Here is a 130,929-nt window from a genome sequence, read left to right on the forward strand (position 1 = left end):
GAGTGATGTATTGTGGGAGACTGGGAAGACAGTCAAACATGAATATGCCCAACAACTCCAACTGAAAGACTCTAGAGTGAAACTGGGCAAAACGAACCGCCTGGAATGTCAAGACCCATCTTGCCCAGGACCTTTAAGCAAGAAAGAACTAATTATTTTCCTTCTCAAGAGTTTTCACCAGATTCTAAAAGGGACAAAATCTTGTTCTCTGGGAGAAGTCTTGTGTTGAAAACCACACTCAGAAAAAGCCTCTTCTGAGAAGAGACCACATTGGAATTAGCATAATTTAGAATTCAACCCTGAGACTTCAAAACATTCAGTCTGTCTCAAGTGAATCAAGAGAATCTCTGGAGAACCTGCTTTTATCAACAGGTCATCTAAATAAGGGATGACTGTAACCCCTTTGGACCTGAGAATATTAGCCATCACTACTATTGCTTTTGTAAAAACCCTTGGGACAGTGTCATAGGAACAGTCCTGAATTGGAAATATTTTGACTACAGCAAACCTGAGTAGGGACTTGTCACCCAAATGGGAATATGCAGGTGTGCATCTTTAATATCTAGAGACACTAAATAAAACTCCTCCTGCTCCATACTAAACTACAGTCCTCAGTGACTCAATTTTGAACTTGTCCACCCAAAGGTGAAGATTCAAAAATCCTTAAGGGACCATCTGACTTTTGAACTAATAGTTGGAGCAAAAGTCTATCCCAATTTAGTCCACAGGCACTGGAAAAAAAAAAAAAATCAAAAAGTCACACCTGCTGATAGAAACTTTGAATTGAAACATACAGAGCCAGATATTTTCTTGGGTCCACCAGCAGACCCATGGAAAAAATTTGTTTTGGGGGGAAGGACAAGTCTATAATTTAACCTCCTGTCACTAATCACCTTACCCAAGTGTCTGAGGTGTATTACACATTTCCTGGAACAGCAACAGAGTACACCTCCTGCCCATCATGGTTGATGCTTGTCTGTATACCTAGAGCCTTTCCACAACCACCCAAGTTGCCAGGACAAGACCCAGTGAGCCAAAATATCCCTTGGACCTTCCCTGGAAACAAATGGAATAAGCAGGAAGAAAAACCAGCCCTTAGACTTGGGACGCAAAGATAGAAAAAGGAACTATTCCCACCAATGGATACAGATTATTTTTATCTACCAAACAGCACTTCCCCCGAAAAAAGAAGTACTTCCAGGGAGTCAATATCACTGCCAAGATCTGAGTCCAAGTGCCCTACATGCTTGCTGCAGCTAATACGTAAGTATCCAACTAGGACTCCTTGTTCAGGTAATCAGCAAGTCAAAGACTTTTGCCATGTAGAACTGGCTAGGGAAAATAATCATTATCTACCAATTTGGAGAATATGGAGACCATCTAATCCTGTATTTTGGGGGGGGGGGGGGGGGCGATTTGGTATGTTGTCTAAACAGAGCAGCAAACAAACAAAAAAAAAAACCTGAGTTATTGTATAACATGCCACAGATAACTTTTTCTTGAGGTCCATAGGTTCCACATAATCTACCTTGGGGGTGTGTAGTTAGAGAAATCCATTGCACCAAACAGCTACAGCTTTTAAGCTCCAGCATGCACTGTCCCTCCTCCCTATATACCCCACCTCCAGCCGCAGGCATTTAATTTGTAAACAAGCCTAAACTACAAGAGACGGAAAGTAAAGAAGTACACTGTACCCAAGATACACTTTCAAAATACAGAGAGGGAATCAGTGATACAAAAAAAAAAAAGCAAAGAACAGATACCAACTGAGGCCAGGTGTGTCAGGGAGGGTGCTCGGTGGATACTATGGACCTCGAAGAAAGTTATTTAAGTTATGTTACACCATAAGTCTGACTTTCTTCTTCAGGGTCCACAGAATCTATCTTGGGTACAGCTGTTCAGCCAAGGAGCCATATCTAACTGCCCACGATGGTCCGACAGACCGAGTAGTATGTGCTGTCACCTTGTAAGGAACAGGGAGATCAGCCTGTATATAGACTTGAGCAATAGTCATTTGCAGCCTGTTAGCTGACCAACCTCGTTTGTGAAACCCATATAACACAGAGCGAATCTGACTTCTTAATGGAGCTGGTACAGTCCACGTAGATACGAAGGGCTCGAACCACATCCAAGGAAGCTTCACCTGTAGACAGATTTGAAGACTGAAAAGCCGGGACTACAATAACCTCATTTATATGGAAACGGGATACTACCTTCGGAAGGTAACCCACCTTAGTACGAAGGACAGCTCTATTTTGATGAAATATCAAATATAGAGAGAGGCACGACAGTGCCGCCAAGTCAAACTCTATGAGCTAAGGAGATAGCGAGGAGAAAAAGTGTGTTTGCTGTCAACCATCTTAAGTCCGCTTCGCCCTGAGAATCAACGATAAATCCCATGGTGCCATCGGAGGGATAAACTGAGGTTGTAGTCGCAGGACCCACTGCAAAAAATGTTCTTACATCTGCCAGGGGCACAATTCTGCGCTGGAACAAAACTGACAAAGCAGAAACTTTAACCTTCAAGGGAGCCAGGCGCAGACCTAGGTCTAACCCAGCCTGCAGAAAAGCAAGTACTCTTGAAACCTTGAAAACCTTAGGGTAATATTGTTTGGGAACACCAACGAAAATATGAATGCCAAATCCTGTGATAGATGCAGGCTGAAGCAGGTTTCCTTGCCCTCATCGTCTGGATCACAGAAGCAGAGGGAGGGATATCGGAGGAAACCGGTATGCCAAGCTGAAGTTCCACCTCCCCACCAGAGCAACCACGGCAGCTGAGGGGTCCCTCGTTCTGGAGCCATACCTAGGGACCTTGTGGTTGTGGCGTGACACCATGAGGTCTACATCTGGTAGTCCCCACCTGTCCACTAGGAGTTGAAAGTCGTCCGAATGAAGAGCCTATTCTCCGGGGTGTATGTCCTGATGACTTAGGAAGTCTGCTTCCCAGTTGAGGACTCCTGGGATGAATATTGCAGAGATTGCTGGAAGATGGCCTTCTGCTCACAGCAGAATGTTCACCACTTTCCTCATGGCTGCCGGACTTCGTGTGCCTCCCTGATGGTTGATGTAGGCCACTGTGGTCACGTTGTCGGACTGAATCTGGACAGGCCTGCCGTGAAGAAGGTCCAGCGCCAGACCGAGCGCTCTGTGCACTGCACGAAGCTCCAAGGTATTTATCAGTAGGTGACACTCTTGTGTTGTCGTCCCACCTTCCCTGAAAAGGCGTGACACCCTGTCACCGCTCCCCATCCTCGCAGACATCCATGGTGGGGAGTACCCATAACAGACAACCCTTGTCTAATTTAGTTGTCTCCAGCCACCGAGGGAGAGCCGAACCTCTGGCGAGGTGTGGATCATCTGAGACTTTATCCAATGATACTGACCATCCCAATGAGAGAATCCATTGCTGCAGAGACCTGGAGTGGAACTGGGCATACGCCTACATATCGAATGTGGATACCATGAATCCCAGCTCCTGCATTGCCAGGTGAACTGACACTTTGTTTGCAGAGTAGACTGCGCACATGAGACTGTAGTGCCACCATCTTGTCCTCTGGTAGGAGAATCCTCTGGCCCAGAGAGTGCAGTAGCACCCCCAGGTGCCCTATCCGCTGAGTTGGAGAAAGAGAGGACTTTTTCCAATTACCCAGCCGTGCTCCTGTAAGCAGACAATGGTCATCTGCAGATGACATTGTAAAAACTCTTGTGATTTTGCCAATATCCTCGTTGTCTGAGATGAGCAGTCTTCACTGCCATTATTTTGGTAAATAGCCGAGGGGCTGTGGCCAGCCCGAAGGGTAGCACCTGAAATTGGTAATGTTGCTGATCTACCACCAACCTTATAAAACTTTGGTGGGATCATGCAATCGGAACATGCAGATATGCATCCTGTATGTCCAGGGAGACCATGAAATCACCAGGCTCCATTGCCAGCATAATTGACAGTAGGGTTTCCATACGGAATTTGGGCACATGGATGAATCTGTTGAGACTCCAGATACAGGATAAGGCGACGTGACCCATTTGGTTTCTGAACCAAAAACAAATTTGAATAACCCCTTCCCTGTTGCATCACAGGAACGGGGATTATGACTGCCGACCTCAGGAGGGCCCCAATAGACTCCCGGAAGGCCGAAGACCTGACCGGGTCAAAAGGTAGAGTTGTACCTACAAACCTTTTAGGGGGATGCCTCAAGAATGTGATGAGACCACCTCTCAAACCCAGGCATCTGTCGTGGTCTGATGCCAGGCCTGAGAAAACTGTAGGAGTCGGCCTCCAACCCCAAGACACCCCAGGGGGCAGCCCACCCCATCAGGCAGTGGTCTTACCGTGCGGCACGGAAGTAGGATGCTTGGCTGACCAGGACTTCTTGGTCTGCCGTCTCCTGTGGGAATTATCCTGTCTAGAGGAAGACTGTCCCTTTGCCCTACCCTGTGGGTGAAAGGACCGATCTGACGACTGCCTATACTTAGGGGTAGTCGTAGATGGCAACCCCGCAGATTTAGATGTCACCAAAGACACTTATCCAGCTCTGGTCCGAACAAAAGGCAAGGATTCCAGGGCTTTCTTGGAACCCGTATCCGCCGAGCTGCAACTGAAGCTGTCGATACCCTAGAACAGTGATTCCCAACCTCAGTCCTCAAGGCACACTAACGGTCCTGGTTTTAGTGCCATCCTTGTTTGTGCACAGTAGATTACATCAAAATAACTGAGGCTTTAATTAAGTCACTTGTGCTGAGGTGTGGCTATCCCTAAAACCTGGACTGTTAGTGTGCCTTGAGGACCGTGGTTTGGAACCGCTAACATAGAAGCCTAGGTACCTGCGTCAATGACAGCTTCCCACCCACATACAGTACATAGCTGCTTCTCGCATCTGACAGAGGGAAGACAGCCGTTTCAGGCATGTTATCCTCCAGAGACTTCATCCATTCTTCCATAGCCTTTGCTACCCAGGCTACAGCCATAGCTGGCCTGGTAATAGCTCCAGATAATGAAAACACTGATTTTAAATAAAGTTTTCTATCTATCTGTAGCCTCCTTCAAAGAGGGTGCCACAGGAATTTATAACGTAGAGCTTGTGATCAATCTAGTCACATGATCATCTACTGCTGGGGGAACTTCCCCTTTTGTCAGTTGCTCAGATTGAGGAAAATAATCTCTAGCGACCTTTTGACGCCTAAAGACCAGAGTCTTATGGTGCGTACACACGGTAGGACTTTTATGAGCGATTTGAACAATATTCATATCGTTATCGTTCATATGGTTCACTTTTTTTGCAGTCACCAACAATGCGCGTTCCCGCATAAACGATAATGATATCTATGGTCTTTCATGCATGCAGGCCAACTTGGACAATTTTGTAAAGATTTCACCGTAAAAAATATGAGATATGGTAAGAACTTACCCTTGTTATCTCTATTTCTACGAAGTCCATAGGGTTCCATAGGATACCTTGGGGTATAGGTGATGACGTCAGGCATCAGGCACCATAGAGTTAAATTTTCAGCTTCCCAGGATGCACTAGGGTCCCCCTCCTATACCCCGCCCCCGAGCCAAGGCATCTCAGTTTTGTACCAAGCCATAGGCCGGAGGAGGAGAAGGAAGAGAGAGAAAAAAATAATCTGGACACACCCAAGAATCACATTCTCACCAGAGGGAGACGGAAAAACCGGTGACCAGAGCAAAGCCCATCTGCAGCACAGGTGCGACAGGACGGGAGTCTTGTGGAACCCTATGGACTTCGTAGAAATAGAGATAACAAGGGTAAGTTCTTACCATATCTCATTTTCTACTTCAGGGTCCATAGGGTATCCACAGGATACCTTTGGGATGTCCCAAAGCAGTATCCTTTAAGGGTGGGGACGCTCCTGTGCTGAAAGGAGAATCCACCGCCCGAAGGAAGCATCCTGAGAGGCAAAGGTGTCAAACGCGTAATACCTCACAAAGGTATGGACAGAGGAACACGTAGCAGCCTTGCAGATGTGGACTGCAGAGGCACCGCTGCCCACGAAGGACCCACAGACCTAGTGGAATGAGCCTTCACAGAAGGAGGAACCGGCAGGCCTTCATGAAGATAAGCTTCTGAAATCGCCATATGGATCCAGGCTGCCAAAGTCTTCTTTGAAGCAGGCCAACCCTTTTTACGGAAGCCATAGAGGACGAACAAGGCGTCCTACTTCCTAAACGAAGAAGTGCGGTCAACATAAGTCCGTAAGGCCCGCACAACATCCAAAGTGGCCTCACCCACTGAAAGTCCTGGCGAGTTAAAAGCCGGTACAACTATTTCCTCGTTAACATGAAACTGGGAAACAACTTTGGGAAGAATTTCAGGACGAGTGCGCAGCACTGCCCTGTTCCCATGAAAAATCAAGAAAGGGGGTCTACAAGAGAGCCCCTAAATCAGAAGCACGTGTGGCTGAAGCTATGGCCAGAAGGAAAACAGTCTTAGCTGTTAGCCATTTAAGATCCACTGAGCCCAGTGGTTCAAACGGCGGTCCCTGGAGAGCCCTCAGGACCACAGCCAAGTCCCAAGGTGCCAAAGGTGGAACAAAAGGCGGCTGAATTCGCAGAACACCTTGCATAAAGGTGCGCACATCAGGGATTGTAGCAACCCTACGATTAAACCAGACCGACAGGGCAGAAACCTGCACCTTCAAATAAGAAAGGCGAAGCCCATGGTCTAGTCCCGCTTGTAGGAAGGCTAGCACTCTAGACAGACGAAACTCCTGCGGTGCATAACCTCTCGGTCGACACCACTGGAAGAACGAATGCCACACGCGATGGTATATTCTCGCGGAAGACGGCTTCCGAGCTCTTAGCATGGTTCGCACTAAGGAGCTGGAAAACCCCCTGGACCTCAACATGGCCGTCTCAACAGCCACGCCGTCAAACACAGCCGAGTCAGGTCCGGGTGAAGACAAGGACCCTGTGACAGAAGGTCCGATCGTAGCGGTAACCGCAGAGGACTGTCCACGGACAGACCCTGCAGGTCTGAGAACCAGTGCCGTCTGGGCCAGGCGGGAGCTATCAATAGGAGCGTCCCTCCTTCCCGTTTGAATTTCCGGATCACTCGCGGAAGGGAAACCGGAGGAAACATATAAGCGAACCGGAACGTCCACCGGACGGACAGAGCATCCACCAGAGATGCCTTTTTGTCTCTTGTGCGAGACCCGTACACCGGCAACTTGTTGTTGTGCCGTGACGCCATGAGGTCGATCTCTGGAAGACCCCACCTGTCCACCAGCAGTTGAAACACGTCCGGGTGCAGAGACCATTCCCCTGGATGAACGTCCTGGCGACTGAGAAAGTCCGCCTCCCAGTTTAGCACTCCCGGGATGAAGACCGCTGATATGGCCGGAAGTTTGCGCTCCGCCCATACCAGGATTCGGGACACCTCTACGAGAGCCGCCCGACTTCAGGTTCCTCCTTGCCGATTTATGTAGGCCACGGTGGTAGCGTTGTCCGACTGGACCTGCACTGGGTGACCTTGGAGAACCCGTTGCGCCTGCTGGAGAGCATTGAAAACCGCTCGGAGATCCAAGATGTTTATTGGAAGCTCTGTTTCTGCCGGAGTCCACCTGCCCTGGAACAAGTGTGGACCCGAGACTGCTCCCCAGCCCCGAAGACTGGCGTCTGTTGTTATCAGGACCCAATTCGCCACCCAGAACGGACAAGCCTTGTTGAGATGGGTCGTCTGCAACCACCAGGCAAGAGACAGGCGAACCTCCGGATTGAGCACCATCATCTGGGACTTTAGACTCTGAGGCAGTCCATTCCATTTGGACAGGATCAGGTGCTGCAGAGGTCTGGAGTGAAACTGGGCATATTCCACCATGTCGAAAACCGACACCATGGAACCCAGTAACCTCATCGCCGAGTGTAGAGACACCCGGCGGCTCTGCAGACAACTGCGCACCCACAACTGCAAGGCAGAGATCTTCTCCCCCGTCACAAAGATCCTTTGTTGTCCGGAGTCCAATAAGGCTCCGAGGTGCAGAATTAGCTGAGACGGGATCAGGGTGGACTTCTGCCAGTTTATTAACCAGCCGTGCCATTGCAGTACCGCAATGGTCAGGTCCAAGTGGCGTAGAAGGAGCTCCGGAGATCCTGCCACGAAGAGGTCGCCCAAGTACGGCAACATGCGGACTCCCTGCAGCCGCAGGGAAGCCGCCATCACCTTGGTGAAAACACGTGGTGCTGTCGCCAGGCCAAAAGGTAACGCCCGGAACTGAAAGTGGTCGCCGCGGATTGCAAACCTGAGGAACTGCTGATGGCGCGAAAGAATAGGGACATGCAGGTAAGCGTCCTGTATGTCCAATGACACCACGTAGTCCCCAGGTTCCAGCGCCAGAATGATGGACCGTAGGGTCTCCATCCGAAACTTCGGCACCCACAAAGACTTGAGAGCTTTGAGGTTGAGTATCGGACGATACGACCCATTGGGTTTCTGCACCAAAAAGAGATTGGAATAGAAACCCTGGCCCCTCTGGGAAAATGGAACAGGCACTATAACTCCAGCCTGGAGCATAGTGTGCAAGACCTTCTGCAGCTCCGCGGCTTTGTTCCGGTCTGATGGCAGACCCATGGTGAAGAATCGAGACGGGTGTCTGTGCCGGAAGGAGAGGGCATACCGTGTGAGACCACCTCGAGAACCCAAGTGTCCGCCGTGGTGACGACCAACACCGGGCCAACTACAGCAGGCGGCCTCCCACCTTGGGATCCCCCAAAGGGAGGCTCGGACCATCAGGCCGCAGGCTTGTCATCTGGCTTAGGGGCCGGACGTCTGGTACTCCAGGGCTGCTTCCGGGGCTTGGCCGATTTTTTGGGGTCAGCCTGTCGGGGAAAGGACTGTGCTTTAGGCCTACCCTGGGCCCTATAAGGCCGAAAGGACGACGTACCTGAACCGGAAGGAACTGCAGCAGACGGGAGACATGCAGATTTGGCTGCCGCCAGCGTGGCTACAATTTTGTCCAGGTCCGGACCAAAGAGAACTTCTCCGTTAAAAGGCAACGCTTCCAAACCCTTTTTGGAATCAGCGTCCGCCTTCCAGGATCGCAACCACAATGTGTGACGAGCAGCTACAGCTGCCGAAGAAATTCGAGACGCCAGGGTACTAATATCAGAGGCCGCTTCGTTGATATAAGTGGCCGAATCCTGGAGATTGCTGATCAACTCCGTCTCTTCAGCCGAACAGTCGGAGTCAAAGGACGCCTCCAACGTATCCACCCAACGCTCCATAGCTCTGGCAACCCAGCAAATGGCCATAGCTGGCCCCGCTGCCCCCCCCCCGCAAAGGAATAAACGGACTTTAGGCAGATCTCCACCTTGCGGTCCGTAGCACCCTTAAGGGAGGACATGGATGGCATGGGTAAAGTGGCACTCCGGACGAGGCGTGTCACATGAGAATCCACCTGTGGAGGGGATTCCCACTTAGAAAAATAATTATCCGCGAACGGATAAGCCACCGCCAAACGCCTCTGCGGCTGGTATCGTTTGCCAAGCTGTTTCCACACCTCCTCTAAGTGGTCCACCAACTGACCCCGAAAGAGGAAAGACTGTGGCGTCACCCTTAACATCCTTAAAAAAAGGCATATTTGGATTTAGACGCCGGAGGAACTTCGTCCTCAATTACCAAAGCGGTGCGGACTGCCCGAATAAGTCCAGGAATATATACCTTGGACCTAGCGTCCACCTCCTTAGTACGGAGAGAGTCCTGGTTGGAAAGATCCGGAATCTCCCCATCATTGGACGTCACTTCGTCATCCTCATAAGGAGCAGACAGACGCCACCGGCCTCTTATGTGGCCGCAACACAGACTCCCCTTGTAACACATCCAACAAGTGCTGTACAGAACTAGTCAGGGAATTAACCCACGCCGGCTCCTGAGAGAGCGGGAGAGGGGAAATAGGGAGATTGCGGGGTACCATCAATTGCCTCGGGAAACCCTGCACGGGTGACGACACCACTGATTGCTGGGACAATCCCATCTGTGAGAACGCGGGCTGCGGAGCTAACTGGCCCACCAAGGTTGTAAGCGCCTGAGCGAAACAAGCCCAGGGCGGCTCCTGTACCGGTGCTGGGACCGTAATTGGCTGCGCCAATAAAAAACACTGCCGGCATAAACCCTCCGCGCTACCCTCCCCCTCCGCTATAGGTACTTTACACGTAGTACACTGAAGCCGGAGAGGAAAGTCACTTTCAGACATGATGGTGGAAAGTATGTGACCCCTCTTCACCAATACTTTTTTGTATAGTGAGAGACCACCCTGCAGCACCGCACGGGCTTTAGCAGAAAGAGCAGGGACAGTAATAAGGCTGACAGTTAGAAAGTAAAAAGTACAGGCAGCAGCGCTAGCACAGTCACATACAATGCAAAGAAAATCAATTCCTGCACCAACAGCGCTGATAAATCAACTACACAGACACCGAGTCTGGTAGGACACAACGCTGCACACACAGACCTGACCACAGCGGAGGAGAGGTATGCGGGGGGGACCAAGACCACGATGCCTCCGTCCAGACTTCCAGGAGCGTTCACCATGCGTTCTAGAAGATGGCCACCGAGGAGCATAGAGGAGGCTGGCCTGAGGGAGGAGCGCTGCCACAGGGCCAGTCGGCGTGTGCAGAGAGGGCTGTGTGCAGCGGGGGAGGCGCCGGCTGTGAGACAGGGAAGGCGCGCTCCCCTGGCATGCATTTAACCCCATGGATGCCGCAGCGCTACCGCTCTGCCGCGGTCCTGCTGTCCCAGAGAGGTAGTGGAAGCGCAGGTTAGTACCTGGCTCCACGCTGCAGCCAGTCCCCAGGGAGCCCCCTGCCTGGGGACTCTAGACCATGTATCAGCGGGGACCCACAGCGGGACCCCGCTGCTTACCTGCTGTCCCCCTTAAATCCGGCCATGGTCCTAAACATCTGGGGTCACCGCTAGCTGTGACCCCAGATGCCTACCAGCATCCCCAGATCGGTACCGGCGGGGGTGTAGGGAAGACAGCATGGACGTCAGGACTGACTGTCCATGCTGTACTTCCAGATGTGCAGCCACAGCTGCATTGTTGAAAAACTTCATGGCCCCCCTCTAACAGGTGCATCGGACTCCGGCCGGGCACCAAACTAAACTGAGATGCCTTGGCTCGGGGGCGGGGTATAGGAGGGGGACCCTAGTGCATCCTGGGAGGCTGAAAACTTAACTCTATGGTGCCCGATGCCTGACGTCATCACCTATACCCCAAGGTATCCTGTGGATACCCTATGGACCCTGAAGTAGAAAGCTAGATATCATGATAAATATTTCAGTGAAGCTTTCAGTGTGTACAACCAAAATCATTTGACCTGCACTACAGAAAGTTGGAGGGAAATCTATCAACGATATCTATGGTTGTTCAAGTTGTTCCGTGTGTATGCAGCATTAGCTTTTGGCGGCACCTCCTCTTCCTCTATACTGAGGACAGATCTAATCGCTCTCACCAGAGGGGGGACATCCACAGAGGATTGATGGTCTTCTTCCACTAAGACCCAGAACTCTGGAGTATCAGAGTTTGATGAGGAGGGAGAGTCAGAATCTGTCTGAAGAGAACCTCTCTTATGCCCCTGCCTCTTTACTGCCACTAGTTTATCCGCCTGTACCACCTGCTGCAGGGCCATAGACGGCAGCATATTCTGTCTAGAATGAGCAGAAGAATCAAACCAACAGGGATTCATAGGGGACATGTACATAGATGGATGCAATTGCTGTGGGCATCCCACAGTAGGAGGCAATATTGTGGTAGGAGCACGAGACGCTGCCACCTTATCCACCATATGCAACAAAACCTGCGACCAAGACGCCACCAAAGATGGCTCTTGTGTAGAGGTGCAGGTGTACCAGATAGGAAAGGTGGCTGTTTACAACAGGCACTATACATTTCATCTTGCACAAAATCCTGTTCAGAGAGGCCTGCCAAACAGGATTTACATGACTTGAGCACCGGAGTCTTACCATTCTCGCCTTTACCCTCAGACATGCCAATGTGTGATCGGTATAAGGTGTACAATATAAATGCCACGTGACCCACTTCACATAAAAACTCCACACACCTTTTCAGAGGGATAAGGAGAAACAGTGATAGATATAACTGACAGTTTTGAAAACAAAAAAAAAAGACAGTATATATACACAGCAGCTAGCATGAAAGTCACATACAATGCATAAATACAAACATTGCTATTGCAAATTGTCTCTGAATTAACTGACCAGCCCCATCAGGGTATTGGCAGGACATAGAGCGCTATATACCAGACCCAGAGGAGAGGTATACAGGGAGACAGACCAGACCTCAAACAACCAGCCTGCAGCAGTACACACAACTGTGAACTGCGAGCAGCTCACACACGAGGTAGTCAGAAGTAGCAACCCAGACGCGGGAATCTGTAACCGGAAGTTGCGTATAGGTCGTATAGGGAGCACCTATCTCCCCTAAGCTGCGATTTTGATGGCATGAGTACGCTGGCCTCACAGTAGTTGACGCTAACTAGTGCGCTCTAGTGAGTCTACGCCCCATCGCAGGCGACAGACGATATGGCCCCGGCCGCCTTAGTGAGTACACGTTATACAAGGCCTTCACCCGCGGCCGCCTCTGGTGCGTCTCCTACGCCGGAGACCTGGACTGCGTCGTGCACAATTCCCCTCACAAGGAATCTCTTACCTGCCATCTCCGTAAATTCGATTGCAGTCCGGACCCCGGCGACGCTGGCGCTGCTAGCTAAGCCTCACCGAAATCTCCAGGGCATATAGCAGTACTGGTGTTTCGGCATCAGCGGAGGTTGATGGAGTCGCAGCACCTGCGTCCTATTCAGCGCTTAGTACTGCTAGACTCAGAAGTGCAAAAAACTAAGGTAAATTATAAAAAAAAAGAGCCTGGGATTGCCTATGCAGTCCCACTGTTAAACAGGTGCGTCTGGATACTCGCCACGCACCAAACAAAAAACTGAATGCCTGTGGCTGGAGGCGGGGTATATAGGGTGGAGGACTCTCAGGGTAACACTCAAGCAGGAGTAGTCAACATGCAGGCCTCCAGCTGCTGTGGAACTACACATTCCAGCATGCCCTAATAGCAAAACTGGCAGGACATGCTGGGATGTTTAGTTCCACAGCAGCTGGAGGGCTGAACGTTTAATACCCCTGCACTAAAGGAAATGCCCTTAAACCTCTTTTCCACTTCATGGTGTCCAAGAGAAAGGGGAATCATCTGATGTGCATTGTACAAATCACATATTGTGCAAAAAGGTACCACTTATAAACATCACCTCAATATGATGCAATCCAGCTATCTGTCCCACACCTGAATCCTGACTTATTCATTCACAGTTCTGGGGAAGAGGCTGAATGGTTGTGCACAGCATTATTGTTGAATGCAACATATTGGTCAGTGGGGAAAGCCGAAACTTCGCAATTCAGTATATAAGATATGAGGTCATCAGGGTTTCATCCAGCAGGAAAACATGTTATGTAACAAAGGCACACTTCATCCACTGGTTCCATGAACATGACCGTTCAGAGTACGCCAATGGCCTGCACTCTCACCAGATATATACATACACACTCATGCAAAGTACTCTGCACATGTGGCTGGACCACCACTATCCATACACTAATTATTCTCAGTGCACACTTGCACCAGTCATACTACAGTAGGTGTGAAAGTGCCATCAGAAAACAGGCTTATTAATGCTTCCACACAAATCTGCTTAGCTCAATTCTGTTCACATCTCTTTAGTGAACATGGTCTACATGAGAATGGCCCATTAATGCTCTGTATGCCTCTTCAGTTGCAAGTGTAGATGCAAATGAAATGTGTATGACTGCATCAGACTGGTACTAGCATCAGAACACTACACCATGAGGGAGATGTATTACCTGGTGTTATGGGGTTTAGTGGTATCAGTGCACAATATTTGCGCCAATAGTTTCTCCCCCATGTTCTAATGTGTGTCTCTTTGAGATGACGTGAGCGCTATGCACCCCAGTCATCATCAGCACGGCTATCTACTACATAGCACACCGATGTGCTAGGCAATGTATGAACAGCCAGAGGCACTGTCCATTTTGACAGTTGCCGTTGCCACAACACCACTGTCCCTGGCTGCGGCAGCTGCTGGGCTGCATGCGAGGTCTTACGCATGCCCAGTGGAGCCTGCAGGGAGGCGAGACAGTGCATCAGCACTAGGCTGATGTGCTGTGGCCTCTGGAAGGGATCGCTGGAGGGGAGTTTGCACTCCCCCCACTCCGGCAGACTAGATGTTTATATATCTAGTCACTACGGCTTCCCGCTTCACCTCGGTAAAGAGGTGAACCAGGAAGAGTCCTAGGCGTTCGATTCGTTCCGGTATAATACATACCCCCCGTTCCAAGAAACTGAGGCCACGGTGGGTAGAGCAACAACAAAATCAGATCACTAAAGATTGGAAAACATTTTTCCTGATCCGATTAAGCTCCAATTTTGCAAGCAAATGGTAGTCAGAACTGTTCAGGTGCAACACAATTGTAGGGAATGTTTTCTTGGCACATTTAGGTCCTTTAATACCAAGTGTGCATCATTGTCACAGCATACCTAATGTAGCATCCTTTTATGATCATAGTCTACCCCTCTTCTAATGGTTACTTCTGGCAGGACAATGTGCAGTGTGTAAAAAACACACATCTACAGCTGGTTCCATAACATGACATTGAGTTCAGTGTACTCCAATGGCCTCGTGTCCAATCTCAATGCAGTAGAGCACCCTTGGAATGTGGTCGAACAAACGTATCGCAGTATGAATTTGCAACTATTGTGCCATTATGTTACATGAGCCAGAATAATCAAGAAAAGTTTCCAGCACCTAATTGAATCCATGTCACAAATAATTCAGGCTGTTCTGGGGGCAGGGGTCCTAGCCAGTACTAGAATAGTGTACCTAAAAGTGGTCATCGAGTGCAGTATTATCTGTATATTAAAACTCAATAGCATAAGTCCTTTGTGACTTGTTATGCACACATATAATGCTTAAACATTAATAGTTACACTTAGCCATGATGGTTCTCAGGTTTTGAAAGGGTACTTACAATTGCTATGGAATCTTCTGTGGGTGATGGGAGTTTAGAACCAAATAGTTGTAATTTGGCATAAAATGTAATGGGACAGATTCACAGTCAATTTGTTCCCAATATAATTGGTGGCGATTTGGGGAATGAATTTTGGGAAAAACAATAACTTTGGGAGAATTGGATGCTTCATAATAGGTCTTAAATAACATGTTCAATAATGTATTGAGCTCTATACTATAGTATAACTATACTATAGTTTTTAATTGGAAGAGAGTCTAATGTAGTATATATTTTGATGTCATTCAGAAGCGCATTAGCCTTTAGCAAAACAGTTGGGAGCACTTTAAAATACAACTCTTCTCCCTTTATTTGCACATCGAAACACAATTGATGTGTCTTAGTGGAGTTGACTGAAAGCCATTTATTTGGGTCTAGTGAGATTCTGATAAAAATTATATATTACTTTGTCTAGACAACATTTTATTACCTCCCCCTCCCTGTTTTGTCCTGTACTCAAGTATCCTAAGAATCAGAATTTAATTAAAAACAAAAAAAAAAAAAACAGAGGGAAGGAAAACAAATGCAGGTATTCAAATATTTAAACAGACAGACGGCAAATTAGACATTTTTTTTTTACAATTTATTATGAAATCTGACGAGAAGACATAAAAACACAAATTGACAATTTTGCTGAAAGTTATTAAAAGGGAAGGACACAAATAAAAAGGGACACACGAAATAACGTTTGATCACCAGTCGGGACTTGAAAAACATGTTTAAGCAATTGTTTGTAGCATCATCGTAATCTTTCTAAACAAAACAAAAAATGTAAGATAGAAAACCAATGTTGCTTTTGGCCTGTTTCACATTGTGGAAAACAGAATATATAGAAACCCTCCAAAAGTGGCTCTCCTTTTGCGGTTTCTATTTGAAAGAACAGCATGTATATATACACGCACACACATTCTCATGTTAATTGGTACCACCCATAGAACGTCCTATGGTATATGGAGACAAAAGGCTGCATTTTATAGTACTATTCAAAAACAAAATGTATATAGGCAAGGGTCACGATTCTATTAAATGCGAAGTGAATAGCGCCAGGAATCAGCTCCCGGAGCTATTCAATTAATTTGCGCTGCTAAGTCCAACTAAGGATTTCTACTCGCATCCCTCCGGGGATGCGAGCAGAAATCAGACAAAAGTCTAGGCGCGATGCTGTTTTCTGCTCTTCGCGCCGGGAAAACAGCATCGCGCTGGGAAGTTGGAGAATTCTCGTTCTCGGGCCTAAACACCCTGTTAAAGGCGAGAGGACGAGCCTTCCCCGACCTAACTTCTCGCAGAATTGAATAGCTCTGGGAGCTCATTCCCGGCGCAATTCACTTTGCGTTTAATTGAATCGTGCCCAAAGAATATTAATGACTTGTGACAACCCTAACATGTTCTGTGGGGCCAAGCAGAACATGGCAGTCACTTTCAAATGAGCCAGTTTTGTCATATCAAACGTTAGTGAAAAAAACTTCTGTAATAGGTTGATAAAACTGTATAGCAGGCATAGACAACCTGTGGGTATCGGGCAGTGTCCCAACATACCCAACCACAGCATGCTGGGGCTTGTAGCTTCATACCACCTGGGATAGATGATTGTTGCAGAGGATATGGTGTATAGACCACAGTTAGAGGTCAGTTGTTGTACATAGACCTTTCTCGCTATTAAAAGAAAGGTGTACTGGATGTGTACATGTAAATATTTACAAATGAATATATGTGCATCTTTAAATAAGCAGAGCAATCCAAAAATGACAACATCATATTTCAAGAAAATTCAATGTCCTCCAGATGCTGAAAATAACTAGGAATATACACGTTAAGAGCCAAACTAACCCATTAATGAGCACAATACCACCTGACTGCGTATATACATGTAGTACAATCACTTGTCAGTTTAGATCTCAAACTCTTATCTACAGCCAACAAATGCTTCATTGTATCTGGCAAGAGATTTTCTACTAAGTGAATTGCGCTGTGATTTACTGTTCTTGAAAATGGGCGAACTTAAAAATTCATTATCTGTAAATGGATCACCTCTGCGGAGCTTCCTGTAAAGAAAAAAATATATACATAATTTTGAAGATCTCTGCTGTATAGATTGGAGAAACCTTTTAAATTTTGCCTCATTTATATAAACCTATGAATCTTGAGAAATTTGTGCCGGCCTCGCTGTCCCTATCCAAGCTGAACAATCCGGAATACATAACTGGCCATCACAAATCTGTATATTGTACTTCATGATTGAGCCATTATTAAATTAAAGGTTTTAACAGGTCACTTCCAGATCTCTCGATCCATACTTTTGTTTTTAAAAGAAATATCCATTAAGGACTCTGTCCTCTCAGTGCATATGCTGATCATTACTTCTGGTTTGCAGAGATTAGAGTGAATGAAGTTAGAGTTACGCTCTGGTATACATTTTAAGCCTCTGAAGTCATGACTGGAGTTTCACAATGTGAGAGACAGCGATGAATACTAACATACCCCCATAGCATGTTATGAAGCTGTGCATGGGAGTTCTAAATACCGGGAACCAGTTCTAATGGTATAATACACCATTAACTTGGGCAATTACAAGGAATTCAGTCATTTTATGCATGACTATACTGCTATAATTTGGTCACTGCTTGCAAATTGGTTGCTTTACAAACCAAAAATTACAATTTGACTTTAATTGATGCTGCCAATGATAAATAATTGGAAACCTTTACATAGTAGTTCAGTTCCAAATTATTGTGCTAAGTAAAACTTGAACATAGGATGACCACCATTACAAGAAACAGCAGATGACAGAGCCTCACTTTACCAAATCTTAAAACCGTATATTAACAAAGAGCATTAATATGAACTGGTCACCCAATGTAGGAGAAGCATCCATGCTGTGGGTGGAGACTATACACAACCAATCTGCCAGTAACATTACCTATGAGCTGGACACCAGCTGTATTATTGAAACCTCACATCCAAAAGTGCAGAGGCTAGTCATACACCAATCTTACTGACAGACATTTATGAGTATTAAGCCACAAACTTCAAATACGTATACTCACTTGCTGAGCTTTGGCTCTGCATAATTGACTATTCCTGTACATCGCCTCTTCCTCATGCAACTTCCAGACATTTTCCTTTCATCATCGATGGGACAAGGTAGAGAACGTTTCTTTGCTTCTGTACTCCCTGAGATTGCAGAAAAATTCGTAACATCAGATAGGCTGATCCGTTGAGTTCGGGGAGCGCCTTTAGGAACATCTGAAATATGTTAAATAAATAATATACACCAGTCCAGAGTGGCAGACCAAAAAGTTGTTTATAAGTCTAAGAGCTGAGACGCAAGTAAGCCAAGACCTTGTTTCGATATGTATACAGATGTACGCTGTGAGTAAATTCTACCAAGACCAAGTGACTGTGCTAAATACAGTGCATCCTGGAAAATCTTAAAAAAAAAAAAGTTAGGACACAATTAGCCCAGCGGGTGTTATCGAGACCATATGCCGCATTTACGGTAGCTCTCGATTACTGTTCGCTGCCCCATAGAGCGAGTCCAGGGTGAGAAAGGAGCAAGATAGGGATATAGTCAGCAACGGAAAAAAAAAAAAAAAAAGATTAAAATAAAATCCAAAACACAAGACAAAAAGGTGGGTTACACAACTCTTAGCTCAGGAGTTCTGTGCAGAGAGTTTAAAACCAAGTGAGGTTTGCCTATACAGATCATACACTATTGCTCAAGTCAACTCCCAGGCAATACTGCTGCACAGAGTGTCTCTCTTTCAAAAAGTGCATCTTGTTCACACAAATAAAACAATTGGTGGCAACAACTCTACATTGCTAGCTTGCATTGATCAATTTGATGTACGACATTTGTACATCTGTGTGCTAGGAGTCCGAATCTGTATACAAAGTGCTACGATGCAGAAGCCACGGCTTTGTCTCGCACCAAGTTCTGTTGTGCTTCATCTGCAACTTTGTACATGTTTAAAACAAATTCAGTGTTTTTTTGTTTCATCTACGATGCGAATAAGACACAATCCCCATGAACCCGGCTGCCTCACACTGTATGGTGTATAGATGCTAGGGTGTATATTTAGTAAATTGAGTTTTTAGAAGTGGAGATGTTGCCCATAGCAACCAATCAAATTCTACTTAACATTTAAATAGCACCTTGATGGTAGCTAAAATCTGATTGGTTGCTATGGGCAACCTCTCCACTTCTAAAAACTCTCACTTTAGTAAATATACCCCTATGTGTATGAGTACACATCTATATATTGCTCACCCCACATTTGAAATGGAATGTAAGGAAAATAAATTTATGCAGAAAACTAGCTTTTTTTTGTAAATAAGTAACCATTCTGAAATATATGGTGATTTAAATATATCAAAATGTTCTAAAATAATGCATTGCCCTCAAACATGAGTCTGCCTCCACAGTAGAATATTAAGGCTTAAGGTGCATACACACACACAACAATTTTTTGAACGATTATCGATATCGTTTATCGTTCAAGCGCGTTCAGTCAGACTGACCAACTCAACAATTTTCAGTAAGGGAATATGCAAAAATAGTTTGTAGTTCAAAAAAAATCATTCATTACATTTACTATATGAACGATTTTCGTTCATTTTTCCCTTGAAAAAAATTAACGAGAATAGTTTACTAAAATCGTTCATTTACTAAATCATGTGTGTATGCAGCTATAGTAATAAGTAATAGTTAGAAATCTGTAGTGTGAAGTCTCTGAAACAGAAGGTTTTTTAGGGGAGGTTACAGGATTTACACGGAATAAGATATGCGCTGCCATTCCAAAGGGCTCTTACACTGCGGCAGTGTACAAAGTAACATGTAGCCCACACTGCGTGTCCAACATATACCAAAAAAACTGATATCCATTTTAATATAATTTCACAATAAATTTGCTTAAAACTAATATTCTGAAAGACAGATTTCTGTATGAAGAGGGCATGTGTTTTTATTTTTATAATTATCAATATCCAAATCTGGGTGTCCTCTCCAGGTTGGTTAAGTGTATAGCATTAAGGTATCGCACACAGTTTGGATACAGGATGTCACAGGGTCTCCTAACTTTATTAGCAGTCCAACAATAGTAATATTGGGATTAAAAACCAACAGCCCTCTCCAGACCTTACCTTCTGTACATTACTCTATCTAGCCTGAATTGGACTTTAAAACCAAATTGAACTAATTCAGTTGCAAGTCTTCAATACATTAGGGAGCATTCCAGTAAAGTACTCTACACTATACATGGGCTATATGTTGGATTCGCAGATTGGCCAAATCACTAATAATCTATTGGTTTATGTTCTGTATACAGGTTAAACGCAAGTCTGTCACTGAATAGCGCCAGGCACTTTACATTGGGGAACAGATTGCGCAAGTCAACCCATGGCTAATGGACCTGTCCTAGAGTAGGAAACCTTAAAGAGAATTATTATAAGCAGACAAAATGCAAACGGATAAAGGAGGAAGGGTAATAAAGCAGACATACCTAGATTCCTGTCTGAGGCATGGATTAAGGTATCTTGGAGAGCCAGGACATCTGTATTTTCCTTGTGTACTTCTGCTGTATGCAGATGTTTTTTTCCAAACATGGTTCCAGCTTCATTTTCCACTTGAACTTTTAAGATGTTTCTTGTACTATTCTTTTCTCTAGCAATATCTAAAGAAATAATGTTAAAAAAAGCCTAACTTATGAAAAAAAAAAGTTTAAATTGAGTGTGAGGACACATGAGCATTATAAATTTATTTATAGAGATAGGTATAAAAATACTTCTGTGCAGCCTGTTTTTTTCTTTTTAGATTATTCTAGAATTGGTCATTATTTTTGAAAGCTGCATTAATTGGTTATTACAGATATAACTCAGCTGCTGGTTGGCCTGTGGTTACAGCTATTTAATTTAACTGGTTTAAAATCCTATTCGAACAGAATACAAAAAGGAATGAATGACTTAATTGATATAATTTTACCCCAAGTTAGCTAGACAGTCCTCAAACAGTAGCCATCATATAGGTTTACAAATAATAAAAAAAACACACACAAAACTTGTTTAAAATCACCCAAACAGTACCATACAAATCAAAATTAACTGCTGATTTTTAAATCAGACAGACAATCACTAAACTAGTTGAGAAAGTTAACTATTCAGTAATCAATAAAAAAAAAACAAAAAAAAAAAACACATACCTTGTTTAGTTTGCTCGCCGCCTTTATTTTCAGTTTTCTCAGCTAGCTGTGGCTGAGCAGCTTTGCCTCTTTTGGATCGCGGTCTTAAAGGAAGCGACACAACGTTTTGTTCAACATTTCGATTTTTTGCCTTGACCTTAGATGGCATGTACAAGCTGCCATTTAACTCTTCTTCACTGCTGCTGATGTTTTGATCAGAGTGGTCTTCCACTGGGTCTGGGTCATCTTTAGGAAGCTCCTCTTCTGGATCATTTCCTGGCTTATTTGGCTGGAATGGCATGACATGTATGCTCTCCTCCAAGACAAAGTCGTAAGCATCACCTGAATTTATAGAAATGTTAGTTTTCTCCTTGGAAACTACTGGCTTGCTTGGTCCCCTTTCTCTGCTCTTTGATCTAGTCCTTGGTTTTGACTTTTCCCAAGGCTTTTTCAGCTGGACAGTATCTGCTCTGCTTTTTCTGACCTCCTTCCTACCTGTGCGAGATTTTTTTATGTTTTTATTAAGTGCTGGCTTTGATTTAGGTTCAGGTGTCGAACTTGACAATTCAGGCATTTTTATAAAAGTGAGAAGTTCATCTTTTGCTGGACTTGGATCAGGATATATGTCCATTATTTCATCATTATTACTTTCTTTTTCCACAGGGACAATGTTTTCTGGTTCAGGAAGATGGCTCGCCAAATTTAAGTGCTGACTTTGCTCCAGTGGCTCAAATTTAGAAGTTTCCTCTATGCAAACATTTAAGCTAGAAGGGCGGCGTCTGACAGACACATTTTTAAAAAAATTCTTCTCATGTTTAACCTTCAATTCAGACTTTTCATCCTCGAATCTTAACGGACTTGAGCTGGATTTCCCTCCTGGTATAAAACAGAACAAAAACACAGATGTAGTGAAAACTAACTGGAAATCATTATATAAATGAAGATTGTATGGTGAAGACAACATTTTAAAAAGCACAGGTTGTTGTACCAAGCAGTGAAAAGAGTAGAGAAGTGGCCATTGGAGAAGTTAGCAACCAACGTTGAGGTAGCTTTTATTAGGAACATTCTATAAAATGAGAGATCAAAGCTGATTGGTTGATATGGGCAACTTTTCCACAGCTTGAAACATTAATCCCTAAAGCAGTGTTCCCCAAACTCTGTCCTCAATACATACTAACAGTCAAGGTTTTAAGGATACCCGTGCTTGGGCACAGATGGTTAAATCAAAATAACTGAGGTACTAATTAAGACACCTGTGCTCAAGTATGGCTATCCTTTAGGTCAGAGGTTGGGAAACCCTGCTCTAAAGTCTTAGCGTACTTTAAGATTTAAGTATCCCATATAGATGTAGCAGAAAAAGCAGATTTTGGCATCCGCATGGGCAGAACTGCGCAGGCTATGTTAAGGGTATAAACATATAAATTGCCTTTTTTTTTTACTTTAAAGGTTGTAATGATATTCGTGAGTGAAGAGTGACAAGCCTTTCAAGATGAACAAGCAAAGGTTTAGCCAAAGGTTATAGGAAATTCTGCTTCCCTCCTAGCTATAATTGTGTCAACTTGTATATCCCACAGGAGAAAGATGTCCAGGGCAATTACCTGACAGCTGGCCAGATCCTTGCTAACACCAGTCATAAAAAGCCCTGTGTCCTGTTTAGGGACAGAGATCAAATAATTATTTATACCAACAGATAGTCAGGCTACAGAGGTGTATGTTTAACCATTTAATCCGTGTGCACGTTTATTGACCTAAGCCACTTCTCAAACTTCAGAAAGGACTGAAAAGTAATTAAGAACCTCTGCCCAAATGACAGAGATCCTGGAGCCCAGCTATAGTGACAATACCCACTGAGCTGACAAGGGTTAAAATCACCCAGGGAGGAATGCTGGAGAGCAGGATAAAACTGATACACTTGTAGTGCAGTGTTAATTTCCGAGAGGCTATCGAGGGTTACAAATTGATCCGGAGTTCTCCATTGGGACTGCTTCGTCCAGTACCACCCAAGTCAAACTGTGTGGTTTGTTTCCTCCCTTTTCTTTTATTCCTTGGAATTGTGAGTAGTTTGTGTGAACCTTTTTATTATTATAATCTTGTAACGATTTGTAACTAAGCTTTGAAGATATTCTTTAATTAAAACATTAATTCTAGTTCTGGAACTGTGTTTTTATGACCCAAGGCCTCATTTGGCCCATGTTACCTATTTTTACGATGATGCGATTAATCGTATAGCAGGTAAGAGCAAAGGCTTACCCTGTATTTAATACTAAAGCTCCATTTTGCTGGTGGGAGTTCGGTTTATTTAACCACGTGTGCTCAAGTAACCGGTATAAGTCACGGGCGACGATTCTCAGATTGGCATATCTGGAGAGATCGGCTGTTGGTCTGTGACACATGTATATTTTTGATAAGTCAATTGAGTAGTTTTTAAACCAAACTGGATTCAAATCCATGTCTGGGCCATAGTATTAACAAAGATCACCCAAAAATCTTTCAGTATTCATGATTACTGGACATTGGAACAGAGCACCACAAAGCTAACCAGGTGCCCTGATCCATTAACCTTCTAGCTAGAGGGTTCCCTCACCCCTGTGCCGAGGCAATTTTCAGACATTAGTGCACGTGACATTCCATCAATATCACCGATTTTTTCTTTAATGCGGTTTAAGCCGGTTTCTGGTGGACAAACCAGATGGGTCATTCCAACCCACTCTCAATCTGAAATGGCTGAATCCTTATCTCCATTTGAAGAAATTCAAGATGGAGTCAGTAAGGACAGTACTTGGTTCTATGGAAAAGGTCCAATTATTGGCATCAGTAGACCTAAAAGATGCCTACCTTCATATTCCCATATGGAGGGGTCAACAATGTCTTCTAAGGTTTGCGGTAGGTGATAGTAATTTTCAGTTTCAGGCTCTGCCTTTCTACCACTCCCAGAGTTTTCACAAGGTCATGGCACACATGAACCTTCTGTAAAGAACAGGGAGTGAATGTGTTAGCATACCTAGAGGGAGTAAGGGAGTCTACGGTGGCCCATTTGCAGTTCACTACAGAACTGTTGCAAACTTTTGGTTGGGTTATAAATTTGCCAAAATCAAATTTGATTCCATCTCAAAAGACAATATTTTGGGGCTCATCTTCAACACACTGGGTCAAAGGGTGTTTCTTGCTCAGGCGAAGGTTCAGGAGCTCTAGTCCAATACAAAGGCGATCCTCGGACTGCCAAGGATTTCAATCCTCAGGTCCATGCAATTACTGCGAAGAATGGTGGCTTCGTTCGAAGCCATACCTTTCACCAGATTTCATACTTGTCCTTTGCAAAACCAATTACAATATCACAGGGTAAAGTCAGACCCTCATCTGAAAAGACAGATGTTTAGATTATCTCTCCAAGTACGGCAGGTCCCTTCGTTGGTGGCTGGAGGAGAGAAATCTGAACAAGGTTTGCATTTTGGTGTTAATGGACTGGATTGTGGTTACCACAGATGTCAGCCTAACAGGCTGGGGTGCTGTGGTACTGGGGAGACACTTTCAAGGTCTCTGGTCCAGCCAGGAATTCTCGCTTCCTATCAATATCTTGGAGCCAAGAGCAGTCCGAAACACACGGATACTGATACAGGCCCAGTCTCTGTGAAAAGGAAAGTCTGTGCGCATACAAAATCGGGCATTGTCACAACAGTTGCTTATATAAAAAAGCAGGGGGGCATTCGCAGCTGGAGCACAATGAAGGAAGTCTCATTCTTCATTGGGCAGAGAAATGGATTTCCGAGATCTCAACAGTTTTCATTCCAGGGGTGGACAACTGGGAGGCAGACTATTTGAGTCGCCATACAGTACACCCAGGCGAATGGGAACTATACCAGGAAATTTTCAGGGAGATCGTTCCATGTGGGGACAGTCAGACAGATCTTATGGCCTCCCATATCAATAAAAAACTACCAAGATACGAAGCTCGCTCCCGGGCCCCCTCAGGCATGTGGATGCCATGATAGCACCTTGATCGTTCCAGTTTGAGTACATATTTCCTCCTCTGGTGATGATCCCAAGGGTATTACGGAGGATTCAATCAGTGGCTCGGCCGGTCATTCTGGTAGCACTGGATTGGCCACGCCGATACTGGTATGTAACCCTACAGAGCATGGTGGCAGACCCCTGCGACCAGATCTATTGATTCAGGGTCCCTGCCGACATCCAGATTTGCCTCAATTGGCTTTGCCAGCATGGTTCTTAAAATCAAGATCTAAAGGTTTTCCCAAATCTGTGGCAAATACCATGATCCAGGCTCGTAAGCCAGTCACGTCAAAAATATATCATCGCATCTGGAAGAGGTATATTTATTGGTGAGAACAGAACAAGTTTAAGCTCGAGATTTTTTGTTTATCCCGGCCTTTGTCTTTATTACAGGATGGAGTAGCAAGGGGACTTGGGTTATCCTTGCTCAAAGGACAGGTATCAGTCCTATCTATCCTGTTTCAAAGGAAATTGGCTGTTATTCCTGATGTACAAAGTAACCTTCAGGGGGTAACTCGCATACAACCTCCATATGTTCCACCAATTCCACCGTGGAATCTGAACTTGGTGTTAGAGGCGCTTCAGAAAGCACCCTTTGAAGTCTGTGGAATTGCGATGCCTTACCTTGGAAGTGGTTTATCTGCTGGCCATTGCTTCAGCAAGAAGAGTTTCGGAGTTAGCAGCCTTTTCCTGCGAGTCTCCGCTCCTCTTTTTTCTTGAGGATAGGGTTGTTACACGCACTAAACAAAAATTTCTTCCAAAGGTAGTTTCAGCATTTCACATTAAGCAGGACATAGTCCTTCCAGCTTTTCGGCAGGCTGCAGCCAATAAAGCCTCGCCGTTAAGTTTATTGGACATGCCTTACGCATTTACATGGAACGTACTGTGTCTTTCCGACATATAGATTCCCTGGCCAGACTCTAATGGATCCATTGCAAGATGGGTTACGGCTGTCATTAGGCAGGCTTGTGTGTCCTCCAATGTGTTGGTTTACGGCCTCAATTTGGGCCCATTCAACTCGTGCGGTCGGAGCTTCCTGGGCAGTACAACATGGAGCCTCGGTAGAACAGTTGTGTAGAGCAGCCACCTGGTCATCCGTACATACATTTACAAAGTGTTACCGTTTCCATACATTCGGCACTAGTAAGGCCAGTATAGGACGGAAAATTATGAATTATAACTTACCAATAATTCAGTTTCTTCGAAAGCTCCATGGCAGCCATAACACTGCGTTAGTCCTCCATTTCCCCAACAACAGAGAGGAAGTTTTTTCTACAGGGACCTCCCACTGGGCGTATATGTTACCTCCTCCCCTTCGTTAGTGTCTTTTGAGTGTCTCTTCATCACCTTCTCTGTAGAAAAAACAATTCTGGGAGGGTAATCTAAAGGCTGCCATGGAGCTTTCGAAGAAACTGAATTATAGGTAAGTTATAATTCGTAAAATTTCTTCTTCAGTCTCCATGGCAGCCATAAACACTGGGATTTACCCAAGCTTTACATATACATACACACACACACACACACACACACACACACACACACACACTTATTTGGCGCACCCTATATAAAGAAAAAAATACATTCAAGACTTAGTCTGATGGAAATCTATTTAATTAAGGCCCCTTGAAGAACCTGACTTCCAAAGTGGGGGCCGCAATATGCAAAGCATAATGTTTTGAGAATGTATGTATAGAAGACCATGTAGCTGCTTTGCAGATGTCCACTGTTGGCGCCTGAGCCTTTCCTGCCCATGAAGCGGACATTGCCCTGGTAGAGTGTGCCTTTAAGATTTCTGGAATCCTTCGTCCTTCCTTTTTATATATGAAGACGATCACTTCTCTAATCCATCTAGCTATGGTTTGTTTGGTTGGTACACAACCCTTCCTAACTCCCGCAGGAATCACCAGAAGAGGTTTTGTTCTTCAAATCTCCTTCACTCTTTGGATTTAGTAAGAGTTCTTACTGTATATTTACAGTTTATGAAGATTCTTTTCTTCTTCACTTTCTGGATGAGGAAAAAAAGTTAGGTAAAATAATGTCTTGATTCAAGCGAAAGGCGGACACTACCTTCGGAAGAAACGCCGGATTAGTTCTTAAGACCACTCTGTCAGGGAACAAATTAAGAAAAGGCTCTTCTGCCCACTCTTCTGGCAGATGTAATTGCAATTAGAAAAACTACCTTCCATGTTACATATCTCAGTCACCTCTTCTAATGGCTCAAATGGTGCCTTCATCATAGCGTTCAATATAAGGTTCAGATCCCAAGGTGCTACAAACGACCTCATCCGTGGTCTAATCTTCTTTATGGCCTGACAAAACCTCTTAATTCTTCTTCTGACAAACTTCTCTCTAGTAATACACTTAGAGCTGAAATTTGAACCTTGATAGTTGCCACTGCCAGGCCCTTCATAAAACCATCATACAAGAATTGTAACACCTGTGGAATGTCTACGGTCAAAGGTCCAGTTATCACCTTTCCCCAGACAAGAAATGTTTTCCATATTTTATAGTATACATTCGAAGATACTTTCTTTCTTGCTTGTAACAGTTTCTTAATGACTTGCTCTGAGAGACCCTCTTTACTCAATAACTCCCGCTCAATCTCCATGCCGATAAATCGAGCAGTGATATTTCCGGATGAAAAACCGGTTCTTGACTCAGCAGATCCACTCTGCCTGGTATTGTCCACGGTTCCCTTACCGACATCCTCAGGGCTGTTGGGAACCATGGCCTTCACGGCCAGTATGGTAACACTGCCACTACTTCTACCTGATCTTCTCTTATCTTCTTGAGCACCTGAGATATCAAAGGGAATGGTGGAAAAATGTATCCCAGGTGAAGCTTCCACTTTATTGATAGTGCATCCACTGCTTGTGTCCCATACATCTGGTACCTGGAAAAAAACCGAGGGCGTTTCGTATTCTGGTTTGTCGCCATTAAGTCTATCTCGGGCACCCCAAATTTTCTTATTATTTCTTGAAAGCTTCTGCATTCAGCTACCATTCTCCTTGTATGATCTCCTTGCGACTCAAATCATCTGTCATATTTTCTATCCCTGGAACATGAACTGAAGATATCTGTGTGCTGTTCCACTCTTACATAATGGTTTAGAGACCATCCTCTTCGGGGTAAGCTTCAAGATATTCCACTGAAGATCCCTCATATGCCATCTTGCCCACGGTATAACTCCTATGGTTGAAGACATCAATCCCAACAAAGACCGCTGTCTTTAACTGTATTCTTCTGCACTTTAAAACCAGACCAATCATTTTCTGAATCTTTGCAAATCTGGTCTACTGAGAAATTTCGTATCGGATAGTGTTTATTTGTACCCCCAGGAACTGCAATTGCTGTACTGGTATCAATCTGCTCTTTTCCCAGTTTACTATCCATCCACTTAGCTGCATGACTTCTAAAAACTTGTCCCAATTGCTTATCTCTGATGCGGTTCTTCCTGAAATCAGGATGTCGTCCAGGTATGGCCATACTTGCCAAACCCTGCTTTCTTAGATAAGCTATTATCACTGATAAGACCTTTGTAAAAGTCCTTGGAGATGATTTTAGTCCGAATGGTAGGCATGTAAACTTCAAATGACTGTTTTGAATACAAAACCTTAAGTAGCTTTGATGCTGAGGCCAAACTGGAATGTGAAAGTAAGCTTCTCTTAGATCCAAAGACATTAGAAAATCTCCTCTCTTTACTCCCATTAGTATATAGTTTTCAAAGTTTCCATTCAAAACTTTGTCTGAAGAAATTTGTTCAGGTCTCTTAAATCTAATATCGTTCTGAACTGCCCTGATGTTTTCTGAACAAGAAACATTTGAGAATAAAATACTCTTCCTCTTTCCATTTGAGGTACTGGTTTTATTGCTTGCAAACTGATTAACTTTTCTGTACTCAAAATTTTTAGTTCTGACATTGGAACTTGTGAGACCACAAATCTGTCCTCTCTGGGTAAATTCTGAAATTCTATTTGATATCCTTTTGAGACTATTTGCAAAACCCATCTGTCCTGGGTAAACGTTTGCCATATTTCCGCAAATTTCAGCAGTCTGCCTCCTACTGGAAATCTGGGTTGACATTGAATATAGTCATAGTCTTTTCCCATAAGGTCTCCCTTGGTTTTGACAAAATGACTGCCTTGTCATACCTGATGAGTATCTTCTATTGTACTGTCTTCCTGGTCTGTAACCTCGTGCTTCCTTCAACTGCTGTTTAGAGGTATGAGCCAGATATCTTATATATCTATCTTGCGGTAGCGTTGTATGATTTCCCACCTCTTATTCTCTGTATTAATGCCTCCAATTGATTTCCAAATAACAATGATCCTTCAAAAGGTAAATTTGTTAATCTGTTCTTTGAATGAGCATCAGCCAACCAGGAATGCAACCATAGTGCTCTTCTAGCCACCACTGCATTAGCCATGGAACTTACAGTAAATGCTGTCACATTCAAAGAAGTTTCACATATATATTCAACTGCTCTTTGTATTATTTCCAGATTTTTCAAAAAATACTAAGTTTCCTTGCCTTTTATCCAGATTCTGCCATTCTTTCAGCACAATATCCTTCATAACCTTATGTATAGGAAAAACTATTCTACTTTCCTCTATGCTCAAATATTATATCTTGCTGTTCATCAGGTAAATACTTATAGTTAAAAGATTTATCAATATTTTTTAACACCATCTCTACGACATCCATTTTAAACAATCTTGTATCCTCATGAATTTTACTAGACTCACTACTATATATTTGTTCCAAACCTTCCACAGCACTCTGCTCAAAGGACTCCAACTCATCATATCCCAGACTTGTCTGAGAACTTTGGGCCTGATTCAGACCCACTCGCGAGCGGCTGTCCGCTCGCAAGTGGGTCGATGTTATGCACTGAGCATGCGCACGATGGAGGGAGCTGCGTCGTGCGCATGCGCCAGACGCGACGAGCGAAGGAAAGTCCTTCGCTCGTTGTGTCCGATCAAAGGGGGCGTGCTGTCAATGTTGATTGACAGCACGCCCCCTTTGGTGGGCGTGCCTCCCTGACGGGGGCGTTCCCACGGGAACGCCTCCCGTCAGAAGCCGGCCCACTGACATCACTAGTCTGATAGAGCCAAATCACTCCGGAGCTTGCGGTTGAAAACCTCAACCGCAGGCTCCGGCTCGCAAATTCGATGGTCGCGATGGTCTCGACCATCACAAAGCACGCTCGTATAGCCTGTGGGTGGTGACCCACAGCTATACGAGCGTCCAGGAGGACGCTCCATGAAAATGGAGCCCGGCCCTCATTCAGAGCGTGCGCTCTGCTCAGAGCGTACGGCTCTGAATGAGGGCCTTTATTCTCTTAAGCCCCTGTATGGCTAAAAATTCCTCCTTGGATACAAAAGACCTTTTCATCCACTCCATAAGTTCCTGAATCTGATTCACTTGCTGACTTTGGCTAGGTGGAGATTTATGTTTGCATAGATCACAAAACACCATATCCTGACTTCCAGAGTAAGATCTATCACATGCTGCACATTTTAAATTCATGCGTTTCTTCTTAGAAAGCCGCCTCTTATGTTCCACAGAACTAGGCACACTGCAGAAGACACGATTGTTTTTAGTTAGTATAGGTATAGTAGAAACTAACATTTACACCCATCTAATCAGGATTTACCCCATCTGGGCGCTAATCGGCTGTTGGGGGAAAGGCTGTTGTTGCTGCTGCTCCATGTCTGCACTTACAGCTTCACTCGGCAGAATTTCCAGCTGACGCTCCGGTGTGCGGCGCCATTTTAATAGGCTTTGACCCTAGTGATGGGCGGGCGCTTGCGCCACACTGTCTTCTGGGTGCTGACGTCATCCCGCACCACCGGCCGCGTCCTATGCGAGGCTGCCACTTATAGCTGTAACCCAGCGACCAGCCTCTCCTGCTCCTGGCGGCCGCGTCATGCCTGACAGACCTCCGCCATAGCGCAATCAGCCATCAAGATCCCGGGGCGCCACCCCGCCACAGACTGCAGTAAAAAACGGCATCTTGCTGGGCACAAAATTGAGTTAAGTCCCACAGGAAAAAATAAACTTCCCTACTCTGTCTAGAGGGACAGGAAAAAAAAGACACCAAGGAAGGGGAGGAGGTAACATATACGCCCAGTGGGAGGTCCCTGTAGAAAAAACATCCGGTCTGTTGTTGGGGAAATGGAGGACTAACCCAGTGATATGGCTGCCATGGAGACTGAAGAAGAAAATGTAATTTCCGATGCTCCCCCCCCCCCCCCCCCCCCCCTTTAATTTGGCTAGCTTGGGTATGATCCCACAGGTAACGGAATCCCAAGATAGATGATAAAGAAAACAGGATTTTTACTTACCAGTAAAATAGTTTCCTTGAAGTCCATCTGGGGGATGCAGAGATCCCTCCCTTGTTTGACTTCAGACTAATTTCTATTAGTTAGGTTCAGAGTTCTTTTCTGAGTTTTTCTCCAGGCTTGGTTAAACATGAGACAGGTTCTGGGTTATGGGGAGGAGTTATATAGGTAGTGGGAGTCAGTTTGAACTAGTTAGTGCATGCCTCCAACCAACCTAGGACATAAGGCTTAAATTATACCTTTTTTTCTCCAGAAGACTATTTTAAGAAAATACCATTAGTCTTTTTACTCATTCCAACATCTAAATACATTTTTTTAACCCTCATGGCGAAAAAGTGTTTATTGAAATTTCAAAAGCAAACATTTTTTCTTCATATTATTAACACTACAAAGAAGTCACCACCGATCTACTAGACCAATGGGGAACGATTATTTTTATTTTTTTTTGTGGATGTAGGACCACCGCTACATGTTGGTGAGGAGTGGGAATCGTCAATCGCAGTTTGTGTGTGTATATGCAGATGACAAGTCCAACTTGTCATCCGAACTGAAGAATGTGGTAAAAATTAGAGCTATATGACTGCATGGATCTAAAGGCCAGACAGCCAAAACTGCAAGTTTATGGAAAGCCTAGTATGTGCCAGCAACTTCATTATGGAAAACACCTGTTCGGCCCAGAATAGCTAATAAGGGGGCTTTTGGGTGCTGTGGTTGCATCACTTAGAAGTGTCTTTTATATGACAAGGTTTTAAACAAATAAAACCAGACTACACATTTATCTACCAACGCAAACATGCTAGAAAGGAGGCTGCTGAAACCTGAACACACATCTGTCTCCATCTGCGCTGGCTTAAGTTATCAGGTTGGAACAAACAAAGTTTAACACTATTTTAAGAAAAGTTTTTTTTTTTAGGGGGCTCTGACCTTTATGTAATCTAATTGCTGGTGTCACATTTTCAGAAGGTTCCAAAAGATCTTCTTGGATATTTCTTTTACCAGTAATTGAGCCTCTTTCCAGCACACGTCCGAAATCTCTTCTTGTAATAGGATCACATGGATGTCCCCTATTGTAGATAAAAAAGTAAAAGCTTGTATTTCGTAATCACATTTCACAGAACATACTCTTCAAACTACCACTAACCCAACACTGTCTGCACTATTGTTTGACTGACAGCGAGAAGTGGAAGAGTTCAAAACGAGGCAGAGAAGCTGGAAGAAAAAAGCTGCATGTTTCCCCCACTGCTGGTTTCTGTGTTGCATGCAATTTGAAGAGAATTACATCTTTCATTAGTCAAGTCAGTGCAATTCATCACAAACCTCAGGTGCAGTCCAAGCATATAGCAAGCTGCAAAAAACTGAAAGTGCTACAGGTCCATCACCACCATAGTTTGTTCCATACATCTCCCTAAGAATAGGTGACTTCTGTAACAATGCCACAGCTCAGCATAGCCTTAAAACACCAAAGGGGAATGGGATTGAAATACCTGCGGCTGGTAAGTATTCAACTCTCCCCTCCCCCAACCCTCCCTTGGTGGTACCCAACTCCTAGTCCCCCCCCGGGGGTGCCTAATCCTAACCCCACCTTCCCGCACTGTAAACCCAAACCTCCCGGGTTAAGGCGCGCCGGACTTACCTCGATCGGTCCGGCGTCTGTCTGTCTACCAGCGTCGGTATTAAGATAGGCGTCAATATTTCGATGCCTATCTTAAGTCCCGTGTCGGACTTTAGGTGTCAGTGTTTAGACCGGTGGCATTCAGTTCGCCAGTCTAATAACTGCCTCCCCACCAAAGGGTGGATTTACTAACATTTAAAAAAGGAAGAGTGTAGGCGTTGCTCATAGCAACCAAATGCTAGCTATCATTTTCTAGAATGTACTACATCAGTGACAGAATCTGATTGGTTGCTACAGGCAACAACTCCACATTTTCTTATTAGAAGACTTTGTAAATCCATCACTATGGGCTTTATCTAAATTATAGCAAGCTGACATCTGTGACGTAGTCTCTTTATAAAGGTGGTGTCCCCCATTTGGCTTGAATAATTAAGCATAGGGAAAAGGTCTCTGCCATGACTGTTGCCCCATTTCAAAAAAAGAGTTCAGTTCAGACCTGAAGGTATCAAGCTAGACTCCCGAGTAATTATTGACAACACTCACAAACTATCAGTAGTCCCAGCAGGTGGTGAGCTCTTCTCCTCCATAGTGGATGGAGTACTTGTTGAGTTCTGAAATGCAAACCATTTTTGTTATTTAATGAACTAATCAGTGAAGTAAATAACTAATGAGCTAATCTATGGCAAAAAAAAAAAAAAAAAAAAAAGCTTTATTCCTGATAAACTGATCTAATTCGCACAGGAACTGTACGTTTCATTATTCCAATTCGAAAGCAAATAAAAGCATTCTGTAAAGTTTTATTTGAAACCATTTCTCATAAAAACTTGAATACAGGAAATACAAAATCATGCACAACGTTCAGTATCTGAACTAGTGGGATATACTCACAGTATCCCTGGAACACAAGGCATGTGCGGGGCCAAGGAGGTTTGCAGTCTCTAACAAGTTGTGAGTGACTCTGGTAATGATTTCTCTTAAGGATGCCAATTTGGACTGGAAAAATAAAACATTAGTTGATTTGATTTATTAAGCGGCACATGGTACAAGTCTGTATAATCAGGATCTTTGTTGCCAGAATTGCTGGTTTCGAAAGTCTCAAACTAGAAAGCAAATCTCAGCTTAACTAATGCAATGCCTTCCACACACACACAAACACTTGGATTGAATCAGGGGAACACATACCCCAACCATTGATTCAACTGGTTACTGTTCCTGTAAATCCAGTCTAAACTGAACGATAGCTACTCAAGTGAGGGCTGCACCCGCCTGAGGTGTGAGCAGAAAACTGCATAAAGTCTTTGGGGCTTGTTGCTAGTGCCAGGCATGCCTTAACTGCAGAGCACCTGGTATTTAGCATGTGAGAAGCCAATTAACGTGGCTAACCGTGTGCATTAAGGTGCAAGAATGTGGTTGTAGTGACCAACGCAGGGCAAACAACTGATCAGCTCCCAGTCACTTTAGACGGGAGAGATAAACAACTGAACCTCACCCCAACGTGTTCCGCTACAGTTTTATAGATAAACACCTGAAACAAGGGTGCTCACACAAAAACTGGGGGAAGAATGAAAACAAAAAGGTGTTCAGACATGTCAATGTGATTTCCAGAATGCCCTTGCAGACTAGGGATGGGACATCGAAAGAAAACACTGGAAGTAGCAATTTTTTAACATTCTATTTAAATAATGTTTTGTATTCAAACATTGGTTCTCTGGAATCGAGGTTTGTGGGGGGTTTTTTTGTTTTGTTTTTGTAAAGCAAACTCTATAAACATATAATAGACTAATACAGTTAAAATAATTCTTAGACTATGTATCTTCATGGAGGCAAACTATATACAAATGGTGCAAAAATTATAAGGCTGTATGTAGTGTTAGAAGTAAAGTAAAACATGTTTTGTGATAAATCAAACGTATTATTGAAGGTGTCTTACAGTGTCACTCTTTTGTCTTTCTCAATGTAATGTCTCTTGTTGGCCATTCTTCCAGACTTTACTCTGTCAGCCTGAGTCTCTTCCCCTTTCCCTCCCCCCCGCCCTAATGCTGTCACTCCAGACACTAAGGCACCGCTGGGTCTGTCATACAGTGCACATGCAGTGTGTGCCTGACAGTGACACTGTGAGACTGACTCATAGATGCAGCAGCCAAAATACCCCAGCAGCCAACCAGTGTTCACTGAGTGAATCACCAGTGACAGTGAGCATGGGGTGGGGGACTGTCCTATGTGCTGCTGCTACTTGGCTGACCAGAGAGAGTGTCTTTCACTCTAGCAGCCAGCCCAAGCAGCAGCATGCACGCAGCAGCAGTAGCCCAGTCAGTCAGTGTGTTTTGTACGCTCTCCTTAAGTTGTAATTGAATATAAAACAAGGAGAGCGCCAGCTGGGGAAGCCCAAAGCAGTGACAGCACAACAACAACAACAAAAAAAAAAAATTGGAAAAGCAGGGAAAAACATTGGGGGAGAAATCTTGAAATGGTGATGAAACATTGAATTCTAAACATTGCAGGGTTGAACATCGAAACCATCTGACAGATGTTTCCGATTAAATATCAAAGGATTCCCATCCCTAGCGCAGACTACTGCAGGAGAGGTGTGCTGATCTTCTGGAAGGAAGACAGTTGTCCCCTTATTTGAATGTGCACAGGAGTAGTAGGTTCTCAGGTGCTCAAAGTGTGGTATTAAGACGAGACAAGGAAAGGGCCATGCGATAGATTATGTATTTGCCAAAACAACCTTAACAAATAAATACAAATATGACAACAAAGTTCAGATATTACCACTTGTGTATAAAAGTAAAGGATAGAAAAGATACACATGGCGATTAGATAGTCTTTTCCGCAGGAAAAAAAAAAAAAAAAAAACTCCTTCAGGAAGATTAAGCAAGAAGTATTTGGGTCTGGTTTCTCTTAAGGACAGAAACTGTGACACAAGGTAACTTCCAATCAACCATAACATTACATTACTAGACATTCCTGCAGCGATGGCCTACAGGTGGTGCTGAACGAAAATGCTTAAACTGCCTACACCCAGGCATATCCAGTGACAGCCTGAGCAGCAGCATGTTTCATTTTGGCTATTGTGTGATCAAATAGCACAGATCTGTTCCTTTAGGTCTGGGGCTGAATGACTTGAATACTACAGCACTTAATTATATGCAGTCACAGGCTGACTGCCCTATCAGCAGATTGGTACTGAAATATTGGTAACCACAATCACTCATTGGTTGGGACTCCTGCTGATTTTAATGACTAATTTTGTAGCCAACATGGTGTAAAACAATCTAAGGGCAGTATTCAATTGTTATAGCGCACCGGATTTCCCGTTTAAAGTGACGGGAGATCGCGGGGCACTATTCAATAGTTGCCGATTTTCGGGCTGATGTCGAAAAGTGCCGTTTGGGCGTCCAAAGAGGTCACTTTTCGACCATTTCAGTTTGCACCCCCTTTGAGGTGCGAGCTGAAATGGTGCAGCGGCAGCTGATCACGCCCGAAAGGAGCAACAATTGAATAGCCCGTCAAACGCGTAGGGGGAAAACAATTGAACACCGCCCTAAATTGTTGTGTGTCTGGGCAACTAAAACAGAAATATTTTGAAAACAGTGATTCAGAACAAACCTCTGTAAAAAACTAAATACATTAGGTTCAGCCTGGCCCATCTAGTACATGCTGTGATCGTATGAATTACTTATTAATAAAATATACATTTATAAAAATAAAGTACTGTTAGGAATAAAATTAACACTCACTTCTGATGAACTGTTTCCCTGTTGCATGTTAAGCTTCCTTCTTAAAATAAAGATCTCAAACATCAACCTCTGGTGCTCCCTCTTTAAATGAAGGATAAGATCTTGCGCTTGTCTACACTTGGATTTTTCAGCTTCGAGAGCCTGCGCAAGAGCTTGGTTATTAGCTTGAAAGCTCTTTACTGTTGCAGTGCCGTTGTCTGAAGAAAAGAGATAGAGGCATTAAAAATTGTAAGCTTAGAGTGTCCCTATAACTTCAAATGTAAAACTCTTACTGATTATCTTAGGTTTCGTAGATAATCCCTTTTTAACTGTGGCCACCTTCGCTAGTTTTCTTATTCTCTTCTCTTTCATTCGTTCCTTGATGTCTTCAAGGCTGTCCTGAAAGGTCTTTTTAAGACTTTCTTTCGCCATCTTTTCAGAGGATCTGTGCACTGTAACAGCAGAGTGAAAAATAGGTTAATAGCTCACATAATACATAATGGACTTGCCAAGAAAACAATCTTACTAAACACAGCTGTGACATGCTACAGATAACATATCCCCCAATTGACATGATAATATATACATTGTTAATGTCTTTTTTCCCTGCTGCTGTCTTGTGGCTGAAATACAGCACTTCTACATGAGGTTTTATGACCATTGCTTGTCAGAATTATAACTAGCCAGGGAAACACAACCAAAAGGAACTTGCATATATTTAAAAAAAAAAAAAAAAACCCACCACACTCTCCCACAGTCCCATACCCCTCAATTAAAAGCAACAATATTTATTACAGCCGACCCTGGTAAACCACTAACTCAACAATAAGCTGTTCAACTACACACTCAGACAGTTATTGTGACTGACAATTTGTCTCACAGCCAGCTCTCTATGGCCAAGGCTCTGATGTAAACGGACCATAGGAAAAATCAAACATATATGAAGGAAAAGATGTGTCTTACGTATGTGATATTAAAGTATTTGTTGAAGAAAAAATACAAACATTAGGGTGGTATTCAATGGTTTCACCCCCGTACGCGCCCGGCAGGAGCGATCAGCTGCCCACCATTTTAGCTTGCACTTCCCAGGGGGTGCGAGCTGAAATGGGCGAAAAGTTGCCTGTGTGGGCTCCCAAAGTGCGCTTTTTGTGATAGTGCCCAGCACTTTGGTCAGGGGTAGCAGTTTTACGCGGCTAAACCCGGCCACTACGGGCCCCATCAGCGCAAAAATCGGCAACAATTGAATAGTGCCCCGCGATCTCCCGTCACTTCAGATGGGAGATCGGGCACGCTTTAACAATTGAATACCGCCCTTAGGGGTCATTTATCCCTATCTGGTCTGCCTGTATAAGTGCATTTTCAAAAAAAAAAACAAAAACGGAAATAAAAGTCAATAATTACAAGAAAACATTGCTGTATTCTAAAAATCTGAAATTTAGAATTCTATAAACTATTTATGAATGTATCGATAGAATCCATTGTACTGGTGTTAGTCTGCATAAAGTGAATTTCTAGACTTTTTGCTTATCCCATGTTAGAACAATACTTTGTGAGATGCACAATAAAGTGTGAATTGCTTCACACATCGTTTTATCGAGGCTACATTTTTGCCCATACACCCGCTCATTGCAGGACCAATAATTAAACTGGTCTCTACACTTAGCATGTAATGTACAATTTCCTTTAAATAAGAAAGTGACCATATAAAAATAAAAAAAAATTAAAAAAGGGACATTGCATAGCAGAACTTTGTCATTTGATTGCAAGCTCTCTCTTAAAGGAGGGCCCTCGAGTTTACATGACTGCATTTATTTTGTCCGTATGCCCTTGTTTTAAAAAGACAAAAAAAAAACCTCTTATTAGTAAATATAAAGTGAAAATATATCAACCGTAACTTTTAATGAAATAACCTAACAAATACACCAACAAATGTACTATGTAAATATTAAAATGCTATTACATAGATGTGATAATCACGTAATTAGTGCAAAGTGCATAAAAAGACAAGACGAGAATTTCTAAATTCCTTATATGAGAAAATGAGTTATGGTAAGAACTTACCTTTGTTAACTCTCTTTCTTCGAAGTCCATAGGGTCCACAGGGAGACCTTAGGGTGTAGGTGATGTAACTGGATCAGTGCACCACGCAGTTAAAGCTTTTCAGCTCCCAGGATGCATTGGTCCACTCTCCCTATACCCCTACCCCGAACCACCTCAGTTGATAAGCCAAAGGAGGAGGATAAGAGTGGAGGAAGACTGGAACACGCAAGAATCACACTCTCAGGAGACGGGAAGCCAGTGACCAGTAAGAACTGACCTGAAGCTGAACTGCCGAGGCGCCATGGCGAGCTGCCCACGAGGGACCCACAGACCGCGTAGAATGAGCCTTAACAGAAGTCGGAACAGGCAGGACTGCCTGTAAGCTTCTGAGTCAGTCATACGAAGCCATCTAGCCAATGTTTGTTTACCGGCTGGCCATCCCTTCTTGTGAAATCCATAGAGCACAAACAAGAAGTCCGATTTCCGAAGAGAACTGGTACGGTCCACATAAATCCTGAGGGCGAGAACCACATCCAATGAAGCCTCGCCTGCCGAAAGGTCTGGTGATAGTAAGGCCGGTACTATAATTTCCTGATTAATATGGAAACTAGAAACAACCTTAGGAAGGTACTCAGGGTGAGTACGAAGCACTCAGAATTGGGAGCGCTCTCCTGTCATCCTCTCTTTCTGACACCCTTCTGGCATATGCAATAGCCAGGAGAAAGAGTCTTAGTTGTTAACCACTTAAGTTTCACTGAATCTAGTTGTTCAAATGAAGGAGCCTGGAGGGCCAGAAGAACTGCCGCCAAATCCCAAGGAGTTACTGGGGGAACAAAGAAGTTGAATCCGGAGAACACCCTGGAGGAAGGTGTGGATAACCGGAAGCGGAGCAATTCTACGTTGGAACCACACTGACAGTGCAGAGACATGCACTTTCAACGAGGTCAGGCGTAGGCAGAGGTCCAATCCAGCTTGAAGGAATGCCAGTATTCTGGAAATCCGAAACACCCAAGTGTCGTAATCTCTTTTACGACACCACTAGAAATATGTATGCCACACTCTGTGGAAGGTCCTGGCGGAGGCAGGTTTATGCGCTCTAAGCATCATGTTGATGACCGAGCTAGAGAATCCCTTTGACCTTAGGAGGGATGTCCAGACGATCCAGGTCCGGGTAAAGGCAAGTACCCTGAGAAAACAGGTCCGGACGTTGAGGCAGCAGCAGACATGGAGTATCGATGGAGAGACTCCGAAGATCTGAGTACCAATGACGTCGTCTGGGCCAAGCTTGAACCACCAGCAGGACAGTGCCTCCGGTCTTGTTTGAACTTCTGAGGAAGCAGGGAGACTGGAGGAAATAGGTACGCAAACCGGAAGGTCCATTTTACTAACAGAGCATCCACCAGACTCGCTTCGGCATATCTTGTTCTGGTAACTTGCGACTGTGTCGGGAGGCCATGAGGTCCACCTCTGGAAGACCCTATTTGTCCACTAGGAGTTGAAACACCTCTTGGTGAAGAGACCATTCTCCTGGATGCACATCGTGACGGCTGAGGAAGTCAGCTTCCCAATTGAGAACTCCCGGAATGAACACTGCCGATATAGCCGTAAAATGAGATTCTGCCCATGTCAGAATGCGTTACACTTCTGACATTGCTGCCCGACTTCGAGTGCCTCCCTTGATTGTTGTTGCAAGCCACTGTGGTGACGTTGGCGGACTGAACCTGCATGGGCTTTCCGTGAAGAATGTGCTTTACCATCATGAGGGCCCTGTACACAGCCCGAAGTTCCAATAAGTTAAGTTGTCGACTGGCCCTGAAAGGAGTGTGGACCGGTCACTGCCCTTTTGATTTTCCTTGGGGACGAAAGGAGGAGCTCCGAGACTTTGCAGGAGCAGATGCTGTGGGCAGATTTGGCCAACGTGTCAACAATCTTGTCCAAGTCTGGACCAAACATATCTCTATCTCTCCTTCCTAGAAAGCAATATGGCCCGCAGGGGAGGAAAAAAAAAAAAATGGGCGGCACTTCTCCGTAGTAAGCAAAAGACGTTTTGTATTGATTACATAGTGCACATTAGTGATGTTCCAATCCAGTTGTTCAAGGGCGGGAATGCTCCCAAGCTGATAGGAGAACCCTACGCTCGAAGGAAGCATCCTGAGAGGCAAATGTATCAAAGGCATAAAACATGAGAAAGTTGTGGACAGAAGACCAGGTGGGTGCCTTGCATAGCTGTTTAGTTGAGGCACCACGCCGGGCTGCCCACGAGAGACTCACAGCAGTTAGGTTACAGGTGATAAGATTGTATCAATCTATGTTCTCGAATATAGTAACAATACACAGTATATGAGGCACAGATAAAGGTTCATAATTAAAGCAGCAGCCGTATAGAAAGCAAACAGCCGTTTCACCACTAGCTTTTTAATATATTTTTGGGTTCAGAGTGCACCCTACTATATGCTTTCTTTTTTCTTCTTCTTTGAACAAGTTTATCAGTGTTAGACCAAATAATTTCAGACATTTGAGGTTGAGAACAGGCCGATGAGACCCATTGGGCTTCTAAACTAAGAAAAGGTCAGAATAATAGCCCTTGCCCCATTGTGAGGGGGGGGGGGGAACCCGAATTATTACTGGCAAATTCAGTAAAGGCTGAATGAATTTTTGGAGCAGCAGGGCCTTGGTTGGGTCCAATGGAGGTCCTGTGCAAAGAACTGCTGAGAAGGGGGGTGTGGGGAGGTCACCTTAGCAATGAGAGGGCGTATCCGAGTGAGACCACTTCCTTTACCCAGGCATCTGACATGGTTTGATGCCAAACCTGGGAGAATTTAAGAAGTTGACCTCCCACCCTGGGAGCCCCCATGGAGAGGCCTGCCTCATCAGGCTGTAGGCTTGTTCTCAGACTTGGCAGGTGGACGACTAGTAGCCCAGGCCTGTTTGGCCCTAGGCTTGGGACCACAACGGACGACACTTCTCCAAATGAGTCACCTCCAGCCACCAGTCTAAGGAGAAACGAACCTCTGGCGAGATCAGAGTCATCTGTTTTATCTGATGTTGAAAATCCCACCGCGCCAGGATCACGGCTGTAGAACTCTGGAGTGGAATTGCGCATAAGCCACCATATCGAATGTGGCTACCATGGAGCCCAGCAACTGCATGTCCCGGTAGACAGACACTACCTGGCTGCCGAGTAGACCGTGAACTCGCGCCTGAAGTGCCACAATCTTGTCCTCCGGCAAAAAGACACTGTTGTCGAGTCTAGTATCGCACCTAGGTGCACCACACGCTGGGTCGGTGACAGGGGACTTCTTCCAGTTGATCACCCACCTGTGCTCCTGCAGGCAAACCACAGTCATTTGTAGGTGACACAGTAATGTCTCCTGAGACTGAGCCAATATCAGGAGGTCGTCCAGGTATGGCAGGACCCTGATCCCTGACGTCTGAGACAGGCCGTCATGACTGCCATTATCTTTGTAAATACCCTTGGGGCTGTGACCAGCCCGAAGGGTAAAGCCTGATACTGAAAAAGTTGGCGATTCACTGCAAACCTGAGAAACCTCTGGCGGGATTCTGTAAATCGGGACATGCAGGTACGTATCCTGGATATCCAGCGAAACCATAAAGTCTCCTGGTTCCATCGCCAGCATGATTGACCGCAATGTCTTAGCGTTCCCGCTAGGTTGTTTTAGCGGGGCGCGGCACCCTGCCCTACAGAAGGGGGGCAAAAAGAACCCTGCCCTTACAGCCTGCGGGTGCAGTCTTCACCCGCGAGAAATGATGAGGCAGGCCTCTCCATGGGGGAGCGCATGCTACCGGCATCTAGTTTCACTGTCTGCAGCATTTGGGGGCTGCCTGGCATGTCCGTAAGTGCCGGGCACGACCCCAAGAGTGACGAAAAGGGGACGCATTGTATAGACATGCCCCCTTTTCAATGGCCATGCCCCCTTTTTGGGCGCACGCACGGAAGTACCCTCTCTAGCTCCGGCACCCTGCCTTCCGCCGGTGCTAGAGTGAACACTAATGTCTCCATGCGAAATCCTGACAAATTTGTTGAAGGATTTCAGATTTAAGATAGGTCTGTGTGACCCATTGGGTTTCCGGATCAAAAATAAAAAAGTTTGATTAGTAACCCATTCCCTGTTCCATCACAGGGACTGGGATAGCAACCCCTGAATTTAGAAGGGCCTCCACTGACTGACTATTGGTAGGCCCAGACTCTGACCGAATACCCCGGTAGATCCGTAACCGCGAACCTCCGACGGGGGTGGTTTTGGAATATTATGGCATAGCCATGAACCACCAACTCCCGTACCCAGGCATCCAAGGCTGTTTGATGCCAGGCCCGGGAGAATTGCAGAAGTCGGCCTCCCACCATGACATCCTCCAGGGGGAGGCCCCTCCTATCATCATCTAATACCGGACCAAATAGCACCTTACTTGAGAAAGGCAAGGATTCTAGCGCCTTCTTAGACCCTGAATCTGCCTTCCAGGGTTTCAACCACAGGCTTCTCCGGGCAGCCACTGAGTTAGCAGACACCCTAGAGGCCATTATGCCTGCTTCACGCAAGTATACAGATGCCTCCTGTATCTGACCCAGTATACTTCTGTTTTCTCATTGGATCCACAATCGTCTCCACCAAAGACTTAGTCCAGTCTTCAATTGCCTTTGCCACCCAGGCTACCACCATGGCTGGTCTGGTGATTGCCCCTGATAAGGAAAACATCGTCTTTAGATAATTATCCAGCCTCCTATCCACACTGTCCTTCAGGGAGGATGCTGCTGGAATAGGCAATGTAGCGCTCCTAACTATACTAGTCATGTGAGCGTCTACCATGGGAGAAACTTCCCATTTGCTACATGTTCCTTGCGCAAATGGGTACCTTGAGGTTACCCTCCTAGTGGGCAAAAAAAGACTTGCTAGGGGGTCTCATGCCTCTGACAAAAAATGTGTTAATTGTCCAGAGTGCGGGAAATAGTCCTTCGCCACTGCTTGACATCTAAAGACTACCTTGTTAGATGCTGGTAAGACCTCCTCCTCCTGTATATTGAGGACAGACCTCACTTGCCTCACCAAGGCAGGCACATCCACAAAGGACTGATAATGGTCTCTTATCGAGACCGAGCCCGAAACCTGAGACTCCTCCTCTGATGAATCAACTGAGTGACTCTTGAGGAGACATATGGAGGCTCTTATGCCCCGCTTCCTAGGCCCTTGAGGAGAGGTCAACACTGACAATACCCCCTGGCTGGAGTGACCCACATCTTGTCAACCAGGGTTCATGGGAGGTAGTCCCATAGGAAGAGCCCGCTGTGGGAACCCCACCACCTGAGGTATCTCTACAGCAGTAGTCTAACTCAGAGACTCTGCCTAAAAGATAGGACAGGACCTCTGGAGTGACAACCACCCACAAAGGTTCCGGAGCAGACACAGGATTGATATCAGTAGAAGACACCTGCTTACTGCAATTTTTACAGAATCCTTCCAGATTCACATCCTCCTCCGAAAAGCCTGTATGCAATGTGACTTATTAGTGACGCACCCTACCTTCACAGGACAAGGAGAAACACAGAAATAGCAATACCTGATAGTTCGTGAAACATAGGCAGTGTACATACAGCAGCTGGCCAATGCATAAAGACGCACAACTGCGTCAGCAGTATGTACTCACTCAACTACACCAGCCCCTCAAGTGGGATGGTAGAATATAGAGTATGCTATATACCTAACCCAAGGGAGAGTATTATAGAGAGACTGACCCACACCACTGAACTCTGCTGAACAAACGCTAAACTGCGCACTTCTCACGCACGAGGAGGTCATTTATACCAGACGTGGGAATCTTGCCGGAAGTTAGCGTCTGGGGGGAAGTTATCGTCTGTGGCCATCCCCGGCCACAGACGATATGGCCCAGACCGCCATAGTGAGAAATCGTCTCTACGAGTAAGTCATTCACACGCAGCGGCCTCTGATGCGTCTCAACACCAGAGGTTGGGGACTTCTTGCACACGATCCCCCGGAGGGAATCCTTACCTGACATCTCCGTATCCCTGACGGCAGTCCCGGCCGCCAGCTAAGGCCTGCCTAAAACACTCAGGGCACACAGCGGTCTGGTGTATTGGTCGTCAGCAGAGGTAGATGGAGTCACAGTAGAGCGTCAACCCTGGCGCCGGTACCGCTAAACTCTTGAAGTTTTACAAATTAAGGTACGAGAAAAAATAAAATATAAAAAATAAATAAAAAACTATAGGACTGCCTAGCAGTCCCACTGTTATAACAGGTGCTTCCTTGACGCGCACCCAACAAAATCACTGAATGCCCAAGGCTGGGGGCGGGGGATATAGGGAGGATGACCAGTGCATGCTGGGAGCTCCAATGCTTTGCTGTTTGGTGCAAAGGACGCTGTCCAACTATATATCCCAAGGTAATTCCTGTGGACCTCGAAGAAAAAGAATCAACAGGTATGTTCATACCATAATTCTGTATTTTTAAGCAACAAACGGTTGTTTTACCAAAGTTTCCTCACTCGGAATAGCTATCTGATCACATGAGTGAAGCTTGGAATATGCCCGGTAAAAGGTTTCAAATTCCAAAACGGTTCAGTTCCTTTTACCCTCTTCCAGCAGTGGATTCTCATCTAACACATCTGGTTAGAATGCCACCTTACCCATTCATACTGCAACCTCCTTGAAGGAGACTACAGATAGACGTATAGAAGCTTGTCAAATCTATATGCTCTCTTGCAGAAGCTATTACTCGTTCTGCTAGGGCTAAGGTTCATCCTCTTCGATTTGTAGAATAGTTTTAACAGCTCTCACAAGAGCAGGTATATTTAGTTTAGAGGGTGGCTCAGATAGATCTGTGTCTTCTGCCTCCCCAGATGATATCTCAGAACCAGATAACTCTGGATTGGGAAGATATAGTACATTTAATAGGCTTAGTAGGTAAAGGCTTTTCATTTTTCAGCAATTGCTGAAAAACCGTAGATGTATTAGCCAAACTCTGTACTGAGGTAGACAGTACGTCTACCCATGGGGGAGGCAAAGGATTGTAGCGTTCCCGCTAGGTTGTTTTAGCGGGGTGCGGCGCCCTGCCCTCTTTCTGGAAGGCAAAAAGCGCCCTGCCCTCCAGAAGGAGGGCAAAAAGCGCCCTGCCCTAACAGCCTGCGGGAACCGTCTTCACCCGCGGGTCGCAGTGTCCCGCGGGTGAAGAAATGTGCGGTGACCCGGTTACCGCCGGAAAATAGACGCCGGGCGCATGCGCCCGGCATCTATTCTCCCTGTCTGCAGGGCTTGGGGGCTGCCTGGCATGTCAGTAAGTGCCGGGCACGCCCCCAAGAGTGACGAAAAGGTGACGCGTCTTATAGACACGCCCCCTTTTCAATGACCACGCCCCCTTCTCGGTCGCGCGCTCACGGACATGCCCTCTCTAGCTCCGGCGCCCTGCCTCCCGCCGGAGCTTGAGGGAACACTAGGATTGGCAGGGAGTACCTGCTGTGGGCATCCCATAGGGGGAGCTACCACGGTGACTGCTACTTGGTCCGCAAGTTTTGCCAGGGAGAGACACCGGGGCTGATGGGCCTGGGGCTGTGTAACAATACAGAGACCATCCTGAATGAGGTCCTCTATGGCTAAGCCCGCAGGGCAGGACTTACAAGACACCAGAGTAGGAGGAGCAGTATCAGGCTGCTTGTTATTATTTCCTCTGCCAGCCAAAGCCACAAGAATAACAAAATACACAGTATGATACAGTGCAGTGAACACCCTGGATAATATGGCACAGTGTAGCGTGCAACCGCGTTATAAAGTAAGTGATAGCACTCACAAGTATCTGGGAAATGTGAGGTACAATGAACCCCTATACCTTAGTATGTCAGGGTATAGTAGAATAAAGGGAAAGGTATAAGCTGTGCAGTATAGAAAATAGAGATTAGCGCTAGCACAAGTAACAAAAAAACGCAGAAAAACATTACGTTTCCAAATGGCACTAAAATCAACTACATAGACCACAGTGGCTGGTAGGATACAGCACTGTATGACTTAGCCAGCGTGAGAGGTATACAGGGAGACTGGACCCAGTTTTCGCAGAGAGCCGCTTGCAGAAAATGGCTACTGCGCGTCTCTGTGGGGGGATGTTGAGAGAGGAGCAGCCCAGGGAACACCAAGACCACAGTGGAATGTCGCCCCGGACTGGGGGAGAGGCTGCAGGGAGAGCGTCTTTTCCTCTTGCTGACATTAACCACCGGGTCCCCTGGCCTCATTACATATGCCCTGCAGCAGTAAGTTATATGCCCGTTGGTTAGTGGAGTCGTGGGCGCACCGGTGTCCACATCAGTGCCTACGGTCTGTCTCCTGAAACCGGAGGCAAGACTGCCCAATAATGCGGATTCCTGCGAATGGGGTTCTGCCTTACCTATCCCGTGAATTTCGGGCTGCAGACCGGGGTCCAAGGAGCCAGTTAGCTAATCCCCCTCGGAGCCCCGCTTGAAGTACCTAGCACAGGTTTGGAGTCACGGCGCCTCGGAGGGGTGATGGGGCGGCAGCACAGACGTCCGGAGGACAGTCTGGTGCTGCTCGCCCGTTATAGTAAAAAAATAGAAATAAATTAAATCATAAAATAAAGCTTGGGCTGCTTAATGCAGCCCCATTAGAATGGTGGTCCAGCTCCTGCTGGTCATCAACAATACCAGTGTTCTCATCGCATTGCACATCGCATCGCCCGGCAGAAAGAGCCTGCCGCCCGGCACTTTTCCCCGCCGGCCTCTGAAGTGACCGAAGGCTAAAGAAGCCTGCGGTCGCTTCAGAGGCCAGCGTTCCCAGTGATGAACTGCGTGGGTGACGTCATGACGCCAATGTCATTGCAGGCTGGCCCCTGCATAAAGGGGCCAGCCTGGGGGGGGGGGGGGACTGCATAAAGGGGCCAGCCTGGGGGCACTATATAAGGGACCAGCCTGGGGGCACTACTTAAGCCAGGGGGCACTGTATAAGTGCAAAACTAAACTACAGGGGGCAATGCATAAAAGGGGAAAACTACAGGGGGCACTGTATAAAGTATAGGGGGAAGGACCATAGCATCCCGGGATTGAAAAGCTTTGTCCACCAAGTTCCACCTACACCCCAAAGTCTCCCTGTGGAGCCCTATGGACCCTGAAGAAGAAAACTAATCATCCTGCTCAGTATCCCGCATTACAGCTCTAGACAGTGAGGAATATATCCATCTATAATGGGAACCTTGGTATGATGCACAACATGATACTGAACCTATTAGCATGCTTGCATTAACACATGCTCCATAACATTTTTTGTTCCGCTTTAATTGCAGCCTGAGGCCTCCCTCCGTAAAAACAGCACTGCTGTCCCTTACCCCCATGAACCCACAGCAATACCCCAACGGTTACATGTCCCCAGTACTGCCAAAGCTGCCACCTGCCCCCACCCCTATCCCAACTGCTGCCTGGCCATAGCCAACTCTCTGGGGACAATTCAGAGATGCACATTCATCAGACGATGAACGTACATCTCAGGTTGGTCAGGGTTTACGCAAGTGCAGAGCGGGTCCTGCGTTCTCTCTCGCAGACACCCCAAGCCGCAGCAAGATTGACATGCTGCAGCGTTTGGGGAGGGGGGGCATGGTCACTGTTCCCGGAAACAGGGGCGCGACAACCCAGTTTTAATGGAGGGACTAGTCCAGAGTCTGCGTCGACGGATGCAGATTCCCGGCCTCTTATGTGGCTAGCACCCGGTCAGGCTGTGGGAAGTTTCAGCTCCTGCAGCCTAACCAAAAAACCAACCATCGCCACAATCCGTGTGGAAGGTGATCCCAGCCTGTGACGTAGGTCGCAGTGCTGAGATTGCAATGCAGCTAGGAGGCGTTTGACCGCGATACTTTTTTGCCTCCCAGGAGCTTTTGCCTACATCGTCTGTTTTGCAGGCGGAAAAGTATAGCACGCATGCCCGCATATCGCCGCATTCAATGTGAAAGCAGGCGAAAATGGCAGCCGACGAAACTTAAACAAGTGGAAAGTACTGTCAGATTTGGGGAAATCAGCCTGACACCCCCCAAAAGATGCTCTGACATGAGGGTTAGCTATGGTTACCCCCGATTTGGCTTGCTGAAGGTATTTGGTGTTTTTAAACGGGCTCAATAGTGTTTTTGTATACGTGGTGCAGAATAGTATTCAGGTTTTTTGCAGAAAATAACTTATCCTAGCAAATTTGGGGTACTTGAAAATGGGGGCCAGCATATTTTAAAGTTGCTAAAGTCAAGTTTAAAAAAAATAAAAAAAATAATGAAAAATCCACCTTCCGCAAGCACCTGCAATGGAAAAAACCCTGGGGCATACTTGGGGACCCCCCCAGAGTTCACTAGTTTTTAACTTTGTCCCCCAACATTTTTTTCACCCCCAAACTCAGTGATTTTTTGAGGTGTTCTTAAGTCTTTTTTAAAGACATTTTGACACAGTTTACCTTTGGGGGCTGTCTGAAGGCTGCATGGGGGTTCCTGCAACATTGCACCCCAAAACCCCAATTCTACACTTTTTTCCGCCTGCTATTCATAGGCGAAACTTTCCGCCTCCCAAATTGAATACGGAGTAAAATCAAAACAGGCGAAAATGACATTGGCAAAAAGTTTCCGCCAAAAACACACGAAAACGGCTTTACGCCTCAAATTGAAAACGGGCCTATGCATACTTGGCATAATTACATTTACTGAAGTACTGATGAAGTCACCTGTGTTTAAGTATGGATTTCCTTACAAGTGGGACTATTAGGGTTCCTTGGGGAATAAGTTTTGAAACCAAATATAACGCAGGCAGAGGACAATACCCACATATCACTCATATCCGTCCCCGCCCGGTGACAGACTGTAACCCCCCCCGTCGGTGACCCGCCTGTGCCATAGCAGTGATTAAGGTGAGAGGCGCAGGCGGCATATACAGCATGGCTTCCCAATACCCTATCACAGCCCCCTGTATAACCTTACCTGTACCACGTCCCCCCGGGCACAAGCCCGCTCCACACGCCACGGACAAAGACCACTGCTACAGCTTGGGTCCGTCCTCCACAGGTAACACAGGTAACACAAGTACAGTACACTGCACAGCACAGCCAGTACACAGACGTCAGTTCAAACGTATGGCGCCGTGACTTGTGATTGGCTAGATAAGCGAGACCGCGTAATCGGAAAGAAGGAAATGGATTGCATATGATCCGGAAGTGATTACAGTTGGGTGTTGCACTCGTAAGTAACCTGGAGCCATGTTTGTTGTGGAACGAACGACCGGTCTAATCTGTGATGTGCGCTATTCAAATCACTGCTGGTCGTGGGTTGTGGGAGGGGGACCGTGACAACATGGTGGGTTTTCCTTTAGTACATAATGTTACAAAGTTCTCTTGTAAATGCTGGACATGTCGTATGCGATATATGCTGTTATTGCATCACTACCACATCTACCAATTTACTTAACTGTTAAAATGATAAACATATCAAGTGTTTGTGTATGTTCGTGGAATTAAGAGGTAACATGTACCCAGGATGATAATATCACGAGAAAACAAAGAAAGCCGGTCACACTGCACATTTATATTGTATATTATTCTGCTTCACAATAATTATTCACAGAATCAACATAATTTCTTGTAATGCAGAACTGATTTATTCTCCCACAGTCTGTTATATTGTTCCCAGGGTCTTAAGCTGGCCACACACTAGACCAACTTAGATCCAACCAGCCAACTTGTTGATTGGTTGGAATGAAAATCTGGTAAGGAATGGGAGTAACTGATGATCAGCAATTTGCTCCTAAATGCCAGAAAACAGATGAAAATGATCGTTCAGACAAGTTTGTTAAATGTTTGATCTATACTATTTGTTCAAACAACATTTTTGGTCTATTTTCCGGCGTTTGGGAGCAAAATGCTGATTGTCATTTGCTTTCATTCCTTACCAGATTTTCGTTCCAACCAATCAATCTTTATATGTGTGGCCAGCTTTAGACTTTTTCCGCCTGGAAGACCACCGGCAGCAAATTTCAGTTATTTGTGTCCTCAATACTTGCAAAGCAAAAATGTTGAAATTAATGTAATTGCTATTGAAAAAATTGTTTACGTAATAACTGAGCAATAAATGTGCTATAAACAATATAATAAAAACAGAATGGCACAATAATAGAGCATACTTACCACCTTCCCTTCCTTACAGGAGAGTTCTTGGAGGGTAGAGTTAGGTGGTCACTGTGAGGGGGAGAGGAGGACAGGACACTATGGGGGTAGATGTATGATAGCGGCACTTAACGTGCCGCTATAACGCTTCCCGCTTTACCGAGGCGAAGCAGGAAGCACTACCGATGAGATGTAAGAACATCTCATAGGCCGGAGAGGGGGAGCGTTAACTCCCCCGGCGCTACCCGCTAGAGACCACAGCGTATCAGCCTAGTGCTGACGTGCTGTGTCTCTATCCCGGCCAGCTCCACTGAGCATGCGCGGGATCTCGCAAGTATCGCAAGATCCCCGCGAGCAGCCTGGAGCGCTGTCCCTGCTGTTGGGATAGGGCAGCAGCTGTCGATAGCGACAGCTACAGCGGGCCGAACGGTTAGGCGATAGGTACATGGCCCAGGCTATCGGCGCTGCTATATTGTAGATGGCAGCACCGATAATGACAGGGGCGCATAGCGCCCCTGTCATTTACCGCCCAGACCCCCGATCATACATAGGGGAGAAGCAATATCAGCGCACATAAGGTGCACTGATATCGCTTCTGGGCTTCATACACCTCCTATGGGCCATATTCAATTTGGCTGCGAAAATGACATTTCTACTTCAGGGTCCATAGGGTATCCACAGGATACCTTGGATATAGGTGATGACGTCAGTCTTCAGGCACCACAGAGTTAAAGTTTTCAGCCTCCCAGGATGCATCTGGGTCCCTCTCCCAACCCCGCCCACGGGGCAAGGCATCTCAGTTTCGTCGGTGCCTGGCCGGAGTCGGAGGCACTGTGCAGAGGGGGGCTATGAAGAGCCCCTGAAGTTTCTTTTAAAGGCAGCGCTGGCTGCACATCTGGGAGTACAGCATGGACAGTCAGTACTGACGTCCATGCTGTCTCCCCTACACCTCGCCGGTACTGATCCGGGGATGCTGGTAGACATCTGGGGTCACGGCTAGCGGTGCCCCCAGATGTCTTGGACCATGGCCAGATCCCAGGGGATAGCAGGTAAGCAGCGGGGTCCCGCGGTGGGTCCCCGCTGGTCACATGGTCCTGAGTCCCCAGGCAGGGGGCTCCCTGGGGACTGGCTGCAGCGTGGAGCCAGGCGACCAACCTGCGCTTCCACTACCCCCTGGGACAGCGGGCCGCTGCTGAGCGGCATGCGCTGCGGCGTCCCAGGGGTTAAATGCATGCCAGGGGAGTGCGCTTTCCCTGTCTCACAGCCGGCGCCTCCCCTGCTGCACACAGCCTCTCTGCTCTGTCTGATTGGCCATAGTGTGTCAGCGCTCCTCCCCCAGGCCGGCCTCCTTCATCCTCTGCTCCTCGGTGGCCATCTTTGAAGCATGGTGAACGCTGCTGGAAGCCTGTGATGGTGGCATCGTGGTCTGGGTCACCCAGCATACCTCTCTGTTTGTCACAGGTCAGTGTATGCAGCGCTGAGTCCTACCAGCCTGAGGGTCTGAGTAGTTGAGAATCAGCGCTAATAGTGCAGGGATTTGTTTCTTCTGCATTGTATGTGACTAATTTGCTAGCCTGCTGTCTGTACTTTCACTTTCTACTGTCAGCCTTATTACTGTCCCTGATCTTGCTCTGCTCAAAGCCCTTGCGGTGCGCAGTGTGCAGGGCGTTATTCGCACTATACCAATACATATAGGTGTGAGTGTCACATACTTACCATCATGTCTGAGACTGACTTTCCTCTCCAGCTCATGTGTACTAAATGTAAGGTACCAATAGCGGAGGGGGAGGGTAACGCGGAGGGGTTATGTCCCCAGTGCCTGGCACTGTCACGGCCGATTATGGTCCCGGTACAGGAACCTCCCTGGGCTTGTTTCGCTAAGGCGCTTACAACCCTTGTGGGCCAGCTAGCTCCGTACCAAAGAGCCGGACGCTAAGTCCAAGGTTTATTTCCCTGGTCTTATTCGAGCGGTCCGCTCGGCTTTAGTTATTGAGGATATTGATCCTTCGGTGGCCACATTCATATATGCCTTTTTAATGATATTAAGGGTGAGGCTATGGTGTTCCCTCTTTCTGATCAATTAGTGGATCATTTAGAGGAGGCGTGGAAAAATCCAGGTAAACGGTTTCAGCCCCAGAGGCGCTTAGCCGTGGCTTCTCCGTTTGCGGTCAATTATTTTTCTAAGTGGGAATCCCCTACGCAAGTGGATTCACATGTCACACGCCTAGTCAAAAGTGCCACGTTGCCTATGCCTTCGATGTCATCCTTGAAGGATGTCACTGACCGCAAGGTGGAGATCTGCCTCAAATCCGTTTATTCCCTTGCAGGGAAGCATCCAGACTGGCTCTGGCCGTGTGTTGGGTAGCCAGAGCTATGGAGCGCTGGGCGGATAATTTGGAGGCGTCTTTGGACTCTGACTGTTCGGCTGAACAGACCGAGTTGGTGGGCAATCTCCGAGACTTGGCCACTTACATTAATGAAGCGGCCTTAGATATTTGTATGCTCAACTCTAGGATCTTCTATGCAGCCGTGGCTGCTCGTCGCACCTTATGGTTGCGTTCTTGGAAAGCAGACGCGGATTCCAAAAAGGGATTAGCAGGTCTGGACACTATTTGGTCCAGATTTGGACAAAATAGTAGCTACGTTTGCAGCAGCTAAATCTGCATGTCTTACGTCTGCTACGATTCCTTCTAGTGCTGGTGGGTCGTCCTTTCGGCCTCACAGGGCCCAAGGAAGGCCTAAAGTACAGTCCTTTCCAGGGCAGGCTGGGACCAAGAAATTGTCCAAGCCCAAGAAACAGGTCTGGAGTACCAGACGTCCGGCTCCTAGGTCAGACAGGCCTCCATCCCGGTTCTTTACCACAGGCCTTCCGCTAGACCGGAGCAAAGCCTCGGAACTGCGGAAGGTTTTGCACACTATGCTCCAGGCTGGAGTTTCAGTGCATGTTCCAATTATTCTGGCACTGGAACCTGGGGACTACATGGTGTCATTGGACATCCAGGACGCTTACCTGCATGTCCCTATTCTTTTGCGCCATCAGCAGTTCCTCAGATTGGCAATCTGCAACAAACATTTCCAGTTCCGGGCCATGCCTTTTGGCCTGGTGACTGCTCCACGGGTATTCACAAAGGTCATGGCGGCTCTCCTGCGGACGCAGGGAGTCCGACTGTCGCCTTATCTGGACGACCTCCTGTTGATAGTGGGGTCTCCAGAGCTTCTTTTACACCATCTGGATCTGACGATTGCGGTACTGCAACGTCACGGCTGGTTGACAAACTGGCAGAGGTCCACTCTCACCCCGTCTCAGAGGATCCTGCACCTCGGGGCCTTATTGGACTCCAGGCAGCAGTGGATCTTTGTGACGGAGGAAAAGATCCTTGCTTTGTAGTTGAGGGTGCGCAGTTGTCTGCAGTGTCGTCGAGTGTCGATACACTCGGCAATGAGGTTATTGGGCTCAATGGTGTCGGTATTCGACATGGTGGAGTACGCCCAATTTCACTCCAGACCTCTGCTGCTATTGATCCGGTCCAGATGGAATGGATTGCCTCAGTGTCTCAAGTCCCAGACGATGGGGCTCACTCCGGACGTTCGCCAGTCTCTAACCTGGTGTTTGCAGATGACCCACCTCAACAAGGGTCGCCCGTTCTGGGTGGCGAACTGGGTCCTGTTAACAACGGACGCCAGTCTCCGGGGCTGGGGAGCTGTCACGGGTCCACACTTGTTTCAGGGCAGGTGGACTCGGGCAGAAGCGGAGCTTCCAATAAACATTTTGGAGCTCCATGCGGTGTCAAGAGCTCTCCAGCTGGCACAGCCGGTTCTCCAGAGTCACCCTGTGCAGGTCCCGTTGGACAACGCCACCACGGTGGCCTATTTAAACCAGCAAGGAGGAACCCAAAGTCGAGCAGCACTTGCAGAAGTGTTCCGTATTCTGGTCTGGGCGGAGCGCAATCTCCCAGCATTATCGGCAGGGTTCATCCCGGGAGTCCTCAACTGGGAAGCAGATTTTCTCAGCAGGCAGGACGTGCATCCGGGAGAGTGGTCTTTACACCAGGATGTCTTTCAGAGTCTGGTGGACAAGTGGGGTCTTCCAGAGATAGACCTCATGGCGTCCCGGCACAACAACAAGTTGCCGGTGTACGGGTCTCGAACAAGAGACGAAAAGGCGTCTCTGGTGTAGGCCCTGTCCGTCCAGTAGACGTTCCAGTTTGCCTACCTTTTCCCTCCGTTTTCCCTTCTTCCGCCGGTAATACGGAAATTCAAATCAAGAAGGAGGTACGCTACTGTTGATAGCTCCCGAGTGGCCCAGACGGCACTGGTTCTCCGACCTCCAGAGTCTGTCAGTAGACGTTCCTCTGAGGTTACCATTACGACCGAATCTGCTGTCACAGGGTCCTTGTCTTCACCCGGACCTGACTCGGTGTGGCTGTTGAAACGGTCATGCTAAGGTCCAGAGGGTTTTTCTGGCTTCGTAGCGCAAACCATACTAAGAGCTCGTAAACCTTCCTCGGCAAGAATCTACCATCGTGTGTGGTATACTTTCTTCCGGTGGTGTAGACCTAGAGGGTATTCCCTTAGGGAGTTCCGCCTGTCTAGGGTGTTGGCTTTCCTACAGGCTGGACTGGATCATGGGCTTCGCCTGGCTTCTCTGAAAGTGCAGGTGTCTGCCCTGTCAGTCTGGTTTCATCGTAGGATTGCTGCGCTCTCTGATGTGCACACCTTTATGCGAGGTGTTCTTCGCATTCAGCCACCTTTTGTTCCACCGGTGGCGCCTTGGAATTGGGCTGTGGTCCTGAGAGTTCTCCAGGGACCGCCATTTGAACCACTGGACTCAGTGGACTTTAAATGGTTTACAGCTAAAACCATATTCCTTCTGGCCATTGCCTCGGCCAGAAGGGTTTCGGATTTAGGGGTTCTCTCTTGTAGACCCCCTTTTCTGATTTTTCATAGGAATAGGGCGGTGTTTCGCACTCGTCCGGGATTCCTTCCCGAAGTGGTATCCAGTTTTCACATCAATGAAGAAATTGTTGTGCCGGCTTTCAATTCACCTGGACTTTCAGTGGGTGACGCCACTTGGGATGTTGTGCGGGCATTGAGAATTTATGTTGACCGCACTTCTTCTTTTAGGAAGTCGGACGCCTTGTTTGTCCTCTATGGCTTCCGTAAAAAGGGTTGGCCTGCTTCAAAGTAGACTTTGGCAAGCTGGATTCGTATGGCAATTTCAGAAGCTTATCTTCATGAAGGTCTTCCAGTTCCCTCCTTGGTGAGGGCTCATTCCACTAGGTCTGTGGGTCCTTCGTGGGCAGCTAGACGTGGTGCCTCTGCAGTTCAGATCTGCAAGGCTGCTACGTAGTCTTCTGTCCATACCTTTGTGAGGTATTACGCTTTTGACACCTTTGCCTCTCAGGATGCTTCCTTCGGGTGGCGGATTCTCCTCTCAGCACAGGAGCGTCCCCACCCTTAAAGGATACTGCTTTGGGACATCCCAAAGGTATCCTGTGGATACCCTATGGACCCTGAAGTAGAAAATATGAGTTATGGTAAGAAAGTGAAAGTACAGACAGCAGGCTAGCAAATTAGTCACATACAATGCATACACTGCATAGGACTCAGCGCTGCATACACTGACCTGTGACAAACAGAGAGGTATGCTGGGTGACCCAGACCACGATGCCACCATCACAGGCTTCCAGCAGCGTTCACCATGCTTCAAAGATGGCCACCGAGGAGCAGAGGATGAAGGAGGCCGGCCTGGGGGAGGAGCGCTGACACACTATGGCCAATCAGACAGAGCAGAGAGGCTGTGTGCAGCAGGGGAGGCGCCGGCTGTGAGACAGGGAAAGCGCACTCCCCTGGCATGCATTTAACCCCTGGGACGCCGCAGCGCATGCCGCTCAGCAGCGGCCCGCTGTCCCAGGGGGTAGTGGAAGCGCAGGTTGGTCGCCTGGCTCCACGCTGCAGCCAGTCCCCAGGGAGCCCCCTGCCTGGGGACTCAGGACCATGTGACCAGCGGGGACCCACCGCGGGACCCCGCTGCTTACCTGCTATCCCCTGGGATCTGGCCATGGTCCAAGACATCTGGGGGCACCGCTAGCCGTGACCCCAGATGTCTACCAGCATCCCCGGATCAGTACCGGCGAGGTGTAGGGGAGACGGCATGGACGTCAGTACTGACTGTCCATGCTGTACTCCCAGATGTGCAGCCAGCGCTGCCTTTAAAAGAAACTTCAGGGGCTCTTCATAGCCCCCCTCTGCACAGTGCCTCCGACTCCGGCCAGGCACCGACGAAACTGAGATGCCTTGGCCCGGGGGCGGGGTATGGGAGAGGGACCCAGATGCATCCTGGGAGGCTGAAAACTTTAACTCTGTGGTGCCTGAAGACTGACGTCATCACCTATACCCAAGGTATCCTGTGGAACCCTATGGACTTCGTAGAAATAGAGATAACAAAGGTAAGTTCTTACCATATCTCATATTTTTCGCATGTTTGAATTATCCCCGTATTCAATTTCAAAGACTTTTCGCCGCTGCGAAAAGTCTTTGAAAAACAACGGGGATACGTGTTCACCATGTTTTACATAGCGAAGAAAAGTGCACAATTGAGGTTTAGGGGTGCAGGCTTAAAAAAAAATAGCCTGCACCCCTGGGAATGTCATTTAAATATAAACTGTCAAAAAAAGTAAAAAAAATTAAAATCGGGACACCCCAAAAAATTAACTTTAATTTTGGGGGAAAAAAAAAAGGGAGCACGCTTCTAAAATAGCCAAATTAAATTCAGAGGGCTACCCAAGTATGCGGCAGGTGTTTTCTTCATTGTGGGAGTAGCGGCAGGTGAATTTTTTATGATTTTTTTTTCAATCATTTTAGGGACTTAAAAAAATGCTTACCCCATCTTCATTTACCCCAAATTTGATAGTTTTTTTATTGTAAAAATAACTATTGCTAAGTGCTATTCTTCACCCCTTCTTCATAGCCACAAATATGCACCTGCCGCGGCTATTAGAAACCCAGATTTTCAGCAAGTAAAAATGGGGGTACCCATAGTGATCCCCCATATCTAGACATCTTTAGGAGGGTCCCTGGAATATTTCCCGAAAACTAAAATTTTTTGTCGATACTTACATTTCCGCCGGCTCCCGTTTTCGTTGAGTTCTAATTGAATACGGGGATAAAGCGGGCGCGCGCCCGATACTTTATCCCCAGAAAACCTGCGATGTGGAGCGAAAGAGTCCAGCACAGACTTTTCGCTCCCAAATTCAATATGGCCCTTTGTGTCTTTGAAAGCCCTCCCTGTCCCAACCAGTTATCTATGAGGGAAGGAGGGGATTACCTACTCTCTTGGGATGCCAAGAGAGTATATTACAAATAGAACTTTCTGCATCACTATTCTGCATTGAATTAATAAACATTTATAACTAGAAATGTTATTTCTTTAGAACAGACTGATCTTCATCATAATATTTAATCCAAGGTTAGTGAAAGTTTCTAAAAATAATAAATATGTAACATGTTTCTTGTTCTAATGAAAAGTGCTGTATTCTAATTATTTTTGATTTTGCTGTCACATTTTAAATTATATATATATATATATATATATATATAGTCAACTATCCTTAAACTTCTTTTAATATTTGTCTCGCTTGTATAACTAAGCAAGGTATGTTTCTGCTTTATCACATCAAAACTTCATTGTGACACTTCCGCTATGCAAAAGTAGTCCCTTACTCTCCATAAATGGGAGTTGAGCAATGTAGGATTGTTAAATGTACTGTCAGCAGTTAAGATATAAGTGGTCAAGATAAAATATTTCCTTTAGTACAGATTTGACTTTAGGGAAAAGAAAGAAGTCACATGGTGCTAGGTCTGGCGAGTATGGAGAGTGTTCTAACACTGCAATCTGTTTCTCAGACAAAAACTGCTTCACATAGAGAGCTGTGTAGGCTGGTGCGTTGTCCTGATGAAGGGTGAAACCATTTTTCCACTACTATGACCTCTTTTTTCTGATTCCCACAAAGTTGCTAGAACATTTTTGTAGACATGCTGATTCACTGTTACGCCTTCTTTTACCCAATCTACCAAAATAACACCCTTGATATCAAAGAAAAAAATGAATTTGGATTTGCTTTGACGTACTTTCTTCACTCTTGGTGATGATGGTGTTTTCCAGTGCATGGACTGGCGTTTTGTCTCAGGATCGTACTGGAAGTTCCATGTTTCATCACAGGTAATCAGCTTGAATTGGTTCCAAAATGTCTGTACAAATTCACTTTCAATTTTCTTTCTGTTCAGAAGTGAGAAGCCTTGGAACCATCTTAGCACACACTTTTGCCTTGTTAATATTTGTACTGTAAATGTAAAGCACTTTGAGTCCTTTAGGAGAAAAGCGCTATATAAATAAAATTATTATTATTATTATTATTAATATCTTGAAGCAAAACTTGCCTAAAAGTTTCTTTGTCAACGTTTACCATTTCTGCTATCATTCGGATGCTGAGTCTACGGTCAATTCAAACAATTTTCAAAATTTTTTCCACATTTTCATTTGACTTTGATGTGCAAGGCCTTCTGGGACATTCATCATCTTCGACATCCTCACGACCGTCACTAAATCTTTTGAGCCAAACACACGTGCACGTGACACACAATCTGCCCCGTAAGGCTCGGTTAGCATACAGATAAATTTGGTGGGTATTTTGTTCAGTTTAACTAAAAATGTTAATTTAACACGCAGCGCTACTTTTGAACTAAGCATTTTTACGACACACAGGAGAAACATAACGTCTTCGAATGCTGTGTGACAGCAAACTATTTGTGCGCAAGGGGTGAAACTTGCAAAACCGATTTGGGATAGTCCAAGGTCAATGTTTCCCCACTCCCTTTTAACTCACGCAAGTACAGTCTCATTTAATATCCACACCTCGCGGATAGATAGGTAGATAAATAAATCATGCAAACTCAGCACTCACCTACTTATATTCCAAACTGTAATATATTTAAATTCAGGGAATGTTAATTCCAAAATATTACAATAACTTGTCAAGTTGACCAACCACGTCACTGTCTCCCCTTCTGGTCAGTCCCTACACTGACACTCAAAATTATGAGCATTGCTCTGCCTCATTTGGCCCAAGCTATCACACATTTTAAATACATACTATTCCTTTTCCATGGGTTCAGGTATTGGCTTATAGAGACAGAACCACACCTAAGCAAATCAGTTAATGAACACCTGAGGAATAAGCTGATAAAAATTGACTTCAATATGGAAAACTGGTGTGCCATAGAGAGTGTGACCACAAAATATTTATATAAACAGTTGGCTTCAATCCACGGCACTCAAGTATATATATGTATATTATATATATATTCCATTATAAATTGCACTCACCAGACTTTTCTATTCAGTAGCAAAGTCCTTTATTGGTTTTAAAAAAAGAGCCTCTACGGCTCCAATAAAGGACCTTGCTGCTTGATAGAAAAGTCTGGTGAGTGCAATTTATATTGGAAATATGTTTTTGAGTTTTGATACTCTGCTATAATTGCCACACCAGCACTAATTATCTGATGACGTGAGTGTGGACTGACTGGATATATATATATATATATATATATATATATATATACATACATATACATATACACACAGTCAGGTCCATAAATATTGGGACATTGACAGAATTTTCAGATTTTGTCCTCTATTCACCACCACAATGGTTTTGAAATGAAACAAACAAGATGTGCTTTAACTGCAGACTTTCAGATTTAATTTGAGGGTAATTACATCCAAATCGGGTGAACGGTGTAGGAATTACAACAGTTTCAATATGTGCATCCCACTTTTTAAGGGGCCAAAAGTAATGGGACTATCAACTCAAAAGCTATTTCATGGATAGGTGTGGTCTATTCCCTCGTTATTTCATTATCAATTAAGCAGGTAAAAGGTCTGGGGTTGATTCGAGGTGTGACATTTGCATTTGGAATCAGTTGCTGTCAACTCTCAATATGAGATCCAAAGAGCTGTCACTATCAGTGAAGCAAGCCATCATTAGGCTGAAAAATCAAAACAAACCCATCAGAGAGATAGCAAAAACATTAGGTGTGGCCAAATCAACTGTTTGGAACATTCTTAAAAAGAAAGAACGCACCGGAGATCTCAGCAACACCAAAAGACCCGGAAGACCATGGAAAACAACTGTGGTGGATGACAAAAGAATTATTACCCTGGTGCAGAAAAACCCCTTCACAACAGTTGGCCAATTCAAGAACACTCTCCAGGAGGTAGATGTATATGTGTCAAAGTCAACAATCAAGAGAAGACTTCACAAGAGTGAATATAGAGGGTTCACCACAAGATGCAAACCATTGGTGAGCCACACAAACAGGAAGACCAGATTAGAGTTTGCCAAACAACATCTAAAAAAGCCATTACAGTTCTGGAACAACATCCTATTGACAGATGAGACAAAGATCAACTTGTACCAGAGTGATGAGAAGAGAAGGAAAGGAACTGCTCATGATCCAAAACATACCACCTCATCAGTGAAGCATGGTGGTGGTAGTGTCATGGTCTGGGCATGTATGGCTGCCAATGGAACTGGTTCCCTTGTATTTATTGATGATGTGACTGCTGACAAAAGCAGCAGAATGAATTCTGAAGTGTTTCGGGCAATATTATATGCTCATATTCACTCAAATGCTTCAGAACTCATTGGACGGCGCTTCACAGTGCAGATGGACAATGACCCAAAGCATACTGCAAAAGCAACCAAAGAGTTTTTTAAGGCTAAAAAGTGGAATGTTATGCAATGGCCAAGTCAATCCCCTGACCTGAATCCGATTGAGCATGCATTTCACTTGATGAAGACAAAACTGAAGGAAAAATGCCCCAAGAACAAGCAGGAACTGAAGACATTTGCAGCAGAGGCCTGGCAGAGCATCACCAGGGATGAAACCCAGCGTCTGGTGATGTCTATGCGTTACAGACTTCAGGCTGTAATTGCCTGCAAAGGATTTGCAACAAAGTATTAAAAAGTGAAAGTTAGATTTAGGTTTGTTTAGTTTGTCCCATTACTTTTGGCCCCTTAAATTGTGGGAGGCACATATAGAAACCGTTGTAATTCCTACACCGTTCACCTGATTTGGATGTAATTACCCTCAAATTAAATCTGAAAGTCTGCAGTTAAAGCACATCTTGTTTGTTTCATTTCAAACCCATTGTGGTGGTGAATAGAGTACAAAATATGAAAATTCTGTCAATGTCCCAATATTTTTGGACCGGACTGTATGTCCTGGAATATATGTACTATGTAGCCATTAAAGTCTATGGGCTAAATGTAATAGCCTGTGCCTTGCAGGCATAGGCTATAAAACATCTGCCTGATGTTTTAAAGGGGCAAACATTTAAAAGGCAAAACCAGGTTGGTTTTGCCTTTTAAATGACTGCCCCTTTAAAACATTGGGCAGTCTCAAAAGGGAACTTGCCAATACCTTCAAGTCGCAGGCTATTACATTTACAGCTATATCTTCAAAATGCATGACACTCGCTTCCTTTACTGAATAGTAGTCCAACCTGTAAATAATATTTAGTAATATTTTATATGGTGCGCTCTGGGATATTCCTGTTTGTCTGGATGTAAAGTCAAAGCTATAATGTATGTATGTCTTTGAAATAGTTAGGTGGAATTATATCCAAGTAAACTGTCCCTTTATCTGTTGATAGTCCAACTGTAGGTAGGGTGTTCTTTATTTTAATAAAGTTTATGTGAGATCACGATGTGTAGTTAAAAACTTATCCTTATTAGTGTCCTGGAAGGGAGTTCATAGAAAGTACATAGATAGTCCCTAGATATCGATCCTGCTATGACTGTGGGATGGGATTGATGGTGTTGTGGCATTCCTTGTACTCCTCTCCATCTCAAATATAATGCATTTGCACAGAATCAGGAACTAGGTAAACACGATCATGCAGGACAGGTAAGTAATTGTGCGTACTTACCAAATGCTTGATGCTTATTCCCCGCTGGTTCTCCTGATCTCGGTGCTTACAGAGGTGGTGATGAGGGTTAATCGTGTATGCTGGTGCTATAGATTAGGCACTATGGACTGAAATCTAGTACAGCACTATACATATATATATATATATAGTGCCTTGCAAAAGTATTCATCCCCTCTTGGCTTTTTACCTTTTTTGATACATTACAACCTATAATTTATTTTTTTATCTAAATTTTATGTGATGGATCTTCACAAAATAGTCTAATTTGGTGAAATGAAATGAGAAAAATACCGTTCAAAAGTTTGGGGTCACTTAGAAATGTCCTTATTTTTGAAAGAAAAGTACTGTTTTTTTTCAATAAAGATAACATTAAATTAATCAAATACACTCTCTATACATTGTTAATGTGTCAAATGACTATACTAGCTGCAAATGTCTGGTTTTTAAAGGAATGTCTACATAGGTGTATAGAGGCCCATTTCCAGCAACCATCACTCCAGTGTTCTACTGGTACATTGTGTTTGCTAAGCGCATTAGATGACTAATGGATGATTAGAAAACTCTTGTGCAAATATGTTAGCACAGCTGAAAACGGGTTTGCTCGTTAGAGAAGCTATAAAACTGGCCTTCCTTTGAGCTAGTTGAGTATCTGGAGCATCACATTTGTGGGTTCAATTATACTCTCCAAATGGCCAGAAAAAGAGAGCTTTCATGTGAAACTCGACAGTCTATTCTTGTTCTTAGAAATGAAGACTATTCCATGCGAGAAATTGCCAAGAAACTGAACATTTCCTACAACGGTATGTACTACTCTCTTCAGAGAACAGCACAAACAGGCTCTATCCAGAGTAGAAAGAGAAGCGGGAGGCCCCGGTGCACAACTGTGCAAGAAGACAAGTACATTAGAGTCTCTAGTTTGAGAAATAGATGCCTCACAAGTCCTCAACTGGCAGCTTCATTAAATGGTACCCACAAAACGCCAGTGTCAACGTCTACAGTGAAGATGCTGGCTTTCTAGGCAGATCGGCAAAGAAGAAGCCATATCTGAGACTGGCCAATAAAAGGAAAAGATTAATATGGGCAAAAGAACACAGACATTGGACAGAGGAAGATTGGAAAAAAAGTATTATGGACAGACAAATAGAAGTTTGAGGTGTTTGGATCACACAGAAACATTTGTGAGACGCAGAACAAGTGAAAAGATGCTGGAAGAGTGCGTGACACCATCTGTCAAGCATGGTGGAGGTAATGTGATTGTCTGGGGCTGCTTTGGTGCTGGTAAAGTGGGAGATTTGTACAAGGTAAAAGGTATTTTGAATAAGGAAGCCTATCACTCCATTTTGCAACGCCATGCCATACCCTGTGAACAGCGCTTGATTGGAGCCAATTTCCTCCTCCAACAGGACAATGACCCAAAGCACACCTCCAAATTATGCAAGAACTATTTAGGGAAGAAGCAGGCAGCTGGTATTCTGTATGTAATGGAGTGGCCAGCGCAGTCATCAGATCTCAACCTCATTGAGCTGATTTGGGAGCAGCTAGACCGTATGGTACGCAAGAAATGCCCATCAAGCCAATTGATTTGTGGGAGGTGCTTCAGGAAGCGTGGGGTGAAATTTCTTCAGATTACCTCAACAAATTAACATCTAGAATGCCAAAGGTCTGCAATGCTGTAATTGCTGCAAAAGGAGCATTCTTTGACGAAAGCAAAGTTTGAAGGACAAAATTATTATTTTAAATAGAAATCATTATTTCTAACCTTGCCAATGTCTTGTCTATATGTTCTATTCATTATGCAACTCATTTGATAAATAAAAGTCAGTTTTCATGTAAAACACGAAATTGGGTGACCCCAAACTTTTGAACGGTAGTGTATATAAAAAAGAATCTTTATAAATAAAATTCTGAAAATTGGCATGTGCATATGTAATCACCCCCTTTGCTATGAAGCCCCTCAAAAGTTCTGGTGCAACCAATTACCTTCAAAAGTCACATAATTAGTGAAATGAAGTCCACCTGTGTAAAATTTAAGTGTCACATGATCTGTCAGTATAAACACACCTTTTCTGAAAGGTCTCAGAGGCTGCAACACCACTAAGCAAGAGGCATCACACCATGATGACCACGGAGCTCTCCAAACAAGTCAGGGACAAAGTTGTTGAGAAGTACAATTCTGGGTTGGGTTATAAAAAAAAAATATTCAAATCTTTGATGATTCCCCGGAGCACCATCAAATCCATCATCATCAAATGGAAAGAACATGGTACCACAACATACCTGCCAAGAGAGGGCCGCCCACTAAAACTCACAGACCGGGCAAGGAGGGCATTACTCAGAACGGCAGAACAGAGACCAAAGGTAACCCTGAAGGAGCTTCAGAGTTCCACGACAGAGCATGGTGTATCTGTGCATGTGACCACAATAAGCCGTACACTCCATAGAGCTGGGCTTTATGGAAGAGTGGCCAGAAAAAAGCCATTACTTAAGCTGCATACACACACAACGATTTTTTTAATGAACGATTTGAGTAAACGATTTTTTCCCTTGAAAAAATTTACTAAAATCGTTTACTAAAGTTGTTCATTTACTAAATGTCATGAACGATTTTTATGAACTACAAACGATTTTTGCATATTCCCTTAATGAAAATCGTTGAGTTGATAAGTCTGACTGAACGACAAATGACAAACTACAAACGGGAACGCGCATAAACGATAATCGTTCATCGTTTGACTCAGAAAGTGAACGATTTTTGCCATCAATTATCGTTAAACGATATCGTTTAACGATAATAATTAAAAAAATCGTTGTGTGTGTATGCAGCTTTAGTGATAAAAATAAGAAGACACGATTTGAGTTTGCCATTAGGCATGTGGACGACTCCCCAAATGTATGGAGGAAGGTGCTCTGGTCAGATGAGACAAAAATTGAACTTTTTGGCCGCCAAGGAAAACGCTATATCTGGCGCAAACTGAACATATCCCATCACCCCAAGAACACCTTCCCCACAGTGAAACATTGTGGTGGCAGCATCATGCTGTGGGGATGTTTTTCAGCAGCAGGGACTGGGAAACTGATTCGAGTAGAGGGAAGGATGGATGTTGCTAAATACAGGGATATTCTTGAGCAAAACCTGTTTCAGTCTGCCTATGATTTGAGACTGGGACGGAGGTTCACCTTCTAGCAGGACAATGACCCGAAGCATACTGCTAAAGCAACACTCGAGTAGTTTTAAGGGGAAACATTTAAATGTGTTGGAATGGCCTACTCAAACACCAGATCTCAATCCAATTGAGAATCTGTGGTCAGACTTGCTGTTCACAAGTGGAAACCATCCAACATGAAGGAGCTGGAGCAGTTTTGTCTTGAGGAATGGGCAAAAAACCCTGGGGCAAGATGTGGCAAGCTCATAGAGACTTATCCAAAGCGACTTGCAGCTGTAATTGCCGCAAAAGGTGGCACGACAAAGTACTGACTTTAGGGGGGTGAATAGTTATGCACGCTGAAGTTTTCTGTTATGTTGTCCTAAATGTTGTTTGGTTCACAATATAAAAAAAAACAGAGCTTCACAGTTGTAGGCATTTTTTATGAATGAAATTATGCACACCTTCAAACAATCCATTGTAATTCCAGGTTGTGAGGCAACAAAACATGAAAAATGCAAAGGGGGTGAATATTTTTGCAAGGCACTATATATATATATATATATATATATATATATATATATATATATATATATACACACATATATAAAAAAAGACACAGACAAAATGGCCGCCAAAGGCAAGTAGAGGATTGAGGACTTTTTTGCACACTCTAGCGGAGGTAACATAAATGACATTGAGGAGGGCCAGCTCTGATGCTCCGATGGACCCAGAAGTGCAGGAGACGTGGCACCAGGAACAAGGCCCCAAGTAAATTGCACACCCTATATAAAGACTGATATGAAGAGGAGTGGGCACCCTTGAAAAAGTCCAGATAATGGATGAATCGTGTTGGGCCACGCCCCTGACTGTATAGACTTTGACATTATCTTTTGCTAGTGCATATATTTTTGGGGACTTTTTATAGTTCTATGTATGGTTACAGATTAACCTTTTAACTACAAGGGGTAAATTTACTAAAGTGAGAGTTTTTAGAAGTGAGTTTTAAAAGTGATGTTGCCCATAGCAACCAATCAGATTCTAGCTATTATCTTCTAGAAGGTGCTAGTTAAAAGTAGAATCTGATTGGTTGCTATGGGCAACACCACTTTTTAAACTCACTTCTAAATACTCTCACTTTAGAAAATTTACCCCCAGGACTCTGATGAGTCACTGGTAATATTCATGCACATAATAAATAGTGTTGTACTAGATTTCAGTCCATAGTGCCTAATTTATAGCACCAGCATACACGATTAACCCTCATCACCACCTCTGCAAGCACCGGGACCAGGAGAACCAGCAGGGAATAATATCAAGCGTTTGGTAAGTACACACAATTACTTACCTATCCTGCATAATCGTGTTTACCTAGTTCCTGATTCTGTGCAAATGCATTATATTTGAGGTGGAGAGGAGTACAAGGAATGCCACAGCACCATCAATCCATATGATAAGAACACCCATTCCACAGCCATAACAGTATCGATATCTAGGGACTATCTATGTACTTTCTATGAACTCCCTTCCAGGACACTAATAAGGATACATTTTTAACTAGTCATCGTGATCTCATATAAACTTTATTCAAATGAAGAACACCCTACCTACAGATTACAAGTTGGACTATCAACAGATAAAGGGATGGTTTACTTGGATATAATTCCACCTAACTATTTCAAAGACATATATACATGATAGCTTTGAGATTACATTCAGACAAACAGGAATATCCCAGAGCGCACCATATAAAATATTTCTATATCTATTGAACAAGAGGAGGGGATACCTCTTTACATGGAGCAGCTAGGGACATTCCCATATATGACTGAGAGCGCTGTAACCCAAGCCTTGAAATAATATTTAGTGATTATCAAATGTTAAGCACAAGCTTTCCGGACCTTGTCACGCTTTGTGCTTTAAATATGGTGTTCTGAGTACCTCTAGTGGCTTAGAATTGAATTACAAAGAGGCAAATGAAGGGTTATTGCTGTTAAATTACAAAGTCTAATGTACTTATAGGTGCATACTCCTATACACACAAATTAAATTATGGCACCTACAGCCATGGCCAAAAGTTTTTAGAATGACACAAGTATTGGTTTTCACAAAGTTTGCTGCTTCAGTGTTTTTAGACCTTTTTGTCAGATATTACTATGGTATACTGAAGTAATATTACAAGCATTTCATAAGTTTCAAAGGCCTTTATTGACAATTACATTAAGTTTATGCAAAGAGTCAATATCTGCAGTGTTGACCCTTCACTTCTGCAATTCACCCTGGCATGCTGTCAATCAACTTCTGGGTCACATACTGACTGATGGCTGCCCGTTCTTGCCTAATCAATGCTTGGAGTTTGTCAGAATTGTGGATTTTTGTTTGTCCACCAGCCTCTTGTGAATTGACCACGAGTTCTCAATGGGATTAAGGTCTGGGGAGTTTCCTAGCCATGGACTCAAAATTTCGATGTTTTGTTCCCCGAGCCACTTAGATATCACTTTTGCCTTCATCATGCTGGAAAAGGCATTGTTCGTCACCAAATTGTTCTTGGATGCTTGGAAGAAGTTGCTCTTGGAGGATGTTTTGGTACCATTCTTTATTCATGTCTGTGTTCTTAGGCACAATTGTGGCTGAGAAGCAACCCCACACATGAATGGTCTCAAGATGCTTTACTGTTGGCATGACACAGAACAAAGACTTCTGGAGGATTGCCTGGTGTCAAGAAGGGCAGCAAAGAAGCCACTTCTCTCCAGGAAAAACATCAGGGACAGACTGATATTCTGCAAAAGGTACAAGAATTGGACTGCTGAGGACTGGGGTAAAGTTATTTTCTCTGATGAATCCCCTTTCAGATTGGGGCATCTGGAAAAACTCTTGTCCAGAGAAGGAAAGGTGAGCGCTACCATCAGTCCTGTGGCATGCCAATAGTAAAGCACCCTGAGACCATTTGTAAGGATTCAGCCTGGGATTGGCTGTTACTTACCGCAGCACCGGCTTCCCCTCACTAGCAAGCACAGTGAGACGTCATGTGCGGCGGTGGGTGACGTGCTGAGTGTTCTTCCCGGGGCCCAGGTAACTTCCACGCATTCCTCCATATTGCACTTTGGCGCGCGCACCCAAAAATGGGGCGTGGTCATTGAAAAAGGGGCTTGTCTATAAGACGCGTCACCCTCTTCGTCTCTCTTGGGGGCGTGCCCGGCCCCTACAGACACGCCAGGCAGCCCCCAAGCGCTGCTGACAGGGAGAATAGACACCGGGCGCATTCGCCCGGCGTCTATTCACTGGCGGTGACCAGGTCACCGCACATTTCCCCACACGCAGGACACTGCGACCCACGGGTGTAGACGGCACCTACAGGCTGTGAGGGCAGAGTGCTTTTTGCCTTCTGAAAGAGGGCAGGGCGCCGTGCCCCGCTAACACAGCCTAGCGGGAATGCTACTGATATGGTCTTTTGAATTGATGCACATGACCTGTTATAAAAAAATTCAGTCTGCAGTGGTTCTAGACCGCTATGTAGGCCTCTTGTTGAAGTGAGAGATTCCTCTTGGTGTCAAGTAGGTGGTGTGAATATTTCAGTGTGTTGCAGATAAACAGGCCATCTGCTACTTTAGCTAGCTCTACCTCCCATCTGATTTGAACCTGCCGTGCAGTATCCTATGTTTGGTAGTCTGGAAACCCACTTTCAGGTGAGCACATGGTTCTTATACTGAAGTTAGTGGCGAGTATAGCTCAGCTCAGGGGTGGGCAAGAAGCAGACCTCCAACTGCTGTTGAACTACACATCCCAGCATGTCCTGCAACAGTTTTAGCATGGCCAAAAAGCAAAACTGACAGGACATACTGGGATGTGTAGTTCTACAACAACTGGGGGCCGCTTATTGCCCTCCCGTGGCTTAGCTGGTGAGAAGACCTGAAAGCCTAGTCTCCCGTCCGATCTTGATTTTTCCTACAATTTCTCAGTTTATTAGCTATTTAACAATATTTATTCTTGTAGTCTGCAGTCTGGAAAACAATTATATTTGTGTAAATACATAGCTTTTTGTCAGTACATCCTAATAATAAAACTGTCATCCGAGCTATGCCCCACTGCCAGTAAATTATTATATCACTATTACAGACTGTCACATGATGGGATTTCAAACTCCGGTATCCAACAAGTCACTGCCGGTTCCTCACGCTCTTGACGATGTGAAAATGAACGTCTATATACCACTGCCTGTACCTTCTAAAATCCTTCCTATAAACCTCTAAGGATGACGCTAATTTGCGTACGCAGTCATACAATAAATAGAGACTCCAGACTCAGAACATGTGGTTCCGAAGCACAAAGTATTATTCAAGTAAAAGTACAGTCAGTTACACGCTATGATCTGTGTACAATTTAGCGCAAAGGAATTATACAGACCCAAGTACAGTATACATACGCAGCGCCTCTGGTCCAGATGTTAGGTATCAGCAAGAGACCCCTCGTCCGTCAGCATTCAGCATGAAGACCCAGTGTTTGAGCACACATGTTTACACCCCCCCAGAATAGACAGGACAATAGAGAAGTTTGTTGCTGATATCATTGGTTCCCAAGGGAGAAGCATCTGTTACAGTGCATTTAACAGGCTGGTTCAAATAGACTCGCCCAGCCTCTTAACAACTGGGGGTCTTTTCCCTCCCACCCCCATGCTACATCCATGCAACAGTTGTTCATAAAATATAAATTTTGTTGCTTGTAGTCTCTGCGGTCCATAAGTTGGGAATGCATGATGCGATCTCCACACCGATAGTACCGGAATTCTGTTGAAAGAGTACGCATCAGTTCGACACCAAAAACTGCTTTCTTAGCATGTATAAAACCTTAGTTATCAAACATCTTTATTTCACAGCATTTATACTAACTGAACCAACTTAAATCTTATACTTTAAAGCTTATTAAACCTTATGTGTGAATATGTAATGTGTGAGTATGCGGGGTTTGATATAAAAACGTATTAATGTGTGTATGAGAAATGGTGCACTTAACACTTACTAAGTGAACATCTAGCAGTGTGACATGCTGAGCCTGATAGTTCCACATGCCCACTCTGTCAGCAGTCCCCCCCCTTTCCCAAGCTAAAAAGAAAAACCCTTTATTCTCCCAGCCTCTTGTGTAAATGCAAATAGCCCAACTACATGACACAAACCTAAGATAACACTCTAGTCTTTGAAGTCATGTCATTGCAGGAAGCTTGCTAATGTAAGGTGTGTATTCGAGCTAGGCCACCTGTATTGAGAGCGGACACTGTCCAGGAAGCTAATCTACACAAGCTAGTTATCACGTAGCCATTTGCTCCATTCATCTAATGCAATCCAATTTTTTACATACTGTAAAGCCATTTCTGAAATATATCCTTTATAATACGTAATGTCATGAAATAGGCTTTTGGTGAATCGCCGTAACTTATGGCGATGGTCACAGATGCATTCGCATAATGCTAATACTATTATCGCCACATGTACTAAAGTGTGAGTTTATCTAAAATGGCACTTAGGTGGCCATTTCGCAAAATGGCGTCGCTGCGATTCAATTTTAAACTGATCTTGTCTCAGCCAATAATCCAGTTTCGACACTCTGCTTATGTTTCAGGCCGCCTGGCAGTACTCACGTCATGCCAGCCGCTAAGCCCTGTCTGTTTCCCCTTGGTGATTCTGGCGCCACCAGTATAATGGCGCAGCCATCTTAAGTCTGGTCAGCTGTTCCTTCAACCAGTCAGGAGCCTGGATGTCCAATTTATACCTCACCTGGATTCATGATTCTTGCAAAAACAGCTTCGCTAATGCTGGGCATACACTCTACAATTATCTGTCAGATATCTGGCTGGTTGAAATGAACATCTGGTAATGTATGGGAGCCAATGACAATCGACCATATGGTCTTAAACTGGAAAATGGGCAGAAAGAGACAGAAAGAGGAGTGCTGTGCAACCCGGTGTGCTGAGCTTTCCTACCTTAAGTTTGTTCAACCATCTCATATGTGTGGAATGGTGTGGTGCTGCTGTTGTGGGCCCGGGGGTGTGTGTGACCTGGACTTACACTGGTCGTCGTGCTGTGCTCCGTTCCCGGCTCTAACCTGCTCAGAGTCTGGCCTAGGGGGGAAGGGGTGCCAGGGTGATGCGCTGCCTCGCTGTTGCTGTCAGTGGGCGGTCTGGGGACGCTACTGCTGCTGCTTCCAGGCAGTAGTCGGGTCCCGGGACAGGGTGGTGGGCCGGCCATTGTCTGCCTGCTCAGTAGTTGAGTGAGGACTGGAGGGGCGGTGACTAGTTGAGATGCCAGTGGTGGCTATTACTTGAGAGGATGCCAGCGATTGGCTGCTGCAGTGCTGCACACAGAGCATCCTGGAGGACCCGCTCAGTTTTTAAAACCGGGTCCCCATCTGCCTGTAGCATGTAAAAAAGCGCTATAGCGCATATTTTGCGATTCCTGATCTGCAGCAATCTCTTATAGAGCCAGGGAGCATAGTGCTGGACACACAGCAGAATTCTGCTCAACAGTAACAAGCATCTGAATGATTTCCATGGCAGCTTCCGCAACCCTATTACTGTGCACCTTTTGGTGGGTTTCTCCCAACAGAATGTATCCCTAATCATCACTTTGTCACGACCCCTGGGTCTGATAACCCTCCTCACATGTACCTTTCCTATAAGCGGAGAAACCCTATCAAGCCTCCTAGTTTCCTACACTTGACCTCAAGCTCAAACCAACCTGCTCTGAGTCTAGAAGATTCACCAGTTGTGACACAGTTTGCCTGGTAAAAGTTTAAGCAAAGTGTAGAAAACTAATACAGTATTGTTTTTCCATAATGATCAGTGGTCCCCCAGTATAATCCTCTTGCCCCAGTGAGTGCAGAGGCAGTTGCTTCACATTGTAAGTGCCTTCTGCTATTTTCATGCTAGACAGGCAGTCCCAGGGGAAAGTGCATTCTTCATTCTCCCCCAGGGACTGCCAGACCGAACTGCAATTGGCAGAAAGTGCTTCCACTGACTTGCTATTCTGCCAGCCTTATCTGGCATTTACCCTGGTAGCTATTTATTTTTTTGGTGTGCATGTGCCAATTGTGCATGCCACACTTTTCAGGACTCCTAAAGGAGAAGGTAGGTGGCCTCTAATAATTCTTGTTCCTTGTATGTGGACTTGACAAATATGGTCACAGCACTAGAGGTTTGTTGATTTGGGTTGGGGCCCCTTGGGCTTTATGTATGGACTGCAGTGTGAATGAAGTTGGTGGCTTAATAATTCTATTCCTAGTAGTATATTGGTAAATCAGCAGCAGACTCCAATAATACTCTGAATTTGGGTGCCAGAGCACACCTGGAGCATGCTTTTGGAGATACTGTACTAAGACTGGGTGCTATAGCACAATAGAAGCAAGCTGCAGGAACTTTAGATCTAGGTGCCAGGAGCACAACTGAAGCAGGCTGCTGGATATACTGGAACTGGGTGCTATTGCACAATAGAAGCAGGCTGCAGGAACTTTAGAACATGGTGCTAGGAGTACAATTTAGGAGGTCTACAGGAGTGTATCAGTACTGAATGCTAGGAAGCAACACTGGTGCAAGAGACTGGAACAGGCTGGAGCAGAACGCTGAGAGCAATACTGAAACAGGTAACTGGAAAAGGTGCAGAATGCTGTGAAGCAAATACTGAAGCAGGTAACTGGACCAGAATGTAGGAATGCAAAACAACCAAGAGCCAAGTTGCTGATCTTCAGGGAAATAAGTTGTGCTGGAAGTGTGCTGCAAACAGTTCCTGGTTTAAATAGAGTGCCTTTAGCACTGATAGACTGGATGAATCATGTGACCAGGGTTGCTGGAAACTGTTTTGTCAGAGCAGATCATGTGATATTGTCCAAGATTGTAGCGAAAAAGCGGATTTTGCGTCCGCATGGGCATAACTGCACATGATTGCGTCAGCAGAATCCTTAACTCCCTTTTAAATGTATATGTACTATTGTTTGTGTATAGGAAAAGTCATTTTTTTCTTAAAGAAGTGGGGCCTGATACAGAATAATGTCAATGTACATGTGTCTCTCTGTAGAAAGGTGTGTCTGTATAATGTCATGCCATGAGGTGTAGAAACCCTTAGTGTAGTTCTTTGAAGCGGAGTTGAATGGTAGAAGGGATTTCCTTCCCATAGCATCATCAAACTTGGTCAACTGTTAAAATCTGTGGTTGTGGGTATCGAACACAAAGTACATGGTCTGTTCATAGCCCCAGGGGACCATGATTTGCTAACACTAGCCATAAAAAAGCCCTGTATCCTGTTTAGGAACAGAGGGCCTAGTTCAGAGCGCTCGCTCTGAATCGGAAATTTTTTTTTTTTGGAGGCAGTCCTCTTGCTGCTCGCTAAGCTGTTGGGGACCACCCACAGCTTTTGTGAGCAGCCAGGTGATGGTCATGACCATTGGGCTTGCAACGAGACCCTTGTGGTAGGGTCTCATTCCCGCAAGCCCCAGTGACCTTCCTACTCTGATAGAGCAGGAAGCTCAACTACTGACATCACGAGTGATGTCAGTAGGGCCGCCTTCAAACGGCAGGTGTTCCTTTGGGAACGCCTCCATTTGGCCAGCCACTCCCCCTCCCTGCCTACAAAACGGGGTGAGCTGTCAATCAACATCGACATCCGCCCGTTTTGTTGTGAGCCCCAGAGCGAGTGATTTCTCTCACGCGCTGCGCGTGCGCACTGCCATTGACCCGCTTGCGAGCACATAGCACTTGCTAGTGGGTCTGAATCAGGCCCAGAGATCAAACCAGGATTGCTTATACCAGAGACACACTGTCATCTAAGGGTGTGTATTTTCTTACCTAAGTCCAGGGGTATATTTAATGACATAAGCCTTTTAGCTAAACTTCAGATAGGGCTGAAAGATAATTAAAATAACCACTGTCCGAATGAGCGAGAGACCCCAAAGATCCAACCAACCCTCTCTGAGTTGACAAGGGTTAAAATCACCTCAGGGAGGGGGGGGGGTCGGGGGATGCCTGGAGAAACAGCATAAAACTGTAGCTGACTTCTGGGTCAGTGTTCTTTTTCTGAGGGCTATCGTCAAAGGTACAGATTGAATCGGAGTTCGTCATTAGGGGGTGCCCTGTTCCCCAAATCACATAAGACAATGGTGGTTTGTTTTTTCCCTTTATTTTATTTCTGAAATTGTAAGTAACTTGTGTGCAACCTTTTATTTAATATTATTATAATCTTGTAACTTTTTGTAACAGCTTTGAAGGCATTCTTGAATTAAAACATTCATTCTAGTTCTGGAACTGTGTTTTTATGACCCAAATGCCTCATGTTTGGCATGTTACCTATGTTTAAATATTGATAGGTTGTGTGTACAGGTGAGAGCAGAAGCTTGCCTTATGCTTTAGCGTTAAATTGGTCTGCTGGTGGAGGATACCGGAGTTAATAACCACAAGAGCTGAGGTAGCGGTGAAGGTCACGGCGGCGACTCTCAGATTGTCGTATCTGGAAAAAGTTGTCATGGCGGTCCGTGACAAATACTGAAACAGGTAACTGGAAAAGGTGCAGAATGCTGTGAAGCAAATACTGAAGCAGGTAACTGGACCAGAATGTAGCAATGCAAAACAACCAAGAACCAAGGTGCTGATCTTCAGCCATATATATATATATATATATATATATATGCCATGTTGACAAGGGTTTTAATGCTAAATTTGATAAAACACCTCTCTGATTAATCAGCGTCTTACCTTGCTTAAAATGAAAGCTTAGCCTAGTCATTCACCTGCCTCTTTATCTCAAAGTATGCAAACCCAGCATAATGATATAGGATAGTAAAGAGATTGTTTAAAAAAGAAAAATTATATATATAAATATATATATATATATATATATATATATATATATATAGTCATAGGGCCTGATTCATTATTGATCGCAACTGCAGCGTACGCAGATCGGTCAATGGTGCATACTGCGCATACATGGGTAGCATTGCGATCACACAGAAAGAATGCCTTTGCAGAGTGAGTGATGGGAGGTCAGCATTTGGGGGTGAGGTCGGAGAAACGCCGGTTTGCCAGTCCGTTTGAACACTGTTACATGGGTGTGCATAAATTAGCCACTGTGATGGCATACGCAGCTTGAGTACTCACTGCATGCAACGAGGTTAGCAATTTCTGATTAAGGTCAGACCTGCTGTAATTGTGCATGAAGGGCCGATGTATACACTGAACTGCAAGGTATTGCAGATGTAAGATAGTGGTAGTGGGTGTCTCTATGCAATTGCATTCATTAGCATATTTTTGCAGCAGACCTGCGTGACTAATCGCAGCCACGTTCGTAATAGCAATCTGTAATGAATCCGGCCCATATTGGGAAAATAAATTGTATTACAATGTCAGCTCTGGATAGCTCGCCTTTGAAAAGCACATTTAAAACTATGGAGCTCATTCAGACCCGTTCGCAAGATGTGGTCGCTCGCAGGCAAAAAGGGCCGGATTTTTAAATTAAGCGCTCTCACTGCATCGTGTAAGGACGCCCTCTATGTCTTAGTGAGCTACGGCAATGAGCACTCACTAGTGTTTAAAGACACACCCTTTCCACTCACAACACACGTCATCTCCGGGAATTGTAGGATTAATCGGTAACATCGAGAGCCATCGAAGCTGCTTGCATCCCTTGAGCTTGCCTTTCCCCGCCGCAAGCACTGCGATCAGTGCGGCCTGAAATACATGCAGGTGACGTGTACATTGTTGCTACGTTGCCAATTATGCACGCCCTTTAAACTGCGTTTTGATGGCCTGACACGCCTGCGTTCGCACATCCACTCCCCCCATTCACAAGCACCTTCCCCTGTTACCACCCACAAACGGCTCTGTCACTTCAAGCAGCGACCTGATAGTGGCTTACGAGCAACCAAAATCAGATAGCAAAGACTGGCTTGCACACACGCACTGCGAATTATACACATGTGCAGATGGGCGAAAAATGCTCAGAGCGAGCGCAACTTAGCGACCGGGTCTGAATCAGGTCCTATGTTCATAGAAGCACATCAAAAAAGTAGATACTTTACATTGAAAGCAGTTTAGAACAACTTTAAAATTATGACTTTCAAAAAAGATTTGCATAAGCTGAAGTACAACAACATATATTTATTGACTCTGCCATTAAAATTCTACCTTCAACTTTCTTGCAGTTAAAAGACCGCTAAATCAAATTTGATGTCATATGTTCAGAGTTTATGAGCCATTTCAAATGTACCTGGGTTGCCCTGGTGATTTGAATTTCGTATCTGAGTATAATGTGATCAGAGTTATTGAAAAGACAATATTAAATGACAAAATCCAATTATCGCCTGATGTTTATTTGTCTTATTTTGAGATATAGTACACTTTGAAAAGGAAGAAAATATCTGACATTTTTAGTATTGTCAGAAAACATCAATCACATTTACATCTAAGTATACAGTAAACTGAATTAGAAATCCTGCAAAACAGATTCATGTATAGTTGGATGCAATTTCCTCCAAAAATGCAGAAGTAAAAATGACACCCATAAAAAATAAGCAATTTGGAAATATTAAGATCTGCATGTACAGTATCGCCACCACCAAGTTCCCACCATGAAACACCCTATTTCCTAGATTTGGTTTGCACGTGTGCAGTAAGAGTTTTTGAAACTTATTATGCATGTGCAGTAGCAAAACATCGCTTAAATGCATCAATATCGGCACTGGGTTCTGAGGGGGAGATGCATCATGCCTTGGAGAGAGACAAGGTACTAACCATTCAGCTCCTAACTGTCATTTTACAGGCTGTGTTTGAAAAATGACAGGACCTGATTGAATGAGGGCCAAAGTGCCTACCAGAGGTGGTCGCAAGAAGCGACCGCTCGCTCTGAAGAGGGCGACCGCTTTAATTTTCTAGTGCGGCCTCCTGGTCACTAGCTAAGCCGTAGGTTATCACCCACAGCTTTAGCGACCGACCAGGTTGATGGTCGCGATGGTCAAGACCATAGCGACCATCGGGGCTTGCGACGAGACCCTAAGGTTGGGTCTCGGGAACCGCAAGATCGAGCAGGAAGCTCCCCACTGACATCACTGCTGATGTCAGTGTGGCCGCCCACAAAGCGGCAGGCGTTCCGAACGCCACGCCTACAAAACGCTTTGTAGAGCGCTCTGGAGCGAGAGAATTTCTCGCTCAGGGGGTTACGCATGCGCAGTGCGCCCGCTGCGCGAGCGCAGGGCCTAAACATCGACCCGGTTGCGAGTGCTCTGCGCTCGCGACCAGGTGTGAATGAGGGCGTTTATCTCCAAGGCTTGATACATGTCCCCCTGAGAGGTGTGTATAGATAAAGTGGGATGATTGAACAGAATAGAGGTGAATTTGTACCATAGCTTTCTGACAAAAGTTTGAGGAACTTCACATCAATAATATGTACTGTGAGGCCAGCACCATAACAGGGCTACATAGCGCCATATGCCAACCCGCCCCCTTAGCTTCTGATATAACGTAAGGGGGCGGCAACGCTGGTAAGTGCAGCACTGAATGGAGACTCCTGATGACACTCTAATCAGCAGCACATAGTGCAGTAAAGGACGCTCCGGCAGTGCCGCAGTAGTGATTCTGGCTGAACTCTGCCGTCACAGACAACTTGCTAGCCATAATCAAGGGCTGTGGGGCAATGATGGTACCGCCCACAGAGCCCTGCGTTCTGTGTGGCACCACCGGTCGCACACCCCTGTGTGAGGCCATGCTAATTGCACTGTTAACTCTGAGGCGATTCAGCTAGGTACAAGTCACATACATTGTTTTTACATGTGTAATGTGCAGGGGAGTCCTTAGAGAGGAGGGAGCCCGTGTGTATCCCTCGTCACGGGCCCCCTCTTCTCACTCCGGTGGCCGGCAGCCAACTGATGCGGCTGGCCGGCCTCCGCAGAATCAATAGACTCTGGGCACTAGGGTGTGGCGCAGCACCATTTTTCCTGGCGATTTCCTCAGCGTATGTGCAAAATGCTGGAAAAATGGCTGCGGCAGCGTTTGAGCAGCGCTGGGAGACCCGGCGCGGGACCTTGGAGAGGTAAGTTTTACATAATATAGGTGCAGGGTGTGCAGTGCGGGCCCTCCCTGGTCCCGGGGGCACCGCACTCCCTGCACCCATTAACGCCCCTGGTAATGTGCCAGAGACCAATTCAATTTAAGTGGCCTGCATGCAAAATTTGGTGATGTCATTCACCATTTCCAATGTCCATTATCAACCACTCTTCAATATAATCAATGGTCAACCCAACAGTGGTCATCTCTACAGTGTAGTTTTATCCCCTATCACATGGACATAGCACTGTAATAGGGCTTTACTGCACCCTGTACTGGCCACTCCCCCTGAGCACATGACATCATGCCGATGGAACGGGGCTGCCAGAGCTGGGAATTACAGCACTGCCTGGAGCATCATCAGGATGCTCCGGGTGGCTGTACATGCTGCAGTGTGCATGTCTATAGCATCCAAAGATTGCTCCGGGCGGCACTGTAGCAGTGATTCTAGCTGCAGCATGCTTTTCCAGACACTCTTCTCGCCAGATCCAGGGGCAGTGATGGTGCCGCCCACAGGGCTTTTTTCGGAGGCACCACTCACACACCCCTAGTTACGGCCCTGCATAAAAGCACATACCGGAGCACACAGAGGAAGCCTACACAAATATGGAAAGAACATACAAACTCAACACATATACTGTCTTTGTCAGGAATTTAACTAATGACCTCAGCCATGATCCCACTATACCAAACTATATATTAAAGATATTTTTTTATAGAAAGGCTTGTACCGGCAGAGATTATCGGCAACGATAGTAGTGTTATTGTGGCAATACTGTATATCTGATGATTTAATAAAGGAAAAATGTTCTTGCTTGCCATCCATAGGTTCAATTATGTGGTGTTGTGCTTTGTCCATCCACGCCAATCTGATCCACAGCAACCAGCCTAGGTTCTACCCACAACATCCAGAAGGAAGAATGAAGGCATGAAGAGGTAAGAAGAAGACAGAGGGGGAGTTGTGGCACCAAAGAAAAGTGAATGGTAGGAGATGATGGGAGAACAAGGAGTGGGAACAATTGGGATAAGAGGACAAAGGGAGACATATACAGCATGCCAAGCAGTAGAAAGAAAATGACAGCCAAAGGCACATGGGCCAGAGACACGCATGGGGATGGGAGCAGAGGCACACATGGTAAGGGGTGCCGAAACACATACAATACTGTAGACAGATAAATACAGAAAAGGAGAGACACATAGTTAAGTTATGGTGCATACACACGGTCAGATTTTTCCTTCAGATCTGAACGATAACAATTTAAAAATCGTTCAGTCGTTCATATCTGAAGAAAAATCTGACAGATCTGTCAGATGAACGATGCGCGTTCCCGATGGTCAGATAACGATATGTGACATCTGATGTGTTTGCAGTCAGACTTGGACGATTTCCATTCATTTTAATGCAGTCAAAAATCGTTCAAATCGTTCATCTGACAGATCTGACAAATCTGACCATGTGTATGCTCCATTAGACAATGCACTGATTGTCTAATTGGTGAGGGGGGCCTGGTGAATGTGCCTCTACCTAAATGTGTCTCTTTTAGAGCCAAGGATCATGGCCATGAACTTCTTATTAACAGGACTATCTTTAAATGAGAAGTACATTGTCGTCAGGGTCATCAGCAGAGGCAGACAACTACATTATCAACCCAGGCTCTCTACATTTGTATCCCCTGATGTTCACCTTGTCAGCACCAACCAACAGGCATGCACAACTCACATGACTGCTTTCAGGCCTACGGTTTATGCACATCTTTGTGAGTCTGCAACTGTTAGCAATTATGCAAGCATGACCTTACTGTCCTATTTTAGACATCTCCTTCTGTCTCCTATTCCACCACTCCAGTGACAAGCAGGCACAGTAAAGCTAGCCACACACTAGACCAACTTGTATCCAACCAGCCAACTAGTTGATTGGTTGGAATGAAAATCTGGTAGGGAATGGGAGTCACTGATGATCAGCGATTTGCTCCTAAATGCCAGAAAACAGATGAAAATGGTCGTCAGACAAGTTTGTTAAATGTTTGATCTAAACTATTTGTTCAAACAACAGTTTTGGTCCATTTTCCAGCGTTTGGGAGCAAATTGCTGATTGTCATTTGCCGTCATACCTTACCAGATTTTCATTCCAACCAATCAACTAGTTGGCTGGTTGGACAGATAATCTTTAGATGTGTGGCCAGCTGTCAGATCTGAGGAAATACATGTGCAAATTTAATGCTACACAAATGCGAGTTGGATCAACTCAATATAAGGCCCCTAGTAAGGACTTGATGTGAAACATTATAGGGCCTAACTCTAAACTTTATCATCCATTCCTACTTATCCAGAATTTTCTTCCCTCTGACTCACCTTTATTTATATCCTTGAAACATTTTTTTTTTATCTTAGCAATATGCTTATGCGTCAATGTGAATTTTTTTTTAGATTAAGCATCAGACGCAGTCATTCAATTTTTGCAGTCCTGAGGGAGTCTATGGTCCCACAGAATGGCCATAGCAACTGACATGCTGGAGCCATATTCCTTCAGTACGCGATCGCAGTCGCAGTCACAGGTTAAGGCAAGCTCCTGAAACGGTCATGACATTTCTGCATTCTTTGCCGAGAACTCCCCGTTATCTCCCCCAAACAATCCCTGTCTGTCACTTACACTGCGAATAAATAATCTCTGTGAGTGACTACGGTAATGTACATTGCATGGTAATGTACATTAATGGATGTGCGATTTACCGATAATCTCTCAACTCTGTAAACATCGCAATAGCGTGCAAGTCTGTATCCGGCCCAGTGTATACCCAACATTACTTTATCAGCCATCACACCAGTCAACATATATTAGTATTATATCAGTGCTGTATTTGCCCTCTTCTTGCTCACAAAGCCTTGGAGACAAATTCTTTGGAGAAATTAAAAGTCAATATACCACTCCATTACTTTCGTGTAGCCATTCGTCTATGCCTAAGTGGCCTTCCCACAAAGTTGATCCTCTAACACACAGGTTCTCAAACTCAGTCCTCAGGACCCCAAACAGTGCATGTTTTCCAGGTATCATCACAGAATTCCAAGTGAAATAATTAGCTCCACCTGTAGATATTTTAAAATGTGTCAGTGAGTAATGAATACACCTGTGCACCTGCTGGGTGACCTGCAAAACGTGAACTGTGTGGGGTCCTGAGGACCGAGTTTGAAAACCACTGCTGCACAGATGCAGAAACAAAGGGATAACAGCAGTGGCGTAACTAGGGTATTTGGAGCCCAGGGCAAATTTGAAAACGGAGCCCCCCCCACTAACATACCGGTATGTGCGCGCGCCAAAGGTGCGCGCGGGAAAAATGGTCGTGGTCACTTAAAAATGGGGTGTGTCAACATGACACACCCCTTTATTTTCACACTGAACATTCCTATCCATATGCACCTTAACCCCAGTAGTACCCCTTATACAGTACCCCCAGTATGCAGTTGTGGTCCCTCTTATGCAGGCCCATAGTAGTGCCCCTTATACAGTATCCCCAGTAGTGGTCCCACTTATACAGCCCCCAATTAGTTCCCCTTACTCAGTACCCCCAGTAGTGGCCCCCCAATTGCAGTGCCCCACATAGTGTTCCCCCTTATGCAGTGCCCCCAGTAGCAGTCCCCACAATGCAGTGCGCCCAGTAGCAGTATCCCCTTATGCAGTGCCCTTTATATGGTGCCCCCAGTAGTAGTCCCCCCCTTTGCAGTGCCCTTTATATAGTAGTCCCCCCCCATGCAGTTTTCCCAGTAGTGGTCCCCTTATGCAGGCACCCTGTAGTGATCCCCCCTATCCAGTGCCCCCTGTAGTGGCCCTTCCTATTATTTCCCCCAGTAGTGGTCCCCCGAGTGCAGTGCCTCTAGTAGGCCCCTTTTATAATGCCCCCAGTGTTTGTTCCCCCCCAAGTAGTAGTCCCCAGTAGAGTAGGTCCTCCCAATGGTACCCCCAGTAGTAGCCACCCCTTCCCCAGTAGAGGTCCCCCCAGTAGTAGCCACCCCCCTCCCCCGTTGTGCAGATAGGTTAAAAAAAAAAAATATATATATATATATATATATAAAAATATACTTACCTGAATCTCTGGTCCTGGTCCTGCTCTCGATGCCGCTCCTGCCCGGGCGCGCGCGCTCAGCATTATGGGACAGACGTCATGACGTCAGTCCCAGTACCCACTGCAGGAGCCGGACGGAAGTCCGGCTCTTGCAGTGGGTGCTGCAGCAGTCAATGAGAGTCTACCTGACTCTCATTGGCTGCTGTTTAACACACGCATCGCCGCCAGCGCTGGCGGCGATGCGTGTGTTATGCACAGCCTGAGCCCGCCTCCTGGCGCTATTGGACAAGCGCTCAGGGGGAGGGAACGGGCTCAGGCGTGCAGCACAGGACCGGCGCTGGAAGCCTAGCGCCGGTCCTGTGTAAATGTGTAGCGCTGACCGCACTCACTGCGGTCAGCGCTACACTGGCTAACTAGGGCGGACGGGCCGGTACCGTGGCCGGCAGCGCCCCCCCCCCCGCGCTGCCGGTCCAACGGCGCCCAGGGCACGAACCCCGCCCGCCCTGCCCTAGTTACGCCACTGGATAACAGGGATTCTTTTCAGAGACAACATTAAAAATATAATTGCAATGCTTATCCTCAAACAAACCTATTTATACTAAATGCATCTTCGGATTTTATTAAGATTAATTTTAGATTATTAAATTATCAATTTTTTTCATTAAACATAAGTAACATTGGTCCTGATTCTGAGGTGGGAATAAAGCAAATGAGAGCAAGTAACTGCACCTTGGCAAAACCATGCTGCACTGCAGGTGAGGCAGATTTAAAATGTGCAAGTTTAAGGCCCCCATACATCAGAGATTAATTGCAGCAATCGTGCAATTTGCAATCGATGCACGATTGCTGCAATCAATCCCTGATGTATTGGCACCTTTAGATTTGAGAGGGGCGTTTCCAAACTCAAATCTAAATTGCTGTGTAAAGGCCCACATACCTCAGCAATTGATTGCAGCAATCGTGCAATCTGCAATCGATTGTGTACAAAAAAATCTTTCCCTTTTTCAATCGATTGCAGATTGCAGAATTACCACAATCGATTGAAAAAGGGAAAGATTTTTTGACATAATCGATTGCAAATTGCATGATTGCTGCAATCAATTGCTGATGTATGGGGGCCTTAAGTTATTGTGTGACAATTGCTAGCAATTTGATCTGTGTGGATATTTAAACAATGTATCCATCTGGGTATTCCTGCTTCAAGCGGCCACCAATAAAGGTCTTTATAGCGGTATAGCAGGCATGTCAAACTCAAAATACCAACCGGGCCAAATGTTCAAGGTCTACGAGTGTGTGGGCCGCAAAAAAAAAAAAAGTCTTATATGCAATTTTGAATGGTTTATTATTAATAAAAACCAATGCAGTTCCCCCTAGTAGTAGTGACCCTTATGCAGTTCTACCCTGTATTACAGCAACTTTGGAAAATGCCCCTGAATTTGTGCCCATTATGCAATGCCCTTTATGCAGTGCCCTAGTAGTGCCCAGTATGCAGTGCCCCAGTAATGTCCCTTATGTTGTGCCCCCAGTAATGTCCTTAGTAGTGCCCCCAGTAATGTCCTTAGTAGAGCCCCCAGTAATGCCCCTTATGCAGAGCTCCCAGTAATGCCCATTTATGCAGATTCCCCTGTAATGCCCTTAGTAGTGCCCCTTTATGCAGAGCCCCCTGTAATTCCCCTTTATGCAGAGCCCCCAGTAATGCCCCTTTATGCAGAGCCCCCAGTAATGTCCCTTTATGCAGAGCCCCCAGTAATGCCCCTTTATGCAGAGCCCCCAGTAATGTCCCTTTATGCAGAGCCCCCAGTAATGTCCTTTATGCAGAGTCCCCAGTAGTGCCCCTTTATGCAGAGCCCGCAGTAATGCCCCTTAAGTTGTTCCCTCAGTAATGCCTCTTATGCAGAGCCCCCAGTAATGCCCCTTTATGCAGAGCCCCCAGTAATGCCCTTTTATGCAGAGCCCCCAGTACTGCCCTTAGTAATGCCCAGTAATGCCCTTTAAGTTGTGCCCCCAGTAATTCCCCTTTATGCAGAGCCCCCAGTAATGCCGTTAGTAGTGCCCCCAATAATTTACCTTTATGCAGAGCCCCCAGTAATGCCCCTTATTTTGGCCCCCAGTAATGCCCCTTATTTTGTGCCCCCAGTAATGCCCCTTTTGCTGTGCCCCCTCCCAGTATAGAACACGCCCCACTCACCTGTATGTGCAATACTTACCTTTCTTCATGATGGCCACTGGGCACCGCTCCAGTATTCACCGTCCCACGTAGACGCTGCCACTGTGTGGATCTAATTAGATCCAGAGCGGCAGATGCAGGCTCCACTCATCGCGGATGACGTCACCCGCGCGCTGCATCACCTGCCGCTGACTGGATCTAATTAGATCCAGAGCGGCAGGCGCAGGCTCCGCTCGTCGCAGGTGATGTCATGACGTCACCCGCGAGCTGCATCACTGGGAACGCTGGCCTCTGAAGCGATCTGAGGATTCTGATCGCTTCAGAGACCACTATTGTTAGCATGTACTGCACGATCGGAGCTGTGCTCCGATCCTGGCAGGGGTGTGGGCCGCATCAGGCGCGCACGCAGGGGAAGTTTCCGAGTACCTAGAACCCCCCCTGCCCGCCGATCCATCGCCACACAGCTTAATAAGGGACCCGGCGGCAAATTTGTCCACTAACGCCAGTCGCGCGAGCAAATCATGGCTCGCGGACCGGCATCCAATCAGGAGCAGCCACGTGGCCGCTTCTAATTGGCTGTCGGTCCGCGCGGCCGGCAAACAATCAATAGCGGCCACATAGCCGCTCCTAATTGGCTGTCGGTCCGCAAGGCCGACGCACTATTCTAAAGTGCCACCGGGGATCCTGAAGGGAAGGGTGCACTCCACCACTGCGGCGAAGCGAGTCCCGAGAGAGCGGGGCTATGTGCAGAAATGCCGGTGAGGTGGCTGTGTGTACTGTGTGTATGCCGATGATGAAGGGGCTGCATGTACTGTGTAAGCAGATGGTGTAGGGGCTCTATTACACAGCCCCTTCACCATCTGCATACACAGCACACACAGCCCCTCACTATCTGATCTGCATACACACAGCACCTTACATCTGCTCTGCATATACATTGTACACACAGCCTTTTCATCATCTGCATACACAGTACACACAGAACCTCACTATCTGATCTGCATACACACAGAGCAGGTGCTGTGTGTATGCAGATCAGAATAGTGAGGGGCTGTGTGTACTGTGTAGGCAGGTGGTGAGGCTCTGTGTGTACAAATGGTGAGGGGCTGTGTGTATAGGTAAGGGGAACAGAGGGCCTGATTCAGAGCCGGACGCTATTTGCGCTCGCTCGTTCAGAAAAGGGGCCGGCTATTTAAATTGAGCGCTCGCTCTTTGCGGTCTGTTGACGCCTCTATGTCTGAGTGAGTGAACGAAACATGCGCCTACTGGCCGCTCGCATCCTACGTCATCTCCGCTATTTATTTGATTAATCGAGTACATCGAAAGGCATCTGAACTGCTCGCAGTGCTTGTGGTAGGATTTTCCTACCGCAATCATGCGAACAGTTCAGGCTAAGAAACAACCAAGTGACGTGGTCGATGACGCTGCTTTGTTAATTATGCACACCCTTAAAACGCCCGTTTTGACCATTTGGCACGCCTGCGTTCGGATCACCACTCCCCGTTTTCAAGCACCTTCCCCTGTTACCACCCACAAACGCCTCATCCTGTCACTCAAATTAGCAGGCACTCGCTATTTTGCGAGCGCTCGATTTCCGACCGCAATGACTGGTTGGTGCATGCGCATTACGACCCATACGCATGCACAGTTGTGCGAACATCGCTCGGAGCGAACGAGCGGCCGCTTACGAGCGGCTCTGAATCAGGCCCAGAGTGCTGTGGCGATTGCTGAGGGGAGGGGTGGCGTGAGGTGAGTGGTGAGGGGAGATGTCAGTGCTGCAGTGAGGTGAGGAGAGGTGAGTGGTCATGTGAGGAGGGGTGCGCTGCTGTGAGGAGAAGGTAGGTGTGAGGAGAAGTGAGTGCTGTGGGGAGGTGATGTGTGAGGAGAGGTGAGTGCTGTGGTGAGGGGAGGTGTGAGGAGAGGTGAGTGCTATGGGGAGGGGAGGTGTGAGGAGAAGTGAGTGCTGTGGGGAGGGGAGGTGTAAGGAGAGGTGAGTGCTATGGGGAGGGGAGGTGTGAGGAGAAGTGAGTGCTGTGCGGAGGGGATTTGTGAGGAGAGGTGAGTGCTGTGGGGAGGGAAGGTGTGAGGAGAGGTGAATGCTGTGGTGAGGGGAGGTGTGAGGAGAGGTGAGTGCTGTGGGGAGGGGAGGTGTGAGGAGAGTTGAGTGCTGTGGTGAGGGGAGAGGTGAGGAGAGGTGAGTGCTGTGGGGAGGGGAGAGGTGAGTGCTGTGGGGAGGAGAGGTGTGAGCACGAGGAGAGTTGAGTGCTGCACTGAGGAAAGGTGTGCTGTTGCAAAGGGAGAGGAACAGAGAGGGAGGAAAGAAGACTTCCAGAAGAAAAGAAGAGCTGGCCAAGAATAGGAGGCGCTGCTGGCCAGGATGGACCTACAGCAAGAAGCTGAGGATCAAGAAGCTGGGGACCGGAGAGTGCTGCAGTGGTGGAAAGGAAAAGACCTAAACGAATCTCCCCACTGCAGCCTCTCTCAGCGCCATGGTAGGCGGCTTTGCCCACTTTCACTTATTTAATCCTCCCTAGACCACCGGGATTGTTGGACACTAGGCCCGTGGTGGGCATATCCTGAATGCATATAATAAGCTCTAAGCATAGCTCAGTCTCATACAATCAGATACAGGCAGCGCTCTCCTCGGGTACTCAATAATCCAAGCTTATTAATTCATTTCTGTGCCACGTTTCAGATGCATTTATTACATATTTTGTCAAGGCATCTGAAAGGTTGCACAGTAATGGATTAACAAGCTTGGATTATTGAGGAGGAGGAGGAGGAGGAGTGCTGCCTGTATGTGGTTAGATTTTTTGCCATTGGTTTTGTAACCAAGTATTGGAAACCCCCCTTTCAAAATCCTGCGTTTGCCACTGCGCATATTATATATATGTGAGCCCACACTCTGGGGCCGCAGAAATTGTTTATTCGGGCCGCATGTTTGACATGCCTGCTGTACAGTATTAATCTTTAAAGGACTAAACAGTTGAAACTTGAGTCTGTGAGCCTGAGGCTAACATGTGGATCCAGAACCTGCAAGATCACCGTTACCACGGTAAGTATAACGCAGCAGAGAGCTGATTAGTTTCCAATTCCCCCGGGACCAAACATAAGTAACATTGGTCCTGAGGTGGGAGTAAAGCAAATAAGAGCAAGTAACTGCACCTTGGCAAAACCATGCTGCACTGCAGGTGAGGCAAATTTAAAATGTGCAAGTTTAGATTTGAGAGGGGCGTTTCCAAACTCAAATCTAAATTGATGTGTAAGAATAAAGCTGACAGACTAATGTACTATGCGCCAGATATCACTGCTGAGACACTGGTTGAATCTGCAATAATAAGGTGTTGCCAACCTTAGTAATAAACATAATTAAAGGGAGCTGCACTGATTCAACCAGAAAAGGATTACACAGCAGTTGGAGATTATATAAACTGCTAATTAATTTTCTATAGGTACAGGACTGAGAGTTATATAAATACAACCAGTTCAAAAATAGAAATACAGTATAAATCAATTTAAAAATTAGTAAAAAAAAAACACATATAAAATCACAATACAATTATGCAAGTAATTTAGCAGAATAAAACAGCTGATAGCTGTTCCCAAATGTAGCGGGCAGTGCTATTGCCCAGCGGTAAGTCGGAGTGTCTGGGACCTTGTCACACAGTTGCAACAGATTGCAGGCTAGAAGTGGGAAACAGTGACTCGTTTTGTCCACAGGCCGTGGACATTTTCAAACTGAATGTCAATTCGAAAAAGTCCACGGCCTGTGGACGAAACGCGTTCTTGGAAACAGAACCAGGATGTCCATTCCTCATGATGTTTGGCAGTAGTAATCAAGGAGGCAGTGGAGATCACAAGAAGATGACCACAGAGGACAGCAGCAATGACAGTTGGGCTCATTTGTCCTTGATGTGATGCCTCCTATGTCCATAGGTGGACCACTGACTGATGTGTGGTTAATCTCAAAGGAATTAACTGTTCCCACCAAGTTAAAGAGAACATGAAAATACCAAACAGCATTTGTTAATGACTTTATGGCAATAACTGCATGGCGATTTATCTCATATAAGAATCAAGTGACAGCAAATACATTACATTAACAATACACTATTAATCAGAAAAAGCCCCAGGCAGTACATTTGGCACATTTGTTCATAATAATACAAAAATAGCAGTGAAAACTAAAAGTTTTAATTGACTATTTGAAAAAAAAAAAAAAAAATTGGTAAATATGCCTCAGTTATACGTATTTGTTATTTTAAATAAAGTTTTATAGTTTCCGATAAATATTTTAGTAACATTTAAAAGTATAAGATGCTGGTCACTCCTGCATATTGCCAAATGCTTCAATTTATTAACATACCGTAAGTGTGAACTACTGCTTAGTTGGCCAAGTAAAATAAAATATCAGCCCTTTGGCATTAATACTACAGGCCCCATAGCAGCCAACATTTTCAGGTAAATTATCAGTGTTTCAATAAAGCATGTTTCAGACATGAGATAACTCTTGTATTATTTCATCGAGAAAAGTTAAAAACATTAAAAAGCTATTTTTATGATAGAAATGTAAACCTTTCCAATACTAATAGTTCACTACACCTTTGTACTGTCATGCTATGTTTATACTGTATATAGCTTAAAATTATATATATATATATATGATGTACTGTACATTAAAAAGCAATATTCCTATTTTATTTTACTCTGATTATCAACAATTACAGATTTTTCAAAGTGATTTAATTAAAAAAAAAAACTGAGTTTACTGTTAAATTCAAGAATGATACTGCATTTTAATCTTTCTTGAATTGGCTGTAAAGATTTTTTGGAAAATAAACAATCATGAAATAACGATAGTGTCTTAGTCTGGGACAGCGCTGATGGTGCCGCAAGTGTGCGTCTTAAAACATACTCAGTTTGTAATACAGAGATCTCTCTTTTGTATATGTGTATATATATATATATATATCTCATTCAACCCATCTAATGATGGAAGAATGTGGATATATATGTGTTTATTTTGAAAAGTACAGCAGTATCTTCTGGTTGTGGATTACTTTTCAAAGCTGTAAAATCTACAAGAGAAAAAAAGAGTTATTAAATATTCCAAGTGAATTCTTTCCAGCCAATACATTCCGAGGATTGTTGTCTGTAGTATAATAAAGTGGTGGGAATTCTTGAATGAACTTTTTTCTTATATCTTAGATTGTGGATTCTTCACCCATAATATTAGAATGACAAATGAAAGGCAATGAATTTGAGCTGTTCAGAGGTCAGGAACCACACATGATTATAGTAATATCTGACAAACTCTTTCTACTGAATTACTGGCTGGTGCTAAAAGCAGTGTAAACAAACAGAATTATGGATTCACTTTATAAGGGTAAAATATCCTAAGTTTTTTCTTTCTTTGTAAATTGTAAAATGTGTTAGAGGAGGACATTTCAGCATCTCCTATCTCTGGGGAAGAGAAAACAACAGTTTAAATAAAAGATGTAACCTGGAGTGAACTATAATGTGCGGCTGTAAAAGTCTGTGTAATGTAACATTTCAAGTACTCTCCAGTTATAATTTGCTCTCAGCATTCATATTTGTCTGGATCAAAAAAGTCTTAGCTGCCTGAGGTTGTCTATAAAAAGGTGATCTTTGACCAATATAACATGCAACTTGTGAGGTTGTCTTCTAGAGCAGGCTAAGATTTGATACAGAAAGTCACTTTTGCTCAGATAGCTCCATTAAAAACCATTCGTTGATAGCAATTTACTGTATTATTAATCCAGGAGAAGACAAATAAAAATTTCCCATTTCAATTTGTCAAATGAAATTATAGGAAATAAAAGTGTATAGGCTGTACAAGCAACTTCTACTACACTTCAATAAACCTCACACCTGGTTAAGTATTTATGCTGTAGAATGCATTTGGACTCTGCTGGTATTGCTATTATAACCTGCATTCCACCACCAATAGCACACATATCAAAAAAAGAGGCACCTCTCCTCCATTTTTTCCAGGTTTTCCCTAGCAATAAGTGCCCGAAGTCACAGCTGCCGCTACACCCACACTCTGCCCCTGCAGCTCTACTCTCTGGTCCAGGGCAGACTGGCCACAGTACTGACCGTCACATGAATAACATCATGTCAGGTCTTGTGATGTAGCCTACTCTCTCTCCTTCCTTCCTGACTGCACAGGGACATCAACTGCTGCTTTGCACTGGACGGCTATCAGATGAGTTGGGTAGACCAGCGCTGGACAGACTTGTCCCTCTGTATGCTCCTCATCAACCCCCCCTTCCAAGTTCCACCTTACACCTGCAAGGGGTATTTTAATGGAAGGGTGCCGGAGGCTCCAACCTCCCATACATTCAAGGGGTTTATCAGTCACTGCATTTAGTCCAGGGGTGATTGGTCTACTGTCCTCTCCTCAGTGGCTTGCCGCCAGACTGACTAACAGTGCTGCAGGGCACGCCTGGTAGCAGGGTAATGTACAGCCAGTGAGTGCGCAGCATGCATGACGTCACACTGTGGTGTGTGTGTGAGGCACTGAGATGTGAGGGATGCTGCTGCTGTGTATAATGCAAGCCTGCCATAGTCCACACAGGTAAGGGAGGTAAGGAGCAAGGACTTCTCAGTGCTATGCCATGCTGGGGAATGGGTGGTCAGCTGCTTACCTCTAACAAAGAGTGATGCTGTATAATACAGGACACTGAGGTGATGATTGGGAATATAAAGCCAGCTGGGGGATAATGGGGCAGGGATCAGATAAAGTCTAGTGTTGTGATGTGGAGACCCATATCCTGTGCTGTTGCAGGAGGTGACCTTGGAATGGCTTTCTGCTGCTGTTATTGTGACCAGTGCATTGTTGAGTGCACTGTACTGTACCTGACATCCAAAGTCTATTTTACATCATGATATGATATACTGGTGTCTGTGGTGGGGTGGGGGTGTCTGGAAGTGGCTGCAGCCACATATAGGAAGCTGTGGATATTTATCCCTACTGTATGTGCACAAAGTAATTGCAGTCTGGACCGTGCTGCACCTAAGCCACTGGGAAGACAGAAGGGGGCTGGAGAAACACTGGGCAGCTGGAAAAACAGGAGCTGGAGAGACACTGAGGGACTGGGATGAAACAAGACTGGATAGACACTGGGGGGTTGTAGAGACACAAGGTGGCTGTAATTGGAAAGAAACAGGAGCTGGATGGACACTGGGGATCTGGAGAGACACTAGACTGAAGAGACAGAATGGGGCTGGAAAGACACTGGAGAGTTAGAGGCACACAAGGGGGGATGAGGCTGAAGAGACTCAGGGAGCTGGCTGGAGATTATCCATGACTGGCTGGATTAGAAGGAAAAGGTTTGGGAACAGTAATCTTCATTAAGGCACCAATTCTAAAGGAAACTGTATTACTGATATGAATGGTATGCCAAATTAGCAAATCTAAACTTATTTGATCAGGGAAGGTCACATTTTGCCCTGCACCAACACTTTTCTTTTTATGTATTAACTGGTTGAACCTCTGCTATATGATGCTCACATTGGATATATTCCTACGCAAACAAAAATATTTCAGACCATGTAATCTGCAGCATGAATAGTGAATCCTGACCAGTGCTGGCTCCGGGTGTGTTAGCACCCTGTGCACGTCCGTATGAGGGCACCAGTGTGCTGCACCCTGTGTGGCACTGCCACTCTTCCGTCCCCCTCGAGCTTAAACCTTCATCACCAACCACTGTGTGGAGGGTGGGGATCTCCTCCTGAGCCAGCTACTTTGATGCCACCCTGTGCAGCCACACTGCATGAATGTCCCTCGAGCTGGCCCTGATCCCGAAGTCAACATCTGCCAGGGTGGTTCAGTTTCTTCAGAGATTCCCCATTGCAGGAAACCACAATAAAAGGTAAAAAAGACTCTCATTCTACCTAGGGTTGCCATCGTATCCCTGTAATAAGGGGAACATATGATTATACAGATTCTGTGGCTGGCTGGCTGACTCTCCATTTTCCTGGTTTTAATCAGCTACATAACCATTTATATGTGTCCCTTATTAAAGTGATGATTTGGCAACTCTTGTACCTGCCAAGGACATCAGGGTGTGAAGCTGATTGTATAGTATAAGTGAAATGGCCGACGGGGAGCTGCTTTGTAAGTTACTCCTCACGGCTCCAGCAGCAACACAGAATGTAAAGTGCAGTTGACATTGCTGCTCTGTGTGACACAATCAGAAAAAATTACATAATCTAATATAGATATATAATATTTAACTCATACACACACATATATATATATATATATATATATGTCAGGTGCATAAATATTGGGACATTGACAGAATTTTCATATTTTGGCTTCTATTCACCACCACAATGGCTTTGAAATGAAACAAACACGATGTGCTTTAACTGCAGACTTTCAGATTTAATTTGAGGGTAATTACATCCAAATCAGGTGAACGGTGTAGGAAGTACAACAGTTTCTATATGTGCCTCCCACTTTTTAAGGGGCCAAAAGTAATGGGACTATCAACTCAAAAGCTATTTCATGGACAGGTGTGGGCTATTCCCTCGTCATTTCATTATCAATTAAGCAGGTAAAAGGTCTGGAGTTGATTCTAGGTGTGACATTTGCATTTGGAATCAGTTGCTGTCGACTCTCAATATGAGATCCAAACAGCTGTCACTATTAATGAAGCAAGCCATCATTAGGCTGAAAAATCAAAACAAACCCATCAGAGAGATAGCAAGAACATTAGGTGTGGCCAAATCAACTGTTTGGAACATTCTTAAAAAGAAAGAACGCACCGGAGAGCTCAGCAACACCAAAAGACCCTGAAGACCACGTAAAACAACTGTGGTGGATGACAGAAGAATTATTTCCCTGGTGAAGAAAAACCCCTTCACAACAGTTGGCCACATCAAGAACACTCTCCAGGAGGTAGGTGTATATGTGTCAAAGTCAACAATCAAGAGAAGACTTCACAAGAGTGAATATAGAGGGTTCACCACAAGATGTAAACCATTGGTGAGCCTCAAAAACAGGAAGACCAGATTAGAGTTTGCCAAACAACATCTAAAAAAGCCATTACAGTTCTGGAACAACATCCTATGGACAGATGAGACAAAGATCAACTTGTACCAGAGTGATGGGAAGAGAAGAGTATGGAGAAGGAAAGGAACTGCTCATGATCCAAAACATACCACCTCATCAGTGAAGCATGGTGGTGGTAGTGTCATGGCGTGGGCATGTATGGCTGCCAATGGAACTGGTTCCTTTGTATTTATTGATGATGTGACTGCTGACAAAAGCAGCAGAATGAATTCTGAAGTGTTTCGGGCAATATTATATACTCATATTCAGTCAAATGCTTCAGAACTCATTGGACGGTGCTTCACAGTGCAGATGGACAATGACCCGAAGCATACTGCAAAAGCAACCAAAGAGTTTTTCAAGGCTAAAAAGTGGAATGTTATGCAATGGCCAAGTCAAAGCCCTGACGTGAATCCGATTGAGCATGCATTTCACTTGATGAAGAGAAAAATGGAGGGAAAATGCCCCAAGAACAAGCAGGGATGAAACCCAGCGTCTGGTGATGTCTATGCGTTTCAGACTTCAGGCTGTAATTGCCTGTAAAGGATATGCAACAAAGTATTAAAAAGTGAAAGTTAGATTTAGGATTGTTTAGTTTGTCCCATTACTTTTGGCCCCTTAAATAGTGGGAGGCACATATAGAAACCGTTGTAATTCCTACACCGTTCACCTGATTTGGATGTAATTACCCTCAAATTAAATCTGAAAGTCTGCAGTTAAAGCACATATTGTTTGTTTAATTTCAAAGCCATTGTGGTGGTGAATAGAGGTCAAAATATGAAAATTCTGTCAATGTCCCAATATTCATGCACCTGACTATATATATATATATATATATATATATATATATATATATATATGTAGTTTAGTATGTTAAATGCACAATGGGTTACTTTGGATGAATCACATACATCACAAAAGTTAAAAACTTATATCAGTGGGAAACAAGCCTGTAGAAAGTGTGTCTAGAGGATATCGGAAGCTGGTTCCTAGTTTGAAAGCGGAGCCACATCACTTTCTACTTACGGGCTTGTTTGTGCCTGATATGCCAGTTTTGTAGTGTCATTAGCATAAGATCAAACACTGTCACGGCCAGGGTTTCTCGGCATGGTAGTCACCAGGTATTACCTGTGAGGTTATTATGGTGGGAGGTCTCTGGCAGCGGTGCTGGTGTTTGGCGAGGGGTATTGGCTGCACGTGGTTCTGTGTGGGCACATTGTCACAATGCCTGGTGAGGTCTGGCGGTGTTTACGTTCCGTTGGCATGGGCGCCGCCATCTTGACTGCTGTCATGTGATTCCAGCTGTCCAATCCTGGTAGGTCATGTGCTCATTCCAGCCAGTCACAGCGTGGCACTGAGTATTTAGGAAGGTCCAGAGCATTCCTTCCTTTGCCAGTGCAATGTGTTTCTCAGTACCTGTGCCTTACCTGCCTGCTTGTAAATGCTCCTAACCTGAACCTTGCCTGCTCCAACCTGCTGGACTTACCCTGCACCCTCCATATACCTTTTCACCTGCCTGAGTACCTGAACCTGCTGTTTTCCCTACATCTTGCCTCCCTTCACTCCCAGCTGGACTTCATTACCTCTGCCTGCATTTGTTACAGCTCACCATACTACAGTTATCAAGTGCACTTTAGTGCTATACCTTGACTTTTTCATTTGTCATTCCCATGTCTTCTAAGTCACTTATTAAAAACTCCACTTTTTCATTTGTCTGCTTCTGTGTCTGCTCCTATCACCACTACGTGTCCACAACAAAATCAGAACTTCACAGTTTGCACTGGCCACATGGATCTGGCCACGGAACAGGAGTCTGGAGTGGATTTAGGGGGTCATTCAGACCCACTCGCGAGCAAAGGACGCTCGCAAGTGGGTCGATGTTACCTCATTGCGCATGCGCACGACGGAGGGAGCTCCGTCGTGCGCATGCGCGAGACCCGGATAGCGACTGGCTCTCCGTTGCTCCGGGTCTCGCACCAAAGGGGGCGTGCTGTCGATGTTGATTGACAGCATGCCCTCTTTGGTGGGCGTGCCGGGGACGTGGCTGCCAGACGGAGGCATTCCCATGGGAACGCCTACCGTCTGAAGCCGGCCCCACTGACATCACAAGTGATGTCAGTGGGAGTGATTTTGGCTCTATCAGAGCCAAAATCACTCCAGGGCTTGCGGCAGCGAGACCCTACCGCAGGGTCTCGTCGCAAGCCCGATGGTCGCGATGGTCAAAGACCATCACGACCATCTTTTTGGCCGCTCGCATATGCTGTGGGTGGTCACCCACAGCTATGCGAGCGGCCAGGAGGCCGCTCCATTTTCATGGAGGAGGGCCCTGATTCAGAGCGAGCGCTCTGGTCAGAGCGTTCGGCTCTGAATCAGGCCCTTACTTCGCTGTATTGCTGGTCGTTTAGAAAACCTGGAAGCTATGCAACATCAAATGGCCCAGTTCCTACAGGAGATGTCTAAACGCCAAGATAATCTGCAAACCTCATTAATCACCCCTGGGGTATCAGCAACTACACCTCCTCCTGTGCCTGGTAATACAGGGACCAGGGTATCCCCTCATCTACATCTTCCCATGCCAAGCATTTTTGATTGCAATCCTAAGCTCTGTCGTGGTTTTTTAAATTAGTGTGATATACGCTTTATATTACAGCCTGAGAACTTCCCCACCGCTAGAACTAAAGTGGCATACATCATGTCTTTATTGACTGGCCCGGCTTTGGATTGGGCCTCCCCATTCTGGGAGCGTTCAGACTCGCTGCTGGATAACTATACAGACTTTGTATCTTCATTCAGGAGGATTTTCGATGAACCTGGAAGCACAGTGTCAGCATTGTCCAGCATGATGACCCTGAGACAAAGAACCCGTCCTGTCGGCCAATATTCCGTACAGTTTCAAATTTTGTCATCAGAGCTTAAGTGGAATGAGGAGGCCCTCACCTCAGCCTTTTGGCATGGCCTTTCCAACCAATTAAAAGATGATCTGATTACCCGTGAGCTTCCCAATAATTTAAATGATATGATCTCACTCTGCAACAAAATTGACCTACGCTTCAGAGAACGTCAGGCTGAAAAGCACAGAACTGACCGGCAAAGGTCATTTACGTCTCCCTTGCCTACCCATCCACCCCACCCTCCTATAGATGAGGAGCCTATGCAGGTGAACCAAACCCATCTCTCCAAAGGGGAACATCAGAGAAGGATGCTAAAAAACCTCTGTCTGTTCTGCAAAGATTCGGGTCACCTGGTGGCCTCCTGCTCCCGCAAGTCGGGAAATGCCCATTCCTAACTGACCTTGGGGACAACAAGTTAGGAGTTATGTGCCCGTCCCCAAATACTAAAGATTTCAAGATTTCCTTAGCTGTGGATCTCAAGCCCAACCCTGTCTTCGTCTCTGCTCTATTAGACTCTGGAGCAGCTGGAAACTTCATGACTTTCAACATAGTCGATACACTACAGATTCCTTGTTCATCTCAAGCACGCAATTTCTCTGACTTCTGTAGATGGACGCACTCTAGCTAAAGGAATGGTCACCAAGGAAACTCAACCAGTATTAGTTCGTGTTGGGGCACTCCACTCTGAGTCTTTAAAGTTCTTAGTGATACCAGAGGCTTCTCAAGAAATCATTTTAGTACTACCCTGGTTACGCCAGCATAATCCTAGGATAGACTGGTGTTCAATGCAGATTCTTTCATGGGGAACTGACTGTCAGAAATCCTGTCTTCCCAAAATACGACCTGTAAGAAAGACAGCTTCGTTAACATCTCCAGCTATTCCCAAGAAGTACCAGATGTTCTCTGATGGTTTTTCCGAGCAACAGGTGAACGTCTTACGTCCCCACAGAGAATGGGACTGTCCTATCGAGCTGCTGCCTGACAAGATGCCACCCCGTGGTCGCACGTATTCTCTATCCGTGCATGAGACTCAAGCCATGTCTGAGTACATCCAGGACAACCTAGTGAAGGGGTTTATTCATCGTTCCACCTCTCCCGCTGGAGCAAGCTTCTTTTTCGTTGGCAAGAAAGACGGAGGCCTAAGACCTTGTATAGATTACCGGGGCCACAATGATATAACGATTAACAATCGATATCCTCTTCCCCTGATCACAGAGTTGTTTGACAGAGTTAAAGGGTCCATCATATTCTCAAAGCTGGATCTGAGAAAGGGCTTATAATCTCATCCGCATTCGTGCTGGCGATGAATGGAAGACCACCTTTAATACTAGAGATGAACACTTTGAATACCTTGTGATGCCCTTTGGGTTGTGCAATGCCCCTGCCGTGTTTCAGGGCTTTGTTAATGAGATTTTCCGGGGCCTGTTGTAAGTCTCAGTTGTAGTTTACCTGGGCAATATATTGATTTTTTTCATCTTCTGTAACAAAACATCATGAACATGTGAAGGAAGTATTGTCCCATCTGAGAAAGAACCACCTTTACTGCAAACTGGAGAAATGTGTCTTTGGGGTTCCCAGTGTGCCATTCCTTGGTTACATCATCTCTGGCTCCAGTCTAGAAATGGACCCCAAAAAGGTGCAGGCGATTTTGGATTGGTCCCGCCCTCAAACTTTGAAAGCCATCCAGAGATTGCTTGGGTTTGCCAACTACTATAGATGTTTTATTAAAAGATTTTCATCATTATTGGCTCTCATTACCGCGTTGACCTGAAAAGACGCTAACCCTGCCCTATGGTCACCTGAGGCAGAGACTGCCTTCCAACTTTTAAAACGCGTTTATTTCAGCTCCAGTCTTACAACAACCAGATCTGGATAGGCTGTTTCTAGTGGAAGTGGATGCATCATCAGAGGCCGTGGGTGCAGTTCTTTTCCAGCATTATGACAATAATCGAGTTCATCCCTGTGGGTTTTTCTCCTAGAAATTTTTTCCTGCCGAAAGAAATTATGCCATTGATGAACAAGAACTTTTAGCAGTAAAGTTAGCATTAAAAGAATGGAGGTACCTGCTGGAAGGGGCCAAGTTTCCCTTCACTGTCTTCACGGACCATAGAAATCTTCTCTTCCTTAAGAATCTTCAGTGCGTGAGTCCTCGTTTGGCCCGATGGGCAATATTGTTTGCTCGGTTCCAGTTCACCCTGACCTTCCGGTCTGGAGCCCTTAATCAAAAGGCAGATGCCCTGTCCAGATCTTTCCTTTGTGATGACAAATCAGAGAATCAACAAAATACCCCTGTTTTGGAGTCAAGTGTCTTCGCCACCTTACAGTTACAGCCCCCTACTGGGAAGTCCTTTGTGGCCCCGGAGTTAAGGAAGCAGCTCCTCACCTGGGCTCATTCCTCTCGCTTTGCAGGTCACTCAGGTACCCAGAAGACCTTGGAGTTTTTAAAGAGAGGCTATTGGTGGCCATCCATGAAAGCAGACATGTCGGAATTTATTTCTTCATGTTCTTCATGTGCCCAGCATAAATCTTCACATCAGGCACTGGCTGGTGAGTTATTGCCACTACCTATTCCATCACTTCATCACGGATCTGCCGAATTCTCAAGGGTTCAATACATCTGGGTCATAGTAGACCGATTCTCTAAAATTGTCCATTACATACCACTAAAGAAATTGCCTTCTGCTCCTGACTTGGCTCACTTGTTCATTCAACATATTTTCTGTCTCCATGGTCTTCCTGCTGAAATAGTCTCTAACCGTGGTGTTCAGTTCACAGCAAAATTTTGTAGAGCCTTATGTTCTGTATTGCAAGTAAAGCTACATTTTTCTATGGCTTATCACCCACAAAGCAACGTTTCACTGAGAGGGTTAATCAAGACCTTGAGACCTTCCTGAGGATTTTTATGACATCTTCCCAAGACAATTGGTCTGTATTGCTGCCATGGGCTGAATTTGCACAAAACGCCTCCTACCACTCTTCCACGAACCAAACACCATTCCAAGTGGTCTACGGCCTTCATCCTCGGGTCCTTGAATTTCAAAGCCTGCCCGTCTTTGATGTCCCAGCTGTAGAAGACACTGTACGGAAATTTGCATCAATCTGGTTTCAAGTTCGTACTGACCTGGAGAAGGCGTCCTCCCGTTACACATTTCAAGGTGATAAGAAGTGTAGGAAAGTACCACATATGCAAGTTGGATACCAGGTCTGGTTGTCCACCTGGAACCTACGGCTTAGAGTACCATCTATGAAATTTGCTCCATGCTTCATCGGGCCCTTCTCCATCATAGAAATCATTAACCCCATGGCTTATCGCCTTCAGCTACTCCCTTGCCTGAAAATTCCCAATTCCTTTCATATCTCCCTGTTGAAACCCCTGGTGCTAAACAAATTCCACAGAGTCCTGCCTGCTTCTCCCCATGTCCAGACTGAAAGGGGTGGGAGTTTGAGGTCTCCCAGGTCTTGGACTGCCGTCTCCACAGAGGACATTTGCAGTACCTACTGGACTGGAGGTGCTATGGCCCAGAGGAACGTTGTTGGACCGATGCCCGAGATATCCATGCTCCTGCACTCATCAAGAGGTTCCATGCTTCCCATCCGGAGAAGCCTGGTGAGTGTCCTGACAAGGGGCATTGGCTGCGCTTGGTTCTGTGCGGGCACATTGTTACTAGGCCTGGTGAGGTCTGGCAGCATTTCCATTCTGTTGGCATTGGCGCCGCCATCTTGCCTGTGGTCATGTGATTCCTGCTGTCCAATCCTGGTAGGTCATGTGCTCATACCAGCCAGTCACAGCACAGCACTGAGCATTTAGGAAGGTCCAGAGCCTTCCTTCCTTTGCCAGTGCAATGTGTTTCTCAACTGCAGCTGAGAGAGAGTACCTGCCTGCTTGTAAATGCTCCTAACCTGAACCTTGCCTGCTCCAACCTGCTGGACTTACCCTGCACCCTCCATATGCCTTTTCACCTGCCTGAGTACCTGAACCTGCTGTTTCCCTGCACCTTGCCTTCCTTCACTCCCAGCTGGACTTCATTACCTCTGCCTGCATTTGTTACAGCTCGCCATATCTGCATTCAGTTACAGCTCATCATACCTGCATTCAGTTACAGCTCATCATACCTGCATTCTGTTACAGCTCACCATACTTGTATACTGGACTGTTCCTGGCTGTCACTAGCTGGACATTTTCTCATTAACCCCCACTACAGTTATCAAGTGCACTTTAGTGCTATACCTGGACTTTTTCAGTTGTCATTCCCATGTCTTCTAAGTCACTTATTAAAAACTCCACTTTTTCATTTAAGTCTGCTTCTGTGTCTGCTCCTATCACCACCCCGTCCACAACAAAATCAGAACCTCACAGACACTATTGTAGCAAAAGACACAAGGAAGGCAGCGACTGCCTCCAACCCAGAATCAGGCCTTATGATGAGGCAGTATCTTATCCCCTCAACCCATCCTCCCTTATTAAGGCTACTTCCAGGAATTTCCTAGGCTGGTTTTCCATCCCAATCCACCCCTGGTAGAGGCTCCCCAACTCCTCCCCTTCACTCCTCTTCCTCACTAGCTTGAATCCTGTGACTGCAGATTGCAGCAGCACACACAGGATCACAGTGGTCACTAAAATGCTCTCTGTATTGTCTGGAGATCACTAAAATGCTCTCCATATTGCCAGGCAGTAACAAAGATGGAATGAGCAATTTTTACACTACTGTGCATGCGTCATTGAGATTTCACTCTGTGCATACGTCAAATGAACAGCAGTAACAGGTTAGCGGGAAATGGGCTGTAACTGGATTAGGAGTTCTGAGTCACTCAGTACAACTCATCATGGGGATTTCATTCATTTTACGAAGTTGAGTCATCATGCGGAGGGGGGGAGCAACATCTTTTTTGCATCTGGGCGAATGGGATGAAGTTACATCACTGATCATAATACTGTTCCTGCCACATCCTTTCTTGTTCAGGACTTACGAAGAAGCTTCATATCCTGATATAATATATGCTACCTTAAGATGTCTGATGATCAGATTCATTTATGAATTGGAGACAGCTTGTACTGCTTAAGATCAATTACAATAAGATATTGTAACTGAGTAAACTGCATCTGAATAAAATCATATACTAAAAATTGGACCAATAATTACAAAACAAAATGCGCAGTTGGTCAGTATTGAAAAACAGGGACATATTAAATTACACATTATTACAGGATTAATCAAATACAAGTTTACAGAAAATGAAGACAATCTAGAGGATCACTGATTGTTTTGGTGTATGATTATGATCTAGCCTTCCAGACAGTAGACAAAAAAGCATCATGAATGTGTTTTTCCTGTCAATGAAGCCTACAGTACCTCTTTTGTCTACTTTTACCGCACTCCAGTTGTGGCCGTAAAAATAAAGTATAGTTTCTAATAGCTATAGTATATTATATCACCGAAAGTATGATCTTACAAACATATATACTGTACAAAGCTCAGAAAAAAGCATGACAGTGGCAACAATCTACTTCTCTGGAAACTGTCACTTCCAAACAATACACACCGTCCTCATTTCCTTTTATTCAAAGGTCAATAGCGCACAGCAAATTGCAAAGCTGTTGCATACTGTAGGTGCTCCTATGTTGAACCCCCACCATATTTCTTTACCCATTTTCTTTCTCTTGACAGTAACTGCTCTGATGAGTACATTTTTCCTCCAGCTTCTCGACTTTTGTACTGTATTTTTCTGGTAATGTGTTTTTGTTATTATTTACTGTATCTCTAGATGCACTCAAATTTTAATTTTTTCTATATTGCAAACTAGAGCACATGTAACAATACCAACCTATTATAGCTGTGGCTTTCTGTTTTACTTCTTGCATTTAGAGAGAGGTTTAGGTTTAACAGTTGTTCTCCCACCTTTGCATTGATTTCCCTAGATAAGAGTGTATAATCTAATTAAATAAGCTAAAGATACAAATGGCCCGTAACTAGTTTGCAAGGAAATGGTGCTCAAATTATATACCTCCCCAGTCCCCCTCTGCTTATTTCTTTTCAAAGATCTTACACAGAAAAATAGAATGCAGAGATCTAGTGAACAGAAAAATTGTTACTAGTCTTGACATACATTATGTATATACTGTGTGCTGAGCAGTCTCTGTCTAATGCCATTCTGTACAGACTATGCCATTTATTGTAGGGTTGGCCATTGACCATCGATAGATAGAGAACAAATGATTCTCTGCCATCGATGGCAGTCTAGGACCCACATATGGCACATAGCTTAACCCTGCCCTCCAGTGGCGCAATAATCCCCTACCCCAATTGGCCAGCGGGCCACCAAGCCCCCCCTCAACAGAGGTGGCCATTAAGGGGTGCAAAACATTGCTGGTTCACTGTAGATGGTTTTGTGCCATCAATGGTAATCACCAATGGAACTATTGATGGACTGCCCATTTATGGCCATCCCTAATTTTTTGTCTTCCTGAGAATACATTTTTTGCAAGGGACCCTGGGGAGGGGGGGAGGGGTGCATCACAGAGGGACACACAGACACTCGTATGCACATACTCGTATGCACATACACAGAAACCTATCTTCAAACACTGAAGAGAGAACCCATATTCGATGACTTGCAGTAATTCTCTCAGAAGTGCAGGGCCGGATTAACAATAGGGTGGATGGAGTTGCAGCTCCAGGCCCACCCATCAAAATAGGCCCACAGCATCAGTGCTGCTGTAGACAGGAAAATTTTTGTATTCCTGTCACAGCAGCAGCTGTCTGATCAAGATACCACCCACTGAAACTCCGTCAGGCTCCCTTCCAATTTGCCGCCCAGCCACTGTTTAAACTGCTGGCAGCTGGGCATACAGTGTCACACACAAGGCCACAGCACAGTAGAAGGGGTGGTTAGCAGCACCCTTCCCTCTCACAGCCTCATTCTCCCCTCTCCCAGACAGCCTAACATTGATTTTCTCCATGCCTAGCGACTAGTCCCTCCCCACCATGCTAAATGTACTGCATGGATCAGTCTATGGCTGATCCATCCCTCCCCATCTCTCCCCGCAAGTAGTCCCGTGCAGCGTTTCTCCATGCCCATGCATAAGTCATGTCACTCTCACTGGTGGCTGCACTGTAGGATTCAGGGAGGGAGGGGAGGTCACACATAGGCACGCACACTCTCACCCTGCCCGTGGCTGCCTGGGATGCATCACTGCAGGTACGTTCCTCTGGGAATTCTTGAAGGAGTCTGTAGAAGGAATTTTTTGTAGAAATGTAGAATTTGATATTTCACATGGCACTGTACTTATGTTTCAAGAAGACCAGCAGAGCAATGGGATGGATTCAATATTTGCTTGTATATCTCCATAGCTAGAAGCTGATTTTTAATTAATAGTATGCCGGACTTGGTAGATATTGTAACAATTATTTAGAACTTCCTTTTCACTTGTACAATTGGCTGATTTTTTCCCTTTATTTAACTAATGACTGTAATCATGGCTGGTGCTAGGGTGTTCGGCGCCCCCTGCAAATTATAAATTTAAGCCCTCCCATCCATATTCTATAAAGGGACAGTGCTCCCCGAAGAGGTGTGGTCTCACAATTAAAGGGCTTGACAATGCATAAGGACCCCCAATTCAAATGACACCACACAGTAGTACATTCTTATTCACATTACACTACACTTAGTGCCCGATTCACATTACACCACATAGTAGTGTCCCTTATTCACATTATGACACACAGTAGTGCCCCTTATTCACATTACGCTACACAGTAGTGCCCCTTATACATTGACCACAGTAGTAGTGCCCCTTATACTCATGTCACAGTTGTACTGATAGGAAACGGACGGCATTAGCCTAGGGCAGAATTGAAGCTAATCATGTGACATGCGTTTTCAGTCATGTGATCCTGTTCTTCCACGGCATCGCATCCTTTACTACCATTTACATGTTTGTTGTCCATGGTGTCTAGATTATCAAATAAAATTGTTTAGAATAAATGTGTCAAAGCAATACAGAAGGACACTTAGGTAACATTGGTAATAAAAATGTAGGAACAGGGTGTTTGGTGGTCAGTCTAGTACAGTTTTACTGGGGCTCATAGATCTCCACTAACACCCCTAGGAAGCTTCTTCCATTATCAATAAAATAGGTTAAAAATCGGTAATGTCTCCATTTGGATCTTCTATAAGAACATGACCTCCACCTACTCTGCGCCTGGTGGGGTGGCTGCTAGCTATAGTAGCACAAACTACCATGAACATTTGTATCAGTAACTCATACAAAATATAACATAACAACAGCTGCATTATTATTCCATCTACCAACATGGCAGAAACCATTTAGCATTTTGCAGCAAATAAAGTAGCATTTTTAATGAAGTGACATCAGATAATACAGGGAACATCTCAGTGACCACCATATATTGCAAGGAACATCACAGTGACCGCCAGATAATGCAGGGAACATTGCAGTGACTGTCAGATAAAGTAGAGAGTGTAGCAATGACCACCAGATAATGCATAGAGCGTAGCAGTGACCCCCAAATAATGCATAGAACGTAACAGTGACCGCCAGATAATGCATAGAGCATAACAGTGACCGCCAGAAATTGCATAGAGCATAACAGTGACAGCCAAATAATGCAGAGACCATTGTTAAGGAAATAAATGGATCCCAGCAATCCTATCCTGCAGTATCATTTATTTGTTCTCGTAGGCAATATATAAATGTGTTCGTGACATGCGTGACAAATAAGTTGGTCTTTCTTTGCTTTTGGTAAGCTTCATCACGCTATTTCATAAACCCTGCACCCTCTATCTCGAAGACAGTAACAGATGGCTTTCGGTAAGGATCACCACCCTGGAAGCCTACTTGGATTGGTCCAGCCATGGGTGGAGGGGTGCTGGAGTGTGTGTGTATATTGTAAGCTGTGTGAGTTGAGCAATGGAAGCAGTAGCAGCAGCCGCACATATGATAATTACCTGTAAGTGAACTGTGTCACTTAATTGTAATCATTGCTTCTGCAAGAAAACAAATATATATTCCGATTTGACAGCAGCTGTTTACGTTGTCTTTATTTTCCACAACAATTTGGTGCCAAAATCCGGGACCTGAAAGTGACTGAAACGGAATCAGAACAGGAGCGGAGGACTGGAGACTAGACTGGCGCCATTCAAAAAGGTGAGAACATTTGTGTCTCTCTCTCTGCTCTCCCTCCTCCGATCCTGAAACCTCTGTTTCATTGTCATGAGTACAGGTCCCAAGAGCCTGAACAGCTGTGTTTTGTGTCCTAACATCCTTTGGATATGCATGTGTGAGTGTATGTGGATGTTGGCACATTGCCACATCAGCGTGAAAGAGGTCCTTTATGGCTGAGTGATTGCGCTGCCACAAGACGCACCTCCACGGAGAGAGCATGGTGGAGGCAGGGAAGTAAAAAAATTAAAGAGGACCCTACCGTCCTCGGACACGAATGTTTTCTATTTTCTGAGTTTGTCAAGTAATACTGTCAATAACATTGTCTGTCTGGCAGAGGGACAAAAAAAGGTCATAGGAGAATAAGTGTTGGTGAGAGTAGTGGTCTTTGCCGGTCTGCCTGTCTTGCTTGTCAGTACAGATCCCTGGGCAACCCCCCTCACCCGGGGCTCTCCCCTCGGAACAGGAGCGATTCGATCTCTGATCACCTCCTAACGTGCTGATAGCTCCGGGTACATTGGCTTTGCATTGCTTATCACTACACTGAAGGGCATGTCCCAAAGCCGCAGACTCGTGAGCTGAGTCTCTCATGAAGAATCATATTTCTGGCATAGAAAACCCCTTACTTGCATGGTTTGACATAGATAACATTAGAGGACAGATATTGTTTGGCATCTGTTCCTTGTTGGTTTTCATTTGGCTCTGTTGGAAAATTTGTAGGGACCAAAAGTGGGGATTTGCTGTGTGGGACGGACTTCCCCTAACAGCCAATAGCCATATAATATAGTACTGTGGGAAAACAGAGAGGGGGTAAGAGCCTCCTCCACCATAGCCGGGCTATGGGAAACAGTCACAGCAGACAAGGATTTGGCCGATCACCAAATCAGAGTAATGGGCGTCCTGAATCTCCTCGTACCCCACAGGAGGAGATGAATAAGAAATATGGCAAATGGGTCAGCCGGCATTTACCTAAGTGGGGCAGGCTGACTAGGGGGATGGATTGTGGGATCCCAAAAGAGGGAACCTTTGAGTTATCCCGCTGGGCAACTCTCTACAAAAATTATAAAACAAAATTAACAGAGCCAAATGAGCTGCCAGCATGGAGCAGGTGGATGGTAGAATCTTATAAGAAACAGCAAAAAGCCCATGGTATTTTTACATTAGAAACAAAAAAAGAGGGGTCAAATCAGCAAGGGGGGGAGGCACAGCCAGAACAGAATGAGGAAGAGGAAATAGAACAACTAGCAGTATCTCTAGTAGAACCCACTGCAGTTTGTCTGGAGACCTCTCATTTAAGCACCCAGGGGACTCCAATACATGAAGGGACAAAACCAAAGAAGCCCCCTAGTTTTAAGGCAATATACCCCACTGCAGACCTGACATCCATAATAAATCCTGGCACTCTACCACCGCCTAGGTATGCGGAGTCCCAGGTCCAGGCTACTGCCCCTGAATATGCACCTCCTCACTCTACCCCCACCTCTTGGCAGAATATATCTGATCCAAGGGGAGGAAGGGTTTTGTGTGGAGTGGAGGGTGAGCTTCTCATCACTCCCAAAGTAACTCAAAATGAGATAGATGAGATGGCTGAGGAACATCGCTTGTCTCAAGCCTCAGCTTACCCGGTTAGAGAGCAATTTATCCCTGGTACAAATGGATACGCAGATTGGAGAGTGACCCAACATGTCCCGTGGACACCTGGGTAGATGAAAGGATTTCTTTCATCTGTCCCTAAACCATGAAATAATCCATATGGGTTTGCAAATGAACTGCATAATATTGCAGTCAGTTACAATCCAACATGGAGAGATCTGCTACAGATAATAAAATCAGTAGCCGGACAGATCGACACTGCCGCTATTTGTACCAAACTCACCCTACCATCAGACCCATCAGAACAAGAGAACACTCCCCTTAGGGCATTAGAATATGTTACCCACATAAAGGGCAAGATTGGGGAAGTGTTTCCCCCACAGTCCTGGGTCCGGGTAACCAATATTCAACAAAAGGTTAAAGAACCAGTGGAGGATTATTTTGAGAGATTTAGGCAGGCAGTAGAAGAAGCAGGGGGGGATTTAGAGGAGCAAGGTATGGGAAAGATGCTGACTGCCACATTAGTCTCGGGACTTAATAAAGACATACATGACAAGCTGGTTTCAGCCCATGCTGACTGGCGAGACAAATCAGTCCCGGCACTAATGAATGTAGCCAGCTCAATCCAGAGAAACATACAAGAAGTACAGGAGAAAAAGGCCCAGAAGGTGATGATAGTTGACACCTCCAGCAACCCCCAGAGGGGTAGGTTTAGAGGGAGGAATAATTGGGAGCCCAGAAGAGTGAAGTGCTACAATTGTGGGAAACAGGGCCACATTGCAAGGAACTGTCCAGCTCCAAAAAAAGGAGGCCAGGACAGCACTCTGAGAGTAGGGGGGTGATGCCTTTGTCCACTTGACCCTCCCTGAAATGCCTTTTTACTCGGTGGAGTGCCTGGTGGACAGCGGAACAGCCCGTAGCGTTCTCAAAAGATCTGAAGCCCCAAATTTAAAAATTTCAGGATTAATAGATGCTGTAGGACTGGAAGGTAACCCCATCACACTGAGGGAGACTGCAGAGACCCCTGTAAATATAGGCCCAGTCAGCACCTCCCTCTCCTTTGTTCTCAGTGACACTGTCCCTTGCAACTTGCTGGGAAGAGATGCACTGATGAAATTAAAGGCAACTATTCAATACACGGAGGATGGGCCTATTGTGACTACATCTGAGGGATCGGAGGACCAGAACACTCTGGAAAGTCTGGTCCCTCTGATGGCAGTTCAGTATCCTCCAGATCAGAAGATCCCTCCTGACCTGAGGAATGTACCCCAAGAGGTATGGGCTGTTAAGGGTGGACCGGTGGGCCTGATCAAGCAGGCAGACCCAGTGGTCATCAAGCTCAGACCCGGAGCTAAATTACCCAGGGTTCCTCAGTATCCCCTTAGTGCGAAGCAACTTAATGGTGTGAGAAATCAAATCAAAACCTTCGTGGACCAGGGGATCCTTGTCCCTATAAAATCCCCAGTCAACACACCCCTATATCCAGTAGCCAAGCCTGGAAAACCAGGCCAGTTCCGTGTATGTCAAGATCTGCATGCAGTGAATAAGATTATTCAAGAGGATGCTCTGCTCATCCCAAATCCTCACACTATTCTAGGAGAGATCCCACCAGACGCCTCCTGGTTTAGTGTGATAGATTTGGTTGATGCTCTTTTCAGTGTACCTGTGCACCCAGACTCCCAGTACCTGTTTGCTTCACCTTTGAGGGACAGCAGTATACTCGGTTGCCACAGGGAGTGGTCTCCTCATCATCTGAATTTGGTCAGGCAATGAAACAAGTCCTGGATAGGTGGCAATCGCCACCAGGGGTCACTATTGTACAATATGTCGATGACCTCCTGCTGACAGCCACCTCAAAGGAGCAGTGCATTAATGCAACCGCTTCTCTACTTTCCCACTTGAGTGTTGAAGGTTGCAAAGCATCCTCTAGCAAGCTACAATTTTGTCAGGAAAAGGTAATTTTCCTAGGCCACTGTATTTCACAGGGCTCTAAACACATAACTGTGGACAGAGTCTCAGTAATACAGAAAGCGCCATACCCACAGAGTGCCAAACAAATAAGAGGTTTTTTGGGATTAGTTTCATATTGCAGACAATGGATACCAAACATGTCTCAAATCGCTGCCCCCCTATACACTCTGACCACTCATGCTGGACGCATAGAGCTGTCTGAGGAAGAAAAACAGGCTGTGGACCAATTGAAGGCGGCCATACTCAGTGCCCCCTCACTTGCACTCCCAAACTACACTAAGCCATTCAGCCTGTTCTGTCATGAACAGGAAGGACAGGATTTGGGAGTACTTACTCAAAAATATGGAGGGAGACGGAAGCCAGTAGGGTACTTTAGTACCAAACTGGACTCAGTGATTTCAGCGGGTGCCGCATGTGTAAAGTCAGTCGCAGCGGCAGCCCTGCTAGTTGAAAAGACTGCCGATATTGTCCTGGGGAATAGACTATTTCTTATGGTTCCCCATGCTGTACAAGCAGTTCTCCACAGCCTAACCACCAGACATCTCTCTGCTGCCAGATTGACCAAATATGAAATTTCTCTGCTTGCGCCATCTAACATCACTGTACTTCGGTGCAATGTGTTAAACCCAGCTACCCTTTTGCCACTCCATGACACGGGAAGTGGGCCGAGCCCAGAGCATGATTGTGAGCAGGAGGTGGAACTCTTCTACACCCCTCCCGGTCCTGTTCTGGACGAGCCCATTCCGAATACAGAAATGACCCTCTATGTAGACGGGTCCAGACTACAAAAGCCAGAGGGAGGGTTTGCTGCAGGTTTTGCTATAGCAGATGACACCTCTATTTTGTACTCTTGTACACTTGTACTCTTGTACACTTGATCCTGGTGTACATTCTGCCCAAAGTGCAGACTTGATCGCCCTGATCAAGGCATGTGAACTGGCGGAGAGAAAGACTATAAACATATATACAGACTCCCACTATGTATATGGAATTATACATGATTTTGGCTTTCTGTGGAAACATAGAGGCTTCCTGACATCCAGTGGGAAAGTTGTAAAACATGCAAATCTGATCCAGGACCTTTTAGAAAAGGTAACATTGCCTAAAGCTGTAGCAGTTATCAAGTGTCAAGCACATCAGCGAGCAACTGATCCTATCACTTTGGGTAACAGAAAAGCAGATGAAGGAGCCAGGCAGGCAGCCTTAATGCTTCTCCAAGAGTCCCAAAAAGATACAGAAAGTATGTCAATGGACACCCTAATAACCCTGCAAAATCAGGCAGGTCCCCAAACACTTGGCAAATGGAGGGGGGGTGGGTGCGAACAAATAAATGATGTTTGGAAACATGGAGATGGTCAATTGTGTGCACCCCCATCTCTGTATCCCATTCTAGAAACCTTGTCTCATCTCCCTTCATATGTTTCCAAAGGGGGAATTATTGCTAGTGTCAATAAATTTTGGTTCGCACCAGGCTTTCCACAGTTTGCAACAGAGTGGTGTAAGAAATGTATGATTTGTGCTAAACACAATCCAGGCAAAATGACTAAGGTAGAAATGAAACACCTTGTAAAACCTGACTACCCGTTTCAAAGGTTGCAGGTAGACTACATTCAGCTACCAAAATGTGGGGTCTATGAATTTATATTAGTGTGCGTGGACATGTTCTCATCATGGGTGGAGGCGTGGCCTGTTGCCAAGGCAACCGCCGCGGTAACAGCAAAGAAATTAATATCTGAAATCGTGTGCAGGTATGGCATACCTGAGACGGTAGAATCAGACAGAGGAACGCACTTTACAGTACAGGTATTAGCGGAAATGTTGAAAGGGTTGCAAATTGAACAGCATCTTCACACTCCATATCGTCCTCAGGCGTCAGCCAAGGTTGAAAGAGCCAATGGCATTTTAAAAAACAAAATAGCTAAGATATGTGAGCAAACAAAACTTACATGGTTACAAGCGTTACCGATAGCTCTTTTTGCTATTAGGCATACTCCAAAGGGATTACATGGACTTTCACCGTTTGAGATACTGTTTGGCAGGCCACCACTAACAGGCCTTTTCTTTCCACAAGAATTACATGGACAGTACACCTCCCTTACTGATTATGTTGTTCAGCTTAACAAGCAACTGACTAACTTGCATGGAAAGGTGTTTTCTTCTTTACCAGATCCACAAGACACATCTGGAACCCACCACCTACAACCCAGAGACTGGGTGGTAATCAAAAGACATGTGAGAAAACATCTTGAACCCCGATTTGACGGCCCATTCCAGGTGCTACTGACCACAGCTACCTCAATCAAGGTAGAAGGGAAGCCTAACTGGGTACCTGCTTCTCATTGTAAGAAAATTAACTTTCAGATCAATGGCGCTGACCGGCTTCAAATGGGTGAGGCCGCTCGGGGAAAAGGGGAGCAGATGGACTGCTAAGATGCACTTGTTGTTCTGCCTGCTCGGTTGTGCTTTATTTCCTTGCATGCAGGTGAAAGGAGAAAAACAAAAGAACTCTATATTGCTCCTGCATCAGCAGACGGCCAAGCAGCTGAACTCCACTAACTGTTGGGTCTGTTCTCATGTTCCTGCCAACCATAAAGGAATCCCTTTGTTTGGTATCCCTATATCAATGAACGATCTTAACCTCACAGACTATAGCTATAATGTTGAAATAGATATAAATCACACTGCTCACAATGCTATCTCAGACCTAGGAATATACTTAGAAATTGCTGGTATAATCTCTCCATCCACTATGTGTATAGGGCCTATGTACGTTAACCATGTGGCTGAACTAAAAGGTCACCTAGTCAACTTGCCCAAGGTATATGTTGGAGAAACTAATTGTAGGAATGTTACCTTAGTGTTTAATATGGAATACAAGGAAACTACATGTGACAAGGTGGATGGGAACTGTAATAATCAATGTTGGTGTGCAAATATGAAAGCTCTTTGTGCCCCTAGGTGTGCCTGTCCTGACCAGAAGGATGAGGATGATGTGGAGTGTAGGACCCAAATGTACAAAACTCGATACAAGAGGGAATTGTTTACTACAGCAGATAAAGCCTGGATGTGGTTCCCTGCCTGGACAGGTTGGGGATTGAATTAGCGAATAAATTGAATAAATATGCAAACATTATGGATGGGATAATTAATGAAACCACAAGTGCCATCCATGCTATAAATGAAGAAATGGCCCAAATTTGGAAAGTGACCTTACAAAAGAGAATGGCTCTTGATTACTTGTTAGCCATAGAGGGAGGAACTTGTGCTATCATAGGTGAGGAATGTTGCACTTGGATTGAGGATACACATGACCCCATAAAGGCGCACATGAATAAAGTAAAAGAATTACAGAAAAAAGCTAGAGACATATCCAAGGAGGGATGGAATCCCTTCTCCTGGATGGGGACAATTGGTGTCTGGTTTAATAATATGTTGTCAGATCTGATAAAAACCCATAGTGATAGTGATAGGATTGATTGTATTTCTTTTGATTGCTTGGAAAATTCTAATGTGCTGTATTTTGCATTGCAGGAAAGTTGTGGATCCACTCATTTAATAGAAGAATGATAACAGCCACAGAGATGACCATCTGACGGCCTAGCCCAACTGCCCATCTCTTCTGAAAGACCCCTCAGCTGTTGTAAAGATCTGGGGGGAAGACATCATCTCTGAAAGAGGGTCCTGCAGGTGCACTTTGTCAGTTTGGACATCGCCCAGAGGAAGTTTTCTCCCTCGCGAGTGAGTTCGACGAGTTAGTCATCTTGATTCCAGCGAATTCACCGAGTGGTCTCTGTGCCCTAGTGCACCTCCGGCTGCTGTTATAGTTCTTATTGATAGAGAGTGTTTGTGTGAGATTGCTTAATAAAGATGTGTGAATGCTGACCTGGATGGTGGCAAGGGCGGTACTTTAGCCAGAGGGTCCTTTTGCTCATACCCTGTCTCAATTGCACTTTGTCATCCTATAAGACCTGGGGGCATCAGAGTACTGGGTGGACCTAATCCACCTGGGAAAAGCGGCTGCTATAGGTGAAGACATTAACCTGCATGTGCAATTGACTGCAGGGTATATGGCAACAGAGTCAGTGTAGTCCCAGTTGTCTAGGTGGTGTGGACTATCCCATCACCTTCCCTATCTCAGTAGTACAGCCATTGCTGCCATTTCAGGTGGTGTTTATATGTGTGATAATGAAATTATCAAAAGGGTGAGAATTGTTAAGGAAATAAATGGATCCCAGCAATCCTATCCTGCAATATCATTTATTTGTTCTCATAGGCAATATATAAATGTGTTTGTGACATGCGTGATAAATAAGTTGGTCTTTCTTTGCTTTTGGTAAGCTTCATCACGCTATTTCATAAACCCTGCACCCTCTATCTCGAAGACAGTAACAGATGGCTTTCGATAAGGATCACCACCCTGGAAGCCTACTTGGATTGGTCCAGCCATGGGCGGAGGGGTGCTGGAGTGTGTGTGTATATTGTAAGCTGCGTGAGTTCAGCAATGGAAGCAGTAGTAGCGGCCGCACATATGATAATTACCTGTAAGTGAACTGTGTCACTTAATTGTAATCATTGCTTCTGCAAGAAAACAAATATATATTCCGATTTGACAGCAGCTGTCTTGATTTTCCACAACACCATCATTGACCAACATATAACAGATAATATGAATACACCCCTCACACACACAGAAACACAATAATTATATCAATGCACACAGAGATGGCCCTAGCCAATTTGGTGCCCTAGGCAAAATTTTGACTGGTTCCCCCTACCCCTACACATACAGTGTATATATATATATATATATATATAAATACACATACATAGTAATGACACTGTAGCAGTGCCCATATACAGTAATAATACCCCCATAGTAATGCCCCTGTAGTAGTGCCCATATACAGTAGTAATACCCCCATAGTAATGCCCCTGTAGTGCCCAAATAGTAATGCCCCTGTAGGAGTGCCCATATACCCCCATAGTAATGCCCCTGTAGTAGTGCCCATATACCCTCATAGTTATACCCCCATAGTATTGCCCCTGTAGTAGTGCCCATATACCCCCATAGTATTGCCCCTGTAGTAGTGCCCATATACCCCCATAGTAATGCCCCATAGTAGTGCCCATATACCCCCATAGTAATGCCCCTGTAGTAGTGCTCATATACCCCCATAGTAATGCCCCTGTAGTAGTGCCCATATACCCCCATAGTAATGCCCCTGTAGTAGTGCCCACATACCCCCATAGTGATGCCCCCATAGTATTGCCCCTGTAGTAGTGGCCATATACCCCCATAGTTATACCCTCATAGTATTGCCCCTGTAGCAGTGCCCATATACCCCCATAGTAATGCCCCTGTAGTAGTGTACATATACCCCCATAGTAATGCCCCTGTAGTAGTGCCCATATACCCCCATAGTAATGCCCCTTTAGTAGTGCCCATATACCCCCATAGTAATGCTTATATACCCCCATAGTATTGCCCCTATAGTAGTGCCCATATATGCCACCATAGTAATGTCCCTGTAGTAGTGCCCATATACCCCCATAGTGCCCCTGTAGTAGTGCCCATATACTCCCATAGTAATACCCCCATAGTATTGCCCCTGTAGTAGTGCCTGTGAATGTGCTCCAATATTAACTCATCTCAGTGCCATTAGATAGGTTTGCAAGGGCCAGAAGATTTAGATTTTAAACCAGCTCATAGTAAACAAAAGAAACATGACTGCAATAGGAGCTAACAATCTAATTCAAAGAACAGGATATAACAGCTAGCAGAGTCTCTCGTTACAGACCATGTGGATATGTGGGGGTTTGAGCTGGTGCAATGCATGATGGGAAGAGCTATATAAATTGAAACAATCCCAAAACAGCCCTCTCTTCTCTGCCATTCCCATCCAAGACACACACATGCCAGGCTTCCTGAGATAAGGTCTGTACTAACCATATTACTTCTGTACTAAACATATAACACTATCTTCTTTATACACACACTTTCTGCTATAACACTCGTTTCTTTCATTTATTTATACACATGTTCTGCTACTCTCTCTTTCTCTGAAACTACACACAGACACACACCTGGCTTATTGGACTTCCCTGGCTATTCAAGGTACTCTGGACCTCATTCAGACCCGCTCGCAAGCGGGTCAATGGTGGGGCACTGCGCACGCGCGTGCGCAAACCCCGTAGTGAGTGAGAAAATCACTCGCTTTGGGGCTCGCTACAAACGGGGAGGAAGTCGATGTTGATCGACAGCTCGTCCCATTTTGTAGGTGGGGAGGGGGGGTGGCTGCTCAAACTGAGGCGTACCTGCTGTTTGTGGGTGGCCCTACTGACATCACTTGTGATGTCAGTAGTGAACTTCCTGCTCTATTTGAGCAGGAAGCTCACTGGGGCTTGTGGCAGACGAGACCCTACCACAAGGGTCTCATTGCAAGCCCGATGGACGCGATAATCGCGACCATCACCTGGCCGCTTGCAAAAGCTGTGGGTGGTCACCCACAGTTTAGCAAATGGCCAGGAGGCCGGATTAAAAAAAAGTGGCCGCCCTCATTCAGAGTAAGCGCTCGCTGTTTGCGAGCGCCTCTGAATGAGGTTCTCTGTGTTAACTCTCCTCTGTAATAACTTGTCTGGAACAATTTGTTCAGGATCAAAGGTTTGAGCAGGGAAATATGAAAAGAATTGGGGACTTTTAGGTAAGGAGGTAACTGAAGGCGATAAACCACAGGATTGATCACTTCGATAATTGAGAAGGGCCAGATAAAACGTGGGGCAAATTTCATCGAAGGCACTCTGAGATGTTGATTCCGAGTGGATAGCCAGACTTGGTCTCCAATTTGCATGCGTGGTACCTTCCTACGTTTCCTGTCTGCCTGAAATTTGTAACGAGAGGACGCCTTCTCCAAGTCAGTACATATTTGAATCCATATAGATACAAATCTCTGTATAGTGTCTTCCACGGCAGGCACATCAAAAACAGGCAGGCTTTGTAACTGGGGAACCTGAGGATGAAGACCATAGACTACTTGGAATGGAGTTTGATTTGTAGATGAATGGTAAGAGGCGTTATGCGCAAATTCAGCCCAGGGCAGTAAATCAGACCAGTTGTCTTGAGAAGATGTCCCTCCTCTGTAGTGACAATTCAGAGACCAGATCCTTAGGAAGGTCTCAAGGTCCTGATTAACCCTCTCTGTAGATCCATTGCTTTGTGGATGATAGGCTGTGGAGAAGTTTAGTTTAATTTGCAGAACAGAACATAGCGCTCTCCAGAATTTTGCCACAAATTGAGCACCACGATCAGAGACTATTTGGCAGGAAGTCCATGGAGACGAAATATATGTTGGACGAACAAGTGAGCAAAATCAGGAGCAGTCGGCAGCTTCTTTAAAAGTACATAATGGACCATTTTCGAGAATCGGTCTACCACAACCCAGAAGGTGGTGTAACCCTGAGAATTTGGTAAATCTGTAACGAAATCCATGGAGAGATGTGTCCAAGGACATGATGGAATAAGCAGGGGTAACAACTCACCAGCTGGGGCCTGACGCAAAGATTTATGCTGAGCACAAGAGGTACATGAAGAAATGAACTCCATCACATCAGACTTCATAGATGGCCACCAGTAGCCCCTTCTTAGAAGTTCCAGAGAATTCCGAGTACCTGAGTGACCTGCAAAATGAGAGGAATGAGCCCAAGTGAGGAGCTGCTTCCTTAACTGCGGGGCCACAAAGGTTTTCCCAGTAGGAGGCTGTAATTGTATGCTGGCAAACACTCTTGATTCCAGTACCGGGGCACTACGTATGGTCTCTGAATTGTCGCTACAGAGGAGGGACCAGGACAGAGCATCTGCTTTCTGGTTTAGAGCTCCAGCTCGGAAAGTCAGGGTAAACTGGAATCGAGCGAAAAAGATTGCCCATCGGGGGTCACACACTGGATATTCTTAAGGTAAAGGAGATTCCTATGGTCTGTGAAGATGGTAAAGGGAAATTTGGCCCCTTCCAGCAGGTATCTCCACTCTTTTAATGCCAGCTTTACTGCCAGGAGTTCTTGTTCACCTATAGCATAGTTTCTTTTGGTGGGAGTAAACTTCTTGGAGAAAAAGCCACAAGGGTGGATTTGGTTGTCTTCATACCGCTGGGACAGAAATGCACCCAAAGCTTCAGATGATGCATCTACCTCCAACAGGAAGGGCCTATCTAGATCTGGTTGTCTTAGAACCGGAGCTGAAATAAACGCTTGTTTCAGAAGTTGGAAGGCAGTCTCTACTTCTGGTGACCATAGGGCTGGATTAGCACCTTTACGGGTCAGGGCCGTAATTGGAGCCATCAAAGAAGAAAATGCCTTGATAAAACGCCTGTAGTAGTTGGCGAATCCAAGAGGTTTTTCGATATCCTTCTCTGACGTTCCTCTTTGGAGAGATGGGTATGGTTCACCTGCATAGGCTCTTCTTCCATAGGAGAAGGGGATGGATGGGTGGGTAAGGAAGGGGTAGATGACCTTTGTCGACCAGTGCTGTGCTTTTCAGCCTGACGTTCTCTGAAGCGTAGGTCGATCTTGTTACAGAGTGAAATCATATCGTTTAGATTGGTAGGAAGCTCACGGGTGACTAAATCATCCTTTAGTTGGTCAGACAGTCCATGCCAGAAGTCTGCGGTAAGGGCATCGTCATTCCACTTGAGCTCTGATGCTAAAATCTGAAATTGTACGGCATACTGGCTGACGGGACGAATTCCTTGTCTCAGAGTCATAATACCAGATGAAGCTGATACAGTGTGTCCGGGCTCATCAAAGATCCTCCCGAATGATGACACAAAGGCTGTATAGTTATCCAGCAGAGAATCTGAACGCTCCCAGAGTGGGGAAGCCCAATCCAAGGCTGAGCCGGACAACAGAGACACTATGTAGGCCACTAGTTTTTGCAGTGGGAAAGTTATCAGGCTGTAAGGTGAAATGTATATCGCACTGATTCAAAAACCCCCGGCAGAGTTTAGGGTTGCCATCAAATTTGCTGGGCATAGGAAGGTGTAAGCGAGGAGATGTCCTGTTACCAGTATTCTCAGGTGCAGGAGAGAGCGTAGGGACTGTTACCCCAGGGGAGGATAAGGAGGTTTGCAGATTATCCTGTCTTTTAGACATTTCTGGTAAAAACTGAGCCATTTGGTGCTGCATGGTTTCCAGGTTTTCCAAACGGCCAGCAATGCACCAGAATAAATCTACTCCAGACTCCTGTTCCGTGGCCGGGTCCATGAGGCCAGTGCAAACTGTGAGGTTCTGGTTTTGTTGTGGGCTCGGGGTGGTGATAGGAGGAGACACTGAAGCAAGTTTAAATGAAAATGTGGAACTTTTAATGAGTAGTTTGGTAGACATGAATATGACAAAAAACTAAAGTCCAGATATAGCACTAAGTGCACTTGGGAGCAGTGGTGAAGTAAAGGGAGAAAGTCCAGTTAGTGACCGGCAATGGAAAATGTCCAGGTAGTGACTGGTTAATAGAAAATGTCCAGGTAGTGGCAGACAATGGGAGCTGTCCAGGTAATGACTGGTTAATAGAGAAAATGTGCAGGTAATGACAGGCAGGGAAAATTAGGTGTAGTGGTTGAAATTAAGAATGCAGGCTGAGGAAGAATCATCCAGCGGAGTGTCAGTGGAGGCAAGGTGCAGGGTGAACAGCAGACTCAGGTACTCAGGCAAGGGGAAGGTAATGGAGGATGCAGGGTAGTACAGCGGGGTTGGAGCAGACAAGCAGGCAGGCAGGTAGTGTTTCACAGGAACAGGTGGTGAGCACAGGGAACTCTCTCTCAGCTATGCTGAGAAACACGTTGCACTGGCAATGAAGTGAGGCTCTGAACCGCCCTAATACCAAGTGCTGTGCCGTGACTGGCCAGAGACAGCATGTGACGTACCAGGATTGGGCGATTAGGTCACGTGACCGGAAGCAAGATGGTGGCGTCCCTGCCAGAGTGGAACAGAAGCACCACCAGGCCTCACCAGGAGAGGCTGGTGGCTACCTTGCGTTATCTAGCAACTGGCAGATCCTTGGCGGACCTTAAATTTGGAACCCTAATATCACCACAGGCATATAATAATTATACCGGAGACCTGCAAGGCTATATACACCGCTCTCAAGCCATGCTTCTTCAAGGTAATCTATATTGTGTTATGTATGACCTTTGATATATGCTGCTCCTTGTCAGTGTGGGTCATGTATTATAGCTGATAAGCCTCCTGCCTCACCAGATCACCAATGTGAAGCAGGCAGCATAAATCGTGATGTATTAAAATAGTTTTAACCTGAGCAGGAGATTGCAAAAAACTATAAATGCAGTTTCTCTCTCTCCCTGGCAGTACCACTGAGCTTGTGTATGATCCTGCTCTCTGCCTAAGGTGTTTGGGGGTAACATTAAAACAAATGACAGTTGTATTGCAGAATATATAAGGAAAGTTTATTGGTATGTTAAATTATTGGGGTATTCTGGTATTATGAGCAGTGGCATATCTAACCCAAATGTTATATGCCTGTATAAATCTTTTAGAATGTTTAAATTAGAATAATTTTTTTTTTTAAACTACAAATATCTTTAATATATATATATATATATATATATATATATTCCCTAGTTTCCAAAGTCAAAGGAGGATTGGAAAGGAATAGCAGACATTTTTGAGCATAGGTGGACTTTTCCCAATTGTGGCCGATCGATATATGGCAAACATATAAGGATCACACCGCCTGCCAAATCTGGGTCCTTATATTATAATTATAAAAGTTATTTCTCAATAGTTTGGAGTTTATGTTTGTCGATGTCGGCAAAAATGGCCATGCATCCGATGGTGGTACTTTTAAAAAAACTACCTTTTATGAGCGGCTGTTAGCAAATGGCCTTAATCTTCCACCATCCGCAGAATGTAAACATGGACTACCATTTGTGTTTGTTGCGGATGAGGCTTTTACCCTCCAAGAACAAAGCCTTTTACGCAAAGGGCATTCTACCCCGAATTGCGGATCTTTAATTATCGCCTCTCGAGAGCTAGGAGAACAGTGGAAAATGCTTTCGGCATTTTAAGCAACAGGTTCCGCGTTTTCCATACGCCAATAAATTTGAGACTTGACAAAATTGACTGGGTCGTGCTGGCATCATGTGCAATTCACAACATGCTTCGTCAGCGAAGTACTTCACAAATGCCACCCACCTCAATACCAGCGGAGTGTCCGGACTTTATTCCGGAAACGGATCTGTGGGCCTCTATCTCGGGACCACCTTTTTCCAGAGGTAGCCACAAGAGGGGCAAAACAGGTCAGGGACCAGTACATGGCCTATTTTAATGAGGAAGGCTCTGTGCCATGGCAGGATGCTCGTGTGTAAAGATGTAAGATGTAAGTTATCTACTTGCTTCAATGCCATAATATATAATTAAATATAAATATGTTTTTACTTTCTAATTCCAAGCATTTCAAAATGTTGTACATTTAATAAATATTTGATATTTATCCAGCCACCATTGTCATTATTCATTATATTTTATGTAATTGGATTACAATTGTTTGGTCACTTTAAAAAGGAAACTGATTCTGGAAATACCCATAACTGGAAATATAAACCACCAGTGATTACACAACTGCTAGATATATCTATAAATCGATTGAACATTACCCAACATGAAATTCTGAACGTCCAGCGTTAAAACCTTCATGTCGCTGAGGTGTGGGCACCGCACTGAACAGCGTTCACTAAACGTCATTCAGTGAACGAGCCCGACCTCCATCCCTGAAAATGCTGAACCTGACGAGTGTCATCAGGTTGACGGGCATGTTCAGTAGACAGTCAGGGATGGCAAGGACCTAGCATGCACGCGCATCTCTGGTCCTTGCCGGCTATCCATTACACAAATTTGTGAACAATGCAAGGAAAAACTTCCTGGTTTTGGTAGGATTGTTCATAAAGTTGGGTAATGGGTAGGCCCGTTTAGGTGGTCAATAAGTGCCACTATAGGTATTGTTGAAATTGAAATGCACATTCATTAATGCATAGGAACATTTTTTAAAAGCTCTATTAGCAGGGGAATTTCTAGTGAGGAGGGGGTCCATGTACAATCTCCTTCACAGGCCCTCATCTCTCCGTTCGGCAGCCCGCAGCTCTCTGAGCTGTGCGCAGCAAATGTCACAGTTATAGACTCTGGTCACTAGAGTGAATCCAGAGTGTATAGCGCATGCAAAGGTCACAAGGGAAAATGGCTGTGGCAGCCATTTGCCCTGTACTGCGCAAACGGAAACATGGCTACTACACAAATTGTACAGATTTGGTGGGACTCCAGAGAGGTAAGTTTACTATGGGTGCAGGGTGTGCGGTGCGGGGCCACCTGGACATGTATATTTTTTATACTTACCTGGTACTAAACATTGGAAATATGTTGGTCCTCATTCCAAAGGCAGGTATTAATAATTCATACATTACATTATTTAAAAAAAATATTAACATCTATAACTAAACTAATACAATTACTTATTTTGTTTTTCTATTTTGCAAAAAAATCACACAGACAACTTTTTAAAATAATTTGCATATTTTTATAAGGCAAAATTTCCCATATTTTTTTGGGAAAAATATGAACGGGAGTCATAACATTATAACCAGGCCAATAAGTGGCTTTAATAACCAGCCAAAGACAGACCTACACTGGACCATACAGTATCCACAAGAGTCAACCCCAAAAAATAGAAAACCAAAAAAATCAAGAAGAGGGCCTGTACAAGTGAAAAAGCCAACAATATGGTAAGATGACCCACTCATGATCATCATTGTAAAATAACCGCAGTTTAAACAAGTATGAAAAACTTTATAAAAACAGATTAATCATTATGAAACTCTTCTTCGCCCTGAAGAGTGCTCAGCCAAGCTGAGGGCATGCTACTTGCAGATGTGGGAGGCTGGTAGGAAGGAGGCGCAGGGGTATGCGGTGGAACATAGGAATAGGAATGTTGTGGAGGAAATGTGGGATATGATGGAGGAGGTAGATAAGTGCTTGTTGCCGGTGGGGTGGGTTGTGGTGGGATATATAGTTTTATGGCCGTGGTATCATCCAGATTTCCAATCATACCACGTCCTAACTGTTGTGTTGGCTGCATAGCTCGCATTTCATTTGCTATATTTAGCCCAAAAGCAACAAATTGATCTGTTGGAGTTTGTAATATTTCCTCTGCTCATTTCATAAATTGCTCAGACCTAGACGGTGCAGAACTAGAAGATTAAACCCTTGACGCCATCCTCCGCTTCTTTGCACCTAACTGTGCATGCGATGGTGGCTCTAGCTCCTTCACTTCTACCACTGCGTGCTCACTTGCGGGAGAGCCAACATCAACGTCCAAGTTAAGAGACTAGGAAGGAAAAAAATTTTAGTTTGTTGCCAATACAAAATGTAAGATACATTTGAGAAATAAAACCAAAAAAGGATACCAGAATTTATTTAAACACCCCAAAAAAAAAGAAAAGAAAATTCTAGCACTACGAAAGTACAGATTTCTAAAATGATAAATATATATATATATATATATATATACATACCCAATCTTGACTCTCAGGATCAGCCTCTATACTGTCGTCCAATTCATCAGGATCCAGGGTGCTCCTTGATTGTCTCTCAGGTTCTTTTTCCAACACAGCTAAGGAGGTCATAATACCAAAGATTTGGTTTGACGACTTCGTTGGCCCCTGCTCCTGATCGTTAAGCATCTACATATTTTTTGTGCTCCTTATGGAAGACCGTACGGAAGTTCTGTATCTTGTTTTTGACCCACCGTACGTCAGCATCTCTCTTGTGGCATTTGCTATACAGGACCATTTTCTCATATGCGTTATTTTTCAGATTACGGTCAGAGTATTCCTTACTCCTCATATTCCATAGGCATTCATTGTCCTGATATAGCTCTATAAAACCCGTCCAGAATTCCGAGTGTTTAGACATTTAGACATTTCTAGTGAAAAAAAATCATAAAACTAAATACATGCACCTATATAGGGGGGGGTTGCATATTAACTGAGGGGACGTATAAACCTGGGGGGTTGGTGCATATTAACAGAGAGGACCTAAACACATATGACATAAACATATTTAAATATTAATGAACAGTGAAGCTCATTCAGACCCGGTTGCAAGATGCGGCCGCTCGCTTCCTGATCACTATGAGTGGTTTGCACATGTGCACTGCAATGCATACACATGCGCAGATTACTGACCATCGGCAACAGCGAGCGGATGCTTGCTAGCGACCGGGTCTGAATCAGGCCCAGTGTGTGTGACATTGCATGCACAGGGCACATTGGTGGGCAGTGGCTACATTGCATGCACAGGGCACATTGGTGAGCAGTGGCTACATTGCATGCACAGGGCACATTGGTGGGCAGTGGCTACATTGCATGCGCAGGGCACATTGGTGGGCAGTGACTACATTGCATGCACAGGGCACTTTGGTGGGCAGTGGCTACATTGCATGCACAGGTCACATTGGTGGGCAGTGGCTACATTGCATGCACAGGTCACATTGGTGGGCAGTGGCTACATTGCATGCACAGGGCACATTGGTGGGCACTGACTACATTGTATGCACAGGGCACATTGGTGGGCAGTGGCTACATTGCATGCACAGAGCACATTTGTGGGCAGTGGCTACATTGCATGCACAGGGCACATTGGTGGGCAATGACTACATTGCATGCACAGGGCACATTGGTGGGCAGTGGCTACATTGCATGCACAGGTCACATTGGTGGCCAGTGGCTACATTACATGCATAGGGCACATTGGTGGGCAGTGGCTACATTGCATGCCCTGGGCACATTGGTGGGCAGTTAAGCCTACTTACATTTTTTAAAAGGAATCCTGCTTCACCTGCTTCAGAGGGCTGAGTGCTGGGCGTCAGTGCTGCTCTCCTAGACTCTCAAAATGGCAGCTGGGAGTTTTCCTGGGAGTGGCATTATATCTATATCGTTCATCGTTCATTATGTAAATTATAGAACGATAACGAAATCGTCCAAATTGGCCTTGCAGCATGGACAACAAAAGATATCGGTGATCGTCCATGGGAGTGTGCATCGGTCAACTTTGGTTGCAAACAAATGGTGCGATATGGACGATATATCGTTGAATGATATCGTTATCGTTCATATCATAATGATATATCTGTCCGTGTGTACGCACCTTAACTTTTCTATTAGTTTCTTAGTTACTTATGTTCTTCATGTCATGTAAAAACAATTCTCGAATTACCATCTACCATTTATGTCTAACTACCACAAATTATTGTGAATTTTTCTACTGTTTTATATTTTAATGTAAAATGGAATTTCAGTGAATAAATTACTAAATTTATCATTTTCTAGAATGGTGTCATGTGGACAGTTTGATAAAATAGCTCATTATACTCGCTGAAGTGAAATATGAGTTTCATCAGCATATTTTCATAAGAAAATTAGTTTGCAGTTATCAATATTGAAGAAAACTAAGCATACTTCAATACAATGTGATGTGTTCGGCTAAACAAATCTGAATTTAAAAAATCATACAGCAGGTACAGTAGATATATATGTAGGTATGTTACATTATAGGATGTATTTAAAACGTTTGAAAATTTGGAATTGATTCAGTGTACAATACGCCTCTGTTGTACAATCTGTGACCTTTACATCATACAAAAGAAAAAAACACAGTCCCCTAATGTCCTCTTTATACAGGAGAGGTGCATTAGAGCTATCTTTATGTAGTTGACCTAACTTGACAACCAAGCTGGATTATGCTGACTCATGGGAACTATTCGGATAGAAGAGATGTTACAAAATGACTGTGTGAGAGTGTATATGAAGAAAGCATGTTTTCCTGCAAGCATAGTGCATAGCGCAGTATGCAAAAATAACACAAAGCTGACATTTTTCTTTAACAAAGAAACAAAAATCTCCTGTAGGTGGGACAGGGGATATAAAATATTTAGTCTCATAATTTATATATAACTCGGTACAGGTATCAGAAAACACACAATACTATCAAGTACTGGTTATGCAGATGCTGACGGGTGTAGGTTGGTGTAAGTATAAGGCACAATACCCTGCATGCCATTGTATAATTGATTGGGGTTTTTATCCACCTTTTTTGTAAACTATATCTAACAGCATGGGAGTTCCCTATTCCTCAGAGATTGAGTCACCGGATGTGCAGTGATCTCTATTGTACAGATGCACCCTTTTATACATCATTGCTGATCATGCTACAAACATGCGCATGCATCGTGTCATGCGATTACCCGCAACTGTATATGCCACGGTACGCCATAGTGCGCACCGTGATCGCACCATGCAATACTATGGGGTTGCGGGTGCTAACACAGCATGTGTTACCGACTCGCACCATGCGTGGCGCGATTTACCGCACAAGCAGCAAAGATGTAACTGGGCACATCTGTAGCATAATCTCCAGACTGAGTAAGGTGCTCCCATGTGAGTGCTTTCACATATCACAGAGACTGTACAAACCTTTTTGAAGATAATCTACATTTTTCCTTTAGCTCCCATGGCTGTTATGCGTCATAGCTTAAAGGTATTTAAGTGTACATTCAAAACCCTTTTTTTAATTTCAGAAGCTATAGAATATGTAGAAGGGATATAAAAATGATTCCCTTACCTGTCTTTAGTGTTAAGCAGCTGGAGCTTGACTGATGGAGTAAATATTGGTGATTATCGGCATCTGCTTGTAGTACGTGTGTAATGTCAGAGAGGTAAGTGCTTAACCACTTGCCTGGCATGGTCGTATCAGATACGACCATACCAGACTGGGCTTTCCCTGACATGGTCGTATCTGATACGACCAGTCAGAAAAGCACTGTGGGCGGCTGCTGGAAAATCATTTTCTAGCAGCCGCCAATCACAGAGGGACCTCCTGGTCCCTCTGCACGCTTTGTCCCTCCCCGTGGGCCGATCACTGCAGTGATCGGCCAGCCCAGCGCCTGGCGCACCCACCCCCTCCCCCGGCCGCTGCCGAGAGGACAGGGCAGAGAAGGCAGCACTGATAGCGCTGTCCTTCTCTCCCTACTCCGAAGAACAGCAGCCCAGCGGCTGCTGACAGGGCAGAGAAGGCAGCACTGATAGCGCTGTCCTTCTCTCCCTATTCTGCCTAGCAGCAGCGGCTGCTGACAGGGCAGAGAAGGCAGCGCTAACAACGCTGTCCTTCTCTCCCTACTATGGAGAACAGCAGCCCAGTGGCTGCTGACAGGGCAGAGAACGCAGCACTGATAGCGCTGTCCTTCTCTCCCTCCTTGCCGGCTAGCCGCAGCCCGACTGCTGACAGGGCAGAGAAGGCAGCGCTAACAGCGCTGTCCTTCTCTCCCTCCAACTCCGGCTAGCAGCAGACGCTGGGCAGGGAAGGTAGCGCTATCAGCGCTGTCCTTCCCTCACTCCACCCCCGCTATCAGCAGCCTCTCCCCATTGTAGAAAGCCCCACCTCCTTGAGTAAATCAGATCCCTGGCCATTATATATATATATATATGTATGTATATATGCATATATATATCTATTGTGATAGGATCATTGGTAAAGTGGTCTGTGGCAGGTGCATTTGTCCCAGATTCCTGTCTTATGTGTTCTAAACCCCCAGGAGAAAATCTGCAGTGTTGCAGGCTTGAGTCTCGGCTTTTTGAAAAGCCAGTTTGGGACATGGGGGTTGTGGGTGAGAGGAGAGGGAGGGCTCCACCAACGGCCACTCCAGGATTTGGTTCTCGCAGCCTGGTAACAGGCTTGTTAGTTTTCCACCTGAGAGTGGCCAATATAAGCCTAGTTTGTTTAGGGCTGATTGTCTCACCTGGGAGATCAGGCAGGGAGTTTGCTCAGAGACACTTGGAAACCTAACCGTGAGTGTTGTGCTGTGCTTTTGTTGCTGGCGAGGGCATTTATGGTAGTGAGGGAACTACCATAAATGCCAGGTTCTGGTAGTGAGGGAACTACCTGTGAAGTTAGTTCCCCGACAGGGCTAGGATTTATATTTATGTTTTCTTTATATTTCTGACATTGTACAATAAAGACTGGCGCCGACCAGCTTGTACTTGCATCCAGACTGGTGTGCTGCTTCCCTGCTGCTGTGTGTGTGTGTAAGGAAGGAGTCCTCTACCCAGGAGAGGGACCCCCTAACCTAACTGTGTCACAATATGGTGGAGAATGCGGGCAACCACACACACTGAAGTTGCAGCAAGAGGAAAACTTTCCATTTAAAAATTAAAGGGACAGACACCAAATTTGTAAGTGTGGAAATAACGCTGTGTCCTTGGAGTCCCATAGAGGAGGCGTCAGCCAATGCTCAGAGAGGCAAGGTTCAGCTTCCAACCTACACCCCAGGACAAAATGGAGGACATTGTTAATGCCTTGCTCCAAGCTACAGCAGCTCAGCAGGAGACAAACAAACTTCAGCAGGAATCTACCAGAGCTCAGCAGGAATCCACCAGGGTGCAACTGTTGGCCTTGGAGACAGCCCAGAGGCAACAACAGGTCGCCATCGAGGAAACCTGCCAGGCCATAAAAGAGGTGGTACAGCACCTGCTCGCCCGGCCCAGAGATGTTGCTACTGGTCCTCCCACCCCCACTCACTCCATACGAGCCAGTCACTTCCTCCAAAAGATGACTTCGGGCGATGATGTGGAGGCCTATCTCACCGCGTTTGAAAGAATGGCCGAAAGGGAGAGTTGGCCCAAGGAGCAGTGGGCAAGTCTGGTGGCACCTTTTTTGTCTGGGGACCCACAAAAGGCCTATTTCAACTTATGCCTGGCTGATGCCAAGGACAATAAAATACTAAAACAGGAGATCCTAACTCGCTTGGGAGTCACCACCTTTGTTCGTGCCCAACGAGTCCACTGCTGAGAGTTCCATAGGGACAAGCCTCCACGTTCACAGATGCATGACCTCGTCCATCTGTCCTCAAAATGGCTACAGCCCGAGACGCTGACGGGACCACAGATCGTGGAAAGGGTCATGATGGACCGGTACCTGCGATCATTACCTGTGACTCTGCGCAAGTGGGTGAGCCATGCAGACCCTAAGTCCTCGGACCAGTTGGTCGAGCTGGTGGAGAGGTACGTGGCAGTTGAGGAGCTGATGAGTATGCCCCACCGAGCCCCGATGGCGCACCGGCGAACTCCCACAGACACTGGTAAGACTGTTCCAGGGGAGAAGGGTGCTGGGCGGTGGAATGTACCTAAGACTGAGGGTGTAGAACCTGGAGACAGGCCTGCCAGGCCAGGAAGGTTCTTGCCCCGTAAACGACTAGACATTAATATGACTCAGTGTTTCCAATGTGGCCATATTGCCGCTAATTGTTCACTTACAACTGAACCTATGCAATGTGATACTGCTCATGTATACTTCAGGGGGTCTTTCTTTGCACAGACAGCCTGTACGGCTGACCGGCAGGCTGAGACTGATAAGCACATGTGTGTACTCACTGTAGATGGCAACCGAGTAGAGGCACTGTTAGACTCTGGTAGCTTGGTGACACTTATAAAAGCTGAGCTGGTGAACCCCTTGAGGCATACAGGGAAAACTGTTGGTGTGACCTGCATACATGGGGATACTCGATATTATGTTACGGCCAAGGTGAACATCGAGACACCATGTGGCTCTGCTATAGTTTCTGTGGGTTTGGTGCATGGTCTGGTGTATGAGGCAATATTGGGGAGAGACTTTGCTCACTTCTGGAAGTTGTGGGAAAGCTGTTTTGTTCCAGAGGTGAACAACCCCGATCCATTTGAGAAGGTTGTCGATGTAGTGGAGGAGGGAGTTTCTTCTGAGTCAGAGTTATTCCCTTTTTCTACTATGGTTGGCGAACTAGAGAATGCGGAACGTGATGGTGGCCCGCCAACTGATGTGCCTCCCATTGAGGTGGGAAGTGTTGTTGGGCCAGGTGATCGTCTGCCTGATTTAGAGGTCAGAAGAGAGGTCTTTGCCGTGGAGCAGTTGAATGACCCTACTTTGGTAAAAGCCAGGGAGAATGTAAAAATAGTTGATGGTAAACACGTAGACCCTGATAGTCCTTTGTCCTATCCCCACATGGCAATGTGTCAGGATTTGTTATATCAGGTGACTAAGAAGGGGGAAGATATTGTGGAACAACTAATAGTTCCCAAAGCCTACAGAAGAACAGTATTGGATCTGGCCCATGGTCATATAACGGCAGGCCATCTAGGGGTAGAGAAAACCACTGAGTGAATAATGCAGAGGTTTTTCTGGCCCGGGCTTCATAAAGAGGTGTCTGACTTTTGCGCATCCTGCCCTGAGTGTCAGTATCATGCTCCCAGGCCACATTTTAAGGGTCCACTAGTTCCATTGCCTATCATAGAGGTGCCGTTTGAAAGAATAGCAATGGATTTGGTGGGACCCTTAATGAAGTCTGCCAGGGGACACCAGTATATTCTGGTCATAATGGATTACGCTACCAGGTACCCGGAAGCGATCCCGTTGCGCAATATGTCAACCAAGACCATTGCCAGAGAGCTAGTTCATGTCTTTAGCAGGCTGGGTATACCCAAGGAGATACTAACTGACCAGGGTACACCGTTTATGTCAAAAGTCATGAAAGAG

General features: G+C 45.3%; 1 protein-coding gene across 1 annotated transcript; it reads right to left on the reverse strand.

The window, feature by feature from the left end:
- Positions 1-15,701: 15,701 nt before the first annotated feature.
- SGO1 (shugoshin 1) lies at positions 15,702-50,185 on the reverse strand. The gene is made up of 10 exons (XM_088462733.1): positions 49,986-50,185; positions 37,266-37,424; positions 36,994-37,190; positions 34,142-34,246; positions 33,797-33,864; positions 32,566-32,705; positions 21,311-22,165; positions 20,615-20,785; positions 18,161-18,359; positions 15,702-17,158 (listed from the first exon to the last, which is right to left on the reverse strand). The coding sequence occupies exons 2-10, from the start codon at positions 37,402-37,404 to the stop codon at positions 17,020-17,022; spliced, it is 2,013 nt and encodes a 670-aa protein (XP_088318859.1). The 5' UTR covers positions 37,405-37,424; positions 49,986-50,185; the 3' UTR covers positions 15,702-17,019.
- Positions 50,186-130,929: the final 80,744 nt, after the last annotated feature.

This window comes from Taudactylus pleione, unplaced genomic scaffold, assembly GCF_031769625.1.
Source record: "Taudactylus pleione unplaced genomic scaffold, aTauple2 ptg000053l, whole genome shotgun sequence".
Lineage (NCBI taxonomy): Eukaryota > Metazoa > Chordata > Amphibia > Anura > Myobatrachidae > Taudactylus > Taudactylus pleione.

Coding starts and splice junctions, on each gene's coding strand:
- SGO1 (XM_088462733.1), bottom strand. CDS start 37,404: ATGGCGAAAGAAAGTCTTAAAAAGACCTTTCAGGACAGCCTTGAAGAC. Junction 37,191..37,265: donor TACGAAACCTAAGATAATCA/GTAAGAGTTTTA, acceptor TCTTTTCTTCAG/ACAACGGCACTGCAACAGTA. Junction 34,247..36,993: donor AGGGAAACAGTTCATCAGAA/GTGAGTGTTAAT, acceptor TTATTTTTCCAG/TCCAAATTGGCATCCTTAAG.